Source organism: Lissotriton vulgaris, chromosome 6 (genome assembly GCF_964263255.1).
Source record: "Lissotriton vulgaris chromosome 6, aLisVul1.2, whole genome shotgun sequence".
NCBI classification, from domain to species: Eukaryota; Metazoa; Chordata; class Amphibia; order Caudata; family Salamandridae; genus Lissotriton; species Lissotriton vulgaris.
The window spans coordinates 1,903,965,618-1,904,087,513 of NC_141694.1; the positions used below are offsets into that span (position 1 = coordinate 1,903,965,618).

Consider the following 121,896-nt stretch of genomic DNA (forward strand, 5'->3'; position numbering starts at 1 on the left):
AATCTAATTTATCAAGAAATTAAAATCCCCTCTCCACTGCAGGTCCCTAAATCACCCAAATTTGTGCATTATAAGGTTCTGATTTGCTTTTTTTTAAAATGTGGTGCCATGCTTAAAAGATATTCACTCTCTCTCATTAATTTAACAACTTCACTAAGTAGCGCTTTTTCCTTTATAGGTATCAAAATTTGGTCTGAAACTGTTGCTAACTGGGTTAGAGCAGGGTTTTTAACATTGATAAATTTTGTGAAAAATGGACCATGGATATCTTTGAATGAGATGACAAGTTTAATCCCGGGGAATTTTTTTCTCATAGGTTCGTATAACTTAATTCTCAAACCCCTGGAACAAATTGATCTAGCACAGATCAGTCAATCTTGTCATCTGACTAAAGATCTTTTTTTGCACTCATGCTCTAAGAACCCCGGAGAGTGGAGACGCTGCTTAGCGCAAAGTAGGGAGGAAGACTTAAATTCTAAAGCAATCAGGAAATGGCAGAAACACGAAAATTCGGAGTTGACTCCAAATACTTGGAAAGCCATAAATAAATTTAATTTTAGTGTTTTGAGAGGCGCCAATTGGCAAAGAATGCTTTTCTTTAGTAAATGGCTCTTATATCGCACTCCAGCGGTTATTTCGAAAATGTATCCCAATACTCCGTCCATCTGTTTTAGATGTAGACAACAGGATCTTGCTAACTGGTCTCATATTATGGTCCACTGACCTAAAATTAGGATATTTTGGCAGGAAATGTTTGCAAAAAAAAAAAATATATAGAAACTCCTTATCTAAAAGAGGGTTATTAATCGCAGGTTGAAGCACGTCCAGCTCTCTCCCAATATCAAGTTCGATCCAAGAATAGATTTTTGACTTTTTCTGAAACTTCTTTGTCCGACTCATCGGGAGACTTAGACCCATGAGAAAGACCATCGAAACGGACAAATACTTTTTTTGAAAAGGGGCGAGTCCAAAAACCGAGTCAGATTCAAACCTCAACCACAAGCATGGGAAATGAGAACTCAGAGAAACTTTTACAAAACGTAATGGAATCTTACATAGTCAACCTTTCACCAAAACAGTTGTCTATTCATAACAAGCATTTGCAATGCAATTGGTCTCGCCATTGGGAACTTATAAGTGTTTAGCCATGCAGCATATTATTGCACATTGCAGCCTTTCCAAAAAATCAATTACAGCTGGTTGGCATGCGTGGAGCATTCTCCGCCTCACCCTGGTTCAGGGGGGCACCTATCACCACCACCATCTTGCTACTAATGAGCCTCCGGCACTGATTGTGCCACCCTCATGAGTAGCTCTGCAAAAACGTCTCAGACCAGCCAATGCAGTGTCTGTGAGTGCAGTTTTAATCTTACATAGTGACTGCCAGGACATCAATACCAGAACGAGACATTAGTTTCAATGAATTAACCCATCTGCTTTGCTTTGACTAAAAATACAAATAAAAGTGTTAAAAGTATTCATTTGTGGGAACATGGATTAAACAGTCTCCATCTAAAGTTTGTGAAAGTGTTTTTTAGTTAGATGAAGAAAAATGACACACCATAAAATAATTTCTTCAGATCTTTAATCTCCTTGTCAAGGTTACAAAGTTTCGAATCTTGCATAAAACTTAAAGCCCAAAATGCGAGTGAATTCATTCTCTAGCAATATGATTTTCATGAGCTTTTTTTCTGCAAGACTTAATTGTAAGGAATACTTTTTACGACTTGAATTTGGTAGTATTTATAAAAATTTGCAAAGCATATAAAGTTTTGAAAGAAAAACCCACAAAGTTTTGCTGTAGAAAAGTTTTGCACATCCGTGCACCTAAGTCAGACATCGTCTCTGCCAATTTCTTTTTTTGTGTGCATATTTTACATGAGTACCGTATTTACATTACCCATTCAGGCATGGGAGATTAAGTGATTTCGCCCAGAATCACAGGATGTGGACGTGACCTTGAGGCTCGAACCCTGGTTTCCAGCAGCAGCGTCGGGCGTTTATGCCGACGGACCACATCCTCTCCCCTATCTAGGGGCGTGGCTTGGATGGCAACGCAGGCGGTTGCCTAAGTTCGAGAGCTCCGTAACCCCAGGTAAAAAAAAACGGTGAGCAACATAGCGAAAAGAGCCCCAATCCTCACGTGAAACAGAAGGAAGGTGTGGTAACATAGGGGGCAGAAGGCAGGAAGATCTTGCGCCATCGCAGCAACAGAAAAGAAGGAAGAAAACGTAGAGAGAGAGCGACTAAGGAAGGAGGCGGACCAAGATGGCGGAGCACTGAGAGGGGATGAGGGAGAGAGGGCAGCTACCGCGACACTGACACTAACACCAGACGCGTCCGGAATCCTCAGAACGCTGAAAACAAGAGCAGAGGTAAGGGCAAAGGCGGCAGAGATCGCGGAAAGTAACATCCCCCGCAGGCAAGCATTGAAAGCTCCGATACAGGAGAAAGCGAAACCGAATCTTATCAGCCTAGGGCGGCCATCTTAACAGCTGAACCACAACAAAGGCAGCGGGCGTCAGGAAGCGAGGCAAACAAAGGGCGCAGGCTCGCAGGGCCAAGCCCCCACTTGGGAACATCGGCAATCAGCAATTGGCAATCATCAGACCCAGACCCAGAAAGAACTCAAGAGCTCAAACAACTTAAAGACTAACAGCCACACACCGTAGTTCAAAGAGCAAAAGGCGGCGGCCATCTTAAGGAGGGCATACAGCTGCACGTACCGACAAGGGGTCAAAAGGACAGAAAGTAAGCAAACAGGTTTTGCCGAACTAAGTGCTCAGTGGCTAACACCGACCAAAAGACGCTCAAAACCCCGGCAATAATAATAATATTGATAATAATACTGGCATCCTTCCAGGACACCAGAGTCCTGGAAGGATGCCAGTATTATTATCTTTGCTAAGAAAGGCAAACCTGCCGACTCCACTGCTTCATATCGTCCCATCTCATTAATTAACTCTGATTCCAAACTTTATTCAAAGATCCTGGACAATCGACTGAGTAGAGTCATTGCACAACTGGTCAGTCCATGGCAACATGGCTTTATCCCTACGAAAGGCACTACCGATCATACCCGCAGAGCAATCACGATCTTCGACATCACATCTGCAACAGGGGGCCAAGCTTCAATGATTCTCCTCGATGCCGAGAAGGTATTCGATCGGGTGTCTTGGAAATATTTGTGGGTCATTCTGAAACATTATAACTTTGGGGCTACATTTATAAGAGTAATTAAAACTATGTATTGTAATCCAACAGCAAAACTACATTTAATGGGGCAGGAATCAGGCTTGATAAAGATTACAAGAGGAACGAGACAGGGGTGCCCATGCTCGCCAATTCTCTTCGCTCTGTATATTAACCCCCTGATTCTGAATATTATCGCCAATCCCAGAATTTTCCCTGTGGCAACAGGTATCTTTGAAACTAAAGTCCTGGCCTACGCGGATGATGTTGCCATTTTAACACCCGATCCGGAGACAGCCCTAGTAGAGATAGAGGCAACTGCACTCTTATTTGGGTCTTATACAGGATATTCCTTAAATAGGAATAAGACAGTAATCTTATGTACACAAAACACGATTTGCTCTGACCCCAAGCGGGTCTATAAGGCCACGTATCTCGGAGTGCAGATTACTGCAGGAACTCAAAACATCGTCAAATTTAACTATGAACCCCTTATTGACACAATAAGACAGGATCTTGCCAGGGTAAACAGTCTTCATCTCACTGTAGGAGAGTAGGGTCTGCTATCCTATGGTCACCCCAAATTTTTGCTTTTTGCTTCACTGGTTTCTGACTTAATGTGGCTGTGGGCCTGCTAATCAGACCCACAGCCTGCTGTTCTCTCTCTAAATTACTGCCAATGCACTCTAGGTGCATTACGAATTGGAACTGGTTCACCTTATGAGCCCCTGTATTAGTGCACCCTAGGTGCCCAGGGCATAGGTGTATCCAAGGCCTACCAGGGGCTGCAGCATGTATTGTGCCACCCCTGGCCTGGCCTCCATATTTGACACAACTGGCTGATCACTCAGCTGGGGTAAGTCGGTGTAACCACCTCTTACTTAGGTACAGTATGTCTGTGCCTAACCCTAAACTGGACACATATGTTCCTATCAGCCACTCCTATGGAAGGCCTCATCAATCCTGGAGGCAGAGTGCTTGGAAATATGTGAGATGATGCTCTAGCATGAGCTGAGCCTGTCTGCAGCTGTCGGGAACCACTCCCTAAGCTGTTCCGGGATATTGCCATACCATATACTCTTAAGTGCATTATAATCCTCGCGGTTAAATGCTATCTTTGGTTTGGCTTTATCAAAACATGTCGAGTAAGGTGTCATACGAATTGGAATACTATCCCCTCGCCAATTCTGGCGACGGGGATAGCATTCCACCCTTCTAGAGGGACACGACATGTGTGTAGCCTTAACCCCGGTTAAAGTTAAACAGAGCCTCAGCATCACAAAATGGATGCTGCCACCACAGACACGAGTCTGGCCTCCTGCTGCTGACCGAAACTCGGCAGATGGTGGCCTGGACAAAGGGTTTCCTGCCTTGGGAGGTGCGAGCACCACACCAGACAGGATTTTGTGTATTGGGTAGGACAGGGCTGAATAGAATCAGACATGCCCGGGGCACACAAGGTGTCCCTGTGCATAGGCCAGTCCAAACCGGTCCTGGGACTTTCCAGACCCAGGCTTGGCACGGAACTGGATAAAGGAAAGGGGGTGTAACCGCCCCCCTTCCTGGTTCCTCCCAGAGGAGGGACCTAGTAGGTGATCCACCCCTCAGATTGGGAATAAGAGTGGAGCAGTGCCATTGCACAGCAGATCATCCTGAAATCAACTTAAAACTAAGAAGAAGACTGGACTTCGACATTCTGCTGCACAGAAGACTGAAGAGAATCTCCCTTGTGGCCTAGGAGTGGCCACCCTGTGAACACAGGTACCAACCAGCAACTCGACGTCTGCTTTGCCGCCGCCTCCCGCCGGAGACCGAGCCCAGAGCCCGACAAGAACCAGACTCCCAGACCTCTCAGAGCCCGATCCACAGTCCCTGCAAAGAAGGGACCCGTGGAGGCACCGAGTGACGTGGGACCGCACCTCTTGGAAGACACTCGAAAAGCTGACTGCGCAGCTTCTGAGGCATCCTCGACGTTGTGCTTTGGGGACTGAGAACCCCCACCACCGAGCAGCCCTTGCACCGAAGATCAGCCCCCCAGCATCTCTACGATCTGCGTGGGGCCCTTTTGCATTGTGCCACTCGACGCGCCATCCCGGCCACTAGCCACGTGGTCAGCGGCCATCTTGGCGACGAACCCGACGATTTACACAGCAGGTCTGGTTGCTCCAGACCTACCCAAGCTCCTGTAAAAAGGAGCACCCGCTCTGACCTTGCTGGTCCGAGTGAACAGCATCTTTCAACTTCTGCGTGGCTTGCATTTGCCAAGCCCTGTTTGCTCCGATCAGGTCGCCGACACCGCCAACAGCGAGAAGCCTACGTGGGACAGCTCGTGACCGACTCCTGGACGTCCTCGACCCCGGGTATCCACGTGGCTGCAGAAAGAAGCTACCCGACAACGCCTGTTTGCACCCGACATCGCCTGGTTCCAATCTGGTTCCACGGTAGTCATTGCCTAGTGACTTTGAACACTGTCCCCTCTGCTTTCAGGTCTTCACATCTTCAGATCCACCCTTGGATCCACCGGAACTCTTCACATCGAGCCGCCTGCAGCATCTTCAGCTCCAAGCACCATCGACCAGAGTGACGAAACCCGACACTACTTCGACCCTGTGCACCCGCTTCCTGTGGGTGAGGTAACTCAGCTCTGCCGGTGCTCCTGCACTGGTACACATCTCAAGGGCCTGTGTCTAAAGTTTTAACTCCGTAGGTCACTCGGAAGGTTCCTAACTTTCTAACTTTGTACTTTTTACGCACCATAGACTTTGTATTGGAAAGTGCGTGCACTTTGAACCCTGCACCCGAGTCCCGTGAGCCTCTCCCGACTTAGTCATTGCTAGTCTCGAATAGCTCCAGCGATTCCCAAGGCCCTAGGCCTCTTCACTTTCCTCCTGGTATCTCTTATACCACTTTCTTAGTATATGGTTTAGGTGGCCCCTAGGGCTCATCCATATTGTGCAACTTTTGTGTATTTTAAACTGTCTTGTGATTTAACGCTTGTGCTTCTGTGCTCATAAAGAGTCCAGGGGATTTTATAGTTAATAAATCAATATATATTTTCAATATATATCTGTGTGGTGTCACTTTCATTTGGTATTCAAGGGGGTTGTGTATGGTATAACAGCTGGCTTCACATGCCTTTCAGAGTTTAGCCTAAGACTGCTTTGTCCACGTTACCACTAGGATAACTGGTCTACAAGGTTGAATTACAACCATCATCATAAGGGTTGCTTGGCATGGTACAAAGTGATCACTAAGAATTAGTGAGCATTATATACCAGGCCAACTTCTCACATTGGTGAGCAGCGGTGGGATCTGAGCTTACTGTTGTTTTACCATTACAATCTTTGAGATTATCATTTGAAAGATCATACAGGTACCTGCTAGGTACATATAAAACAAGACTAGTATACTTAAGTTCTACTGAACTTAGTTGTTGCAGAGCAAAGGGAGTAGCACACCCTAGCTACAACTACTAGATAGGTTTAGTAGGTAAACACCAGTGTAGGTAGACTGCAACACATCCACCCACACTAGAGCAATGTCTGGAACAGAAGGGTCCAGTGGACTTACTCCTGTTGAGAGTGACCCTCCAAGGGCACCATCCAAATGTGCTATTTTTTCCTTTAAGGAATTAAGACAGCTTTGTGTCTTAAGGGGTCTGAAGACAGGGCCTTCCCCTACTACAGACCACCTAAGAGAGCTCTTAGACCAGTCTGAGACTCTAAAGCCCTCTAAGGCAAACCCCACAGGGGATGCTGATGGAGGCCATCCTTTAGAGGATGACACTGTAGACACCCCTGCCCCTATCATCCTGGTAGATGAGGAAGCCTCCACCACTGGAGCTCCTCAGGTAGATGTAGAGGAAGAGGAGGAAGAGGAGGAGGTGGAAAGCAGTGAGTCAGATGATGACAGAGATAGTCAGGTGCTGGTCAGTAGGCTGAACCAGGCTAACTTAAGTGTGTTTGGGACTGAAGCAAGGCTGACCTTGCCCAGCCACCCAAATGGACTTAACCAGGGGCATAGGAGGAGGAGGAATTACTCAGGTGAATCCAATACCTCCCATGTCTCTAGAGGTTCTCATGGTCACTCCAGAAGGGAGATGACTAGCCCTCAGAGAAGGGAACATGAGACCAAATTGAGAGAAACTCAAATTAGAGAGGCTGAATTGAGAGTCCAGAGACAAGAGATAGAAATTGCCCTGGCCCAAGAGAAACTTGCTAGAGCAAGACAGCCTAGAGAGAGTGGGGTAATAGAACCCACTGGTGGCAGCAATATCCACAAGGATAAAGACAGGTCTTTTGATAATAGAAACCTGAGTAAGATTGTGCCCCCCTACAAAGCTGGGGATGATATCCATAAATGGATTACTGCAATGGAGAGAGCCTGCAGAGTAGAGTACAGCAGATTCCTCGGGAGCAGTGGGCAGCAATCTTGTGGCTCTCCTTTGAAGGTAGAGGCCGAGACAGACTCCTCACAGTTAGTGATGGGGATTCTAGAAACTACCTGGTCCTGAAGAGTGCTCTGATTGATGGGTTAGGCTTAACCACTGAACAGTACAGGTTAATGTTCAGAGATACCCAGAAGACACAGACTCAGGACTGGTCTGAATTTGTTGAGTGTGCCACTAAGGCTCTGGAGGGATGGTTGCTGGGAAGCAAGGTTACAGACTATGAAGGATTGTATAATTTGCTGATGAGAGAACAAATTTTAAATAATTGTCAGAACCAGCAGTTGCATCAACATTTGGTTGACTCAGATTTGACCTCTCCCCAAGAATTGGGAAAGAGGGCAGATAAATGGGTAAGAACCAGAGTTAAGCAAAAGAACCAGAACCAGAACCAGGGTGGTGACCAGAAGAAAACAGACCAGAAGGGTGGGGAGCAGAAAGCTAAAGACCAGAAGTCTTCAACAGGGCCCCAAACTGAGACAGAGGGTGGGTCCCAAACTTCCAAGAAGAAGAAGAAAGAAGGTCAGAAGAAACCCTGGTGTAAAACTTGTAAGAACACCTCTCACTGGACAAGTGAGTGTAAAAAGGGTGGAGCCCCCAGCACTGCAGCCCCTAAGGCACCTGCACCCACTAGTACAGTTAGCAGTGCTGGTCCTCAAGCGAAGGGATTAGTGGGTATCACTTTGGGAACTGAAGGAGATTCTGACCTAGTCAGAACCCTTACACAGGCTGTCCTGGTTTGTGAGGGGGACATAGAATTGACCCCTGACATAAGTCCCAGTAACCTGGGCAAATACAGACAGACACCTTTGATCAACAACAAAGTGGCTCAAGCTTACAGGGACACATGTGCCAGTGTCACTATGGTGACACCTAACTTTGTGGACCCTGGACAATACATGCCAGGCGATGATTACCTGGTGACCAATGCCAGCAATGTCACTACTACACATAGTGTGGCACTTGTTAACTTTTCCTGGGGAGGGGTAACTGGCCTAAAGAAAGTTGTGGTTAGTGCTGATCTCCCAGTAGAATGTTTGTTGGGCAATGACCTGGAGAACTCTCTATGGTCAGAAGTTGAGTACAGGACTCATGCAGAGATGTTAGGGATATCATCACATGTCCTTGCTGTGACCAGGTCACAGGCCAAAAAGTGCCTCTCTGAACCTCAGGTCTTGGATCCTGGAACAATGGACCAAGTACCTTCCAAGAAGAAGAACAGGAGGGTTAAGGCTGCGCCTTCCCAACTGCCTACAAGTGAGTATCAGGCTTCACAGGAAACTGATCTTGAGACCCCTGAAGGAACTGTCTCTGAAGAGCTTGAACCTGATCAGGTTGAGTTTCTGGGGACAGGGGGACCTTCTAGGGCAGACTTGGGGCAGGCTCAGTTAACCTGTCCTTCTCTTGAACCCCTCAGACAGCAGGCTGCTGCTGAGGCTGCTGGGAATGCTCAAGGTGCCCATAAAGTATATTGGGACGATGGACTCCTTTATTCAGAGGCTAGAGACCCCAAGCCTGGTGCTACCAGGAGGTTGGTTATACCTCTGCAATTTAGGGGCTTCCTACTCACCTTGGCCCATGATATTCCTTTAGCAGGACACCTAGGCCAGAACAAGACCTGGGACAGGCTTGTCCCTCACGTTCACTGGCCTCACATGTCTGAAGACACCAAGGAGTTTTGTCGCTCCTGTGAAACCTGCCAAGCCAGTGGTAAAGCAGGTGGAACAACAAAGGCCCCCCTGATACCACTACCTGTGGTGGGGGTTCCCTTTGAAAGAGTGGGGATTGATATTGTTGGTCCAATGGATCCCCCTACAGCATCTGGGCACAGATTCATACTGGTGGTAGTGGATCATGCCACCAGGTACCCAGAGGCAATTCCACTTAGGACCACAACAGCTCCTGTTGTGGCCAGGGCCTTACTTGGAGTTTTCTCCAGAGTGGGGTTTCCTAAGGAGGTAATATCAGATAGAGGTGCCAACTTCATGTCTGGATATTTGACAGCTATGTGGAAGGAATGTGGTGTCAACTACAAGTTCACCACTCCTTATCACCCACAATGCCATGGGCTTGTTGAGAGATTTAACAAGACCCTAAAGGGCATGATTAAAGGATTACCTGAAAAGCTCAGGCGAAGATGGGACATCCTACTGCCCTGCCTTTTGTTCGCTTACAGAGAGGTCCCTCAAAAGGGGGTTGGCTTCAGCCCCTTTGAATTGTTGTTTGGGCACCCTGTAAGAGGACCCCTATGTCTAGTGAAGGAAGGATGGGAGTTACCTCTCAAAAAGCCTAAGCAAGACATAGTGGACTATGTACTTGGTCTCCGCTCCAGGATGGCAGAGTACATGGAAAAGGCATCCAAAAACCTTGAGGCTAGCCAAGAATTACAAAAAGCTTGGCATGACCAAAAGGCTGTCCTTGTTGAGTTCCAGCCTGGACAGAAGGTATGGGTGTTGGAGCCAGTGGCCCCAGCAGCACTCCAAGACAAATGGTCTGGACCCCATACAATTCTGGAGAAGAAGGGAGAGGTTACCTACTTGGTGGACCTAGGAACTCCCAGGAGCCCCCACAGGGTGCTCCATGTGAACAGATTGAAGGCATATGTCAGCAGGGCAGACATGGGCTTGCTCATGGCTACAGATGAGGGACAGGAGGAAGAGAGTGACCCTCTCCCAGACCTGCTCACTCAGAACCCTGAGGATGGCTCAGTTGATGGTGTGGCCTTAGGTGGCAGCCTCACTGAACATCAGCAACATGACTGCAGACAAGTTCTACAGGCATACAGGCATATGTTCTCATTGACACCCAGTCAGACTAACTGGTGTACACATGTGGTGGACACTGGTGACAGTCTTCCTGTAAAGAGCAAAATTTACAGGCAACCTGACCACGCCAGGGACTGTATAAAGACTGAGGTGCAAAAGATGCTGGAATTAGGTGTCATTGAGCCTTCAGAGAGCCCCTGGGCTAGCCCAGTGGTTCTGGTCCCCAAACCTCACACCAAAGATGGCAAGAGAGAGATGAGGTTCTGTGTGGACTACAGAGGACTCAATGCTGTCACCAGGACAGATGCACACCCTATTCCAAGGGCAGATGAGCTCATTGACAAGTTGGCTTCTGCCAAATATTTGAGCACATTTGACTTGACAGCTGGCTACTGGCAAATCAGGTTAGCTGAGGAGTCTAAACCCAAGACAGCATTTTCTACCCCTAGTGGGCATTATCAGTTTGTGGTAATGCCCTTTGGTTTGAAAATGCACCTGCCACCTTCCAAAGGTTGGTGAATCAAGTCCTCACTGGGTTGGATGACTTTTGTGCAGCTTATCTGGACGATATTGCTGTCTTTAGCTCCACCTGGGAGGATCACCTGGTCCACCTGAAGGAAGTGCTTGAGGCTCTGCAGAAGGCAGGCCTCACTATCAAGGCAACAAAGTGCCAGATAGGGCAGAGCAAGGTTGTATACCTGGGCCACCTTGTAGGTGGAGGCCAAGTTCAACCACTGGAGAGTAAGATCCAGACCATCAAGGACTGGTCCCCTCCAACTACCCAGACTCAGGTCAGAGCTTTCTTGGGCCTGACTGGGTACTACAGGAAGTTTGTTAAGAACTATGGGTCCATTGTGACTCCTCTTAATGATCTGACATCTAAGAAGATGCCCAAAAAGGTTCAGTGGACAGAAATCTGTCAAAAGGCATTTGATGACCTGAAGAAGGCCATGTGCTCTGCACCTATCCTGAAGAGTCCTGACTACTCAAGAGAGTTCATTGTCCAAACAGATGCTTCTGAGTTGGGAGTGGGAGCAGTGCTTTCACAGCTTAATGTAGATGGCCAGGACCAGCCCATTGCTTTCATTAGCAGAAGGCTGACCCCCAGAGAGAAACGTTGGTCAGCTATAGAGAGGGAGGCCTTTGCTGTGGTGTGGGCCCTGAAGAAGTTGAGGCCATACTTGTTTGGTACTCACTTCAAGATTCAGACCGACCATAAGCCCCTCCTATGGCTTAATCAGATGAAGGGTGAAAACCCCAAACTACTCAGGTGGTCCATTTCCCTACAGGGGATGGACTTTACAGTGGAGCACTGCCCAGGGACTGACCATGGCAACGCAGATGGTCTCTCCAGGTACTTCCACTTAGAACATGAAGACACAACTGGTCAAGGTTAGTCTAATGTCCCTGCGTTTGGGGGGGGGGGTTATGTAGGAGAGTAGGGTCTGCTATCTTATGGTCACCCCAAATTTTTGCTTTTTGCTTCACTGGTTTCTGACTTAATGTGGCTGTGGGCCTGCTAATCAGACCCACAGCCTGCTGTTCTCTCTCTAAATTACTGCCAATGCACTCTAGGTGCATTACGAGTTGGAACTGGTTCACCTTATGAGCCCCTGTATTAGTGCACCCTAGGTGCCCAGGGCATAGGTGTATCCAAGGCCTACCAGGGGCTGCAGCATGTATTGTGCCACCCCTGGCCTGGCCTCCATATTTGACACAACTGGCTGATCACTCAGCTGGGGTAAGTCGGTGTAACCACCTCTTACTTAGGTACAGTATGTCTGTGCCTAACCCTAAACTGGACACATATGTTCCTATCAGCCACTCCTATGGAAGGCCTCATCAATCCTGGAGGCAGAGTGCTTGGAAATATGTGAGATGATGCTCTAGCATGAGCTGAGCCTGTCTGCAGCTGTCGGGAACCACTCCCTAAGCTGTTCCGGGATATTGCCATACCATATACTCTTAAGTGCATTATAATCCTCGCGGTTAAATGCTATCTTTGGTTTGGCTTTATCAAAACATGTCGAGTAAGGTGTCATACGAATTGGAATACTATCCCCTCGCCAATTCTGGCGACGGGGATAGCATTCCACCCTTCTAGAGGGACACGACATGTGTGTAGCCTTAACCCCGGTTAAAGTTAAACAGAGCCTCAGCATCACAAAATGGATGCTGCCACCACAGACACGAGTCTGGCCTCCTGCTGCTGACCGAAACTCGGCAGATGGTGGCCTGGACAAAGGGTTTCCTGCCTTGGGAGGTGCGAGCACCACCCCAGACAGGATTTTGTGTATTGGGTAGGACAGGGCTGAATAGAATCAGACATGCCCGGGGCACACAAGGTGTCCCCGTGCATAGGCCAGTCCAAACCGGTCCTGGGACTTTCCAGACCCAGGCTTGGCGCGGAACTGGACAAAGGAAAGGGGGTGTAACCGCCCCCCTTCCTGGTTCCTCCCAGAGGAGGGACCTAGTAGGTGATCCACCCCTCAGATTGGGAATAAGAGTGGGAGCAGTGCCATTGCACAGCAGATCATCCTGAAATCAACTTAAAACTAAGAAGAAGACTGGACTTCGACATTCTGCTGCACAGAAGACTGAAGAGAATCTCCCTTGTGGCCTAGGAGTGGCCACCCTGTGAACACAGGTACCAACCAGCAACTCGACGTCTGCTTTGCCGCCGCCTCCCGCCGGAGACCGAGCCCAGAGCCCAACAAGAACCAGACTCTCTCAGAGCCCGATCCACAGTCCCTGCAAAGAAGGGACCCGTGGAGGCACCGAGTGACGTGGGACCGGACCTCTTGGAAGACACTCGAAAAGCTGACTGCGCAGCTTCTGAGGCATCCTCGACATTGTGCTTTGGGGACTGAGAACCCCCACCACCGAGCAGCCCTTGCACCGAAGATCAGCCCCCCAGCATCTCCACGATCTGCGTGGGGCCCTTTTGCATTGTGCCACTCGATGCGCCATCCCGGCCACTAGCCACGAGGTCAGCGGCCATCTTGGCGATGAACCAGACGATTTACACAGCAGGTCTGGTTGCTCCAGACCTACCCAAGCTCCTGTAAAAAGGAGCACCCGCTCTGACCTTGCTGGTCCGAGTGAACAGCATCTTTCAACTTCTGCATGGCTTGCATTTGCCAAGGCCTGTTTGCTCCGATCAGGTCGCCGACACCGCCAACAGCGAGAAGCCTACGTGGGACAGCTCGTGACCGACTCCTGGACGTCCTCGACCCTGGGTATCCACGTGGCTGCAGAAAGAAGCTACCCGACAACGCCTGTTTGCACCCGACATCGCCTGGTTCCAATCTGGTTCCACGGTAGTCACTGGCTAGTGACTTTGAACACTGTCCCCTCTGCTTTCAGGTCTTCACATCTTCAGATCCACCCTTGGATCCACCGGAACTCTTCACATCGAGCCGCCTGCAGCATCTTCAGCTCCAAGCACCATCGACCAGCGTGACGAAACCCGACACTACTTCGACCCTGTGCACCCGCTTCCTTTGGGTGAGGTAACTCAGCTCCGCCGGTGCTCCTGCACTGGTACACATCTCAAGGGCCTGTGTCTAAAGTTTTAACTCCGTAGGTCACTCGGAAGGTTCCTAACTTTCTAACTTTGTACTTTTTACGCACCATAGACTTTGTATTGGAAAGTGCGTGCACTTTGAACCCTGCACCCGAGTCCCGTGGGCCTCTCCCGACTTAGTCATTGCTAGTCTCGAATAGCTCCAGCGATTCCCAAGGCCCTAGGCCTCTTCACTTTCCTCCTGGTATCTCTTATACCACTTTCTTAGTATATGGTTTAGGTGGCCCCTATGGCTCATCCATATTGTGCAACTTTTGTGTATTTTAAACTGTCTTGTGATTTAACGCTTGTGCTTCTGTGCTCATAAAGAGTCCAGGGGATTTTATAGTTAATAAATCAATATATATTTTCAATATATATCTGTGTGGTGTCCCTTTCATTTGGTATTCAAGGGGGTTGTGTATGGTATAACAGCTGGCTTCACATGCCTTTCAGAGTTTAGCCTAAGACTGCTTTGTCCACGTTACCACTAGGATAACTGGTCTACAAGGTTGAATTACAACCATCATCATAAGGGTTGCTTGGCATGGTACAAAGTGATCACTAAGAATTAGTGAGCATTATATACCAGGCCAACTTCTCACACTCACCATCATAGGTAGGGGGAATTATATTAAAATGACTATTTTCCCCAAAATCCTTTATTTATTCCGTACCATCCCCCTATTAGTAGACGATACATTTATCAAAATTCTCAACTCCCAAATCTCCAAATTTGTCTGGCAATATGGCAAGATAAGAAGATCATTAAAATACTTGTCTCTCCCTTACAATCGAGGTGGTCTGGCTATCCCTCAACTGTTCCTATACTATTGGGCTGCATATATTCAGCAATTTGCTCCCTTGGTTAGTCATTTACAGGATCAATATACCAGTTGGCCCTTGGTTCTAAAGCCAGAGGACTCCTACTCAGACACTACGACCCTGGATACTATAAAAAAGTCAAATTCAAGATTGTTACAGGGGCTTGGAAAGCTTGGACTAAATTAACAACATTTTTGCAAATTCCTAAATATACCCGATACTCCCCACTTTGGCAATCGTCTCTCTTCTGGCAAAACATTATTGATTGGACTTTTGCCAATTGGGAGAGGTATGGAATTACATCTCTTTTTGATATTCGAGGCTCCGAGAAAAAACTTAATTTTAGTTTCCTCCAGACTCAATATTCTATACCTAGCAGCGATTATCTTAAATTCCTTCAAGTTAGATCAAGCATTAATCATCTGCTTCCTAACATAAACTGGAACAGAATACCCCTGTTGGAAGATATTCAGAAATCTTCTTCTAGAATAGGGACATTTTATAATGCACTACTTGCCAACACACCAGACGATATTGAACGTACGGAAGCAACCTGGGCTGGCAAATTAAACAATCCAGATGTGGACTTAGACAAGGTATTGACAATGGCCTCCCAATTTTTACTTTCCACCAATTTTAGAGCTCAGCTGTACAAAAAAGTTTATAATCTCTATTATACGCCGGCCAAATTGTATGCCTGGGGGAAAACTGACAGCGTCCGCTGTCCTAGGTGTAAAAGCAGACCTGCGACGCTTGTGCATATGTTCTACGAATGTGACAGCTTAGGGCTTTTTAAGAAAATAATTTGGGAGTTTTGGAGGGAGGTGTTTGGACGAGAATTGCCGGAATCACCTACTATTTTCATGCTGGGATATGATTGTACTTTGAGATTGCACCACAGTGAGGTAGTAATGCTATTTATCGGCTCTGCTGTATATCGCATTATTTTGGCTACTCGTTGGAAAGAGGAAGATCCTCCTTGTTTCCAAAACTGGCTTGCTAGGTTCCTGGCAGTTTATAACTATGAAACAGCAATTTATGCTACTAGGGGGCATAAGTCCAGGATGCGGGGGGAAAAGATCTGGTCTCCTATCACGGCTTGGTCTACTCAGTCCCTGTCTAATTGACATGTATTGCTTCCTAATGTGCTATTAGTATCTTTTCGACTCATGTATGTAATCTATTCGTATTCGTCTTTCTTGCATTTCTCTGCTTGCTGAACTATACAATGTGGTTTTTTTTATATTTAAACAATATGGATGAATTGGAATGGAATTATTTTCTAAAAAATAAAATAAAAAAAATAAAAAAAATAAAAACCCCGGCACCCAATAACAACCGGACAAGTACGGCGGCCATCTTAAGTGGGGCAAACAAACGCTCAGAGGGACGGCAGAAGGAGCGAACAGAAGGCCACAAAGTGATACTGAACATAACGCAGGCTCGCAGTGCCGACCCCCCGGTGGGTGAACCAACTAATACCAGACCCTGAAAGAAACGATACCCGCACCTGCAAAACCGAAAACAAGTGCAAAAAAACGACAAAAGGGCGGCGGCGGCCATCTTAATTGGGGCATAAGGCACGCGCATGAACGAGGGTAACACGTACTTCGCCGGCAAGCTAAAGGTCACAAGCGAGCACCAGGCAAGTAGCCCGGCGGTGGCAACACAGGGGCAATAGGAGCGGCGCAATAACGAACAGGTGGAGGTGAAAGAGCACCAAGCGCCAAGAGACAAGCAACAAAGAAACAAGTCACTAACGAGCACGGTGCAAGGCACCCACAAACACCTGGCAGCGGCGTATACACAGCTGATCCCAAGACGCACAAGCAGGTCGCCAGACATATCAGCCACACTGCCACCCAACAGAGCCGCAAAAGCCCTGTCGTCCGGAAAAACAAGAACAAGGACAGTGAGGTGGCCCAGCAGGTTCACCTTTGGGGGCACCACAAAAGACAAAGATATAAGCACTACAAACAACAGCCCACAACAAGGAATCCAGCAGGTAGACCAGCAAAAGAAGGACAGGCTGTCCATCTACCTGGAAAGAAGAGGTTTTGATAGGATGTCCGGCAGAGAAGACAAAGTGGTCAGCGACAACCAAAAAATAAGGAAAGACCTGGTTGACTTGCCAATCAAAATGAAGAACAACCACATCACTGATGCAGCAATGGACATGCTTGTCAAAAAGATAACGGAAGCCAATGACCTGGCCAAGGCCACCAAGAACTATATGGATAACGTCCAGCTAGAGCTCACTGCAATACGTGCAGACCAGAACAGGATCGCCAGCAGAGTAGGTGAGGCGGAAAGAAGAATAAGCGACATAGAAGACAAAGCAGTCAGCACAGACAGAGACGTAAGCTATATCTCCAAGATATCGAGTGACATGCAGAGACTGCTCGCGGAACAGGAAGACAGAAACAGAAAGGGGAACATCAGGATCCTGGGGGTGCCAGAAGATGAGGAAGAGGCGGCAGGGTCATGCGCAGCATTACTTGAAACCCTAATCCCCAAACTGACAGGCCTCCATTTCAAAAGAGCCTTCGAGATAGATAAAGCATATAGGGTACCGGCCATGAAGCAACAGCACATGAAGGGACCAAGAACAATCATCTGCAAGCCCCTGAGAGCAAATCATACCGAAGCCATTTTCGCTTATGCGCGGAAAGGCCAAACACTCAAATGGAATGGCCAAAAAATATTTATCACCCAAGACTTCTCGAAGAGTACGGTAGAAACCAGGAAAGGTTTCCTGGCACTGAGAGTCACACTGAAGAAGGACAGGATCACGTGTAGCTTTGCAGGGCCAGCGAAAATGAAGATAACTGACAGAAGAGGCACGCGCACTTTCGACGACCCGGCCGAGCTACGCAGATACCTCCAGGAACCGCAGCCTGAGGAGATGGAACAAAACAGCCCAGGAACTGCAAAAAGAAGGGCATCATCGGATGGCTCAGAAACTGGGGAAAATGCGGAAGCAGGTCGTCGATGAGAGACTCAGACACTAGCCCGAATACCCGAACAATGGCTACCTCAATACGGCTACCTCAGTATGCCAAGCACAGAGGTGCTACAGACAATCACAAAACTGACACTTACCTCATGACCTGCAGAACTAACAATCCATCTACCTCAACGAACGATGTACTCTGAACTACCTTATTATCATTTGATCTCTGTACTAAAGACTACTACATACAGTATTATGCAACTCTCAGGAAGTGATCACTGACGGGCAGGCCCCAGTGATCTGCAAAGAATATCCTTTTAGCGAATGCACAGCACGAAAGGGGGCGGGGGGGACTTAATGTACCCGGGGGGGGGCGGGGGCGGAGAACCGTTGCTGGCGCACGTTTACAGTACGTTGACAGGGGGGAGGGGGGCGAGAGGCCGGGGGGAAGGCCATGAAGCACAGACAATCACATCCTGGTGGAGTTACTTACTCTCTTTTTCCTTCTTTTTTCTGTCCCTGCTCACATCCCCAGTCCTAGTCACACCCCTGGGGGGGCTCGAATACTCGAGGTGGGAGGTAGTACCTGTGGTCCCACAACTGGAACAAGGCACCAACCTAGGCACCAGCTCAGGAAGCAGCGATGCAACCACTGTACCATGACCATCCCCAACACTCAGGGCCTAGCACGGATAGCCGCAGACATCAAGATCGTATCCCTGAATGTCAAAGGCCTCAACCACACCGTCAAGCGACGGAAGACATTAGAATACTTAAATAAGTTAAAAGCAGACATATACGTCCTCCAAGAGACCAGAGTCTCCAAAGAGGACGCAAACAGGCTCAAGGCAAACTGGATAAGCAAGGTAGTTTGCTCACCAGCCATGAATAAGAGGGGGGGAGTGATCACTATTATTAGCAAGAAAGCAAAGTTCAGGGTCCACGACCACCAAGCTGACACAAACGGCAGAAGACTACTCACATGCATCAAAAGGGGGGAGGAGACCATGCACATAGCAAACATATATGGGCCGAACGCAACAGACAAAAAATTCTGGGAAGAGGTAGAAAGCGAGCTCAGCAACATCCCATTGGGGGAACTGCTAATCACAGCTGGAGATATGAACCAAGCGATGGACAATGCCATGGACAGACACCCACACAGACCAAGCCATGCCACACAAGAACAGAACACACTCAAAAACTTATGCACCAAACTAGCACTATCAGACCCGTGGAGACTACAACACCCCAGTGCCAGAGAATACACATTCTATTCGAACCCACACAACTCATACAGCAGAATAGATTATATACTCATGTCTGACACACACACACACACCTGACGGAATCAACGGAAATAGGCCCCATAACAATCTCAGATCATGCTCACATCTCCCTCTCCATAAGCAGGAAACACAATGAAACCCCAAGCCGAAGATGGCGCCTCAACAGTGACATACTAGAAAACCCCACAAACGTCATCGAAATAGAAGAGGCAATTAGAGAATACCTTACATTTAATGACACAAAAGACACCGAAGTCACGACATTGTGGGAAGCACTCAAAGCCACAATAAGGGGGAAACTCCTGAGCATCAAGGCAAGGATGAACAGAGGCAGGAACAAGAAAATCAGAGAACTGGAGTTGCAGATAAAAGAACTAGAAAGGAACCACACCGCTAATCTGTCAGACAGGAACACACTAACGACACTCACAAAGAAGAAGTACAAACTGAACAGGATACTAAGTGAGAGGGCCTCCACATGGATTAACAAATACAAATCCATAAACTTATGCTCAGCAAACAAAGCAGGAAGGGCGCTAGCAGGGTACCTAAAAGCCAAACAAAGGCAGCACTCAGTCGCAGCAATTACTGACAAAAACAACAAAACGCACACGGTAAACAAGAAAATTCTTGAAACGTTCAGAGGTTTCTACAAGGAACTGTACACAGCCGATACATCGCTAGGTGCGGACGGGGGGGGGGGCAAGCCTGCTAGATAAACTAGACCTGCCCAAACTCAGCAACGAACAGAGAGAGGCGCTAGAGCAAAACATAACCAGAACAGAAGTAGGTATGGCAATAGACTCGCTGAAAGCAAACAAAGCCCCAGGGCCAGACGGTTTCACGGCAACATTCTATAAACAGTTCCAACCACTGCAAAAAGATACAATGGTCAGAGTCTTCCAGACATGCGCGGAGAGGGGCAGCATGACCAACTTAATGGCGGAGGCAAACATTATTGTCATCCCCAAAGAGGGGAAGGACCCTCAGTTCCCGCAAAACTACCGGCCAATCTCATTAATAAACGTTGACTGTAAAATCTACGCCAAAGTAATGGCCGCAAGGCTAAACACATATCTTCCCCTTCTCATACACAAAACGCAAGTGGGCTGTCGTAATTGGCATGGCCGCGTTAGCGATTAGCTGAACCTACACGTTGTCCTCCTTAACTTGGCTATATATGAAAACGCCATTTTGAATGTTGCGGCGGCCATCTTAGACCATAAGCGGCCTCGTGGCCGGCGTGCCCTTTAGTCCGTTGTCCGTTCCACTGACCACTTCAGTCTGCCCAGCAACAGGCTATTTTTAGTACTGGTCAAGCTTGCACATGCGCAGTTCCAACTGACCAGTAAGCCTTTAGGAATGTGTGCCAAACTGACCAGCGGAGTTGTGCCCCCTCCAATGAGCTGGCAGTATTCCAAAACATGACCATATATGTCCTTAAAATGTGTTCTAACTTGTGCCGCCTATCTTTTATTGCCCCAAAACTGTATATAAATCGGGGTCACACTGGTGTTCGGTGTGATACCTCTTGCATTACCGAAGGGTGCTGTTTGAGTGTACCACCACCCCATGGGGTCTTAATAAACTTGATCTTTGCCTTTTACAGTTTCCGTGCCAACAGTTCTTGAGTGTAAGTGGGTTGTCTTCGGAGCATGTAGGCCTTGGGAACCCTGATTACTTCAAATTGGCGACCACGAAGGGACTCATCGGCGACTCGGATGCCCGAAGGAGAGGTCGTGACGAAGGCTTGGAAACTCGCCATGGACGCGCGCTGCCACGAGTGACCCGAGTCTTGGCTCCCACGGTGTTTCTTCCTTTCCTTCCGATCTGACCTTCCAGGTGGCGCCGGTCTCCGACTGAGTTTTCGAGTGTCTGCGTTGCTGGAAAGTGTCGTTTGGCTGATTTGAATTACAAGACCTTGGCAGTTGGAATCTGGACTTTTGAGAATTTGGGTAAGATTTGTGTTCGGTAAGGTAGTCCTCGGACGCTTACTGAAGTTCTATGATTTGTGATCGGTAAGGTAGTCCTCGGACGCTTGCCGAAGTCCTACGATCTACGTCTTGATTTGAGTTAGCTAACATTGTGACTTTGTGATCTTTGAACTTATATGTGTAGTGCACTTCACATAGGCAGGCATGTAGAGATGTTTCTCTAACTTTGTTTTTTTTTTCCTCTGAGCGGCACAGTTGTGTGAAGTACTGTAAGTGCCATTTTGTACGGTGTCACGCTTTCGTGATACTTTTTGAACATGCCTGTTTTCAGCACACTCCGAGGGATGTGCTGTCTTGGAGAGGGTACCACAATTAGGTTAGCGGAAGCACAGCCGGCTCCCCCAGAGGGGACACCAAATCGCGAGATGTACATCAAACTTGGCCTTCCCCCTATTATGTACAGCAAATTATAGCATAAGTATACAAAGATCGATCCTGAATTGCAATGGCCTCTACATGGGTCGTTCGATTTACGTAAAGTACAGTTTGTAGAGCAATGTTTGTTTCAACGCAGGTCTAGACAAAACATGTTTGATTGTGTGCGAATGTGGGAGAAAGCGGTGCGTGAGCGAATGAAGCGTGAAGTTGCCTTGGCGGACAAAGAGCAGCGCAAGGCTGCTCGGGATAAGGCTTTACAGCTTGAGGAAAAGGAGGCTCAGGAGAAGAAAGAAAGGGAGGAACGGGAACGTAAATTGCAGACGACTGGTCAATTTCCTATCCGCCGACCGCTTTATCCTGTCCTTAATAATGAAACTGATGATTTTTCTTTGCTAGATCGGTCACCGCCTCCGTACGTTTCGCCGACGGCTCCAGCTGCAGATTCAGAGGATGATGGACAGGATAAGTCGGACCAGAAGGGTGTATCCGCTCTCAGGTTTACTGCGGCGAGGTCTGCACATTTGCGTAGTTGGGCTCGTAAAGTGAATAAGACATGTGTTTCTCAGGCTGAGGTGCTTGAGGAGAAGCGTTCATGGTCGGATCTCGAATTAATGTATTTTTTGTCTACTTTGGCGGATGAAGTTGTTGTCGCGTATCGTCAACTTTCAGACACGTTAGAACCTAAATCTGTGTCAGTGCATCGTGAGAATTTGGTTAAAGGTGAATTTGATCTTTCAGATGTTGATGACCTTTTCCAGCAACTGATCAAGCTGCGGGATGAAACGACCAGATTGCGGGAGGAGCGGAAAAGGAGGCAAAAGGAGGCTGAGTCGGAGCCTGACGAGCAGATTAAGCAGTGTTCTCTCCGTGGTTCAGATAAGAGTTCTGCATTGCATGTTATGCCTATGCGTGAAGCTGCACCGTTGTATGTCCCTCCTAAAGGGGAAGGCACGGATGACGATAAATCGTCAAAGGATGCGAAGGGGTATTTTGTATATAATTGGGTGTACACGCCTTGGAATAGAGCAGATGTTATGGCATTGAAAAACTCTTTACCTGATCTTCGGAAAAATCCGGCGGCATTTTATGAAGGGGTGGAAGGGGCTATTTCATCTTGTGTGATGACTCTTGTGGATATAGATTTGTTCTTTGGGCTAATTCTACCACCTGATATGTGGAGGCAAATTCGTAAAAATAATGATGAAACAATATTGGGGGGCACATGGAAAGAAATAAATGCTGCCGATTTAGACAGGGAACCAGCATGTAAGCCTTGTCAGTTAATTCTAGATCTTCCGGCAGCTATCTTGATTAAATTAAAGACGCTTGTTCCCTCTAAAAAGATTGATTGGACCATGCTAACGTCATGCAAACAGAAACCCGATGAAACGGTCTCAGATTTCTTTACACGCTTTGAGGAGGCATTTCATGATTACAGTGGTCAATCTTTGACAGACGATATGGGTCGGCATTTGTTTGTAGATAAGTATGTGGCTAATCTCCTACCGGAGATTGCAAAACGATTGAAGTCGAGTGAAAGTTCCTGGGCCACGGCGACCCCAGCGTCTTTGTTAACTATGGCTCAGTACTATGAGCGGCAGGAATTGGAGGCTAAAGAAAGTGTTGAGAAAAAGGCGAAGGAATTGAAAACGAAGGTGATGTTGGCGCAGGTTCGGGGAACACAGGGTAGAGGGAATGATAGAGGTAGACGGGGTGGAGGAAATACGTCGTATGGTCGTACGGACATAGCGGAGGATCAGTGTGCTTATTGTAAGGAGTTTGGGCATTGGGCCGATGATTGTCCGGTACTTCGTGAGCAGCGTAGTCAGCGTGGTCAAGGAGGTGGTAGGTCGAGAGGAGGTTATACGGGAGCGAGAGGTGGCGGAAGTGATCGTGGAAAGGTTGAGGAGAGGGGCCGTGGCCAGGATGAACGAAATACGTTTGATAGGCGGAATCAATATCAGATTTCGGAGGGTGAGAATGTGGAACACCAGGATTATGTGCATGCATAGGACTGCGTAGGATGGGGTAAGGAATCAGTTGAAGTGCCGGTAGATCAGCAGGGTCCATATGTAACAGCGGGTATTCTGGGTTCTACTGATCAATTTCTAGTCGACACAGGAGCTACACGTAGCGCTTTGTCGAAAAACTTGGTTCCGAGGGCTCCCCTGTCTGGCGAAATGATTACATGTGTAGGGTTCGATGGCACACCCTCCCCCAGCCCATTGTCCAAGCCCCTTGCACTATGTCTTGACAAATACTTTAGTTTTGGTCAATTTTTGTTATCACCCCATACACCAGATAATATCCTGGGTATTGATTTGCTTAAATATTTTCGAGCAACAATACGTTGCGCTCCTGAGGGAGTGCGGGTTATCCTGAATGACAATTATCCTGACCCCGACAGGTTTTACGCCATCTCAGATATTTCAGCTTTGGCCTCTCTACCGCACACGTTATGGGCGACCTCAGATACGGATGTGGGAGAGATGCGTATTCCACCGATACATATTACTGTTAAGGAGGGGGCCCTTCTACCACGAGTGCCACAATATAAGATCTCGAGAGAAGGTGAAATTGCATTGACACATATTGTTCAGGATTTGATTTCTGCAGGGGTTGTGGAGGAGGCCCCTTATAATGTTTGTAATAGTCCTGTTCTCCCGATTCTTAAGAGAGATACTGACGACAAAGTCTATCGCTTTATTATTGACTTGCGAGAGATCAACAAAATTGTTATTCCCCAATACCCGGTGGTGTCTGATATTACGACCTTGCTTACATTGGTTCCACCAACGGCCACCACGTTTAGTGTAATCGATTTGAAAAATGCGTTCTTTTCCATCCCTGTTCATCCTGATAGCAGATACTTGTTTGGCTTCACGTTAAATAATAAATCGTATAGATTTTGTCGTGTTCCCCAAGGTTATACTGAAAGCCCTAGCATCTACAGCCAGGCTTTGAAAAGGCAGCTGGATTCCTTTAAATTGCAGTCTGGCGTTGCTCTCATCCAGTACGTGGATGACCTTCTGCTTGCTGCTGACTCTTATGCACAATGTGAAGAAAGTACACTTGCCTTGCTTTCTTTTTTGGCACAGAACAATCAAGGTTTCGAGGAAAAAGCTTCAATACTGTAGACCTCAGGTGACCAACCTCGGTCATCTGTTGTCTAAGGAGGGGCGTGCATTAACATCTGATCGGATTCAAGCAATTCTAGACACACCAGTCCCCCGCACGCAGAGAGATGTACGTGCCTTCATAGGGTTGACGTCCTTCTGTAGACAATGGATCATGGGTTTTTCACATATCATAAAACCCTTGCTAGCGTTATTGTCCAAAGCTACACCAATGCCCCTAGAATGGACAGATGAATGTCAGAAGGCTTTTGAACAGTTGAGGCAGGCCCTTTGTTCCGCACCCGTGTTAGGTACACCAGACTACACGAAACTTTTCACATTGTACGTGCACGAGAATGATGGGTGCGCGTTGTCAGTGTTAGTGCAATTACACGGGGATAAGCAGAGACCATGTGCATACTTCTCTGCCATTCTGGATCCTGTAGCACGAGGGTTGCCTGGGTGTTTTCGAGCGGTAGCAGCAACAGCAGTGGCCATACGACAGAGTGAGGGAATAGTGTTATCGCACAAACTGTTGGTGTTAGTTCCTCACGCAGTAGATGCTCTGCTAAACCAAACAAAGACCCAATACCTCACGAGTGCACGGCTAACAGGATATGAGCTGACACTTTTGGCGCCACATATTACACTGAAAAGATGCGCTACTTTGAACCCTGCCACTTTATTGCCCTATCCGGCCGAGGAGGGTCAGGAAGAAAAACATCACGATTGTGTTTTCCTGACCGAGGAACAGACAAAGGGTCGTGTCGACTTACAGGATGTCCCACTTCCAGATGTGGATGGGGAACTGTGGGTTGATGGATCGTGTTTAAGGCTGCCAGATGGCACGACTTCCGCAGCCTATGCGATCACGACACTTAAGACAGTGGTAGAAACAGCCAGGATACCACAAAAATCGGCTCAGGCAGCAGAGCTGATAGCCTTAACAAGAGCCTGCGAACTGAGTACTGGTCTATGTGTGAACATATACACGGACAGCCGGTACGCCTTCGGAGTGGCACATGACTTCGGGCTACTCTGGAGAGAACGTGGGTTTTTGACATCTCACGGAGAGCACATTATGCACGGAGAGCTAGTGCGTGATCTCCTAAATGCGCTGCTTGGCCCAAAGAAAGTAGCGATAGTAAAATGCAGTGCCCACAAAAAGATCACGGATAAAGTGGGTCAAGGAAATGCCTTTGCAGACAGCATAGCAAGACAAACGGCTATGTCCCGAACTAGCTCCCCCATGTACGTGATACAATCGCAGGCTGAGCGATGGAGTGATGCTAGAGCAGAAATATTGGACATTCAAAAATCAGCTACTGAATCTGAACTTGCGGCATGGGCAGCAGATGGGGTACTAGATGACGAGGGTTGTTGGAGAAGCAAAGACATGGAGAAGTGGAAATTGCCTGCGGCTTACTTGCAGGCGATGGTCCAGATGACACATGGACTGGCGCATGTCGGAGCTCTTGCAATCACTCGGCTCTTAACACGAGTTTGGGAACATCCTGAGATTGCTAATACTGCGAAGAGAGTAGTGCAGACCTGCCTGGTTTGTTTACAACACAATCCTGGAAAGGGGACCCATACTCCGAAAGGAGGGTTCGTTCCACCTTCTGCACCATTTGAGGTACTCCAAATGGATTACATCCAACTCGAGCGCTGCAACAACCTGAAGTACGTCCTAGTGGTGGTATGTGCCTTTAGCAAATGGGTTGAGGCCTTACCCACGAAAGACAATACAGCTTTGACAACAGCTAAGGTGTTGCTTAAGGAATTCTTTCCTCGCTTTGGAGTTTGCAAATTTCTGTGGAGCGATAATGGGCCTCATTTTGTTGGAAAGATTGTGGAATATGTACTGAAGGGGTTAGGGATTCAGCAGAAGTTCCACGCTGTATTCCACCCTCAGTCGGCAGGTCTGGTTGAGCGGTACAATGCTACGTTGAAACTTAAACTGGCCAAAATTGTGGCGTCTACATCGTTGAAGTGGCCAGACGCTTTGCCGCTAGCACTGCTCTCTCTTAGATCAGTACCCCATTCACGAACTGGCCTTACGCCCTATGAGGTGGTGTTTGGGCGCCCCATGAACATCTGGGGGGTGCCTAAGCCGCGATTAATACATGATGTGCCTTGTGTTATGATGAACGACTATTTGGCACGATTAACAAATGATTTACTCTCTATTCATCAACAGGTTCGAGAAGCGCTCCCTGACAACTCTACTGGAGAGGGCCATGATCTCCGTCCTGGGGACCACGTCATGATTCGGTCGTTTGAGAGAGCGAGCAGTTTGGGGCCCAGGTGGAAGGGTCCCGAACAGGTCCTCCTTGCAACCCGAACAGCTGTACGAGTGACCAACAGGAAGCGGTGGGTGCATTCGACACACTGCCGCCGTGTCTCTCCGGATCTGGTGACTCCTGCTGTGCTGACCGACTACAAAGAGATCTTGGAGAAAGAAAAGAGCCCAGCTGTGACGTCGGCCGAAGTTGAGGGAGCCTTCCCGGACTACACTGTTGCCGGACGAGAGCGCTTTAATGACTGGTTGGTTACCGCTCCAGGTTTGTGAAACGGAAACCGGGAATTCCAAGGGGGGGGGGATCAGTTCTGCCAGTGTAGCAACACCCGTCTTGGCCCGGAGAAGAAAACAACGGCTACCTCGGAGTTCAGCACCGCATTTTTCTTTTTTTTTTAGGTATACACGCACGTGTATCTGAGACTCTGTGAACAATTTGTGCTATTTGAGACTTTGCACGAACATTTCTGAACTATGGCATCAACGGCATCACGAGATAAAAAAGTATTGGGTGCCTTTCTCTTTGTTTTGACTATTGTGGTGATAGCTGTAATAGCCTGGGTAGTTGAACTTGTGGTGCCTGTACGTGAACATTTGCTGCCAACTACCCCGGCTCCGTCTGAACATTTTCACTTTACATTACCCTTTCATGAAGAACGACATCGGCAAACGTATCTGAACAACAGCTTTATTCAGATTCTTCATCACACACATAATATGACCAATACCTCAAATTGCTGGGTGTGTGGGATGTTGCCAGGGCATCAGAAGAGAGGGGGCACCCCACTCATTCCACTCCCGTTTTCACATAATGGATCATGCAACGCCTGGTACACCCTCCTCTTTACCTTGAGATGGCCAACAAAAGGGGGGGTGCTTTTCCGTTTGAATAAAGTATGCTCCCATGACAAGGATGGGTTTCCACGGGCTGAGGGTACCCGATTTGAATGGGAGGAGTACAGGCCCGATAATGTGTCTGCCCCACGTGTGTACAGCAATCAGAGAAATATTAATGTATCCAGCGCACATGTTATTAATGTCATTGCTACTAAAGCCGATTTGTGTATTAGAAATAAGGGTTCGATTGCAGTGGGGAAAAGCGAATGTAACACTACTCTCACTTTTGATAGCCCGAATGGCATCTCAGTTGTAGCATCACGAAATACGTATTTTATTTGTGGAACGAAGGGTAAGGTTACCATCAGCTTCCATTGGGATGGTTGGGCACGTGCTACGTATCGTTTGTGTTACCTCCTGTATTTATTGCCCCACCAATGTATCACAATGATTATACTTTATATCATGATTTTGTCCTGAATAGGGTTAAGCGGACTGTTGTTCTGGATGACATAGACCAGACTGATACTGCTTTGCAACAGTATGTGGACTTTAATTTGGGACTATTCTCTTTCGTGGGGGCTGCACTGAACAGCCGGAAAATAACACGACTGACACGTGTTGTTGAGGCTGTAGCGAATGACACTGCCATTGCCCTGGGAAACATCACTGAGGAACTACAGATTTCCAGAATTGTTACGCTCCAAAATAGGATGGTGTTGGACGTAGTTTTGGCTGACCGTGGGGGGGCATGCAGAATTATCGGAAGCAGCTGCTGTGTATACATACCGGACAATTCTCCATCTGTTTATGATGCCATATCCAAGCTCCACAAGATCGCAGCTGAGATACATCCGGACAATGGAACTTGGACACTTTCAGGATGGTTCTGGTCCATGCTTGCTACATGGGGCTGGAAACTGTTGACGATTCTATGTACAATTGTGGGAGCAATGTTTTTTATATGCCTATGTATTCAATGTGGCCCAGCCTTATGTTCTATGTGCCTATCAGCTTGCATACCATCAAGACGAGCTCTTGCTCATGACAAAATGATGCTTCATAAAGAAGTAACACAAATAATGTTAATAGACATCGAGGACGAACATCCTGATTATGTTCACTGTGAGGTAGATTCAGCTAAACGCTAAAAGGGTCGTCTGTCGTAATTGGCATGGCCGCGTTAGCGATTAGCTGAACCTACACGTTGTCCTCCTTAACTTGGCTATATATGAAAACGCCATTTTGAATGTTGCGGCGGCCATCTTAGACCATAAGCGGCCTCGTGGCCGGCGTGCCCTTTAGTCCGTTGTCCGTTCCACTGACCACTTCAGTCTGCCCAGCAACAGGCTATTTTTAGTACTGGTCAAGCTTGCACATGCGCAGTTCCAACTGACCAGTAAGCCTTTAGGAATGTGCGCCAAACTGACCAGCGGAGTTGTGCCCCCTCCAATGAGCTGGCAGTATTCCAAAACATGACCATATATGTCCTTAAAATGTGTTCTAACTTGTGCCGCCTATCTTTTATTGCCCCAAAACTGTATATAAATCGGGGTCACACCGGTGTTCGGTGTGATACCTCTTGCATTACCGAAGGGTGCTGTTTGAGTGTACCACCACCCCATGGGGTCTTAATAAACTTGTTCTTTGCCTTTTACAGTTTCCGTGCCAACAGTTCGTGAGTGTAAGTGGGTTGTCTTCGGAGCATGTAGGCCTTGGGAACCCTGATTACTTCAGGGCTACCTAAAATACAGACTTTCACAAGACAACACCAGACTACTCTGTCACTTAATAAACCGCACCGCAAATAGCATGGAGAAGGCTGTTATGATCGTGATTGACGCAGAAAAGGCCTTCGATAGAGTCTCGTGGCCATTCCTAGACCAATGTATGCGCAAGTTCAGGCTAGGGGAGAAATATAGAGGCATGATCATGTCTCTATACAAAAACCCCCTTGCACGAGTGGTGGTCAATGCATCCACGTCAGAAACATTCACCCTAGGCAGAGGGACAAGGCAGGGATGTCCACTGTCACCGGGACTATTCCTACTAGCACTAGAGCCGCTCCTCCACATGATTAGGATTAACACGCGTATAACTGGAGTGCAAGTAGAGGGACAAGCCTTCAAACTGGCGGCGTACGCGGACGACATCTTGATCACCACCAGTAACCCAGAAGAGTCAATAGAAGCCCTGGTACAAACAATCGAGGAGTACGCACATGTCTCAGGATATAAACTCAACAGGGACAAATCCGAATGCAAACCTATGAACTGCCACACCACTAGGACAGTCCTAGGGACGTCCGGACTGGCGTGGCAAACAAAACCCCTGAAATATCTAGGCCTCCTCTTCAGGAGGGACCTTAGGTCCACCTTAGACCACAACCAGGAGGCAATGCTGAAAAAGATCAGGACCAAGCTAGAGACATGGGACCCCAAATTCATTAGCTGGTGGGGCAAAATCGAGACAATCAAGATGATGGTCTCACCAATGCTAAACTACTTGCTGAGCATGTTGCCACTCACCCTAACCACAGATTTCCACAAACATATAGATAAAGCAATCAACACGTTCCTATGGGGGGAAAAAAGCCGAGAATCAACTTAGCAAAGCTCAGACTAAAAAAAGAACAAGGAGGACTGAACCTCACGAACTACAAGGCCTTCCAAACGGCATGCCTTGCCAAACGGAATACACTGGGTCGCCCCTACACCAGAGTAAGTGCTGGTCTGGCTAGACCTGGAAAGGGGCATCCTGGGGGGGTCTGACCCGATCATGGCACTAACGGCCAACAGGCACCCAGAAGTTAAAAATGCTATACTCCGGAACACAAAAACGGCGCTACTGAGAATAGACAGAGAACTAGAAGTCAGCATCAGAGGTTCCAAATGGGAGTCAATATGGCACAACCCCAAAGTAACATACAAAGGGAAGACTCTAGACAACAAAGAGTGGTACAGCAGAGGCATCACGGTGCCGGCACAACTAGAGGCAGGAAGCAACCCACTCACTTACAAAGCACTGCAGCAGATGCACAAACTACCAAACAAGGAATTCTATGAACTCCTAAGAATCAAAGCAGCCATCACCAAAGCAAACCTCTCGAAACACAAACCCACCATCATACAGTACTCACAGAATTTAAACAAGACAGGCCACCAAACAGCGCAGATTTACAAACTAATCACACCAGGCACCACCTCTCTAAACAACAAAACAATAGCTTTCTGGGAAGAGAAAATACAGAGACCACTAAACGAAGATGAGAGGGCTAGACTATGGACATCGGCGTCCAAAAACAAAGTAACCCCACAACTAGCACAAACAAAATACTGGATATTACACAGGCTACACTGGACTCCAGCGAAGCTAGAAACAGTGGGGGCGAGCGAAAGCGGCACCTACTGGAATTGCCACAAAGCAAGGGGAGACCTAGCTCACATGCTGTACGACTGCACCAAAGTCAAAACATTCTGGAACAAAGTCTACAACCTCATAGACACGATCACAGGCTGCCAGATACAACGTGGCCTAGAAGGTATAGCCACGGCCTTCCTAGCACCCCAGCTTGAATCCAAAGAAAAACGCGAACTAGTCGATGTTCTGCTTACGGCAGCTGTTAAAACAATCCTGGGGAACTGGAAAAACACAAGAAAAGCCACCTTCAAACGCTGGTTCAACTGGGTAACATTTCTACGGGGGGCAGACAACATCACCGCTAAACACCAGGCGGCGAACCATACTGCCAGGGAAGACATGTGGGAAGCCCTTGATGCCCACCTGAGGCAGTAAGCACCCCCCCCTCCTCCTCCTCTTCTCTCGTCTTTTCTTCTCTCTCGGGCTCCACTAAGCCAACAGTACACATTTGTCGAAACTGCCAAGAAATAGGACAAACTGTTTGTTTTGTATATGTAAAATTAATTTTCAATAAAATATTTTGAAATAAAAAAAAAACTTTATCACCAGGCACATCTTGTAAAAAAAAAGTTGCAGAGTTATATATTATGTTCTGCCAAATTGTGTCTTTTCTATTTTAGTATCAAAACCAACATTTCAGTCATACAGGCTTTCCAGCTTTCTGTAATGAAATGAAACATTTCGCCAAGGCAGCATGTTCGCTGTTGTCATGGCATCCAATATTTTAAATCTGCCCCTTTGACCCTTAGGTGCAACATGTGATATTCAATCCATTGTAATTAAACAGAGAGCTGATCACAGGGCTTGTTTCAACTCCTGGTAAATCTCAGCCCTGAGCCCGCCCGAGCCCCGCAGCACGGCCAGAAAAGCTTCTAAGCATAAAGCCAACACATTATCACAACAATAAGCCCAACGCTGCCAGTTTACGGAAATATTCACAGCCACAAACCTCCCTCTCGCCTTCAGAATGACAAATGATTCTGTTGTTGAGCTGCTCTTTTCCATCTCTTAAGAGAGCGACCCCTTCTCCAGATCCAATACTCTCTAATGAAACAAGTGAGGGCTGCTTGTGAAATGAAAGCGGTGCCTGAGACCAACAAGGCATCCGTGGATTCTTGCAGCACGTGTCAGCACTCTCTCCGTCTTTCTGTGGGGGCCCCTCAGCAGCCCCCCCCCCCCCAGCAGGTGTTTGCTGCACCCCATGCTCGCCCCCTCACTCACATCGAAAAGCACAATCTGACTTTTAATGGCTGTGATATGAGCCCTGTTGTGCCCCTCGTGTTGCAGTGTTATGCCTGGTTCTCATATCGCACTTACTGAAATGTGATCTCTCCCACTTGTCTAATAAAGTGTTTTCTGGAGGTCTAACATTTAAGTTCGGTGTGGGGCATGCATCTGTGTTCATATTTTTATTTGACTACGCATTGGAGTCATGATTTAAAGGCATTTTCTGCAGCTTGCTTCATTATTATGTTTTCTCCCATTATGTGGTAATTTAGCCCATCACCATGGTAAGTAAGTAAGTAAGTAATCCACATTTGTAAAGCACACACTCACCCGTAAGGGTCTCTAGGCGCTGGGGGCCGTCGGGAAGATTAAGCAAGCTATTGCCCAGAGTCACATGGTGCTGGGCCTGGGCTAATCTGCCGCCGGTGCCGGGATCCCCAGATTCCAGAGTCAGTCGCCCTAGCCGCGGCGCCACACCTCTTGCCTGGTTGCGCGGCAAAGCTGTCCATTAGGAGCAGCGCCCGCCGATGACTCCCGATTCTCTTGATTCCTGTTGTAACAAAAGCTGTCTTCTAGCCTCAACATGGAGACAGCAGCGGGAAAGAAATGCCTCTCCCCTCACACTTCTACACACCAGACGCAGCCAGGCGTTCACAGAGCATTTAACACGCACGTGTTGGTAAAGTTTCCCAGCCCCTGACCTCTGTTGGCGTCCTGGAGACTTGGAGCTGGCTGGGGGGGAAAGGAGCTCGCGAGGCATGGAGCACCTCTCAACCCAGCAGAAAGACAGGACTTCATGGCACCGGGTGCTTCAGAGATTGAGTCCCTGCCACGACCCCTTGTATGAGCACCAGGAGCCCCGGCACAAAAAAACAAAAAAATAACAGAGCATGTGTCCCATAGCGATTAATAAGCGTGAATGGCAAGGGAGTCCCGGCAGCAACGAAACAGAAATATAAACACAGCACGTTCTCCTGCCCGTAGTGGGACAAAGTTCCTGTTTTCCTGACTTTTGGCGCGCATGCGTACTATGTACGGCATCGCGCATATAAAATGTTAATAAGGGCAGCTGCTGGAAAACATATATGTAATGCGGGCTGACCGACACGTCCCCGCAGGGGACACTCATAAGAGAGGGCGGCCCGTTAGTGCCACAAGTTGGCACATGGGGCAGCCCAGTGTCCCACGACCCTAAGGAGTCCTGGTCGTCAGTTCCGGCCGTGGTGGGAGGCGGGAGAAGTATATATTCCTCCCCCACCCACCTGGCAGCCTCTTTGTCCCCTCACCCTTACGCCGTTTGGGTGCCCTCTGGTCGCTCAGTCCAGAAGCCTGGTCTTGCATTGGTGTGCTATATTTTTCGACGGATTGCTTGGGGCGGCCTCCTGTGGTGAGTCGGGGTGATTTGGTGTCGCGTTCCCGTAGATGCCTTTGATGGCGAGTAGTGATGTTCGGGGGCAGGTGGGGTCACTTGTGCAGCGCTTTGTTATTGAGCCCGATTCCTCGGTGCGGCCATTTCTGGCGGGGGGAGTCTTGCCGACCATCGTTGGGGGAGCCTTGTTTCACGCTAATTGTGCTTTTGCAAGGGAGGCAAGAATTTTGTGTTTTTTGGCCATAGTTGGCGTTCGGGTGGCTCCGCCCTTTAGGGGAGCTACGCTTATTTTTCTGTGCTGCGAATAAGAGAAAACATTACGCCAGCTACATCGGTGTGATAGCTGCCCCCTTTTCGCTCCATGGTACAGCGTCCCACGTTGAGTTGATGTATGGTAGAGGGCTAATTCCTGGGATCGGGGTAGTTTACCCCCTCTCATACACGCTCCCCCCCTCCGAGGGGCTAGAGTTGGCCGGGCAGCCGTCAGCTGAGGGGCGTTGATGTGGGGGCATACTAGTTCTGGTGACCGGGGTGTAGGGTTTACTTGTGTGGCCTATTGTTGGGTCCGTTCCAGTAGCGGGGAAGAGGGGGCTCCTTCCTTCTCTGTGCGGGTAATGTTTATGGAAGAGGGGGGAGCTACATGGTGCGGAGAGCTGCTCTCCCCCCTCATTTGTGCGAGTGTTTCCTACGGCGCTGGCCAGCATGTGCCTTCCCGCGGCCCGCGGTGTTGTTAGGTGTTCCTCTCGCTCCTTCATACCGAGTGTCTTCAATCTATAAATCTTATTTTGCTACTGGCTTACTGTGGTTGCTTCAGCGGGCCCCGTGGGGGGCTTGGCTTGGGACCGTGTTCTAGGCCAGGTACCCCCCTCTCAGCAACGTTCAATTTTAATGTACCGTCACGCCCTGTCCCACGCACACGGTGGCATGTACGTGGGAGTGGGGGGGGGCGAATTTGTTGGGGCCCAGTGGCTTAGGCGTGTGTGGGGCCTGGCATGTGGGGAAATGGCGCCCCCGCACTGCGGTCATCTTCCCAGTTTTCAGCGTTGGGGAAATGGCGCCTAAGCGCGGTGGCCATGATCTTCCCCCCACCCCCACCTCTTCCCCTCCGCTTGGCCATCTTGTGCAACGGGGTCGGGTCTCCGTCTCTTCTGCCGGGCCGGGCGCTCTAAGATAAAAATTTCTAGCTTGCGGTTAATTTTGCGTGGACTTTACGCGAAGGTGTCACAATGGATTCTGCTGCTAAATGATGCGATCGCTTATCATACTTAGTTTTGGCGGCTTTGATGTGCCAGACCCGGGTGCACGAATGGGTAGAGTCCGGTGTTCTAGCGGTCGCGCGTGGTTCATATGGGATGTGTGCAGTCAACTTTAGTAGGAAAATTGATTTCTGCGGGTGGCTAGGCCCGACTCGGTCCGCGTTCTGCATTGGTAGGACGGGCTTAATTAGGCATGTTACTTGATTCAGAGAGCGTTGCTGGCCGTTTTCTTTCAGGAAGTGCCTGGGGTTTTCAGGGTGCCCGGTGGCTCGCGTGGCTGTTGATGAGTGTGTGTTTCCCAGGTGTGCCCGGGTGCAGTGGGTAGTTCCCTTGGTTCTCTCCGGTGCCAGCAGCTACTCAGTAGCCATGCGGCTTTCCTTGCAACTAGTCATTTTATTTTCCCGACACCCTGTGAGGACCTTAAGTGGAGCCGTGTGCCCACGTGTCGGAGGCCCCCGCCACATCTTATTTAAATTGGCGCCCAATTTTAGCTTATGCACCTAACTCTTCCCGGGCGTGTTCCAGGCACCGTTGTTACAACCATTGGTATTGTAACATAGATTGCTGCTCCTTCTTTCTCCGTTTGTAACTAATCAGCATTCACCAGCTGATGAGTTGGCACCGCCCGTAGCGCGCCCGACGACGTGCTCAGCACCGCTAGGGTCTCATGTCGCGGTTGCGGGCCTCCACGGTCGTTTGTTCACCGCATCGTCCAATATTGCCGTGACCTTGTGGATGGTAGCGTCGGATACCCCATGGAGATCCGGTGCGTGGGGGGGGCGCAGCGCTTACGGTGGAGGCTCTTCCGCCTGGAGTGAATTTTCAGCAGTGGCCGCACAGCCGGTCTTGGCTTCTGGTGCTTTGTTTTGCCCGTTGTCCCTGTTTGGACACCATGCCCCACGTTTTGGCCACTCTCGGGTCAGACGGCCTTGTGCGGGTACAGGGAGCCGCTCCAATTCTGGAACGGCATCTTTCAGCCATCAGAGGCGGGGGCATTATAGCACTCTTTGGGTCCCGGGGTTGGTGGGGTGGCGACTCCGGCCTTTCATGCGGCAGAACAGCGTGTCTCACTTGAGTCCCCCGTTGTGCACGAATTTAGTTAATACGGGGGAACCGGGTTCAAGTCTTTGAGGGACGCCCCGCAGCCTTCCTACACAGCTTTAATAGCCCAGGTTGCAGTGCAAAGGTCAAGTTATGAGTACAAGCAGAACAATATCTTTACTTTGCTGTTGCAGAATACTCCAGTCTACAAGTAACTGGCAGAAGTCCCAGCATCCAACGTTTTGCACTGCAATGGACTATAACAGTATTTCCTGTGAGTGGGCGGGCCAGTTGCATGAGACGGGATCATTACTGCTGACTTTCTCAGTCACCGTTTTGGCCATTTCGCAGTAGTTACTATGTTCCACCAACAAATATGAGGTACGGTTTCAGTCTCAGAAATCGGTTTGACCTACACATGTAACTCTTAGTAGGAAATTGGGGGGGTTTCACACAAGTCACACCACCCAGAACTCGTCCAGGTGCCTCTGCTCAGAAATACATGGGTTGGTATGTTTCTTTGGGGCAACAACCCACGGGTCAAATACGGCAACTATCTGCTTCACGAGATATAAATAATGCCCCCCTACCTTCCTCCGCTTTCTACAGGAATGCTTTTGGCAATTCCTGTCCAGAACTAGGCACTGGAGGGCACACCGTTTGGGCCCTTAATTAGCGCAGACGTTACCGGAAGGTGTCAGAACACTTCTGAATAGGATCAGAGCTGTGGCAGGAGTGCACCACAAGTGAACACATCACAAAGGGAAAAGGCTTAGTTGCATAAGGAAAAGTGTCTAATGTGAGCCATCAAGACAAGAACTAGCATAGGGTGCATTCAGGAGGAAGGAGTGACTTGAATGCTCAGTTACAGAAGCGGACAAAGTTCAAGTGGAGGTATATTATTGGGATACTTGGCAGGCAGTCAATTACAAGTACTGTAGATTGCGTAGGCAATGGTGGCACTGGGGCAAGTACCGGAAGCAATAATAAGGTTAAGAGGTAGCATACAGTGTGTTACAAGAGTAAAGTGACGCACACTCCCATAGTCAAGGAGATTAGATCTAGCTGTAACGATAGGTCTTCATCAGATAAAAGAGAGAGCAGACTTTGAGTTTGTATGTGCCTCTCAAGGGGAGAACGGTGAGGAGTTCTTTCGGCTTCACACTTGAATAATTGACTTAGTAGCAAGACACATCACTACACTACTGCCTCAGGCGCTGGAGGTATGCAAAGGCATTCCCCGCGCTACTCCTAAGAGAATGTATTTGGACTAATGACTTCACGTAACTGACAGTCAGGCTTGGCCTTAGCAACGGGGGCAGTGATAGCCCCAGTCTCAGGGTAAACAATTCATATTGTTATATGAGGGGTGGCGGGGCTTCTAATGGCATGCAGGAACCGCACTGGAGAACCGCTCAACTCATATGGGGGGCCACCAGAACAATCAACAGGTATTAGGGCCACACACACGGGGGTGGAGGCAGTGAGCCAGGGTCTGGGACTTCCAGGTTCTCCCCAAGAGTCATTGCTGTCCCTGTTGTGGGGTGCGCAGGTTACGCCCCACAGAAGTAATACATTGGTAGTCAACAGGTGATTCTGAGCAGAACAGGTTGCTCCTGGGCAATGATGGGATGTTTTCTCTTTTAAACAACTGAGTCTGGGCAATTTGTTGATTTACTAGTATATCAATTGGGGTTTTCGCTCGGTAAGCAATGGCAGAGTGTGGGCAAATCTAGCATCCCTTGTGACAAATTGGACATGCGTTTCTTTTATACAATTGGTGTGTCTGGGCAAATCATGCATCCCATGTGCATTTTGGAACGTGTTCTTTTGTACAGCAGCTGGTGCCCAAGTAAGGGGCTCTGATCCTGGCGATCGAGTTAGCAATAGGCTTGCTGGCCTGTGCTGGTTAGGGGCTGTTTTCATGTAATTTTCTCTCTGCCAGAAATTTACGGGTTTTATGCTATAATGATCAAACCACGCCTAGCAGTCCGGCCTGCCATGGCTTGGAGCAGGACAATCGGAACAAGTACACAGGCACCACTCTGAGTAGGACAGGTGGGAACGGAAGCAGTAAAGTGTAGCGGTTGTGCAATGTCCATGACATCCTTACACGTCTGCCCAGTGGTGCTCATTTCCTTAATCCACCTGGCCTCAAATGAGAGATGACTGAGGGGATAACGTCGGGTAGATTGGCAAAAGACAGGTATGGTAATCATTAGGAGGGTGCCCTGGGGTCTTTCCCAGTAGTTATCTGAAGATCAGGACTTGTGACACACTATAAGGGCACACAGCAGGGGAAAGGGCCTGTCCGGGTGATCAGGGACATCGGTCTGGTCAAGTCTGGACTTCCGAAGCACCCTTTTGGCCCACACTGTGAAACTCACATAAGTTGCGTACAGCATCGCCAATTTTCTGATTCTCAGGCCCATGGGCAATATGGTGAGGCGGGATCAATTTACACAGAATTTTGCCCGGAGTTAGCCACAGATACCTCTTCCAGCCTGACCCCTCTAGGACCTTCTAGTCTGGCTTAGCTTACATTCTGGCGGATATAATTCAGACTCTAATTTATCTTTCCTCTGGACACAGGTTTGTGCGTGTTGGCCAGGTAGGCAATTGTTTTGGCTCTTTTCCTTGTAGGGTCCGGATGTGGGCAGGCAAACAGTCAATATTTTATCAACTTGGGTTGACACACGGTGGAGGGCCCCTGGCCAAGTCCAATGGTACTATCTCACCTAGACAGCATGTTACTTCTTTGTTATTCAGGTACTATAGTAATGTTTTCTTTGTAGTTTCACTCGCCAGGAAGTACGAGTGAGGAAGTAACAGTTCCCCTAGTTGCACAACAAGTATATACAATTGTATAGGGTGTGTGTTGTAGACTTCATAGGGTCCTCCGAGTGCCAGGCAAAGGGGGACGAATAGTACAAGTGATAAGCACGAGGTGATAGGCTACAAAGTATTAAAAGGGACGTTGCCGATGCAAAACTTTACTGGCCTCATACTCATGCCAGAGAAGCTAGCGGCCAGACAATGGGCTGTCCAACTAATGGAATATGTTAAGGGTCGCATCATGCAACAAGGGAGGGATCCTCGAGATCAGCCAAGACAGACCATGTCCCGTCCTATAGCCAGGCTCTGGCAGTAGCAGCCAGACAATTTTGGGTTTAGGCGCAATATGTTGAGGTGAGCGTGGGGCCAACTTAATTTGGCTACAACATTGAAGAACATTGTTTTGGCTGTCCGACTGCCCAAAATGGTCAAGTGTTTTGCATTCATGTGTTTCCCTCTACTTACTAGGGTGGCAGAGTGGGCTAAAGAACGGTGTGATGGATTAAACCCAGATCTTTTGACTGGGTGTGAGTGTTTGATTGGTTCAGATGCTTCGTCCATCATCACCCCCTTTTGTACCGTTTCCCCCTTTTTTATACATCAAAGACACATGGACACCCGTCGCTAGGGCACTTTTCCCAGGGCAGGTTAGCTCCTAAGGTGGGAATTGGCCTTTTGATACGCCTCACCGGGGCATGGATAGCCACTCACAAGAGATGAGCCTGCGAGGGAAAGCAAGGTTAGTAACTTAGACGGGGAGTGCTGGGCCCAATACCCCCACGCAAAACCAGCGGGGGTACCAGGCTGCAGGTGTCTTTGAAGGACGGACGATGGTTTTATAGAGCTGAAGTGGGGGACACAGCGTTGGCAGGTACACAGATGGGTCTCAGCGTATCCGCCATAAATGAATGTAGCTAAACATGTGACACACTATCTCGTAGTTTGTTCACCATTTCTGGTAGGAGTATCAAGGGTCACAGGTGGACAACTGGGTCCGGGCATCATTAGGTTGGCACTTCAAGATTTGGTGCAGTGTCTAATTTTGGACACAACACATTTATTCCCTCAAACCTGTGTGACACCATTCTATGGGCACCAGGGATGAATTGAAAATAACTATGAAGTTAGCTGGTCTAGGTGGGAAAGTATGAACCAGGGATGAAGACCACAATGATCACATGGGGCAAAATAGCAACCAGTGGTGGACTGGTAAACGTCGGTGGGCGGAAATCACCCCTGGTTTCCTGTGTCAGGGAGCTCGGCAAGGGAGGCAGGGAGCCTGCGCGCAGGTAGTTCTGCGCTATGAGTAAATCCTCTGGGCAGAGGAGACTTGGCCTCATTGACCTGGGTGCTGCACTCCAAATTCACATAGTGTGTGGAGAACGAGAGGTACATCTGCCCAGTATAAACTTGGATCCTTTGTGCTAGTTAGTGGGAGGGCCTAGATATAGCAGGATGTAAGTAGGAATGCTGGCCTTGGTGGGGGGCCCTGGCTGCGACGGTCACCACACGCAGGGCTGTGGCGGAGTTACAGGGCGATCCAGAGGCTGAAAGGTACTCAGGGGTACCCTCTTCAGGAGCACAAAGGGTGCCGATGCCTAATATTCCCAGGAAGTCTGTGCGGTGGACCCAGGGGTGCGACGGCGCCCCGTCTATCCTACGGGCGGTTGGAAACCTGAACAACCGGGGGTCACTTGAACGCTCCACCCCTGGTAGGGGGGGGGCATGAGCAGGAGAGTGGACCAATGGTTCACCGGAAGTGGGAGTGGCTATCCCCTCCCACAACCGCTAAGCACCGATTGGCTAAGGGCACGATGCAAGTTGGCCCATCAGGTTGTAGGCCGTGAGGGGCGGCTTGCCTTCGGGTCGTCTGTAGGATAACCCACCTTGTTGGCATTTGTTATGCTAATAAACCTGCAGCGATTTTATCACAACAAAAAGTTGTCTTGTCTGCTTATTTATGATACATGCATGTTGCTGAGGGAGGGCTGGTGAGTGGGCCGATATTGGCACTAAGGAAGTTGTGGTCTCCAGGGAGGCTCCAGCGAGGCGGAAGTAACATGCCCTGCCAACCACAACCAGGCCCCGGGGGGACCGCAAAGTGCATTCTAATAGAGAAGCCCTCTAGCAGGTCCTTGCTTGTGCCCCACAATACCCTGGAAATAACCCAAGGACTAGTCCATGCGTCAAGCATGTGCCAATGAACAGGAAGTAGTGTTCTAATACTTAGTGTCACTGTCATGGCTTAGCCTCAAAGCACAATTACAGTAATAGCAGAGTCATGTAATGAACACCTTCATTCTTTCAGACCAGATCTGTGCAACACTTAAGACATACTGCATACTCTAAAATGCATACATTTGACTTAGTGCATGAGCTGCAGAGCTTGGAAAAAGCAAGAAGTGGGTACTCTTCCCTGGCTTTAAGCTGTGTTGTCTACAGCTCAAAGAGAGAATTTCTTATTTAAGGCTTGCACTTTAAACAGTGAATGTCTCCAAAATATCTGCATAGCACATCAGCACACCCTTTCATAATATGACCTGTAGTGTTGCGCTCGTTCTCGCGTGCGCACATCATGACGTAGTGTGCGAGAATGGGAGCAGGTAGGATCTGCACATGCGCGCAGAGAGAGAGTTAAAGTGTTTTGAGAAACCGGACGCTCGACGCTCTCCCGTAAGAGTTCCTGATTAAAATAGTTTTACCCTCATTTGGAGCCTTGTGGTCATCATTACTGTGGGGTAAATCTGCCTCTTTACAGTGGCGATGAGGTCTGGGATCCAGACCAGGAAAACAAAAGAAAAAATAAACGGAGTGAAGAGGGAGAAATTGACAGTACCCAGCACCAGCACAGAAGACACAGTCTAGCCATACACTGCCACGTGGACCAGCTGGACAGATGACACCAGGCCAGAGGCCATTGTGTGGAGCTGCAAGCAGGAGGACAGCGTCGCAGCAGCTCAGAACTGTGTGTGTAGAACTGTGCTCCGTGTAAATTAATACCCTGGCACAAAAGTATACTGCTTAGTGAACGTTTACAGTTTTCACCACTAAGAAATACATTTTTGTTGCTGTCACTATAGCATGAATGTGTGTATGGTAATTTCCATGTTGACTTAACGTATCCTTTACCCAATCGTTCATACTGGCCAGTAGGTATGTATTCAAGGCACTTTTTAAATTGGAAAGTTGTTATCGGAATTGTGATAATCCCGTGTATTATCCATTCAATGACAGGACTTTCTGACATTGTCAAAGGTAATCTCTCAAGTTTTTCGATGCTCAGGATTGTATAGTCTGCTCCTTTCTGTGCCAAGCTGATTTGTTTATCAGTAAGGTTAAAGATGGAAAACAATGAAGTTGTGTTGATTAAACGCCAAGGCACATAGCCTGAACGAAGATTTTGCAGCGTCCAGCCTAATTGTACAATAGAACGTAATTGTGACTGGCCATGCTGTAACATTAGCAAGTCTCTGTCTATTATATCAAAGGCAGATGATACAATATTGTCCAACGAATATATTCTGGAGGACAGAGTCATTAACCTATTGTCCACTACAGAAAGTGATTTTTCCAAATTAATACGATCAATTTCTCGTATTTTTTCTGCTGTTTCAATTTGTGTGACTTTCCAAGCCTCGTTGTATGCAGCATAGATACTGGTCGCTATGAAACGCTTTTGACGCTGTTTGCGTGGTCCAAGAATGAAATCGCGCAAATCAGCACCATCTTTAAGTAAAGACAAGTGTTGCTTAATTTCAGCCAGTGTGGATGATCCTAGCCATTCGAGGCAGAGTTTCCCTACACTGTATGTTGTTACTATCCCTTGATGTTGTCTCTGGGAGTATCTAGGGTCTTGTCTGGTCATTTTTAACCCCTGTGTTTTATTCAGGAATCTGTCTTGACAGTTGTTTGTGTCAGTAGGCCGGATTAACCACTTTTTCCAATCAGGATATGTTCTGTTTAAATGTAAAATTTTTGTTACGTCTATCTCAATATCTGTTGTTACATTCTCAGGTATTGGCTTCGGAATAGACAGTTTGTTAAGGTCTTTAATCTTAGCTAGGTCAAGACAGGATGTTTGGTGAATTGTGTCATTTAAAAACATCATTTGTTCTGGGATCATGCAGGCTCTGAATAATGCTTCTAGGCCTTGTACCTGCCACTCTTTCGTACCCCAGATGGTTTTTGTTTCAATGTTATTTTTCAAATAATCAAAACCAAATGTCATAAAATGCTTCTGAATATATCAATGTAGTATTTGTCAGCATTGTTTTCAATCCTGTTTTATCTAACACTTTATAATAAAACGTTTCTGCATCACTGGTGTTAAACCCTGAGAAGTACTTGAATTTCTCATAGAATGTTTTAGAACTGCTTTTAGGTGGTGTCGCACAATGTTCCCATTGATTATACTTAAAAACATTTCTAGGCTGTGCAGATTTATGCAAGTAATGATCACCATAATGTGTGAAGCAGAACATCTGTTCATAACTAGACGAACCTTGTAAAAGATTTATGCAAGTAATGATCACCATAGTGTGTGAAGCAGAACATCTGTTCATAACTAGACGAACCTTGTAAATAATCATGTTCTGTGAATCTAGCTGACATTACCAAATCAGACATCATGTTATTAATACTTTCAAAGTCCCAATCATCAGAGAATGTACTAGGTTTTACAAAGTCACTTAAGGAAACCTTGAATTGATGAGGATACTTCAGGATTTCGACCGGACCATAGATTTCATAGTCATTTTTTCCATACTACCCCACCGGGTATTGGAATGGCTGTGACATTTACTGTTGGCAGTTCTCTTTTCTTCACGTGGGATGATCTGTGTGGTTTGAGGACTAAGTTGATGCTGTGTCCATTGTACTATATTTTCCCTCAATGAATTTACCCAAACAAAGTACCATGATGAGCCAAAGCAGGATGAAAAATATACCTAGACCAAACCAAAACTCTAACCATGGAGAGATAAGGTAAATCTCCTTGAGTTGCTTAAAGAGTTCCATTGCTTTTTCTTTAAAAGTTGTTTTTGTTTCTGGCATCACTTCGGGGTTGCTTTGATCCTCGGAAAAGTTATCGAAGTTGATGAAATAGCCAGAGGCAGTTCTGTCAATTGTGGGGATTGTTCTTTCAATTTGTTTTTCCGTAGCACAGTCTGATGCCACATCATTGTAGACTGGTGTTTCTTGACGAACTGTTTCAATCTGTGTCTCAAGAGGCACGAGTTCCATGGCATTATTGCATAGTCCCTCTCTGTGCACTGCAGGCTGATCGAATGTGATTAGTCTTTCAGTTTGAACCTCTTGGATTGTTGCAAGTTTGGGTATTCTGTTGTTTCTCGGGAGTCCACTGGGCCTACTGTTGATTATAGGCCACATGCTTGTGGTTTTACCAGGTCGATTGATACAACTCTGTTCTCCTTTTTACCAGCAGGGGGCGGTAGTACTACTGATCTTGTTCCGTTGATTGCGAAGACAGGTACTGATTTTCTGTAAGAAGGCCCAAATTCCTTCTTCACCGCTATTTTTTCTCTGACTAGATCCCCAATCTTTGGAATCCAGACAGGCCTTGCTGGGGCTGGTGCTGGTGGTGCCTCGTCAGTGGCAGCTGGCTGTTGCTTTACCTTTATGTTGCTTAAGGATTTTCTTGTTTCATTCAAGTCCTGTAAAACAGCCAAACGATCATTGATGTCAAAGTCTGTTTTCTTATCTTGTACCACTGATACCTTACTATCTAAGTCCTGAATTCGCATTCTAGTTCCGAACAATAGTTCGTATGGGCTGAAACCTTTTAGAGAATTTCTTGGCAAATTGTTAAGACTGATCTGGACACTTATTAAATGTTTGACCCACCCAACACCCGAACCTAATACCTTCGCTGTTATAGATCGCTTTATGTCCCGGTTTTTTCTTTCTACCACACTGTTCCCTTCGGGGTGTGACGGACAAGAATACCGCAATCCAACTCCCATGCTGGCCATGGCCTCCTTATAAGCATGAGAGCTGAAAGCAGGACCCTGGTCAGAATGGAACATGGCAATTGCGTATGTGCCGATAAAGACTCGCAGATCTTTTATAAACGTTCTGGCGTCAGCCGAGCGCTGGAGGTCACATTTTTTAAGTGTGTTTAGCCTTAATGATTAATAGGACGCAGGATGGCATGTAGACAGCGTTACGCTGTTCCTGATTGGTAGCCGGTAGCGTAGTTCACTACTGCGATCTCTGTCACAGTCGGGACAGGTCTTTACATATATTTGATGTTGCACGCTCATTCCCGGCCACCAGTATACTGATTGTAATTCAGTCAGATATTCCTTGATCTTTTTGTGCCTAGGACCCAATCCCATGTGTGCGTATGCTATTAAAAATATTCTCCTGTTCATGTTTGGAATTACCCTATCCCCCACTCCAGGGATTCTAGCAAAAGGAACGGAGTTTGGATCGATTACATATGTATAATTGAGTGGATAGTTCACGGGTAGTGCTGCACCGTCGCCTTTTACGGTCGTTTTTACTGCCAGCATAGGTTCCCTGTCTATGTATTTTTCTGAACGCTTTTTTGTGGCTACGGAAGCCGGTTTAGTTGCTTCCGCTGTGGCTGTATTAGCCAATGAATTCCCTGCAACGTGAACGCCATCACGTTGAAGACTCTGTGCATGTATCATGTGAGTCTTTTGTAGTTCTTTCTGAAAAAGAGCTACCTGTTTCCAGAGCAATTTATGCTTTATTGTGGCACCCGTGTCATCTTTGTAATCATTTTCAATCCAGCTCTGCAACTTATTATTGTAAGAGTTGACGCAAAAATGAGAATCGCACACGATTAGTGTCGGGAATTCACGTTCTGCATTTTCGAGCGCCATCTTTAAAGATCTGATTTCAGCTCTCTAAGCCGAACAGTTTCTTACTGATTCAGTTTTTGTTATTTTCGGTCTGAATTTACCGCACAGCCAACGACCTTTAACAATCGCACAGGCTGCATCGTAGGATTTGTTCTCTACGTTGAAATGCTGTACAAATCTATCTGTATAGATTATACAGGCGTACTGTGGGAGAGGCAGAAGTTCGATTTGCAGAGGATATTCTTCTTCATATTCTAAATCATTCAGTTTTTCGAATTGCGGGGCGAAATAGTATTTCACATCTTCCGCTCCAAGAGAATCTACACACTGTATCCATTTCGGATCCAGTGATACTGTAGGCAAGTTTACTGGGCTGAATAGCGCCTCGAAGGCGGATTCCGCTGTGAGGATATTAATCCTTTTGCCGTGTGCTAGTTCTCGTTCATTTGCACTTTGCACTGCTTTCACAGTCTTTTCTGTGTGACTGAATGTTTTTTCCGCTTGTACAAGTGAGATTTAATTGAAATTGGTACCTCTTCCCCCTCATTAGAGGTCAGGTATGTGAATCCGCATCTTCCTGGGATGACTCGGATTACAAGATTGCGTGTGTTGTCACGTGTATCTAATTTTGTTTTTGCTAACATGTCTGTTTGCAGTGATCTCAAAATTTCTGTGTGTTTTTGAGTCCAATTGATTGGTTTAAAATCAGGTTTAATTAGTTCGTAGAGAGGTTTAACCCTCATTGCGTAATTTAGAATGTAAGTTCTACCGAAATTCAGAAAGCCTAGAATCGATTGTAAATTCTTCAGTGTTTTTGGTGCTTGGAGTACAGCGCACTTCTCTAAGAAGTTGTCCGCTAGGCTTTTTCCTTCATTTGATAATTCGTATCCTAAAAATAATACTGTCAGATGGGCAAATCGAGACTTCTTAAAGTTGAATTTGTAACCCTCTGCTGCGAACCCAAGTATAATGGTGTTCACTCTTTTCAAGTGAGTATCCAAGTCGTTGTCTGTGAGATAGATATCATCTACGTAAGGTCATCATATATTTGTAGTAACTCTGTTACTCTAGCTGAGAATAGTCCTGGGCTGTTCTTGAACCCCTGTGGGAGCCTACAGATATTTTTCTGAGACCCCATTACTGAGAAAGCGGTCAAGTATCTGCTTTCTGGTGCAATGTTTTGACAAAAGAAACCATTAGATATGTCTAATGTCGTTTTATATTTTTTCCTAACTATGTTATTCATTAGTGCAGCACTATGCGAATTTTGTACAAAAATTTTGCAACATGCATTAAGGTGTCTGTAATCCAAAACTAGATGATTTGAATTGTCTGGCTTGGAGACAGGAAACAAAGCATTGTTCATTTGAGAGGTGCATGTTTCAATCACCCCCTGGTATTCAAGTTGATCTAAAATTTCCCTGACTTGTTTTTTAGCTTCTTGCTTAATGGGATACTGCCTTTGGGCAGTCGGATGACTTTTTAACTGGATTTTGCGAGGAGGAGAGTCCTCATCCCATCCTACATGATTTTTATATAATGCCGGTGCCTGGGTTACTGCCCATTTCCATGCATATGTATATTTTTTGTGAATCAGAATGTGATTCGAGAAGGCAGGCATAATCATTTCTTCGCCACGATGGCACTCACTGACAAACTCTGGGGGCCAATCTTTTTCAGCTAACAGAATATCATAGCCTTTTGAGAGTTTATCCCAAAATAGGCCCCTTATTTTCCTAGTCTTATCACCCCCTATACGCAGTGTTATTTCATATATCTTATGGGGCTCGCTAAGTCTGGTGTCGGCAGTTTCAACCTGAATGTATTCATTTGTGTCCACTGTCTCCAGATGACTCATCAGGATCTTGCGGGCTATGGTGATTTCTGCTACACTGTCTAACATTGTCTGTGCCCACTCCCCGTTTTTCAACTGTGTCCTCAGTATTCTCGTCATGTTCGATTACTCTAATACTGGCTACCTTCTTTTTTGGAAATTGTGATTTTTTACTCTGAGCAGGTTCCTGGTCTTTGGACTTGGTGTGCTCTCCTGGGTCTGACCTTCCTCTTCTTTCCGATTTCTGCGAAAAAGATCGAGAGGGACGTGTATCAATACTTTGATATCTATCAGGCTTTTTCAAATTATCCCTATTTCTAAGGTTATATCTTTTCTCAGAGGGCTCCCTCTGGGGAGACTGGTGTTCTCGAGTCGGAGTCCTTTCCCTCCGTCGAGGAGACCTTCCTCTGGACTGGAAAACTTTTTCTTTGGGAGTATATTGTTTATTTCCATCCCAACTCTTTTTAGGAGTGTTTGAATTATTTTAAATAAATAATTTTTCAGGATTTTCGAGCAGTTGGGGCTTTACTGGTTTTCCACCTAAGCTGTCTCTACCTAGTTCTCCATAGCATTTTTCTATGATTCTGGCAAGCTCAATTGGTTGATCTGTTATATCTGTTTACTTCAATTTCTGGTGGATCGCCACTAAGCATGGGCGGAAAATCCGTTCCGCTCGCGGATTTTGCGGATTTTCTGTAAATTTGCAATCCGCGAGATTCGCGAATTTCCCACAAAATCCGCAAATCCGCGAGCAGCGGATTTTATGGCTTGTTCGCACTGTTCGCGTGAGTTCGCGGCTTCCCAGTTCAACTTCGTGCCCCGCGAATAAGCGCTAAATTGCAGAAATACGATCTAAGCAAAACTGAAACTACTTACCAGGTTCAAAAGTTCAAGCTCATCATTAGTAGCCATTTCCTGTAGTGCTTCCTGAGGGGCCCCTCCAGAGTTCAGTTGCCTACTTGCAACTATTATGTGACCCTGCTCTGACCCTCAGAATAGTTACACATATGCCACAAAGGTCCTGAATTACAGCTAAGGGAGACAAGCAGGAGCCAGGCTGGAAGTTCAAATCCAGTGACACATTAATCAGCCCCTAATTCATTATTGTCAGTTGGGGCAGGGCAGGTGTTGTAACTAATTTTGCAACAATGAAAGCACTTAGCAAGTGCAAAAGATCACTAATCAGGAAGCACTAAGGAAGCAGGTGCCAGCTAAAAAAATATTCTGTGACACATTAATCAGCCCCAAATTAATTCAGGTCGCTTGAGGCAGGGAAGGTGTGCTTTGCTTTGCCACAATAATGTACACTGGACAACCAGAGGGTGCTGTGATGAAACAGAGGGTGGCATGGGTGGGCCAGAGGGTGGCATGAGTAGTCAGAGAGTGGCAGTGGTGACAGAGAGTGGCAGTGATGAAGAAGAGTGTCCCAAACAGGCTGGACACGTAGAAACAACAAGTTCGCAAAACTTGCGACCCGACAGGTAAGTTCGCGTTTGCGAAATTGTACAAAACCCTCGCGAACTGGCAGAAACCCGCGCGAACAAAAAAAAAGAATCCGCAAATTCGCGAGAATTCGCGGATTTTGCGGATTGCGAGTTCGCAAATCCGCAAAATTCGCGAACGCAAGATTCGCAAAATTCGCCCATGCTTAATCGCCACAGATGCTGCTTCTCTTTTTCTATTGGCTAGTAATATAGCCGAGACCTGCTTGAAGTCTTTCAATAATTTCATACCAAGAGTTAAAGCAGGTTCTGGACCGTATTCATTCTGAATCTGTTTTAGCACATCTGGTATTACCGCCATAGACGGAACACCATGTGTTTTTGTGTAAATGGAAGCAAAGACTGTACCCCAAGTGTCACAGTCCTCCACGTGTGGTGCGACCCCCATTGGAAGGCAGATGGTCAGGATCCTGTGCTTCTCTATAGGGGTAGTATTCGGAAATACTGCCTCTATTTGAGTAATTTTCTGCGCTAACCAGAAAGGAATTTTTTCCCGTTTTACGGGTGTTTTACCAAGACATGACTGTATGTTCTGTATGTTTTGTGGTGTAATTTTATTAGTGTTCCCCTGGTGAGGGGTCAGCTGTGGTGTATTAACAGCTGTTTTGACTGTAGCAGTCCACATTACATATTGGACTAATTGCCTATGTATTTTAATTAATGTTTTTAGCTGTGCTAACAGCTCTTCTTTTGACATTTTATCAATGTCCGGATGTGGTGTGTAGCTTGCTAGAACCAGCCACGTTGCTCCTGGTCTACCTAGTGGACTGAGCCTGGTTATATGATCATTATGTTTTAGGGCGCCATTAAACCAGAGAAGGTGCTCTTGGAATTTTAATGGGATTTCAATCTCCTCGAAAGGAGCGTACTCTCCCGGTGGATCCTCTATTTTATAATAGTGGAACTCATGTGTTGCAGCGTTTGCCGCTGGAAATTTTATCCATGAATAGAATACCTCTGTCTGCCGATATTCGTGTGCCTCTATCACAAAGACGACTGGGCCACTTTGTGTGGTCAGTCCATTTTCTATAAGTTTTGACATTATAGATTTTCTTAAATGTGCCGGGATGATTATTGCACCCGGTTCAGTAGTCCCGTCGGGACCCTGCTGAGTCGCATTTACTGCGGCATCAGTTCCGTTGTTTTCTACTGACATTTTATAAATGCAGGTTTTGCAGAGCAGGTCTCCAAGGAGACAAAGATTAGGTGCACAATATTTTGGAACACTGTATCCTTCAACGTTGAATAAACCAGAGCTTTACATAGGAATCTCTTCCTACTAAGGTCAGGCGGATTTTAACCTTTCACTCACTCCAGACGTCTATTGGAGTATTTACGGGAGAAAGGGGTCTGTGTGAAAAATGCACAACTGAGTTACTCTAACGTCTTGCGTTAGTTTATCGCCTTACCAAACATTTGGGCGCCATGTAGTGTAGTTCCTATTTTACCAATAGGCCCTGCGCATTGGAATAACATAAACAGTAGTATCGACGTAGAAGTGCGGATCTTCCAGGCCTCCACTGACTATGCTAAACTTAATTGGGTGTGTTACCATCTAGCTCAGAGGTCACTGGAAACTTTCTTGACTGAATAGGAAGTGATCAGCTGCCCTGGCACAGCCAAGAAGGGATTCAGTTTTCCAACAACCGTGCAACATGACAACTTTGCTCCTCAGATGAGAGTCAATCTCTAGGGTCGTGTGAAACAATAGACAGTTATTTTACTCAGTCAGTTGTGCAGATTTCTTTCACAATATGTAGAGAATAGAGAGACGGGCGTTTTCAATAAAAGGTAACATTTATTGAACAGTCTTTCTTCTCATACAAGAGAAATGAATTGCCACAATTGTAAAACTTGTTATTATAAAAGGTATGTACAGTAAAATGAGTATTTCGAAATAATACTGTAAAAGCATTGATATGGTTTCTTAGCCATACAATGGTTTAAAATGAATAAAACATATATACATTCATATATACATTTAGCTAACATACTCAACTGGTGCTTCTAACTACGCCTACCCCAGTGTACCTGACCTAAGCCTAATACTTGGGAGGGGAGTAAGTAAGTAGCTTTAAGTTAAGTTGGTTTTGCCAAGGTTTGCTTCAAGAATTCTCTCTAAGGGTTTAGTCAACACCATACCTCTGAAATAGAATGTTGGAGGTCTGGTATCTCCTTCCAGGGACTCGATATCCCAGTCACTCGCAAGAGTAGGCTGGAAACGCCGGAGCTGGATTTATCGGCAGGAGAAAAGACAGCGTCTCTCTCAGCGCGTCGAAGAAGAGGAGGGGCAGCGTCCGCGGGCAGCTTGCATCTGCTGGGCTCTTGCAGGGGGACAGCTGTTCAGCTCCTAAGTTCACCACACCATTGTTTGCTCGTTAGCAGCGATAGCAGTAGCGATAGTAGCATCAGTGATGGTATCATCAGCAGCAGCTTCAGCGTTTGCTTAAGGCATCGTTGGTAATATTTATACCTGAAAGGTGCCTTGTTTGACGTAAGTTTTTGGACATAAGATGACAATAAAGATGTCACTAGGAAGTGATCGTTTATCAGTGCTCATTAGAGTTCTATTACTAATCAAAACATAGCAAGCGGGGCTTTCCCAGGTTGCTGAGTTTTTATCTTGTTGAAGAACCCGGAGTGTTAATCTAGGAATCTTAGATAGTGTCTTCTGCTGTGTCATTTGCACTAATGAGCTGCAGAGGAAGCGATTCTGAAATGTGGCTCTGTTCGTGTGAGGCCAGAGACGAGTTTCTGAATATTGCATTTGATCGGTTATGCCAATATAGGGGTACAAGGGGATTATAGCCGTATCGGGGCATAAGGTCACAGTATCGATCAGGGTCCTAGATTAGAACGCAACAGAACCATTGTACCCGAACCATAACGATTATGGTATAAATGGTGGAAGCAATGCTATTTTTAGATTGCCAAGCTGTCCTGCCCGTAGCGGAACAAAAGTTCCTGTTTTCCTGTTTGAGGTGGAAGTAACACGCCCTGCCTACCACAACCAGGCAACTGCTGCCTGACTTTTGGGGCCCTGCCAACCACAACCAGGCAACTGCTGCCTGACTTTTGGGGCACTCCTGCAGCCTCGCTCAGACATGCTGAAGTGGATGCCTGCTTGTGCCAGGGGACAACAAAGGGCATTCTAATAGAGAAGCACTCTAGTAGGTCCCTGCTTGTGCCCCAGGGGCACTGTAAGTGCAAGCAATGGAAACAAAGATAAACGCCTTTAAGGGGCTTGTCTTGAAGCAAGGAGAGGTGGCGTAACATGTAAAGCTGCAGACGTTGGACCTGGAGAAGAGGGTTCGATTCTCAACTTGGGCTGTATTAATTATAAATAATTAAAAGGTCCACGTGGGCTGTGTTAATCATATATAATTAAACAGAGATCTGAGTTGAGAGACAAATAAAAAAGCATTGGCAGAGACAAATAAAACAAACATTGGCAGAGACTAATAAAACAAGCATTGACAGAGACAAAAAACAAGCATTGGAAATAAAACAAGCATTGACAAAGAAAACAAGCAAAGACAAATAAAACAAGCAATGGCAGAGACAAATAAAACAAGCATTGACAGAGACAAATAAAACAAGCATTGTAAATAAAACAAGCATCGGCAATGCAGTATGGGGGGTGTAAGAAGGCATCGGAGGAAAGTAGTCTGTGCAGTAAAGGGGCCAATAGCCGTGGAAGGACACAAATGAAGACATGTCCATCATAAGGTGGGACTAACAAGCCTACAAACCAATCAGAAGACACCATTTGAGACACCAGACAATGAAAATGATAGGTAGAGAGTGGGCGGAGCTTCTATACACTATACTGTATACAGCATGTCTCAACAAGACAGCGCAAGCACTGCCTAGGCGAGACCTAAAAAGTCAGTCTTAGAGCTTGGAGTGAGATTTGTTCCAGTAACAACAACAGACCTAGTCAATCTGAAAATCAAACCATTAAAATGTTGATGGAAAATCCATCTCAAAGCCTTTTTCCACAGTAAAGAGAGCGTTGAGATTCCAGAGCCATCAGGCTTATCCAATAAATTATCATTCATACTCCCGGCATATAGCATTCCTAAATAAATATTAGCTTTCGAACAAACAGTTCTATCATCTGTTACAAAACTTGAAAAGAAAAAGCCATACTTCAAAAGAAATATCACACGGCACCAACAAGCTGCCATCAGAGACTTACGAAATGATGATACAATAGTGATCAAACCCGCTAATAAAGGGGGAGCACTTGTCGTGTGGTCGAAGGAGAAATACATTGCTGAAGCAAATAGTCAAATATGCAATGTTGAGTGGTATAGACAGTTGAAGGAAGACTCCACTAGTCATATACAGGGAGAAATCCATAACAAATTCACATGGGGGCTAGAACAAGGGATTTTGGGCCAAGGAGTTTGAATTCTTAAATAAAGCCAACCCACGCACCCCAGTCATTTATTTTTTACTGAAAATACACAAAACCCTCAAAGAACCACCCCGCAGACCAATTGTGTCTGAGTGAACTCAGTTCTGGAGCCAATTGCCAAATATGCGGATGTCTTCCTGAAACGGTTCATGAACCAAGTAACATACCTTAAAGACACCACAGATTTCATCAATAAAATTGACGGCCATCCATTTGACGTCAACAAAGAATGGATGATCTTGTTCAACGTCACTTCTGTTTAGACCCAGATCCCTCAGGATGAGGGTCTGGAAGTGATAGAACTCTTTCTAGAAACCCGACCAAAACCGCAAAGATTTCCTTCAGAATTCATAATGGACTTAGCTAGAATAGCACTTCAAAAAAATGACTTTCGATTTATTGACACGTTCTTCATGCAGGTGAAGGGGACCACCATGGGGTGTCCCTAAGCTCCAGAGATGGCGGTCCTCTTTATGGCCGTGTTTGAAGATGTTTCATTCACCACAACAACCCTTACTGTCAATACATACAATGTTGGTATCATTACATTGACGATATATGGTGCCATTGGGGAGGCACGGCCAAACAACTATCGCAATTCTATGAGTGGCTAAACACGAGACACCCAGACATCAAATTCAGCATGACTAAAAGCCAGGCGCGGTTGATGCTCTTAGATGTGGAGGCTTTCCCACAAGATTAGCAATTGACAACTACATTACATAGAAAACTCACTGATAAAAATACCATCCTTTATTATCAAAGTTTCCACCCGCAAAGTTTGAAAGCAAATCTTCCATACAGTCAATTGCTAAGAGTAAGGCGCAATTGTTCCCGAAAGGATGACTTCATGGCGCACACTGATATCCTGTGCGACCATCTGAAGGCAAGAGGCTACCCGAAGAAGATGCTCAAACATGCCAAAAAAAGAGCATGGTATACACCGAGAGAAGAATTATTAACAAAAAAACAAAAAAAACCTCTCGATAAGCTTGTGTGCATGACAAGATACGGTTTACGCACTATTAAATTCCGAAAGATCATTTTGAACAATTGGCATCTATTGTACAGATTAGAGTGTCCAATGGAAAGACCATTATTTGCACTAAAGAAAAATAGGTGCATCGGACAACAAATCATAAGAGCTGACCTGGGCACCTCCAACGTCAAGACGGATTTATGAACAATATGGAACCTTAAACCAGAGAAAGGAGACCACAAATGTGGTAATTGTACATCACACACCAACACAGTGGAAGGGATAGAGTTTGAATTCAACTTTATTAAATGGACTCACAAAGAGTTCACAAATTGCAAAAGTAGAAATACAGTGTATGCAATTATGTGCCCATGCCCCAAGCTGTACATTGGGAAAACCAATCAACAAATAAATCAAAGACTGACACAACATCGGTCTAGAATTAAACAAAATGTGTTGACAGCACTAATGGTTCAACACTTTATTGACATGAATCACACAGAAAACAATTTCAAGTGGACCGTGCTCTCGGGTATCAAAACCCCACCCGGAGGAGAAAGAGTGGAATCAATACTTCTCAAGCGAGAAGCCTATTGAATACTAAAATTCAACTGTGTAGTAGACAGGTTGAACTAAATGACAAAACTTCAACAAATATTGCGTTGAGCCCTCTGTAATTATGACTCACCAGTTAATTCATTTGCTTAACCTAATCCCAAACAAGCTTTTTATTTTGCTCAAGTAAATAAAGTTATGTTGTATACATAATTTGTTTACACTAACTAGTCAGCCACCACGGGAATTAGTTTTTTTCAGAAAGTATGTAAATACAACAAAATGAATATACACTCAGAGCAGGTAAACCGCCGTGGCCACACCTCCTTCCAAACACAGAAACCACAACCACCACAATGCAATGCTCTGACATAAGCACTTCCTGTTCAAAGGTACAAATTTAAGTGGTAGTCTCCGCGCTCCTGTTCGAGACAACAGAACGACAAGACGACCGTTAAGGCATGACAAAAATTATGAGTTAAGGTAAGGTCCACTGACCCTGTTAAAGCGTTAGTGAGAAAATATCCTAAGGCGCACAAACTAAAATGCTCATTTGTGTCTCCTCTTCCTCCTTTGATTAGACTAACTGAATCAAGTATGTGTTAAAGGTTTCCTGCATTTCCGAATACAAAGACCCAAGAGCGCACAGTAAGTCCAAACGCGGCATAAACATACATATTGAAACAGCACACCACTTTTGTGTGAATTATTCAGATTAGCAAATATGTGTCACATGATATTCTTTTAAACAGAAGGTGCCACAAACGAGAAGCACCCTTCCCTTTCGCACAGCATGTAGCAGAAAGCTACTGACACGCTCTGAAGTAAGTTTAAAAAAAAAGCCTATCCATACGATTCTGTTTTACTGCTTTATTGAAATAAAACACGGTGGTATTTCTGTCTTTAACTCCCACCTCGGTTAAACTGTTGAAAAGACTTGAGGCCAACTATCCACAAACAACCCAAATCAACATAAGTTTCTACGCTTTTTAGTTTTACTGGAGCAATATATATTTCATGGCCGAATATCAATCGAAACTGAGACAAGATGTCTGTGTCTCTTTCCGTTTTTTCCACTACAGGTTCAGCCTTAAAGTTCTTGAGAAACCTGACTGAGTCTCCTTACTGATAAAGGTACTTTACCCACTCCAATAATTAATAGTCTCAATAGCGAGAAAGAGCCCCTATTTATGTGTCCATTCTATTAAACCAACAGGTTACACCGTGACCAGCCCTGATGAAAATCCCACAACATAACAACGGGATTGGGAACACGTCGGCTTTTCCTTTTCATTCACAAGAGGTCATTCACTAGTCAATGTCTAGCTAGTTTTCTGAGGAGGCCTTCACCTAAAGATTTAGCCCCACAAAAACACTGCCCTTGTGATAGCAGTCCTAACTAACTAAGGCGTTAAGTAGCAGGCTTAAGGATTGCTTGTTGTAACTGATTATGCTGGTGTAATTATTACATGATGTTATTTAATTTTAGTAACAGTATTTGTTGTAGCTTGAATAATTCATGTCTCTTGTTCACTATTCTTCAACTGTTAATTGTTTAAAATATTGGATGTAAACTGATTGTGTTGCGCTCAGATATATGTAATTGTAAAAAAACATTTAAGTACATAAGAAATGTATGTGATAAAAGTCACATTTTGCATATGAACAGTGTGGTCAAGGCACTAAATCTGCTTAAATAAATAGCAGCATTCTAAAGTAGAACCTAGGGGATCTTCTTTCTTTCTTAATACTTTCTAAAAGTGGCATTTTCAAACGCACAATTTAAAAACCATCTTTAGTAAAAGATGTGTTATTAAATTCTGAGTTCAGAGAGTGTAAACTTTATTTTTCAATCTTATCCCTATGGGAAAATATGCTTGTAAAATGTTACAAAGCATTCTCCATTCTGTCCTATCAATCGTGAAAAACGAAATTGCCAGTATTTCACTATCAGGACATGTTACACACATCAGTACATATCCTACCTTTCACATACTCTGAACCCTGCCCAGAGGGGTTCCTTGGGCCTACCATAAGAGTGTCCTATATGTAAGAAAAGAGAAGGTTAGGGACTGGCAAGTGTGTACACTTGTCAAGGCGACATGGCAGTTAGCAGACTGCGCACTGGCACTGCAGTGGCAGGCCTGAGACATCTTTTTAGAGCTACTCATGTGGGTGGCACAATCAGTGCTGCAGGCCCTCTAGTAGTATTTGATTTACCAGCCCGGCACACCCAGTGCACTTTACTAGGGACTGACCAGTAAATCAAAATATGCCAATCAGGGAAAACCAATCATAATAACAATTTACACAGAGAGCATATGCACTTATGCACTGATTAACAGTGGGAAAGTGCCCAGAGTCCTAAAACCAAGAAAAACAGGTTAGGAAAAAAATAGGAGGAAGAAGCAAAAAGTTTGGGGTTAACCCTTCAAAAAGGGCCACATCCAACAGCCCTCAAGACCTCGGTGTTCGAATAAACCTACAGGACCTGCAAGCGCCTGGATAACCTATTGGGCGATTAGCCGCGCTTTATGAATCCTGCTCAATTGAAGCCTTGATCACTGTGGAATTAACAGTTAGCCTTTTCATAATGACGTAAAGCGAAGCGACCAGTTTTTTTATAGCCTTTATCCAAGTATCGATGTCTTCAAGATGGTAAAACACTGACCCATCAAGTTCATTAGTTTTATGTTTTTTTATCATTGTTACTTGGTGGGAGCCCAGTCGGAGAGGAGTATGGTACAGCGCTGTTGAATTTGTCATTACAGTTTATTATAGTAGACTCTGGAACAGGAAAAGGGCTTTGTCATGCTGCTTAGTGACAATGAGCAGGACACATCACTGAATGTGTAATCTCGTCACCACACCCAGAAGTGACATCGTAGACCACCTCAATCTACGTATGCGGGCATTGAGTTGATAAAATTGATACAAGGTCTCTTGTCTTGTGTTGATGGTTAAAATTTGTATTGTGCTTATATACCTAACCAAAAGACACACAAATGATAGACCAAATTCGGAATAATTCAAACATTCACCCCAGTCAAGTGATCTGGGTTAAATCCATTGGTCTTTTGCTCACCATGCCAGGCCAGTTAAGACTTAGCCATATTCAAATCATTGGCCCTGCTCGACATGGGTACAGTTCATCTTGAACTTTCAAGTCAGGTCCTCCCTGGACCAGAAACAAGCCTACTAGGACCGGTTTCGGGGTATAACCCCTCATCAGTCATCTTGAATCCAGGGCACAGTGAACCCGGGACCAACGTCTAGGCATACCTGTGGCCCTTTATATGGTTCCTCCCCAGGGTGGGCTTTCCTATGGGGATGTATGACGTGACAACGCATACTGTTACCACGCATACCTTTACAACATGGTATTTACAATGAATACCGTTACAACGCATAGCGCTTAAAGGTGCTGGATAGTGGTAAGTATAATTTTATATTCCAACTCCAGTCCCCGTGGACACTAGGAAAGGTGTTGGATATAAAATTATACTTATTCCCTATCCTAGAGCGCACCCCAGTGCAATGCGTTGTAATGGTATGCGTGGTAATGCCTGCATTCTAATGGTAGTGCGTTGTAAAAATTCCTTTGTAAACGTTGTAAATGTAAATGTAAATGTATTGGCATTTATATAGCGCACTACTTACCCGTAGGGTCCCAAGGCGCTTCGACCGCTGCGAAACCCTTCCTGGCTTCCCTGAGAGATGGTCCCTTAATGGGTATCTCCAGGGTGAGACCAGGCATCCCCGGCGGTCTGGTGGGGCCGTTAGTGAAGATGAGGCAAGCTAATGCCCAGAGTTGCCGAGTGTGATCGCTGATCAGAGTGGGCACCGAGGCGAGAGAATTATCGAGTCCGCTGACCCTGGTCCAGAAACCTGCCGTGTCGGGAATCGAACCCTGGTCCCGGGCCGTCCTCTGCTCTCGGGTCTGCCGCCTCTAACCAGTGAGCCACACTACTACACGTTGCATACCTTCCTATGGTACATTGGCTGTGCGGTGCCCTTCTAATAAATGCCTTGTCACTTTCTGTAGATTCATACGGTTACTTCACTAAGAACACTTTGTAACATTCTCCAGGAACTCACCCAGAGTTCTGCAAAGCCAGCCCTTACTTCATCACCTAACTCGCCATTGCCTCCGAACACTACATATTGATAGCAGATCTCAGATTCCACATGGAAGACCTTAGCGACGTCAGCACTGCCAACCTAATAGAAAGCATGAACAACATTGGCCTCATCTAACTTGTCATCGACCCAACACACATCGTTGGGCACACGCTTGACTCCATCCTCATCTCCAGAGCAACAATCAAGTACCACCATCTCACAGAACTTACCTAGACCGACAACTCCATTGTCCACTTCACCATCACAGGGCACAATACTACGGAAAACAAAGCCAAACAACCCAGCACAACTGGAAAACTGTCTCAGACGAGAACTGAAACACTCTCCATGCCAACTGATTGGACACAGCTCCAGACCTTAAACAGGAACTTCACAGACTTGATCACCGACTATGTCACCCCCACGGAGCAGACCAAGATCAGAGGATCGGCAAAGAGTGTCAACTTCTTAACCCCAGAACTTCAGACCTCTAAATGAAACTGTTGTTGGCTAGAAAGAAGATGGTGTACCAATAAGGACCCAGTGCACTGCACCACCTTCAGGACTTTGATCAACCACTACCACCTCCTCCTTAAAGAAGAGAGCCCTCACATGCTGGATAAAGATCAGATCACACCACAGCAATGAGCTTTTCACCATCATTATTGAATTCAGCAACCCAGCAGCCACCGAGAATATCATAACTCCCTCCTAGAATCTGTGATACACGCTTGCTGACTACTTCCATTAGAAGATCGCTATCATCTACAGGGACTTTGAACCTAATCTCTCTTCCAGTGACAGCCTCGACCTCCTCACACCCCCTGACACTAACTCTGACCTCCGGCCCGCTTCCTGGGATATCCTCATTGCACAAGACACCACCTCTATAATGAACTCCATGCAGTTTGGGGTCCCCACTGATCCATGCCCCCACCATATCTTTAACCTCAGGAGCAAGGTGATCAGCTTAGAGCTCACAAACCCACATAACAGATCGATCACCTTGGCCTCCTTCGCAGAAGAGTGGTAACATGTAGAAGTGAAACCCCTCTGAAAAAAACATTCAGCAGACCTAGAGCAGCTGAAGAACTCCCGACTGATACCCATGCTTTCGTTCCTGGACATAGTCTTCGAGAGGACAATCAACAGCAAGCTCAACAGACACCTGGAACACAACAACCTCCTGGACTCCTCCCAGTCAGGCTTCCATGCCAATCAAAGCACAGAGACTGCCCTGATAGCAGCCACAGATGATATCAGAGCCCTCCTGGACCTCAGTCAGAATACAGCCCCCATCCTCCTTGACCTCTCGGCTGCCTTCGACATGATCTCTCACCAGATCCTGATCAACATGCTCCACCACATCGGAATCCAAGGAAATGCCCTCAAATGGATCACCTCCTACCTCACCAGAAAAACTCTACTAATGAGCCCAAGGACATCATCTGTGGTGCCCCACAAGGATCCTCCGTCATCCCCACCTTCTTCTACACTTACATGATACCCTTAGCCAACATTATTAGTATGCACAGGCTGAAACTCATCTTCTACACCCACCTCACCAACTCCAGAGAGAACTTACATAGGTGCCCGGCCAACATCACCGACTGGATGAAGCACAACTGCCTACAACTGAACACAGACAAGACGGAAGTCCTCATCTTCAGTAACCATGCATCTCCTTGGAGCGAAGCATGGTGGTCAGCAGAACCTGGTTTCTTCCCCTCCCTCACAGACAATGCCCATGACTCACAATGCACATAGCACTGTAAGATCTTTAGATCTTGCAGCTCTCCATCAGCACCAGACAAATGATCACCCAAGCCCTGATGACCAACTGGCTTGGCTACCTAAACTCTGTATGTAGGAATCAACACTAACCACCAGAGACAACTGCAGACAATACAGAACTCAGCAGCAATGCTAATCCTCAACCTTGTGAAGCAGACCCACATCCCTCCCCACCTCAGTAAACTCTACTGGCTCCCAGTCCAGAAAAGACGCAAGATACCGACCCATGCTTATAAGGCACTCCACAACGAAGGATCGTCCTACATCAGCCAAAGTTTATTCTTTAACCAGCCCGCCAGACACCTGCATTCCGCCTCCCTCTTGCTCGCTCACACTCCCAGTGTCAAACCAGGCACGGAGGCTGCTCTTTCTCCCACCTGGCTGTTAAGACCTGGAATGAACTTCCCCTGCCCCGGAGATCTGACTCATCAGTGAATCTGGAAAGAACTCAAGATCTGGCTGTTCAACTGATGAGCCCCTCCAGACAGCAACTCCTCCCCCAGCGGCTTGAGAATCTCACGGATGATTTGCTGCGCTTAATAAATACCCATTGATTGATTCGAGTCGGTACATTCATATAGATTTTTCCCAGTGGGGACTTGGATGTTGTTTAACTCTCCCTTGCTAACAAATGCCTTGCTACAACAGTGCAGTCTTCAGGGTGGACTTTTTATTGCTGCGTTAGCTTTCCATTTATGAATTAATGGTCACATTCAATACATTTATAAAGTGTCTCTCCTGTGTGAACATTCTGATATATTACATTTTGTTTTGTAATCGATCTCTTGCCACATTCTATTTATTAATAGGGTTTCTCCCTAGTATGGATTTGTTGTTGCTGCATTAGCTTATTCTTCCTTGGAAGAGTTTATTACACTCTGTAAATACATAGGATTTTTTGCCATGTAGATTTTCAGACATCGCTTCAGTTGTCCATTTATTATGAATGCTTTGAGGTATTCAATACATACATCTTCTCTCCTGTGTGAACTTTCTGATTTTGTATTAAATTTTGATTTCTGATGAATGCCTTGTCACATTCTGTAAACTACTAAGTCGCGTTCAGTACAGCTCTATCGTTTCTAACCAGTGTGGAATTCCGGATGCACTATTATGTACATTCATAGGGTTTCTCCCTTGTGTGCACTATCTGGTGATGCATAAAACATGACATTATAATAACCACCTTCTCACATTCAGTGCAGTTGAATGGTTTCTCCCCAATGTGGATTTTCTAATGTCACTTCAGGTCTACATTTGTTATAAATGCTTTGTCACATTCAGTGCATTCATACGGATTCCCCGCCAGTGGGGACCTTTTGATGTTGCTTTAGTTGACTATATTTTATAAATGCCTTGCCACATTCTGTACGTTCATACGGTTTCTCCCCAGTGTGGATATTTTGATGTCGCTTCAGCTCTCCATTTGTTATAAACGCTTTGTCACATTCTGTACATTGATACGGTCTCTCTCCAGTGTGGACTTTTTCATGTCGCTTCAGCTCTCCATTTGCTATAAATGCTTTTTCACATTCGGTACATTGATATGGTCTCTCTCCAGTGTGGACTTTTTGATGTCGCTTCAGCTCTCCATTTGTTATAAATGCTTTGTCACATTCTGTACATTGATATGGTCTCTCTCCAGTGTAGACTTTTTGATGTCGCTTCAGATCTCGATTGGATATAAAAGCTTTGTCACATTCTGTACATTGATATGGTCTCTCTCCAGTGTGGACTTTTTGATGTTGCTTCAGCTGTACATATGTTCTGAATTTTTTGTCACATTCTGTACATTGATGTGATTTCTCCCCAGTGTGGACTCTCTGATGTTCCATTAGTTTTGACTTTCTAATGAATGCCATGTCACATTCTGTACATTGGTATGGTTTCTCCCCAGTGTGGATTTTCTGATGTTGCTTTAGCCTACTATTTCTGATAAATGATTTGTCACATTCGGTACATTGATATGATCTCTCTCCAGTGTGGGTTTTCAGATGGTTTTTTAGGTCTCCACTAAAAATAAATGCCATGTCACATTCTGTACATTTATATGGTTTCTCCCCAGTGTGGATTTTCTGGTGTTGCTTTAGCCCTCCATTTGTTATAAATGCCTTGTCACATTCTGTACATGCATACAGTTTCTCCCCAGTGTGGATTTTTTGATGATGTGTTAGCTCACCATTTGTTATAAATGCTTTGTCACATTCTGTACATTGATATGGTTTCTCCCCAGTGTGGACTCTCTGATGTTTCATTAGATGTGACTTTCTAATATATGCCATGTCACATTCTGAACATTGGTACGGTTTCTCCCCAGTGTGGATTTTCTGATGTTGCTTTAACTCTCTATTTCTTATAAATGATTTGTCACATTCTGTACATTGATATGATCTCTCTCCAGTGTGGGTCTTCTGGTGCAGCTTTAGCTCTCCATTTCTTATAAATGCTTTGTCACATTCTGTACATTGATATGATCTCTCTCCAGTGTGGGTTTTCTGATGGTTTTTAAGGTCTCCACTAAAAATAAATGCCATGTCACATTCTGTGCATTTATATGGTTTCTCCCCAGTGTGGATTTTCTGATGTCGTTTTAGCTCTCCATTTGTTATAAATGCCTTGTCACATTCTGTACATGCATACAGTTTCTCCCCAGTGTGGGTTTTCTGATGTTGTGTTAACTGTCCATTTGTTATAAATGCTTTGTCACATTCTGTACATTGATATAGTTTCTCCCCAGTGTGGGTTTTATGATGTTTCATTAGATGTGACTTTCTAATGAATGCCACGTCACATTCTGTACATTGGTACGGTTTCTCCCCAGTGTGGATTTTCTGATGTTGTGTTAGCTTTTCATTTGTTATAAATGCTTTGTCACATTCTGTACATTCATACGGTTTCTCCCCAGTGTGGATCATTTGATGCCGCTTTAGACTCTCCTTCCATCTGAACAATTTATTACATTCTGTACATTTATATGGTTTCTTCTCGACGTGGACACTATGATGCTGCATTAGGTCTTTCATTGCAAAGAACACGTTTCCACAGTCAGTCCATCGATCTGGTATTTCTCCAGTATGAATTTTCTAATGTTACACTTGCTCTTTTTTTGCCTAATAAATGTTTTGTCACATTCTAGAAATTCATATGGTTTTTCTCCTTTGTGTTCTTTCTGATACCAGGTTATCTCTTCATTCGTAATGAGCACCTTAGACTTGCTTCAGTATGCCAGTGTGTTGTGTCTCCAATGTCTATCAGCTGATATCTAAGAGCCAAGTACAGACCTCATTGGGCAGTTTGGGTTTTCTGCTGTAGAAAAAGACTTCGGCGAGGCATTAGCCTTCAAGGGAAGAGTTTTTGAGGCATACTGTTTTTACATCACTCCCCACACCAGTGATGTTTAATAGCTTTACTTTTGTCATTCATTACTGCATTTATTTCACCTGTTAGATTAAGAAAAAGAAACAATGAATAAGCTTAAATGCAAAGCCCATCAGAAAAACCTATTGGCATTTAATGATACATTCAAGTGTCCATATAGACAAGTGTGCTGAAGAAATTCTAGATTACACTCTCAATGTAAAGATGCAATAGGCAGAGTAAGGGCATACGATCTTTCTGTGATCTCCTTCTATTGAGGAGTGTGGACTCAAGGAGTAACCAAGAGACCAGAGGCTGTTGATTATTCAGTGTTCAGTGAGTGAGATCTTCTCCCACGACAATGTTTAATTCATAGCAACTAGATGCCTCCCTTCTTATCCAAGAAACGGTTCCTATTATCACAAGGCCTAACAAATAATGCAAGATTAAACCTGTTAGAATCCAGGCCTCTAGTTGGCAGAGGTATGCACCATGTCCAAGTAGGGCCAGCAATCCTGGTCAGGGTAAGTCACAACACAATTCCAAATTATTCTGTGCTCACCCCCTGGTAGCTGGGCACAGAGCAGGCATGCTTAAAAGGCAATGTTTAAAGGGTTTGTGCAATAACTCATGCAACAACACAGTGAATACATCACAAAAAGACTCAGTTTAGAAATGTAGAGAACATTTATCTGAGTAGAACAAGTCCAAAACGATCATCAAAATCAATCAAGTAGAAGCTAAGATATTGAATTTTGAAGAAATAAAAGCTAATAAAATGATTAAAAGCAGTTAACACTAAAAAAGGATACTTCAGGTTGATCAAGAGGGACCGGTACAAATTGAAAGTGCAGGCTGACTACAATGTAGCGCAGAAAGACTACAGGGACCCATTTGGGCACACTGAATACAGTACCTTGGAGCTTGGGGTGCAGTGTGCGCGGGGAGGCCACGTGCCATCTAGCGGAAGAGACTTTGCTGGGCTGCACGCTGCGTCACATCAGATTTGGCAGAGACTCAGCTGCAGAAACCACTTCTGAGGACCGGAATTTGGAGAGGGCACCTCAGACAAGGGTAGGACTTACAGAAGGGAGAGTCCAGCAGCATCAGCAGAACGGCAGGAAGTCGTTTGTGTCTCTGACACTTCAGAAACAGGAGGCAAGCTAACAAGCCCTTGGAGCACACTTTGGAGTGAAGGCAGAGTCTAGCTATCCTTCCAGCAGTCATAGAGCTGCACTCCACAGGGAAACACACAGAAAAGCAGTTCTTCCACAAAAACAATCCACTTGAGTCTTTTCTGCAGCACCACAGTTCTTCTGACAGCGGTTCTGTGTAGATCCAGATCTGTCAGATTTGACAGGGCCAAAGACTTAGCACTTACTTCCAAATATGCCCTTGATATGAGGGAAACTCCAAAGAGTGGTTTTGAAGTGCACCAGTATCTCTTTCAATCCCAGCACTCACTCCAGACTACCAAAGGGAGTTATCAGTAATTTGTATGGGTCAGTCCACTACCCTGTGATGTGTAAGGGTGGGCCCCTTCCTCCCATCTGCCCAGGAAAACCCATCAGAATACAGATGGATGCAGATGGGTGCTAAATCACACCCAACCTCTGCACTGCCTGTGGCTGTCTAGACGGAATGGACAAAGGGGTTGGTCACCTAGCCCAGACGTGTATTAGAGACAGGGTAAAAGGCACAAAGAGCAGTACAAGCATATAAAAGTCCACTTTCTAACAGCAGCATTTTTAAAATAGGAATGTTAAATCAGACTTTACCCGTAAATAGGATTTATCATTACTATTCCAAAGATATTAAATATGAAACATGAAACAGTTCTAGCCAATAAAAGTCGGCCTGACAACAGTGAAAAATGAATTTAGCTCTTTGTCACTACCAGGACATGTAAAACATAGAGTATATGTTCCAACTTTTACTTACATAGCACTCTCCCTTTGGTTTACCAAGGGCCATCTTTAGGGGCAGTTTATATGTAAAGAAAGGAGATTTGAAGGCTTGGCAAGTAGTATTAAATATAAAGTTGATGTGGCAGTAAACTGCACACACACAGGCACTACAGTAGCAGGACTGAGACATGGTTTCAGGCTGCATATGTGGGTAGCACAATCAGTGCTGCTGACCACTAGTAGCAAATAATTATCAGACCCTGGGCACATGTAGTGCACTTTACTAGGGACTTATAAGCAAATTAAATATGCCAAGTGAGTACGAGCCCATGTTATCATGTGTAGGGGAGACAGCACAAACACTTTAGCACTGATTAGCAGTGGTTACGTATGCAGAGTCCTAAAGCCAGCAACAATGAGCACAGAAAATGGAGGGAGGCAGGTAAAAAGTTGGGGAAAGACCTAACAGAGCCTTTTCCAGTGAATGGACCACGCAACACAGAGCATCACAATAACAGCGGGAAACATAAGCACCTGCCGCAAGGGAGTACTTTATACTATCAGGGAGCCTGGGATAGGACCTGGACAGGTAATCTGAGCATCTTCCACATATGCCACATGGCGGCCACATCCTAATGCCTCTGACGGGACCACCGACACCCTGTTGGGCGGTCCCATTTACCAAAGGGTGGCGGTCGGATGAAAGTCGGACTGGCATCCTAATCAGCCCCTTAGTTTGAACAAGGCATTGAGCGTGAAACAAGGCAGCTGTTTGTATGACAGTTGATGCTTCTTTAAATGTTTAAAGCATTTTGGCTTCACCCAGGAATATTCCTTGGTTTCCTCTGAAGTTTTGCATTGTAATGCACGAGGAACTGATTTACATCTGAAAAATACTCCCCAAACGTTCAATTCTTAATGGATACATAGATTTTATAAAGAAGGTAATCTATTTTGTTTAGTTTTTTTGGAGGGGGGTTGCTGCAATTGTTTTTAAAATGTTTGTAATTGCTATAGAGCGAGCCCATACCACTACCACTGTTGAACACTACCCCTGTTGAACACTACCACTGTTGCCAAACTAATGACCTCAAACACAAGTAGATGATGGAGAGAGCGGTGAAACTTTTCAGACACTTGCCACCCAGTCACAGATCTCAGTTGAATCCATCATGATTACTTAGCTCACTTTGCCACCTCAGTTCAGACCCAGCTATATGCTAGTAGGTCTTGACCCTGTGCCTCAAGGGAGCAGTCCAGACCAAACTGCCAAGCCAGGTCTTTCCTGGACCGGAAATAAGCATCCTGGGACCGGTTTCTGGGTAATACCCTTCATCAGCAAGGCTAGCTGGAATCCATTGGCAAAGTGAGCAAGGGACCCAAGTCTGGGTATACCCTGCCAACTTAGGGCAAACAAAGCAAACACAAGGAGATGATGGACGGAGTGCTGAAACTTTTCTAATACTCACCCCCAGTCACAGATCTGGGCTGAATTCATCATCATTCTTTAGCTCACTTATACTCATCGCAAAGCTTCTCTTACTGTTATGGTCTACCAATAAATGTTCTAGTCTCTTTCCCCTTCTATCCCCCATTATCCCTTTCAATCCAACAGTCACATGTCTACCAGTCAAATGAACTCAAATTTCACTATACTAATCTACCACTAGTCCTTTTTGGGTTTCGGAGTAGCGCAATACTCACCGAAAAGCGCGGCAACACCTTGTCGGGAGAAGTAAGCGCTATATAAATGCAAATACAATACAATAAAATCAGAGGAAGACAGAGCATATGAACACCTCGGCCAAAAAGTGTGTCTTGGATGTTAAGATACCCATAAAAAGTCAAACCCTTCATCCCTTCTTAAACTCTAAAGACTTTTTTTGTTCTGAAAAAAAAAACTCTAAAGACTTTGGAGCAAACTTTAGTCCTCCCAAAGTTAGACTACAGCAATGATTATGGGCACCCCAAAAACAGACCTTGGACCCCTGAAAGACACACTCCATGCAGCGGCCAGACTTCTGTCCGGGGAGATTCGCTTCAACCACATCACTCCTGCTCTCAAGAATTATAACTGGCGACCAACAGAAGCAAGAGCTACATTCAAAACTGTGCGCATAACCCACAATGCATTAGACACTGAAAACCCAATTTACCTCACAGATAAATTAACAAAAGCTGTCCATAAGAGACCCCTCCGAAGCTCTAACAGTCTACTCTTGATTCCACCAAAATGTAAGAGAGCAAAATCTTGCACATGTTGTTTCTCCGGAAATACCCCCGAGAATTTGGAACTCACAACCTCAAGATTTACGGGACAATCAGTCATTCCCTCACTTGAAGAAGAAACTGAAACTGCTTCTCTTCAACAAATACCTAAACTCCCCCTTTAAACCGCCAGTCCAAACTATTTGCCTCCATCCCACACCCTTTAACTTAGTATATTGTGGGGCTTTCATACTCCTTTTAATAATTGTATTCAATTTAACTATCCCAAGTGCTTTCCAAGAAGTCTTGTTGTTTTGGTGCTAAGGATTAAAATAAAATATATCCCACATGCATAAAGATTCTCATGAAATCCTTACTTTACGGCACGGACTTCTGTGGATTTGGCTAATGTGAACTATGGTTAGCTAAAAGAAAACAGATGCTGATTTTACTCACATATCTGTATAGTATAATGTGCATAGAATGTAATTATCTTTTATAAAATAAGTGTTATTCTCAAACAGTTGAATTCCTATTTTAGACTTTGAATTGACATGTTGCCAGCGCTCCGAGACTGAGGAATTCGAAATAGTGGTAAAGGTGTGCTATTTATAAGTTATCCACTTCCTACATCCAAATATACCTCTAGTGTGGTAATATTACATCCAATAAATACTGCACCCTGCAGTTTCACATTATTTATAATGCAGTAGTATCCCAACAAAATGTGCACGGCCTTTGAAACAAGGGTCTTATTCAGCCCCACTGGTGTTCAAATCTTTTGACCTCTGCAGTATGCTCTGTTCTCTGAACCTCACTGGTTTGTTAAAAACTCACCTTTGTGAATTGAACCCTCTCTAGAGTTGTCATACTTTAAATCCCTCCCAGTTCCAGGAGTCGGGTACTTTTCAATCATGACACTTGAGGAGGAAGGAATAACCAGCACTTTTGGCATGCAGCTTATCTTCTCAAATTGCTTGTGTTTTTAATAGGACAATCTAGTCATTCGATACATATTAATAACACATGCCTTCCTAGCTAGAGCATTATTATTTTATAAAAGTGAGTTTAATTTTGGATATGATTATTAGCATCAAAAAGATGCCTGTTCTTCTTGTGGAGGCATAGTGATAATTCTTTCACATTGTTTATAAATTAGGGTCATCCAACGCAGGTTGACGAGGGCCAGACTACACACCCATTCTGGTTCCCATTTTCATTAACAACATGTAAAAAAGATTCAGGTGGATGTTGTGAAAACCTAACATGGCTCCACCCTGTCTTTACTGACCAGGTAGGTTTACATGATGGCTCCATGTCAATGAGAATGCCCTGCTCGTCGTGTCCCTGCTCGTCGTGTCCCTGCTTGTCGTGTCCCTGCTCGTCGTGTCCCTGCTCGTCGTGTCCCTGCTCGTCGTGTCCCTGCTCATTGTGACTCTGCTCATTGTGACTCTGCTCATTGTGACTCTGCTCATCGTGTCCCAGCTCATCGTGTCCCAGCTCATCGTGTCCCCGCTCGTCTTGTCTCTGCTAGTCGTGTCCCAGCTCGTCGTGTCCCAGCTCGTCGTGTCTCTGCTCGTCGTGTCTCTGCTCGTCGTGTCTCTGCTCGTCGTGTCCCTGCTCGTCGTGTCCCTGCTCGTCGTGTTCCTGCTCGTCGTGTCCCTGCTCGTCTTGTCCCTGCTCATCGTGTCCCTGCTCGTCGTGTCCCTGCTCGTCGTGTCCCTGCTCGTCGTGTCCCTGCTCGTCTTGTCCCTGCTCGTCTTGTCTCTGCTCGTCGTGTCTCTGCTCGTCGTGTCCCTGCTCGTCGTGTCTCTGCTCGTCGTGTCCCTGCTCGTCGTGTCCCTGCTCGTCGTGTCCCTGCTCGTCGTGTCTCTGCTCGTCGTGTCTCTGCTCGTCGTGTCTCTGCTCGTCGTGTCTCTGCTCGTCGTGTCTCTGCTCGTCGTGTCTCTGCTCGTCGTGTCTCTGCTCGTCGTGTCTCGGTTCGTCGTGTCTCTGCTCATCGTGTCCCTGCTCATCGTGTCCCTGCTCATCGTGTCCCTGCTCATCGTGTCCCTGCTCATCGTGTCCCTGCTCATCGTGTCCCTGCTCATCGTGCCCCTGCTCATCGTGTCTCTGCTCATCGTGTCTTTGCTCCCCATGCCTATGCATCCAGTGCTTCCCCAGTCTGTCTCCATGCTCATCCTATCATTACAACCTCCGACTATGTTTCATTAGTCTGTGCACAAACCCACTAGTTACAACTTAGAATTTTCTCTTTATTTTGCTCGTTGTGGGCCCCTAGGGATAATCGCATCACCCAACGGGGTGTTAAAAACCAAGTAAAATTAGCTCCATCATACTGCATAACATTATTAAATACCCACAAATAAAATAATCAGGGAACTCCTGTTCTCTTGGATTCAATATGTCCATACAAGGCATTTCCCTTGATGTAATAAAGCATTCTCGTTGTGTCCTTACTAAATGCATAGTATTCATTTGCTAAAAGAAATCCAGGATTGCTTTAAACTGTATCCCTGTAAGCCCCATACACCAGAAACACAATGGATACGCTATCTTTAAGATTAATGGTAAAATGTACAATTGCCATCATTTACATTACATTTACATTTATTTCACTTGTAAAGCGCATAATTCACCCGAAGGTATCAGAGCGCTGGGAGCAGACAAGATCCTTGGATTTCAGCAGATTCAAGGGGTTTAAGGGTTCGGAATACTAGGGATTAAAGAGACAGGTTTTGAGCAGTTTCCGGAATCTGGCGTGATCTGGCTCTTCTCTCAGAGATGTGGGGTGGGAATTCCATGCTTCTGGGGTGGTTTTACTGAAAGCTCTGTCCCCGTTTTTGACCGTTCGGACTCTGGGAATGGAGAGAAAGGCTTTACTGGAGGAGCGTAGAGTCCTAATTGGGATATGAGCTTTAAGTTTCCTTTCCAGGTAAGCCGGTCCATGTCCATTTACTGCCTTATGAACCAGGCAGCAGAGTTTGAACTTTAGATGTTTTTTAACGGGGAGCCAGTGCAATGTTCTGAGACATGCTGCTGACGGGGTGCGAGGGGGTAGATCTAATACTAGCCTCGCAGCGGTATTTTGAAGAACCTGAAGTCGGTTTAGTAGTGGCTGGTTGATGGCTGAAAACAGGGCGTTCCCGTAGTCCATCCTGTTTATAACCAGTCCTTGGACTAGGGGCATGCGTGCTGAGAGTGGGATCCATTTAAAGATCTTCCTCAGGCTACGTATATGGCCGTAGCTATTTCACATCCATCTACTACTAAACACATAAGTAAAAAATATGTAAATTTACAATGCCACTAGTCCTAACTCTAACAAATGCGAGACCTATTGATTTTCAAATACTTGTTTTTTTCTTGATGTTGTGCAGCATTGGAAAAGCTTATACATCTAAACGTTGAGACTTCTTGACTTTGCCAATGTGTGTTTATTATGGTTGTAAACCTCCTGTTCCTTGTGTAGATCTGCTCAGAGCCTCTGATCTCTGGGTATTGCGGTGGGTGCAGCTGGCTGCAGCACACTCCGCAGTGCAAAAAGGGAACACTTAACAATTCCCTGCCCTTCATGGCAGGCACCACATGGTGCAGAGATATGTTGTGTCCCCAAAACCCACAGCTGAGGGCCAGGAGGGAGGAGGGGGACCCGCTACGGTCCCGGATGTCCCTTTCGGTCTCCCTTTTCATGGCGGGATAACTGCCATGAAAAGGCGGGCGCAAAGGGACACTGTAATCCCTGAGGTTGTGCCTGGCAGGCACTGCAACCATTTTCGTGAATACAACCATGAAATCGGGCTCACCTATGGATATCATTCCCGCTAGGATTGCTGCCAAATTTGCCGAACAGCTAGCCCCCCATTTGCTCAATCCTTAACTGCTCCCTTAGCTAGGATAAACTGCCCCCTGCTTGGAAAGATGCCCAAATCAAACCTATACGCAAGGACCCCAAGATCCCCACCACTGAATTCAGCAATTACCGACCCATATCCCTTCTACCCCTACAATCCAAGCTTATTGAGAAACACATTAATAGACACCTGTCAGATTATCTGGAGACCTACCAACTTCTGGATGTCTCTCAATCTGGGTTTCGGGCTAAACATAGCACCAAATCCGCTCTCATTGAGGTCACTGACAACATTCGCATGGCTGCTGACAATGGTCAGGTAGCTCTATTGGTGCTGCTTGACCTGTCAGCAGCGTTTGACACTGTCTCCCATCACATTCTTCTGGACAGATTCTATGACATAGGTATTCGGGGTTGGCTCTGAAGTGGCTCACCGACTTTTTAACAGATAGAACTCAGACTGTCACCATGGGATCTTTTAAATCCACTACTACCAAGGTTAGCAAGGGGGTCCCGCAGGGCTCCTGCCTGAGCCCAACCCTTTTTAACATTTATGTCACCCCTCTGGCCAGACTCATGAGATCCTTGGGATTTAACCCCATTTCATACACCGACGACACTCTGCTCCTACTTACATTTGATCAAAATACACCTGACATCGAACTTAGGTTCTCTGAAGGCATGAAATCCATCGCTGCTTGGATGCGTAACAAATATCTACAACTTAATGCGGGCAAATCCGAAATCATGCTGTTCGGAGGAGCTGCCACTTATTGGTCACCTACCTGGTGGCTGGAAGAGCTGGGTACTGCCCCTACTCCTACAAAAGTGGTCAAGAACTTAGGTGTCAGGATTGATCACAAACTCACTCATCACACACACGCCAACGCCACGGCAGGCTCTTGCTTCTACATTAATGGTCTCCTGCGAAGGTTCTTTCCCCTTTTACCCTCTTCCACTAAGAAAACGCTGATGCAGGCCTTGGTACTCAGTAGACTCGACTACTGTAATGCCCTCCTATTCTCAGCCAGCCATTAATAAACTTCAGGTGGTACAGAATACTGCTGCCCGACTCACTGGCAACGCCCCAGCGAGAACACCCTCGGCACCCCTCCACCCCTCCTGAACCATCTCCACTGGCTCCCTATAAGGAAAAGGGTGAAATTCAAAATAGGCTATACTATTTATAAAGCCTGCAATGGTCAGGGTCCTACGTATCTCAATAACAAGCTCTCTTCCTACACCCCTTCACGAACTCTTAGGTCCAGCACTGAGCATCTGCTCATCATCCCCAGAGTCAAAAAGGCAAGTAGCCATGGCAAGGCATTCTCCTATCTCGCCCCTCTATTTTGGAACAATTTACCATCTTATCTACGCTCCGGACTCAATCTTTCCCAATTCAGAAAGATGCTAAAAGCCCACCTCTTCTAAATCTTCCCCTGGTCTATGATGATTCTTCACCGTCCTAAGCGCCGAGATACCCTCATGGGTGATTCAGCGCTATACAAACCAATAAACTTCAATAAACTTCAAACTTCAAACTTAAACCACCTCCTCCACACCAGCATGCTCAAGGAGCCCGTCAGATGTGTGGTGGTCTGTCTTTCCAACCGCCAACCATCTGCAAGCCATTGTTATATAGAAGACGGAGATCATGGCTGTCGGCAGTGCGGTCACCGTCATCGTAATCAGCCGCTAACTGTTTTAATCAATGCATCTGAAGTTCCCATGTAAAACTTAAACTTCTAGGGGGTCAAAGTACCATTCCTCAGACGAGATCCCTGAAGCACCTATTCTTTAATGTTTCTTCAACAAAAGTCAACAAAGCAGCAAGATAGGAAGGAGTCCACCAACAAAACCTTACTTTCAACCCCACTTCTCATATGAAGACCTGAACAAAGGAGTCAGGACAAGACAGAAGCAGCTACAAAAACAAGTTGTGTCACCAAACGCAGCCACACCCTTCAACCTCCAAAAGATGTTTCATTGAATCTGCGATTTGGTGCACAAAATATAATTGTGTGCTCTATTCGGTGTCACAACACTGTGGTGCAGGAGTCTCAAATGTTCTCCTGACAAGCTACAAGTTTCCTCATTAAACCTCCTACTTATATGCAAGCATTCCCAATGCCATTTCCCTCCCAAGTACCGACATGTGAATTACTCAGCATAAAACCCATGAGAGCAACAGACTCACAATAGTCACGCTTCACCAAGCGCTTTGTGTTTTAATTCTCCTCAGATGCACTAAGGGTGATCCTTTTTTCCCCCTGTTCCCTGTATAGGACAACAACTATGTTGCCTTCTGTGTCCCCTAAATCCCTCACAGGACCACTCCTAGTGATGAAACACGTGTCGGCAGGTTGTTTGGTTCAATAAAGTTGTTGCTTGTGATAAAAAAACTTTTCAAACTTACACTGGTGTCAACTGCTGCATTTTCAATACGTATAAAAACTTGCACTAACATTGTGATATCCTCACCACGTGTGCCCAGGACTGTGCTTATTTTCCAGTGTGGATCTTTCGACTCACACAACTCCGGGGTTTATAGGGTAAATCCCCCGACTTGGCAGCACCGTACCTACTCAGATCCATAGAAGACACCACGCTCATTAGTCTGAGCGCCATTCTTCCTGACTTCACTAAAAAAAACACCCCTATCCTTGTAATGAGTATGGTGTCCCTATTACTGGGTTTACATGTTTCGAGCTGTCCCCTAAAGTTTTTCTTCAGGACCACACAAGGGCCAGCCCGTGCATACCACTCCTAAACAATCCTGTGAATAGGAAACAATGGGGTGCACACCTAATGTGTGTTCACCTGATATTGAATACGTACAGTAATGAGGGTGAACCTAACCTTAACCTCTATCTCCCCCTATTTTTTGATTGCACGCTATGCAAGCGCCAGTAACATAAGATGGGCACGCTACACGAGCGCCAGTAACATAAGATGGGCACACTACACAAGCGACATAACATAACAAGGGCGCACTACACAAGCGCCAGTAACATAACATGGGCACGCTACACAAGCGCCAGTATCAAGGACCCCCATTTTGGCAAGTCCCCATGTACCACCAAGGACATCTGCAATTCCTCCAACAAGGAAATAATCTCCCTTTGTAGGTCTCACCTAGCGTTGCAGCACATGCGCTACACGCTCGGTGAAACATATAGTGAGAGAGTAGATTTGAGAAAGGGACTTGAAGCCCTGCCCCTTATTTTCATTGGCTGGCGTCACTGTTTATGCTAAACGGTGGCCTGCCATTGGAAAAGAGTTTTTTTTGTTGCCGCCCTTTCACCTTTTCGTCCGGCCGATTCGGACTGGGGTGTCTGCTTTGCGGCTGTCGCAAAGCACTTTCTTATCTTTAGGGGGAGTGAGGGGCCATCAGCTTCTAGTTAGCATGGCCTTAGCGTGACCATGCTATATAGAAACAGATGCCCCCCCCTAAAGATAAGAAAGGCAAAAAGCAGCATTCACTCTTCATTGTACCCATCTTCCTCGCGTGGGCTGGGCACGTCCTTTCTTTTGTTTGTCCAACCTTCCGCGTTTGGCCGAATCCATAACAAAGAGAGCGCTTTCTAGACAATGATCCCCGTGAGGCTGTCCTGCTATTCTATTCTATTGTTTTGGTAGAGCGCAAAACAGCTGCCCCAGCAATGATTCAGTCTATATTTGTTAGTTGAAATTATTCTAGAAAGGATCAATGGATCATCCTTGGGGTGAATTAATCAAAACTGATCAATTTATATTATTAACATATAACATATAAACAAAGACACAAGGTGTATACGAAAAGGTTTTTATCAAATAGTTCATTAAATCAACTTCATATACAGATAAATAAACAAATAAGATTTTAGGACTGTGGGTGCACATATAAATAAATTGCTAAGTGACTCAACAGAACCTAAAAAACACCTATCCCAAAACACATTGAGTAAAACAAAGAGGGGGATGAGATGTATTGTCGACGTTTCGGTTTCTTAATAATGATTTGATGAAACCATCCTCAGGACCATTATCAGTGCTGATCTGTATAGAAATATTGTAATCTAGTGGATGTGGAAAGCACTCATCAAGGCTGGATATGAAGTCAAATCTTCACTCCCATGCATGTATATAGAACGCAGAAATCGCCCGGTGTCACTCGTGCGGAGTCTTATCTGCTTTTTAGACACAGTCTGAAGTAATTGTGACCAGTATGAATTTTAAACAGGTCAGTAAACAGTCATTTGTCCTGCAGCGCCTAGGATTCTGGCGAAGTGGAATCACAAACACGTCCCGTCTGAAATGAAGCCGGGACGTGTTTGTGATTCCACTTCGCCAGATCATTATTAAGAAACCGAAACGTCGACAATACATCTCATCCCCCTCTTTGTTTTACTCAATGTGTTTTGGGATAGGTGTTTTTTAGGTTCTGTTGAGTCACTTAGCAATTTATTTATATGTGTACCCACAGTCCTAAAATCTTATTTGTTTATTTATCTGTATATGAAGTTGATTTAATGAACTATTTGATAAAAACCTTTTCGTATACACCTTGTGTCTTTGTTTATATGTTATATGTTGATAATATAAATTGATCAGTTTTGATTAATTCACCCCAAGGATGATCCATTGATCCTTTCTAGAATAATTTCAACTAACAAATATAGACTGAATAAGTCCCTTGAAGGCAATTTTACCCTTCTACTTTCATTACCCAAGCCCTCAAGGGTATTCCGGGTTGCTCACTTCCTTGATTATCGCCCCAGCAATGAGGCATCCCGGCGCTAGAGAAACCACAGACCCTGGCCTGAGCGGGATAAGATGGGAGGGAATTAGGGAAGAGGGAATAGGTGCGTATTAATTGCTTTCCGGAACGCCGGCAGACTTTCTATGGAGCGGATGTTTTGTGGCAAATGGTCAGGCTATGTGCCAGAGGTATCAGAAGTATCACGTCCTTGTATTGCTAGATGCCAGAGTCTGCCATGCTCAGGTCAGGCTTGCTAGGTGTTAAAGGTACCCTCCCCTGAGCAGGCTGTGCCCCAGATGTTGTCATGCCCTGACCAGGGAAAGTACCAGAGGCTGCCATCCTCAGCTCCAGCCGTGTATTAGCTGTATCTTGCTGAGTAGGCTGAGTGCCAGAAGTGGCCAAGCCCTAGCCAGGGAGGGTGACCAGAACAGTCAATTTTGACCGTTAGCAGTAGCCCTTGCAGGTCACGTGACATGTATATGCCAGTGCAGGCTGCCCTGGGGCCGCCGTCCTTGGATTACGCTGCGTGACAGAGATGCAGTGCCTATGCATACCTGACTGGGTGCCAAAGACTGCAGTGCCCGGGGTTCGCTTGGTGCCAGATGGAGCAGTGCACTAAGCACCTGCCATGCTCAGTGCAGATTGGATGCACTGCCAAAGACGGCAGTAATGAAGGCGGACAGGGTACCAGAGGCTGATGTGACCACGTCAGGACATGCTCTGCTAGTTGCCTCTGGTAGTTTGCCTCGTAGTAGTGTTATCGAGTGTTTCGCCAAGGTTGGCGCAAATGTGCTGATCTCTAGACACCAGTGTTTCAGGTTCATTAACCTTCGTCAGTAGAGATTACAGACTAGTTTTAGGGGTTTGCTGGATAGGTTGCCGAAATCATCTCAGGTCTGGTACCGCTCACTGGAGCGCAGGGCATCAACCACGAGCTCGTCAGCTCCATGACTTGCCAACCTTGGCGGAACACTCGATAACACTACTACGAGGCAAACTACCAGAGACTGCATTACCCAGAATGCCAGGGGCGACCCTTGCTTGATAGGTCAGCGGTGTGCTCCCAGACCTGCTGTTTTCTTCAAATGGACTCCCGTGAGTCATGGAGCTGATGAGCTCGTGGTTGATGCCCTGCGCGCCAGTGAGCGGTACCAGACCTGAGATGATTTCGGCAACCTATCCAGCAAACCCCTAAAACTAGTCTGTAATCTCTACTGACGAAGGTTAATGAACCTGAAACACCGGTGTCTAGAGATCAGCACATTTGCGCCAACCTTGGCAGAACACTCGATAACACTAATACGAGGCAAACTACCAGAGACTGCATTACCCAGAATGCCAGGGGCGACCCTTGCTTGATAGGTCAGCGGTGTGCTCCCAGACCTGCTGTTTTCTTCAAATGGACTCCCTTGAGTCATGGAGCTGACGAGCTCGTGGTTGATGCCCTGCGCGCCAGTGAGCGGTACCAGACCTGAGATGATTTCGGCAACCTATCCAGCAAACCCCTAAAACTAGTCTGTAATCTCTACTGACGAAGGTTAATGAACCTGAAACACCGGTGTCTAGAGATCAGCACATTTGCGCCAACCTTGGCGGAACACTCGATAACACTACTACGAGGCAAACTACCAGAGACTGCATTACCCAGAATGCCAGGGGCGACCCTTGCTTGATAGGTCAGCGGTGTGCTCCCAGACCTGCTGTTTTCTTCATGTTCCAATTTTGTGATTATATCTATCCAATTGGAAAAGTTGTACAATCCAATGATTTAGTGTATCCCAGTACACAAGGGCATTGACGCGTTTCGGTTTTGGCAAATTAAATTTCCAAGCCAACACCTTCATCAGGATAAATTTTACATTCCCACAATATAAGAAACATCTGCAAAGAATATACAAATATAATATCAAAAACATTGGCACTAATATATTATTGCTAACCAAATATAGCATCATCATCATCATATAGTCGCTCAATAAGTGAAACATACTAATCTCTATAACACATACATACCTCATCCTTAAAAGCAGTTAAGCATGAGTCTTCAACATGAAGAATATATTTTAGGATTCTCAGACATATAGATTGAAATATAATATTTGTGACCATTCTCAATTCTAAATCGAAGATGGTAAACCGGGTTTTGACTATGGTCATACCACTCACCAATTTGCAGTATAGAGGGTAAGGTAGGGTCGCCTCATAGGTGTACTTTCTTATCACATTAAACCCTCACCCCTGTGTTGGTGGAAGTTTACCTCATAAAGTTGGTAGCCACAGGCCAGTTTTGGTCCTTCCAATATTTTATCACAAGGTAGGAAGTGATTAAATACACAACCCACTGCTGTCGCCTGTGAGATTTATACATAAGATGAATTAATAATCATAAGCGATTTCTTTTCCTTTTATAAACACAGTTCATTTTTGTATAGATAACGCTCACCCGTGAGGACTTTGTTATATATTTCGTCTCTCAGCGCTTAGCTAGATGAGTTTGTTAAATTGAAGACAACTTGCCGTCTATCTGGAAATAAATTGCAAATTGCAAAAATAAAAATATCAAATTTGAACACATTGCCAAGTTAAGCAATATATACAAAAGTTATCATCCTAGTCGAGTGAGTGTTGGTTCAACTAGAACTCCACAAAATGCATAGAGGTTTCACTAGCATGTTACGTGGAGTTTCAATGCAATGCTAATGTGCACGAATGACACATTTCCATAAGTTAAATGCAATCTATTTCGGGAAAATTTCCTAGCAAAGACAGTTACTCTAAAACGTTATTAAAGTAGAATACATTTAGTGGATTTTCATAAGGTCAATATCACTATACTTTAAACCCTCGCAATCCGGTAATTTTCACCTCAAAAACCCTTTAAATAATAAAGGGCGGCTAAACGGCACATTACATGTCTCTCTAGAAAACGGGCATGCAGTAGACAGGAAGTATACCTTAAAATATTTGGCTCGGCGTTGAGTGGCTAACAGCTCTTTTTCGACGAAGCTTAAAAAGCGAGACCGCCAGCAGTCTACAACATAAGTATGACGATCAGTATATAGAACGCATATATATGCAGTCCGTTTTTTAATTAAATCAGGAGGCGCCTAAGCAACATACCTGCAATCGAGTGGTGTGCCTTCCTACTTGTGGGGTTCTGTTATTCAAAATCGGTATCACAAACTATCAGGTCAAGTAAATACCTAGAGTTTGCGCGTACTTTTCTGACAAGCGCGAAGATCCTCTTCCGGGTTGTACGTCAAGCAGAGAGATAGAAATGGAAAACAGACTCGCGAGTTCAGTCCGTTTACCGAGGACAACTTATTTTCTATTTCTGTCCTATATTTCGTAAACACCCTATGATTATTAGAATTTATACAATTCTCCTTATGTAAGATTTATGCAAGTTAGATTTCAATTAAATACACCTATAGTGTTGTTACTCCATATTAAGATCGTATTTCAAATTTGGTTTTTATAATTTGAATTTGGCTTTCATGATTCGACTTTAAATTAAAGAATAACATACATAACAAGACCATAGGACCAACATGTAGCCCTATGTTATATCTTGCCAAGATATTTAGGTTTAAATCACCTACACGTTATGAGCTTTTGATTCCAACATGGCGCTCAATATTATGGTGGTGATTGTTGTTGTCTATCTACACCAGTATATTAGCCTCATAGTTTTAATGTCCCATAATTTAAGGATTGTTGTATTCAGCTTCTAAGGATTTTTAATATTAGCTGGACATACCTGTAAGTTGATTCATCTTCAGTACATATTTTAACTTCAGTGCATGTTTAACATCACAGGACTATGTAGTTTACAATTGGTTTATAAATCCAGACATTATGCATAGTATTTTTTAAGCATTTGTTCCTATCATAGCATTATTACACAAGTACGGTTACATACGAGGTTAATATATCCATACACAATGTATTTTAACTATAGTACCAGTTCCAATGTAAACTAGAATCTCAAAGAATATTTAGAATAACATTGTTACAAAGTGATGTTATACCAACATGTGGAGTTACATATAAGGGAGATACATTTGAACAGTACAATGGGACTATAGAAGCTTGTTCCAATGATACATAGAATCTCTAGAGCTATTATACCTAAACAATTTATATATATAGGGAGATAATCATAGTTGCAATGCCCAACATCAGATATTATCATAGGGAAGTTCCTGATGTTTCACTTGGAACCATTGTAGATACACTCCTCACCTGTTGGTATGAAGTGCAATTGGAGCCTTCTATATATAGTGTATTCAATATCATAGAGAGCTCAATCCTATATAGCAATTACAGAATAGGTAGATTTTTTACGGTTTGATTAGACGTTCCCATTCCTCTTTTGAGTTTAATCCTGCTCTGACAGTATTCAGAAGGGAAATATACCATTGTTCCAGGGCTTTGCGCTTAAGCAGTATATTGCCACCTCGCTTACCTATTTTGATTTTCTCAATAATGAACGACTTGAAATCATTCTCACTGTGGCCCATTTTGAGAAAATGTTCAACGAGGGGTGCAGTTAGCTTTTTCGTTTTAATGGCTGACCTGTGTTCTTGAAAGCGTGTCCTAGCTCCTCTGCAAGTTTCCCCAACATAACAGAGACCGCAAGGGCACTGTAAAAGATATACAATATTTTTACTTTTACAGTTGGTCAGACATTTACTTTTCAATGTTATACCGTTTGTTTTCATCTCATTCACCTGTAGGCATTGTGGACATATATTACAAGTTCCACAGCGAAAATTACCAACAACGACACTATTATCAATCGTTCGCTGAGTAATTTTGGGATCTTCGCGGTATGTATTAACTAATAGGTCTCTAAGATTCTTGTTCTTTTTAAAAGCGAATAATGGCTTTTCTACTTTAGTGAGTACTTCATGATTAAGAATGTGCCAACTTTTATTGACCACATTTTTTATTTGATTACTAATTGTTGAAAACTGACTGACAAAAACAATCTTGGTCGTTGGTTCTTTATTTTTTTCTGCTTTGTTTTAAGCTTCGTCGAAAAAGAGGAGCTGTTATCAAATCAACGCCGAGCCAAATATTTTAAGGTATACTTCCTGTCTACTGCATGCCCGTTTTCTAGAGAGACATGTAATGTGCCGTGTAGCCGTCCTTTATTATTTAAATGGTTTTTGAGGTGAAAATTACCGGAGTGAGAGGGTTTAAAGTATAGCGATATTGACCTTATGAAAATCCACAATATGTATTCTACTTTAATTACGTTTTAGAGTAACTGTCTTTGCTAGGAAATTTCCCCGAAATAGATTGCATTTAACTTATGGAAATGTGTCATTCGTGCACATTAGCATTGCATTGAAACTCCACGTAACATGCTAGTGAAACCTCTATGCATTTTGTGGAGTTCTAGTTGAACCAACATTCACTCGACTAGGATGATAACTTTTGTATATGTTGCTTAGCTTGGCAATGTGTTCAAATTTGATATTTTTATTTTTGCAATTTGCAATTTATTTCCAGATAGACGACAAGTTGTCTTCAATTTAACAAACTCATCTAGCTAAGCGCTGAGAGCCGAAATATATAACAAAGTCCTCACGGGTGAGCGTTATCTATACAAAAATGAACTGTGTTTATAAAAGGAAAAGAAATCGCTTATGATTATTAATTCATCTTATGTATAAATCTCACAGGCGACAGCAGTGGGTTGTGTATTAAATCACTTCCTACCTTGTGATAAAATATTGGAAGGACCAAAACTGGCCTGTGGCTACCAACTTTATGAGGTAAACTTCCACCAACACAGGGGTGAGGGTTTAATGTGATAAGAAAGTACACCTATGAGGCGACCCTACCTTACCCTCTATACTGCAAATTGGTGTGTGGTATGACCATAGTCAAAACCCGGTTTACCATCTTTGATTTAGAAGTGAGAATGGTCACAAATATTATATTTCAATCTATATGTCTGAGAATCCTAAAATATATTCTTCATGTTGAAGGCTCATGCTTAACTGCTTTTAAGGATGTGTTATGTATGTGTTATAGAGATTAGTATGTTTCACTTATTGAGCGACTATATGATGATGATGCTATATTTGGTTAGCATTATTATATTAGTGCCAATGTTTTTGATATTATATTTTTATATTCTTTGCAGATGTTTCTTATATTGTGGGAATGGAAAATTTTATCCTGATGAAGGTGTTGGCTTGGAAATTTAATTTGCCAAAACCGAAACGCGTCGATGCCCTTGTGTACTGGGATACACTAAATCATTGGATTGTACAACTTTTCCAATTGAATAGATATAATCACAAAATTGGAACATGATTTACTGAAATTGCATTATAGTATCCCTGTGTTATCTTTTAACCATTGTGTTGTCTTTTTTTCCCACTGTGTGATCATTATCTGCATATACTGTATCAGGATATATTGTTTATCCTTTTTTAATGTAAATGTTTTTTTAAAAAATATTAAATTGTGTACTTTTTATGATTTCTGACTCTTTTCGTATCATCTTTAGTATTGCTCAAGTTTGAAAGAATGTACTAACTAGTAATGTGCTATGTGTATTTGTGTTTGACTGCTTATAATTGTTCCAAAGGGGACTTTATTCTGTGACAGATTGTCTTTTGGAACCCTACCACTTTGGTATTTTGGGTCCCTCTCTTTAATTAGAGATACTGTGCACGGCCCTTGTGGCTGGAGAGATAACTAGGAATATTTATTCCAGGTTACAAACATAATGGATCAGTTTAAAACCTTTGGGTTTAGCGAAGAACAACTACAGAAGATCATAAATACTAAACATGGTAACAGAATCACAGTCTTAACTGGGAAAGGTGAATATTGGGGTAAACTTTTAAATTTAAAAAAGAAATTGGTTCGGACTGAAGCCCATGCAGACTTTTTGGTTGCATATGTAAAAGTCAGAAACCATCCCCATTGGCCTACACGTACGTAATGAACCTGAGCTATTTGTTGACAATAGAAAATTCCTAGAAATATGGACTATGATTTCTAACAGATGCAGCCGTGATTGGATGCTACTTATAATCGAAACAGCCCAGTCACTTATTAATATTGAAAAAGAAGCCATCGATAAGTTAGAATTAGAACTTAAAAACTGTCCAGCCTTGGAACAAGCCAAAAAGAAATTAGAAGATATAAATAGGGATGTTGATGGATATAGTGAGTACCTGACTAATAAGAAAACCAATAAACTTAAAAAAGACATTGAAACATTCTCAGATGAGAGAGTCTACCCTTTTCTAAAAGAGAATTATTATCAACAACAGAAAAATGAAACTAATTGGGACAGACCACAACATAGACAAATGTTCAATAAAGGGGGAAAAAACATATCACCTTCTCAGAATCTTCGGGGTCTAGTAGTGAGGTAGGAGGCCCAGAAAGAGAAGAACAGACAAGTAGAAATTACCCCAATGATCAGGGGAATTTTTTAGGACAGCGACCGAAGAGGGGTCGGCGCTACAATGGGAACTCCGGAAGAGGCAATTTCAACCGGGCCCCTCCACAACAGGAGTACATAAATACAAGGAGCAAGCGCTACTGGAGGCCGACAGAATACCAGTCATAAATCTCTCCAGTCGACCCCTAAGTGACATAGAGATTAGAGTCCTTAGTAGGGGTTTAAGTTTTGTCCCATCTACTAAAGTTGATCAGTTTCAATTAGAAAAAGACATGAGGTCCTTTTTTAGAAAAATTAGACTGAATAAATTCTTTGAGAATAGAGAACCTAGAGAACGATGCAATATCTCAGGCTTAAAACCAAAGTCTTCATTTACTCCAACTCTATCTATGGTAGGGAAAAACATAGAGGCTTTTGAAAAAGCTGTAGAAAGTGGCATATCCAACGTCTTAAGTAGAACCAACAAACCTAGTACCCACAATATCAGTAGAGAAGAAAGAGCTTCACTCAATTCCCTAAAAGATGATGTTTCTCTGACCATAAAACCCGCAGATAAGGGTGGTGGGATCGTGGTATTTGATACCGCTGATTATGAAAACCATATGTTAAGTCTTTTGGAGGTAGGTGAACGTTACACCCGCACCAAAGCAAGTAGTTTATTGAAGATATCCAAAGAATGTATTGAACTGCTAAATATAGCTAAGGAATCCAATAGGATATGCGATGATGAGTTTAAATATTTGAACAATACTGAACCGAGAACTCCCTCGATCTATGGTCTCCCCAAGACCCATAAAAATCTGGAAAACCCGCCCATGCGTCCCATTGTAAGCAGCATTGGATCACTACTTGAGCCTATCAGTAAATATGTAGACCATTTTTTGAAACAAATTGTCTGTCAACTGAGGTCATATGTGAGAGATTCAGCTCATATGATATCATTAATTGAGGGGAAATGTTTTTGTGAAGAGACTCAGTGTTTAGTTACTCTGGACATTGAGTCTTTCTACACTAACATACCCCAGATTGACACAGTTCTGGTTATTAATCGTATCCTTGACTCCTATGATCTAGCAGGAGCGAGTAAGGAATTCATTGTGAGAGGCATCGAACTCATCCTCTTCAACAATGTTTTCCTATTTAAAGATGAATACTTTAAACAACTGAAAGGTACCAGTATGGGGGCCACATGTGCCCCCAGTCTGGCTTGCCTTTATGTAGGTGAGTTCGAGAAGAAACATATTTACAATGAGCTAGCACCCTTTTTCGAAAATGTAGCGGGCTGGTACCGCTACATTGATGATATTTTTTTCATTTTGGATGGCCCACAAAATATTTTGGAAGAGTTTTTGGTTTGGCTCAATTTAGGTGACCCCAATCTAAAGTTTACTTCTACATATAGCACTACAAGTGTAGATTTCTTAGATATTACTATTAAAAACGTTGATGGTTCCCTTGAGGTTGAGCTTTTTACAAAGCCAACTGCAAAAAATACCCTTTTGCACTTTTCAAGCTTCCACCCAAAAACTCAGAGGGAAAGTATTCGGTTCAGTCAATTTCTCCGCCTGCGTAGGAATTGCTCTGATTTAAAAGATTTCTACAAACACTCAGAAGTTTTAACGAAAAAATTCAAAGATAGGGGCTATCCCAAGAAACTACTATCTCATTCGATGAAAAGAGCTAGATTCTACGACCGTGAAGCTGTGGCCACAAAGCAGAAAAAAATAAAGAACCAATGACCAAGATTGTTTTTGTCAGTCAGTTTTCAACAATTAGTAATCAAATTAAAAATGTGTTCAATAAAAATTGGCACATTCTTAATCATGAAGAACTCACTAAAGTAGAAAAGCCATTATTTGCTTTTAAAAAGAACAAGAATCTTAGAGACCTATTAGTTAATACATACCGCGAAGATCCCAAAATTACTCAGCGAACGATTGATAATAGTGTCGTTGTTGGTAATTTTGGCTGTGGAACTTGTAATATATGTCCACAATGCCTACAGGTGAATGAGATGAAAACAAACGGTATAACATTGAAAAGTAAATGTCTGACCAACTGTAAAAGTAAAAATATTGTATATCTTTTACAGTGCCCTTGCGGTCTCTGTTATGTTGGGGAAACTGGCAGAGAAGCTAGGACACGCTTTCAAGAACACAGTTCAGCCATTAAAACGAAAAAGCTAACTGCACCCCTCGTTGAACATTTTCTCAATATGGGCCACAGTGAGAATGATTTCAAGTGGTTCATTATTGAGAAAATCAAAATAGGTAAGCGAGGTGGCAATATACTGCTGAAGCGCAAAGCTCGGGAACAATGGTATATTTCCCTTCTGAATACTGTCAGAGCAGGATTAAACTCAAAAGAGGAATGAGAACGTCTAATCAAACCGTAAAAAATCTACCTATTCTGTAATTGCTATATAGGATTGAGCTCTCTATGATATTGAATACACTATATATAGAAGGCTCCAATTGCACTTCATACCAACAGGTGAGGAGTGTATCTACAATGGTTCCAAGTGAAACATCAGGAACTTCCCAATGATAATATCTGATGTTGGGCATTGCAACTATGATTATCTCCCTATATATATATAAACTGTTTAGGTATAATAGCTCTAGAGATTCTATGTATCATTAGAACAAGCTTCTATAGTCCCATTGTTCCTTACAAATGTATTTACCTTATATGTAACTCCACATGTTTGTATAACATCGCTTTGTAACAATGCTATTCTAAATATTCTTTGAGATTCTAGTGTACATTGGAACTGGTACTATAGTTGAAATACATTGTGTATGGATATATTAACCTCGTATGTAACCGTACTTGTGTAATAATGCTATGATAGGAACAAATGCTTAAAAAAATACTATGCATATTGTCTGGATTTATAAACCAATTGTAAACTTCATAGTCCTGTGATGTTAAACATGCACTGAAGTTAAAATATGTACTGAAGATGAATCAACTTACAGGTATGTCCAGCTAATATTAAAAATCCTTAGAAGCTGAATACAACAATCCTTAAATTATGGGACATTAAAACTATGAGGCTAATATACTGGTGTAGATAGACAACAACAATCACCACCATAATATTGAGCGCCATGTTGGAATCAAAAGCTCATAACGTGTAGGTGATTTAAACCTAAATATCTTGGCAAGATATAACATAGGGCTACATGTTGGTCCTATGGTCTTGTTATGTATGTTATTCTTTAATTTAAAGTCGAATTACGAAAACCAAATTCAAATTATAAAAACCAAATTCGAAATACGATCTTAATATGGAGCAACAACACAATAGGTGTATTTAATTGAAATCTAACTTGCATAAATCTTACATCAGGAGAATTGTATACATTCTAATAATCATAGGGTGTTTACGAAATATAGGACAGAAATAGAAAATAAGTTGTCCTCGGTAAACGGACTGATCTCGCGAGTCCGTTTTCCAGTTCTATCTCTCTGCTTGACGTACAACCCGGAAGAGGATCTTCGCGCTTGTCAGAAAAGTACGCGCGAACTCTAGGTATTTAAATGACCTGATAGTTTATGATACCTATTTTGAATAACAGAACCCCACAAGTAGGAAGGCACACCACTCGATTGCAGGTATGTTGCTTAGGCGCCTCCTGATTTAATTAAAAAACGTACTGCATAAATATGCGTTCTATATACTGATCGCCATACTTATGTTGTAGACTGCTGGCGGTCTCGCGTTTCAAGCTTCGTCGAAAAAGAGGAGCTGTTATCAACTCAACGCCGAGCCAAATATTTTAAGGTATACTTCCTGTCTACTGCATGCCCGTTTTCTAGAGAGACATGTAATGTGCCGTTTAGCCGTCCTTTATTATTTAAAGGGTTTTTGAGGTGAAAATTACCGGATTGCGAGGGTTTAAAGTATAGCGTTATTGACCTTATGAAAATCCACTATATGTATTCTACTTTAATAACGTTTTAGAGTAACTGTCTTTGCTAGGAAATTTTCCCGAAATAGATTGCATTTAACTTATGGAAATGTGTCATTCGTGCACATTATGAATGAATGAATGAAATGATCTTTATTCGGATTATGAAAAATCCATAAAAGTACATACAGGATGAAATTTAAAATACATAAAAACATGTATAAAAGTTAAAATACAGCCCAATTAGGCATTAGCAGCATATGTGGCATAAAGTGCATAATACAAGATATAAGACATTATACAATTTGGAAGAGCATTCATAGGTTTCTGTTTAGGTAATACCAATAACATTGATTCCATACAAATAATTAAACCTCTATACAATTTATATTTAGAGTTTAAAGTGCGTTTGCATCCGAAAGCCATTATGCATGTTCCATACTTGCCCTCGATTTTACACAGGCTTTTATGAAGCAGCTTATGGTGAATATGACATCGTCGGTTGATAACATTTGCAAAAATTTCAATGCCAATTTAAAGTCTCTTAGATTGTATTTTCTGAAAATTGGCATTAGATAATGATGGATATACAATTTATAATGGCCACAGAAAATAAAGTAATGCAGTAAACTTTGTTTCCCACCGACAGAACACGGACAATCAAGTTCTTCTAGGTTCTTATTGTAGCCGAGTGGGAAGCTCAGTAAATTTACAATACTGCCATCCCGGAACCTAAATAGAAGGCTCCGGTTCCATCTTCCTATCGGTAATGACAAATATCTGCAGGGCTTGTGGGGTTTATTTAAAACAGCATTGCTTGTCTCAGTTAGTGGAAGATATTTAGTAATAGCTGGTTTCATTATTTCAATTCTCATGCGTTCCTCTTTATAAAACTCATACAATGCCCGTTTTACATTATTCTTGTGGGCGGGCACAATTGTATCTGGAGAGCTAAACAGAGAGCCATGTCCCACGCTAATCAAGCTAGTCTTGACCGCATTTAGCCAAGGTATGAGATGGGATCGTTCATGAGATAGACAATCTGAGATTATACTACGGGTCAAAGAGGCCGCTGGATTTGTCCATATTTTTAACCAAAAAAGCGTAGGCCTTGACCTAATAAAATCAGCTATATATGGTAACTTAAGTTCTTGGTGACAAATGAAAGTTGGCGTACAGGAAATACCACCCAGCACCTTCCTACAAAATCTATTTTCCTCCAACTGCAAGGGCAGACTATTACAATAACCCCACACTTCAGATCCATATGTCCCAGTTGGCAGGCATTGGGTACGATAAATGTTTAACAGGGGGGTAATCACATCTGCCGTTCTCGGTTGGCGAAGAGATAAAATTGAATTAATTGATTTACCAATCTTATTTCTTGCGTGGGCAGTGTGATGCTGCCACGAGCCTGTGTTGGAGAATAATAACCCTAAATAGGGGAAAGTGCTAGTGCATTTTAATTCATTTTCACCACTTTTAATTGAGAGGATGTTATATCTTTTTAAACCACAATTCATAATAAATGATTTTTTAAAATTGGTATTTAAACCTAAATCAGACATAAAAACAACATAACCCTGTAATTAATGAACGCAAAGCATTTGGGGTGCGCCCCATTAATACTGCGTCATCCGCATAAAGTAAGGTGGTGATAGGGGAACCATTAATAATTGGAACATCTTTGGAGTTCTTGCTCAGGGCAGGGCTCAGCCCATTAATATATAGAATAAAAAGCAAAGGGGCGAGTACACAGCCCTGCCGGACTCCTCTTTTAATGGAGATATCACCAGATAGTTCACCATCATTGTTTTTTTTTTTTAAATTTTTGAAGACCTTTATTGTGCATTGTGCAGAAAAAACAAATACAGGCCTACAACCTTCCGGCCGGCCACAATACTTATAAGCACAGGTGTCAGCATTATAGTCCTCCGGCGGCATCAAGCAATATGAGAACAATTAATAACAGTTACACTGGAAAGGACGTGCCGCCATGGAGGAGGATCAGTAAAGGTCAAATTTAAAGTTTTTTAGTGAAATAAAATCAGTGTAGGATAGGTATAAAGGAGATCCGAGTCCGTACGTTAAGTCCACATGAGTAGGCAACCGGAGAAGCTACATAAATTACGGGAAACTTAGGCAAAGCGGCAACACAGTAAAAACAAATCAAATCACCCATCAGGAGCCAAGCTCATGCCACTCCCAGCGCCACCCACTCCCAACCATCCTCTATCACAGACCCAGAAAGGAAAATAGTATTAGAAAGCGCAGAAAAGGAAGAAAAAGGCCCATAGAAACTAAATACGAAGAGAAAATCTACCCCCCCACCCTGCATCAACGCGGAGGCTACGGCCTACCCCCCCCCCGACAATGTGCTTGTCGCCCCATAAAAACCCGAAATATAGGTGAAATAAAGAAAGGAGAGGAAGAAGAGAAAAAATAATAAAAATGGTACCATGAAATATAGAGAGTGAGAAAAGGACATCCTAATCTACGACCCTCAAAAACTACAAGGGAAACGGGAGGAGGAGCCAGTCAAACCATTCCCAGAACCCCCGCCCAGAACACCATCCCCACATAATATGCGATTATTGAATGCCAGGTATAAACATAAAAGCAATTAGGGAAAGACATTTCAACTTGTGTGACTTAAACAAGGAAACACCACTTCTACTCCCGGTCCCACCAGCCCAGCGTCCGACAATACAAAGAGCGTCTAGCCCTGACCCGACCTCGGACAGACCCAGTAGTGAGGCACATGAAGAAAGCCCGCCCCCATCAAGACAAAGAACCAACATGGCCGCACGTCGAAACCCTTAATACAAAATGGCCATTGAACGTCACCAGTAAATCTTTTCTCCAGCACAATTGAGTTCCACGGTCCATCTGGGAGACTTAGGGTTTCTGGGGCGCAGGGCGAAGGCAACAACGAGAAATCCACCGTGGGGGCCAGCTGCTGTAAGACACGGGCATGAGGCAGCAACACTGTTGCAGGAGGCAGATCGACACGTCCCGGAGATGAGGGAAACAAAGTAGCACAGGCAGAAACACTTGCCGGCCCGTGGCAGGCATCCGTAGCAGCAGAATCATTCACGACTTCACTGCCAGGGCTGGGAGGAACTGAATCCCCCGTCGGTTCGGCCGATGAGCAAGCCAGATTGAGTTGGTCCTTCCCAGCACGATCGCCGCGTACATCAGCCGCCATTTTATCAAAGCAATCACCCAACGCTTCAAAGCACGTACGCATCTCCAGTCTAAAATCAGCCAAGGCGGTCAGGATAGTCTTGTAGGAGAGCGGCGGCTGGAGCCTTCCGAGTTCATGGCCTCGGAAAGGAGCGAGCATACTGGCCCCCCTTGCTCGTCGGGGGACACAGTCAGCAGACAGGGATGTGCACACCCTCCATGTCTCTGCGGCGGCAGACCCCATTCCAATGTGCGAGACTCAGAGTAAGCCGTAATTCAAACGTTCCACGAATAGTCACCAGCACAGGGCTCCAAGCTCGATAAATAAGGAAGGTCGGGCTGTATGGGGACTGCAGCGCCACAAATCGCCGAGCCAAGACGGGGTAGTAAGCATCCAACCCTCCACAAACATGGCCGTGCTCTCCTGATCTCTCGTCCCCCGCAGCAGGCAAAGCCGCGTTGCTTGCGAGGCGTCCCGGAAGGCAAGCAGTCCACAGGGATCCGATCGCAGCGTTCCAGTGCGGGCAGCCCAGTCAGGATCTCAACCCGGGGGGAGAATCCATCCTTGCAGAGTCGGCGGATCGCGGTTGAAGCGGCCGCCCCTCAGCCTCTCAGACTCGGGGGCGATCAGCGGCGTGTTCCGGGGCCAGGGCTCAGATCCGTTTACCGCATATCTCCGGCTGCCGGGTGAGCTGATGGGTCCGGGGAAGATGAACGAAGTCTACACAGCGTAGCGCACCTTCCGCTGTCGAAATAATCAGGATAGGAGTCAGGATAATGGTGCGGAGGAAAGGCAGTAGACGGAGCCGGGAGCCTACACGTCTTCACCAGTCGCCATCTTGGCTCCTCCCCCCCTCACCATCATTGTTAATGCGTACTCTTGCCTTAAGGTCCCTGTGTAAATATGAAAGAAAATATACTAATGAATCATCTAAACCATATTCGAGCAATTGTGACCATAACCTGGAGCGGTTGACAAAATCAAAAGCGGAACTCAGATCCATAAAACCTAAATAAAGTGGGGACTTTTTAACAATAATGTATTTGGCCATGATTAGATTCAAGTTGAGACACTGCTCAACCGTACCCACGTGGCTTCTAAACCCCAATTGGCTGCAATGTAACACATTATTGTCCTCAGCCCATTCCATTATCCTCTTAAATAGTACCCTGCCAAGGACTTTTAATGTATTGTCGATCAGTGAGATCGGACGGTAGCAGGCCGGATCGGCCCTGTCACCTTTCTTGAATATTGGTACGATGACACTGTTCGACCAGGATTCGGGGATGGAGCTGTCGGTCAGATTGTTAAATAAGTTACATAATAGAGGGGCCCAAAAGTTAATTTCTGATTTAATCTGATCGATAGATAGACCATCAGGGCCAGGGGCTTTATTACTAGCACTATCCGAAATTGCATCCTCCACCTCAGATATGGAGAAGTTCGGTTGTTCAACATTATTTAATAACATTGTAGAGTCTATAGTAGGGGCTGCTATATTATAGATTTTGGAGAAGTGCTCCACCCAGACCTCTCCATTTATGTTACAGTTGATTGGTTGGATGTTAGAACCAAAAGACCTGAGTGATTTAACTTCTCTCCAGAACCCCGCGGTGTCTTTTAGTAAAGCAGTCCGCGTTAGAGACTCCCAGTGATTAACCACTAAAGCCTCAGTTCTTGTACGTAGGGCAAGTTTATATTTGGCTCTTAATTCTCTCACTAGGTTAAAATCCCTAGGATTTTGTTGTAAAGCCACCCTCAATTCCCTGTTGGCCTTTGAACACGCGGAATCAAACCAACGAGGGCTGTGGTCTATATTGGGCCTAGATGGTTTAGAAGATTCCCTTCTCACTGCCCCACAAAGATTACTAAATGCAACAACCAATACTTCGCCAGTACTATCAAATGACAAGCAGGTGTCTATTAACAGTGGATGCTTTTTGATTACCTTGGCTAGGATAGCTTTATTATCCACCCCTTTCCATATTAGTCTCAGTCTATCGGTAGACAATACCAAATTTTGTGGCCCACACTCAGTCTTCGAGGCGGCCTTTGTGGTCTGAGGATGGTCTAGATGTATTCTAAGCGGATAATGGTCACTATATGCGCTGCAAATAACCTCAGCTTTTCGAGTTATATTACACAGGGATGGACAAAGGAATATATAATCTATCGTGGAGGCGCAGCCTTGACCTATATAGGTGGGTGCGAATTTAGTTTCAGGACTAGTTCCAGCAATTTCCATCGCGTTTACTAGATTACGAGATGCTATTAAATTCCTCAACTCCTCACCATTTCGGCAAGGGCCACTAGTGCGATACATATGGGCATTAAAATCTCCTCCTATACAAATACCATCATAGTACCCATACTTCAGCCCCTCCGCGATATCATCAATAAAGTTAAACAAAGACAAAAAGTTTCCATTGGGATGATTAACAAAGTCATTATTATAAAAATTAATTATACATAAAATCATCCTGTCGATGTATTTCACAGCCATAAAACATTTGCCTGGTGTTGGGATCTGTTTGGTTTGTACCCCAGATTTTATCTTAGACCAAATAGATAGCCCTCCGCTTGGGCGTCCCATAGATGAGGCTGAAGCCTTTAAGTTATAACAGCAGAAGCCCTCCATTGTGGGGTTAGTTAAACACCAAGTTAGCATTGCATTGAAACTCCACGTAACATGCTAGTGAAACCTCTATGCATTTTGTGGAGTTCTTATTGAACCAACATTCACTCGACTAGGATGATAACTTTTGTATATGTTGCTTAACTTGGCAATGTGTTCAAATTTGATATTTTTATTTTTGCAATTTGCAATTTATTTCCAGATAGACTGCAAGTTGTCTTCAATTTAACAAACTCATCTAGCTAAGCGCTGAGAGACGAAATATATAACAAAGTCCTCACGGGTGAGCGTTATCTATACAAAAATGAACTGTGTTTATAAAGGAAAAGAAATCGCTTATGATGATTAATTCATCTTATGTATAAATCTCACAGGCGACAGCAGTGGGTTGTGTATTTAATCACTTCCTACCTTGTGATAAAATATTGGAAGGACCAAAACTGGCCTTTGGCTACCAAATTTATGAGGTAAACTTCCACCAACCCAGGGGTGAGGGTTTAATGTGATAAGAAAGTACACGTATAAGGCGACCCTACCTTACCCTCTATACTGCAAATTGGTGTGTGGTATGACCATAGTCAAAACCCGGTTTACCATCTTTGATTTAGAATTGAGAATGGTCACAAATATTATATTTCAATCTATATGTCCGAGAATCCTAAAATATATTCTTCATGTTGAAGGCTCATGCTTAACTGCTTTTAAGGATGTGTTATGTATGTGTTATAGAGATTAGTATGTTTCACTTATTGAGCGACTATATGATGATGATGTTATATTTGGTTAGCAATAATATATTAGCGCCAATGTTTTTGATATTATATTTTTATATTCTTTGCAGATGTTTCTTATATTGTGGGAATGTAAAATTTTATCCTGATGAAGGTGTTGGCTTGGAAATTTAATTTGCCAAAACCGAAACGCGTCAATTCCCTTGTGTACTAGGATACACTAAATCATTGGATTGTACAACTTTTCCAAATGGATAGATATAATCACAAAATTGGAACATGATTTACTGAAATTGCATTATAGTTTCCCTGTGTTATCTTTTAACCATTGTGTTGTCTTTTTTTCCCACTGTGTGATCATTATCTGCATATACTGTATCAGGATATATTGTTTATCCTTTTTTAATGTAAATGTTTTTTTTAAATATTAAATTGTGTGCTTTTTATGATTTCTGACTATTTTTGCATCATCTTTAGTATTGCTCAAGTTTGAAAGAATGTACTAACTAGTAATGTGCTATGTGTATGTGTGTTTGGCTGCTTATAATTGTTCCAAAGGGGACTTTATTCTGTGACAGATTGTCTTTTGGAACCCTACCCTTTGGTATTTTGGGTCCCTCTCTTTAATTAGAGACCTTCTTGAAACCATGACATATTCCTGGCTATTAGAGATTTCCCTTCTCTGCCACGACCAGAGGTCCTTTGACCCTCACTACCCTCCTTAGTTCGTGCTCAAATGGTGTGCGAAACTTGGATCCCGGTCTTTTCCCACCACGTAGTCTCCTACCTGGATGTAAGCCAGTCGAGCCCTATCCTCTTGCTGTCCCGGTCATTGTTATTTTGGCGGCGGGCCTGGGACCGTTCCACATCCAGAACCGCAGGGTCAACACTTCACTGTTGGGTATACCATCCTGCACCGCTATTTTCAGCAGGAGATTGATGGGTGCATATTTGGTTGTACAGTGAGGCGTTTGGGAGTATGCACTCAAAAACTGGTACAGTAGGATTCCAAATTGATACCTTGAGCCACCCCAATACTTTGTGCTTTGTTTAATGTTCCCATGAAACGCTCCACATCTCCATTCGTCTGGGGCCCTTAAGGTGTTATTTTCCAATGTCGTATGGCATGCTGATCGAGGAAATCATGGAATTCCTGTCCCTGAATCGGCGGCTCATTGTCTGTTGGGAGCTCCTCCGGCATTCCCAGCAGGGCAAAGTCTTCTCCAGTACCGGCTGAATGGACTCAAAGGCCGTCGAATCCACCACCGGAAACTTCGAATGGCTGTCCACGAACACTACCATTTGCCTCCCATCAGGAAAACTTCCCAAATTCAAGTTCACTCGTGCCCTTGGTGACATGCTCGGTCCTTCCGTTATGATAGGGGCTTCGGGAGGGCCAGCCCTCATTATCAGGCATGCATGGCACTTCCGTACTCTGTCCTTCATACCCGGGAACCATACTTTCGCTCTCAGGCGGGCCTTGGTCTTCTCGATTCCTTGGTGCCCCTGGTGCGTCAGATCGACCGTTCGGCCTCGCAGCGCTGCTGGTATTACTATACGCGGGCCCCGCAAGATTATACCGTCCTCCACCAAATTCAGCTCCTCTCGGCACTTCCACAGGCTCTCCTAGAATTCCTTATCATCGGCTGATCTTCTGTTATTTCCTTGTAGGAACCACTTCCACTGATGGTCACTTAGCGTGCGGGCAACCTCCTGTAAGCACCCATCTTGCAGCGATGCCTTCTTAATGTCTTCTAGTAGTAAGGCCGGGGGGCGGGCTTCTTCTAACAGTTGTCTCACAAATACCTATGCTCCTTCATCCACCTCCTGCCCATAGACTCCACTCGGAGCCAGAAGGTGCTGTGACAGATAGTCAGCCGAGTTGCTTGCTCCCAGGCGGTATACCACCTCAAACCTGTATTGCTGAATCTGGACAGCCCAACTCCCGATTCATGGAGGTCCATTCCTTGCCGTGCCCGCGAAGAAAGGCACCAGCAACTTGTGGTCTGTTACCACTGTGAACGTGTGCCCATAAGGTATATGTTGAAGTGTTGACACGCCGACCGTATGGCCAAAGCCACCCTCTCAATCGGTGCATAGCAGGTGTCCACTGCAGGGAGTGCCCGGCTGGCATATGCAATAGGCACCCACTCATCCTGGTCTGTCCTCTATAGTAGCACGGTTCCTAGTCCCACAGAGCTTGCATCCACAATAAGCTACGTGACCGCTCCCGGCCGAAAATATGCTACGGTCGCGCCTTTCAGAAGAGCTTTCTTTACGTCGGCGAACACTTGTGCTTCCTTATCCAACCACTGCCACGTGACATCCTTTTGAGCTGCCGGACAGGTTCCGAGATAGGGGGCAAATGGGGAATGAACCAGCCACAGTAGTTGGCTATCTCTAGGAAACTTTGCACTTCGGAGGCCGTTTGAGGAATTGCTGCTGTCCTGATGGCCTCCACCATAGCTGGATCCACTTGCAATCCCAGGGCCGAGAACCGATACCCAAAGAACTCGACCTCTGTAGTATAGAAGTCGCACTCTGTTTGATGCAGGGTTAGGCCTTGTTCCACCAGTCGCTGAAGAGTAGCTCTCAACCTCCCATGGTGCTCCTCCAGCGATTTCGAGAAGATCAGGATGTAATTGCTGACATTGATGACTCCCACTAGGCCTTATAGTGCCTCTTGGACTGCTTCTTGAAACACTTCGCTGCCAAGGATACTCTAAAGCTCAGCCTTTTGGAACGGCGCAGCCCCACATGCTTGGAGAAAGTGGTGATGTTTCAGCTCTCTTCCTCAAGCATCAGTTGATGGTACCCAGAGTTCAAGTCCACTTTCAAGAACCACTGTGCCCCATTTAGATCGGTTACAATTTTATCAATGGTCGGGGTGATGTGCCTCTCCCGGCGAATGGCCTTGTTCTGCAGTCTCATGTCCATGCACAGCCTGATGGCCCAGGCTGTTTCGGCTTGGGTGCTATTACCAGTGGAGACACCCAAGGCGTTGTGCCTGACACCTTCTCAATTACTCCATCACGTTCAAGATGGTCCAGCTAGGCTTCCACCAGTGGTCTCAGATGGAAAGGCACTCTTCAGTGGCAAAGCGCCACCGGCTGAACAGACTCATCAATGTGCAGCTGGACCTCTACTTCTTTCAGGCAGTCCAACCCCCAGAACAGCTCAGGAATCTCAGCAAGTATCTGGTCCGCCTGCAACTGGTGTATATGGTTTGCGAACATCACCAACCCCAGATCATCAACCGTGTGGCAACTTAGCAATGATCCAGCTCGATCACATGTGACATAGAATCGAGTGGCAGCGATTCTGTCCTTATACTTGACCTCTCCATCAATGACTCACTGAAGCGGAATCGGAGTGCTCCCTCCATAAGTGATAATTTTGGCTGCAGTCGGCATCAGTCGAGGCCTCGGGCTGAGCCTCCTATATTGATCAGCATCCAGTATGTTCACAGACGCCCCTGTGTCCCCTGTGTCAATCAGCGCCCTTACACAAGACTCCCCTATCCACACTTGGCATGTAGGCGGCGGCCTCTTGGCGGTGTTGAGCCCCGGATGTGTGAGCTGGCAAACACATTTGCCTCATCGTCCTCAGTGACCGCCAACTTTTGACATCGGCTGTCCAGGTCGTCCTCCTCCTGCACCGCCTTCGCAAACTTCGCAAGTCCCTGTCCTGGATGCCTTCCTCCTCCCTGCTGTGTCCCACTCTGGCATACCTTTGCAAAATGTCCATATTTGGAGCATTTGAGGCCCTGCCTCTCTTGTGCTGGGCACACTCTTTGTGCATGCGCTCCCATTCAGCAGTTCCGCAATCCGCGTTTCTGGCGCCTCTCCTCCCGTCTGGCGCCTGCTCCGGCTTCTTGGCCATATGCTTTCTTGAGCGCATCGACCCTCCCTTCCTTGATGGGCGTCCGGAACAGCGGCTGTGCTCGTGCAGACTTTTTTGCCAATAGTTTGGAAAGAATAGGGACCCCTACATACTAGTTAGTTTTTGCCAATGCCACCTCCATCTCGCCGGCCCTTACATCAGCCAGCTCATGCGAGCTCCCCAAGACCAGAATCTCATCCAAAGTGATCCTCAGCTGTCGCAGGATCAGTTTGCGTAGTTCTATGTACTTGCACCCCACTATCAGCTGGGATCTGGTCTCGAATGCTCGATCAATCCCCACACAGGTGCTGGCTAATTTCCTCAACCTCTCAAAGAACATATCAATGGACTCACCGTTGCGTTGTTTTGCCTGCCGCAGCATGAAATGTTAAAAATCTGCGTTAACTTGCGGATCAAAATGGCAATTAAGGGCCTGGACCGCCTTCTCGTAGTCGTCACTGTCACCAGGGTCGGGCAGATCCTGGGACTGGTCATCGCCCCCATCAACAGCATCGTCGATCTCTTTACTGCGTATTCATTCTCCCGCGTGGCAACAAAATAGTTTTCCAACCGTCCTAGCCACTTCTTCCAGTGCGGAGCCGCCGTTGCTGGGTCCACTAATTGGCTTGATTCCGGGAGGGCTTTCACGGCCATGCAACCAGGCCAAAATCATGCCGCACCCACTCCGGGGTAACCCCCTATACGGTGAATCCAGCAACACCGCTGGGAACTCCCCACACTCAGGCAGGTCCCACTGCCCTGCCGGGGCAGTCGCTGATTTACCAGGGCGCTGGGCGAAAGAACGACAACACTCTGTCCTCGCCAGGCCCCGCCCTTTCCGGGCAGGCACAGACAACTTTCGCCCAGCGACGAGCTGAGCGGGCCAGGAAACCACGCTGGATCCTGAGTGGGTTCTCTGCTCACCAACCCCCCAGTGTAGCCCCTCACTCTGTGCGCAGACACCACCTGCTGCCTCTCAGCAGGTCCCAACCACTCAGCCGAAGGCAAAGGCCGTCCCACACACTAAACACCTGGCCGCCCGCGAGGTTTGCGTTCACCTTGTCGCCAATGTGATGCTCTATAGGGCACTCGTAGCCTAGGGGGATCGCGGGACACTCACTGGGACATGCGGTCGAGGCTTCAACCGACTTCTGGGGGCTGAGGGCAAGGAAGGCCTAACTGCTAACTGTGGAGCTGCAATATGGAACGACTACTCAGGTAGTCCGTTTGTGCCGTCAGCCATGTTCGCTGACATCACCCTTTATTATATACTCCCTGGTCCGCGCACGGCCCAGGGAGTTGATTGCGCTACAAAATATTGCAGTGGCCTGGTGGCTCACTACACTCTCTTCAGTACGGCTTATCAAAATTCCATCTAAACTAAAGTGACCAATTGCTGTGCCCTCATTAGCCGATCTGGTACAGCCCCCTCTGTGCGGGTTAACCCTTCTGAAACATTTCAGTTTGTTCATGCCTGCATACACTCCCACACATATATTCAAGAAAAATCATTTAACTTTTTTGTATACATGTATGTATTCCATAAATAATTTTTGTTTGATGGTTGTAAATTACACTCTTGAAGAGACAGTCCAAGAGAAAGGCCTACATGATTTAACAATTCTTTTATAATTTATAAAGTAACTCTATTGGCCTGGACAACAACATGAGGTCTTTACCGAGAGAGATTATCCAGTGCTTAAACAGAACTAAAAGCTGACACAAACATTAACATGAAGTCTCTTATTAGAGCCTACAACCCATAATGATGGACATATTATTTACAAATGTGATCTCTTTAGGCAAATGCCAGATATTCTAACCAGACTCAATTTTCTACGATGGGCTTGCAGGCTCCGGCGCAGGAAGGGGATTACTCCGAGGTGAGGCGATGTTTACTACAGGTCGCGTCCAGAAGAGCGCAAATATTAGTTCAGAGCGGTTGTTGTCACCGGCTGGAGGGAGGAGATGCTTTCTTTCTTCAGAAGGGGAGGCTATATTTGAATCCCGGCATGTCTCAGCGTCAAGGCATCTTTTTACTAATTCAACCCGCCACCAGGCTGCAAAAGGCATGGAATGCGCTTGCCGTACTTTATGTTATCACCAGCCGACATTTTGGGGACGTTTCACGACTGCAAATCGAGTGTTATTTAATTTCTAGCAGATGTTTGTTTTTTAAGCAATTGCTGTAATGTGTGGATCCCTGGTATTATAAAGTCTCCTGACATCCCTTAGGACAGTTAAAATACACTGGAACCAAGCTGGGGTGGTGTTCTTACCCGTGGGAGAAGATCTTCGCATGGGTATTTATATAGAACCTACTACCACTGATGAGGCGCTGAGGTTTTTATTGCAGATATTTTCAAGGTTATATCTCCAAGGAAAATAGTGGATTGGACTAAAATATTCAAAGCGATCTGAAAAATATAAGAATAACATCTTATTTGAAAGCATTCAATGTGTTAATATTATGAGAATATACATTTTATTTTACAATTTAATTTTGATCCGCGGTGAAACTATAGAATTGTTGCAAAATGTTTAAGATGTGATTGTGAGATATTCCTTTTTATGACGGGCACATGCTGATGAGCTTTGCGGGGGTCAACAGGGGGTAAAAGACATTGTCATTTACAACGCCATTACTTGATTAATAGCCTCCAAAGGAGAAAAAAAAAACAATAACATTTTTAATGCCAATAGCTCAAAACAATTTAATTGTGAGACCTATTGCATTGTAAATGCTTGTTTAGACAGAGGTTGGGGCAGAGGAAGAGTGCATCAAAGAGAGTACAATGGCAGGAACAACCAACCCTCTCGGTAGAGACGATGAGTCAGACAAGAGGGAAGAAAAATTGATTGATAATCTCTCCTGTAGGACTCTTACCTCTTCCGAAGATAAAGTACTACAGAAAGGTTTGGGTTATGTCCCTACCCCTACGACTGATAAGTTTTGTGACACCTGTGAAATTCAAGGCTTTTTTTGTAAGATACGCCTCAAAGCCTTTTTCCAAGACAAACCAACCATCCCGACTGAGGCCTCAGGGCTACAAAAACCATCCGCATTCACACCAAACAGTAGCATGGTACCAAACGAGGTATTGACATTTGAACAGGCTGTACTCCTAACCAGTGACATTAAAGCCACTACCTTTCACAATTTATCCTCAGCTGAGCTGACGGCTGTCAGGGCTCCGGCGGATGACCTCGACATTACCATTAAACAAGCCGATAAGGGAGGGGCCACAGTTATCATGTCAACTGTTGACTACGATACAGAATGCCTACGACAACTCAGCAACCGGAAATATTACACTCCCATAACAGATGACCCCACCCCGCAACTAGCCACCATTATATCAACTGTGGTCTTCTCTGCTGAGACTGAGGGGTGGATCACTAAGAAGGAAGCAGAATTCCTCATCACCAGTACTTAATTTGAGCCGGTGTTTTCCGGTGCTAAGCACCGACACTTAATTGGTTCTCAGTGCTCGGCACTGGCACCTAATCGTCAACGCCATACACAGAACAATCTACCACATGGTGGCGCTGCTCATCTAATTTAGAGATGAGCAGAACATCAGTTGTTTAGGTATACAATATACATTAAAATTGCTAATTACCTGCCTCCCCAGCCATTCCTTTAGCTTTGGGGACCTGGAATAATCTGAACCGTCACATTAACATGCGAGAGAGATGGTTAGTAGTTGTTTTGGCAGCAATGACAAGGGTGATGGGTGGTGCAAGCTGCAGTGGCCTCCTGGTCAGAGCCCTGGCACATAATATGTTACAAATTAAGCACTGCTCATCACCAAGGACCCAAGACACCCTTCTTTTACATCTTGCCAAAGATTCACAAAGGGGTTACTCCAGTGCCCGGTAGGCCAATCATCTCGGGGATTGGGTCAATCCTGGAACCACTCTCTAGGTTCTGTGATTATTTTTTGCAACCCCTGGTTAGAGCCATTCCATTGTTCTTACCAGACACCACTGATGACCTCCGCCTGATTGAGGGGGTCCAGCATCCAGAAGAAATTAACCTCCTAGTTACCCTGGATGTTGAGGCCCTCTACACCAACATCCCACAACGTGCCACATTAAGTGTGAGAGGATACACTGACTCGATCACATTGGGGCTCGCCGACTCCAGTGCCATTCGTGCTCGAACGTGCCACGCTGGCATTGACTGAGAAAGGTTTTGAATATAATAAATAACTATCATCAGACCCAGGGCACTTCAATGGGCAGCACATTTGCGCCGAGTGTGGCGTGCTTGTATATGTCTGCCTTTGAGGAAAGAAAGATCCACAGTCCATCGAACCCCTACCTCACTTATGTGGTTTTGTGGAAGAGGTTTATTCATGACATCCTCGTCTTGTGGAAGAGGGAAAGATCGAGATGTGATGAATTTTGTCACTGGATCAACACCTTAAACCCCTATATGAAGTTCACCAGCACCATCTCATACAATAATATCCCTTTCCTTGACCTCGGGATCATGTTAGACGAAGGTCAAATCAGTACTGCACTGTACAGAAAACCCACCAACATTGTAAGTGCAGTGACACCATTAAGAGTATATGGTACTGGTAGCGTGTCATTAGGAGCTCCACAGCACCATAATGGTTATACTGAAAACTGAGAAGTTTGGTATCAAACTTCTCAGCACATTAAACCCACACTGATGCCAGTGTGGGATTTAATGAAAAATGCAAACAGAAGGCATCTTTTAGATGCCCCCTGAAAAACGACCAGCCTCTGGTGGGTTCCCTGACTGGCACACACCAGCCTGCCACCACAAGACATGTTTCTGTACCCCTAGGGTAGGAGCCAACGCTCCCTGAACCCAGAAACAAAGCCTTCCCTGGGTGGAGGTGCTCACACGTCACCTAGGCCAGGAAGAGCCATCTGAGGCAAGGGAGCGTCAAAGGTTTGGCAGCCTTTGTAATGCGAACCCGTCTCTCCTGCTATCAGGAGCAGGCCCCCTTCCTGTCTCCCCTCCTTTTCGGCGGGAAGACAAGCGGGAAAAACTAGCCAGCCCAGGAGGTGTGCCCACCTCTGCCAACTCCACCCCTCAGGTGGGAGAGGCAAAGTGAAGCCCACTCTCCAGTGCTCACAATCTTGCAGATGGCAGGCACTCCCCAATCAGGACTAGGGATTGTGCTCACACCCCCAAGTGGGGTCAGCACACCAAGGGTGTAGTCATTCTAAGGTCAGTAGCCCATTGGCTACTGACCTCAAGACCCCTAAAACGCCCCCTAAATACAGTATTTAGGGGGCAGCCCTGAACCAAGAAGGCAGATCCAGACTAACTACAAGAAGAAAAGAAGAAGGACAAAGAGCCGTGCAGAGCTAACAAGAGGACATCGCCCACTGACTTGGCCCAAGTCCTACTGGCCTGTCTCCCGTCAAACCTGCTCCAGCGAAATCCCGGCATGTGCAGCATCCAGCAACGTCACAAACCCTGGAGGAACTGCCTGCCTTCACTTCCCAGACTGTTTCTACCGTGAACACCAGAGGTGTTTAAACTGCAGATTCTGGTGCTAGCCAGAGACCTCAAATCCAGCCCTCTCTGCACCCGCTGAACCCGGCCCGGCCTAGAGTGGAAAAACACCACGAGGAGGTCACCCCAGCGATCCTAACCTGAGACCGATGACCCCTGACCTGCCTCCAGACTAGGCCTGCAGCCTAAATCCAGATGGCGCCCCTAAATGCGACCAGGAGCTGGTAAGAAGATCCGACCCCAATGTACTGCTACAAAATGTTTCCAAGTGTGGAGTTTTGAAAACTGAAAATATTCTTTAAAATCATTCGAATAACCAAAACGTAATTACTTACCTGTTTCTAGGAAATGTCCCAGTGCTGAATCTAGGTATCCCGCACTGAGTTAGTAAAATAATGTAAAAAGTAAGTTACCTGCAATTTACTGAAAAAGCCTATTCACTTCCATGTACTGTATTTGCTAATTGTTGCATTCTACTGCTCCCCTGTAAATCAAACAAAGTACAATTTCTTTTGCATTTTCAAACTGTTTTATATCCAGTAACGTATTACTGAAAAGTATTTAATGCTCACCTGTACCAGGCTTGCTTGGTTTTAAAAATAAACAGTATATTTTTATACAACAACAATTGGCCTAGAGTTCAGTTCTTGAGTGTGTGAATTCGTTTGCTGACTGAGTGGGTACATCAAATGCTTAACACTGTCCTCCAATACTGCCTTACTGCTCAACCAAGCTACCAATATTAGGGAGTAAGGTTCTATCTAACTTTAACCTCTGCTTACCTTTTGGGACTCCTGTACCTCACTTTGGTGCAATATATATATAGAGCCAGTTTCTTACAGTCAGTTCCTCCGAATTAGGAGGAATTGCAGTTCAGTGGCCGGCTTTAAAACTGTTACAGCAAACAAATGATTGAGGGAATGCTGACAATGCAAACATTCTCCCCCAGTCAAAAGATCTGGGTTAAATCCATTGTTCTTTTGCTCACCAAAGTTCCCAGTTTAGACCCGGCCATATGCAAATCAGTCTTGACCCTGTGCCTCATGGGAACAGTCCAGACCAAACTGCCAAGCTACACTTAACCTGCCCACTCCGAGGTATGCTTTTAAAGGTCACCAGCAACCTTGAGGATATGCTGATACATACCAGGCCCAAAGTCCACAATACCACCACACAGAGATCATTGTGGGACCTTCCACCTGTTGTGGTACACTACCTATGCGGTGCCTGTACAGTTTGCCCACTTACAAAACCTACTAAAGATATCACATTTTGCAGTGGGTTTAAATGGCAGCGAAGGAGGCACACTAACTGCAACCCTCCTAATCGCATATACATGCTCACCTGCCCCTGTGGACTCCGTTTTATAGGCATGACCACCAGACCTATCAAGACACGCATTACAGACCACGGGAGCAATATCCTATGTCATAAAACTAACACCAAGATGGCAACATATTTTGAACTCCTGAAACATTCCCCAGATTCACGGTGCAAGTGCTACTGGCCACTCAGACTGCTGAAAGTGCAAGGGACACGAACACTGGCTGCGTGCCCACCATGTTGAGAAAGCTTCATCACCTTTGTTTTTTGATCAATGTGTGAAGCAAGAAACTTTTAAATTGGAAATGAACAAATTCCACAGCAAGTATCTTTTAATGATGGTGAGCTGATTGAAGAAGGAGCAGGGAACATCCACTGGGCAACTTCACTCCTGTTGAGTCTAAATTGATACCAATACCTCTATTTGAGCATCCGGATTGTGATTGGCCCAGGTATAATTTGAGACCTAGGACTGTCAAAAACTATAGACTTTGAAAAACTATCTCTGGAGAGTTAGCAACCCATGCCGGTGGTCAAGACCGCCAACGTCTGGACCTGCACATGAGCTTGCCAGTGAGGCTTTGAAGTAAAGGAGACTGGGAACTCTTGATGTTCTTTGGTAGAATAGAAAAGGATTTTATTTTAGGAGGTCTTAGCGACGTTACTTTGTTAGGTGTTTATTTGGTTCTCTTTTTGTAAAAGAAAAAATGGAGAATGGTCTGAGCATAAAGACAAAATATTAGGAGAAGCAATACTCATCAAGAACAAGTATGTGTACATCACACAGGGGCCTCATCACCATGCCCTGGACAGTTGACAGAACATGGCAATGAGACCAACTCACACCTAAGCAAGAGACAGGTGGATAATGGAGTGTGTACACAACCAGCCAGACAACCGTCCAAAGACACAAACAGCAGAGAATGCATGCAAGCACCAACAAGAAAACACCAGTGGTCCTCACAGCCAACCTACTGCCACCATCAATGTAGCCTACTCAGCCAATAAATAGCTTGGGTGGAGGGAACCCCATTAAAAAAATTCTGACATCAAAATATGTGCTCCAAGTGGGAGGAGGGTACACCCAATATGTGCTTTGAGTGGGAGGAGGGTATACTAATATGTGCTTTGAGTGGGAGTAGGGTGCACCCAATATGTGCTCCAAGTGGGAGGAGGGTACACCCAATATGTGCTTTGAGTGGGAGTGGGGTGCACCCAATATGTGCTCTAAGTGGGAGTAGGGTACACCAATATGTGCTCCAAGTGGGAGGAGGGTACACCCAATATGTGCTTTGAGTGGGAGTAGGGTGCACCCAATATGTGCTCTGAGTGGGAGTAGGGTGCACCCAATATGTGCTCTGAGTGGGAGTAGGGTACACCAATATGTGCTCTGAGTGGGAGGAGGGTACACTAATATGTGCTCTGATTGAGGCGAGGGAACACCCAATATGTGCTCTGAGTGGGAGTAGGGTATACTAATATGTGCTTTGAGTGGGAGTAGGGTGCACCCAATATGTGCTCCAAGTGGGAGGAGGATACACCCAATATGTGCTCTGAGTGGGAGGAGGGTACACTAATATGTGCTTTGAGTGGGAGTAGGGTGCACCCAATATGTGCTCTGAGTGGGAGGAGGGTACACCAATATGTGCTCCAAGTGGGAGGAGGGTACACCCAATATGTGCTTTGAGTGGGAGTAGGGTGCACCCAATATGTGCTCTGAGTGGGAGTAGGGTACACCAATATGTGCTTTGAGCGGGAGTAGGGTGCACCCAATATGTGCTTTGAGTGGGAGTAGGGTGCACCCAATATGTGCTCTGAGTGGGAGTAGGGTACACCAATATGTGCTCCAAGTGGGAGGAGGGTACACCCAATATGTGCTCTGAGTGTGAGGAGGGTACACTAATATGTGCTCTGATTGGGGGGAGGGAACACCCAATATGTATTCGGAGAGGGGTACACCCAATATGTATTCAGAGTGGGATACACCCAAGATGAGCTCTGAGTGAGAGTAGGAGTACCCAACAGGAGTGGCAGTCTGAGCGGTGATTTTTTTATTAAATTGTTCCTAGACACCTATGTAAGATTGGAAATGTTACAGGCTGGTCGCTCCCCACGCCGCACAGCGCCACCAGTTTGTGCCCTTGCTCCCGCCCTCCCTGCGAGTTTCTGCCTGCCCTCTCATCTGTTTTTCCCCTTCGCCTGCCTTCCGCTTTTCTATTCACTTTTGATTCTCACTGCATTTCACCTCTTTTGCGTTCATTTTGCTTCTATCTGCCTCATTTGCCTTTTCTCCTATCTCTCTTGTCCTTGCTATTCCGCATATTCTCCCCTTCCCGCTGCTGCATCCCTTGAGGCCCGCCCCCCCTTGCTAGCCCATTTGCTCTCCCCTCCCGCCTCCCAGCTGCTCCTCCCTTCCACCTCCACTTCTTAATGGAGGCCGCTACGCGCCTAAGGCAAGCCCAGATGCGCCCGCCCGTGCCTGGACTACGCCCAGTGCCAGACCCCCTGGCCCACGCGAGTGCAACGACACCGCTACAACGCCAACATCCTCCCGCACTCAACGCCGGCCATTCATCTACCTGCTTCCAGGCCACCCCGAGGCACACCCACGGACCCTTCACCTGCCGAAACTGCAGCTTCACCAGCCAGCATACACCAGCACGACCTGCCCCTCCCACCAGGGCAGGCCACAACCATCTCAGATGCATACTGCTCAACACCCGCTCCGTCGAACTCTGGGACCTGCTTGACTCATCCTGCCCGGACGTCGCTTTCCTGACGGAGACCTGGTTGAACCCCTCATCGGCACCCAATATTGCCATAGCCATCCCGGTTAGCTACAAGATCAGCCGCAGAGACCGTAACAACAGACAAGGAGGAGGAATCGCCATCGTCCACAGAAATACCCTCAGAATCTTGACCAACACCGAAGACAACATTCAGCACTGCCGAACTCCTGCACTTCTAGATCCACATCGATTCCAACACCACCCTCAGAGGAACCCTCTTCTACAGACCCCCTGGCCTCGGCCACAGTTCAGCGTCTCCATCACAGGCGTCTTCAGCTCGCACGCCCTGGCCCCCAGAGACTACATCCTCCTTGAGAACACTAACAACAGCAACTCCACCACCCTGCTGGACAACCTCGCTAACCTTTGACTCAAACAGCTCGTCACGACACCAACTCACTTCGCCGGACACATGCTCGACCCCATCTTCTCCGCCAGCAGCCACGTCACTTTCAGCCACACCACCGAACTCCACTGGACCGACCACCACTACATTCAATTCTCCTTCAAGAAAAGCAACACACACAACCACCCACAACGTATCCCCAACCGCAGCTGGAACAAGGTCACCGAAGACCAGCTAATCACCACCCTCACCCGACACTGACCTACCAACCACACCGTCACTGACACAGCCGCCTGCAACCTCAGGCAATGGATCGACGACTGCGCCAACACTCTCGCCCCGATCAAGAAACCCTCAAACAGACGCACCAACAGAAGGGCCAATAGGTTCACCACCGACCTCCAGACATCCAAGCAGACCTGCCGAAGACTAAGAAGAAGTGGCACCATGAGAAGACACCGGACAACCACGCAGCCCTCAAGAACGCCAGCCGCAGGCACCACCAACTCATTCGAACTGCCAAAAGGACCTCCTTTAAGGAACGTATCGACAACAATGCACACAACAGCAAAGAGCTCTTCAACATCGTGAAGGAAATCGCCAACCCCAGCTCCAGCTCTAGCGACATCCTGTCGTATCAAGACCTCTGAGACTCTTTAGCCACCTTCTTCCACCGCAAGATCATAGACATCCACAACAGCTTCAACACTCAGACTCCCCCGACAGCTGTCGATACCTCAGACTCACCGCCCCCCAGTCACACCAGCCTCCTGCTCTCCTGGAACCACGTCAATGAATAAGGCACAGTCAAAGCCATGAACACCATCCACTTCAGCTCACCATCAGACCCCACCACTCACCACATCTTCAACAAAGCGAGCTCCATCATCGCACCACAACTCCGGAAGATCTCCAGCAGCTTCTTCGAGGCCGCCACCTTCCGGGGAGTTGGAAACCCGCAGAGATCAGCACCCTAACTCAAGAAACTCAAGACAGACCCAAAGGACCTCAAGAACTTCCATCCCATCTCCCTGCCCCAGTTCCCTGCAAAAGTCATCGAGAAGATCATCAACAGACAACTGACCCGCTTCCTCGAAGAGAATAAGACCCTGGACTCTCCCAATCCGGATTCCGCTGCAACCACTGCACCAAAACTGCCCTCATCGCCGCCGCCAATGACATCAGGACCCTGCTGTACAACGGCGAAACTGCGGCCCTCATCCTCCTAGACCTCTCTGCCGCCTTCAACACCATCTGCCACCACATTCTATTTATTTATTTATTTATTTATTTATGCAATTTTATATAGCGTGGACTTTACCCGAAGGTGTCAGAGCGCTTCACAATAGGAACAGAAAAGATACAAACTGAGAACGTTACACGAGCAACAGATTGCAGAGGCATTCGTTATGTTACATACGGTAAAGTGATAATTGTGAGCAACCAAGAATACATGAGGTAGTAAAAATTGTGAGAAACCAAAAATACATGAGGTAGACAAGGTAATTGTGACACTTGTGAGCAAACAAAATACATGAGGTAGTACAAATGTGGGCTACCAAAAATACATGAGGTAGTAAAAAGTGCTCAGGAGGGAAAAGTGACAAGTGTGCAGGCTACAAGAGAAAATAGAGTATAATTTGTGGTATAATACTGCAGTATATGTTACACACTCAAGCACAAGAACAAACGATTACGTAGGCAAAAGTGGCACTTGTGTAAGTATCAAAGGTAAAAAACCTGTGAGAGGAAGCAAACCGTGTGTTACAGGGGCAAAGTGGTGAGTGCAAGTTGCAAGAGGGTACCAAACACAAGTACATGGATAATACTGCAATAAAAGGCAAACACTCTAACCGCAAGAACACACTGGGAAGGCACTTCCATGGACATGAGAAGTAGAAATTATCAGTAGTGGGAGATCTTCCTTCAGACAGAAGAGAGTTACTTTTGGAGGTGTCCCTGGAGGAGGAGAGCTTTGAGGTCCCTTTTAAAGGCCTGGGAGGAGGCTGTGGTCCGGAGCAGAGGCGGCAATGAGTTCCAGATTCTCACTGCGTTGCCTGAAAATGATTGGGCCATCGTTCTTTCCTTCTTGAAAGTGGGAGGTTCAAGCAGTAGATTCTCCGCATTGCGTGAAGGTCTAGAGCCTCCAGAGAGTTTCAGTTTATTCGCCAGGTAGAGAGGAGAAGAGGAGTGCAAGGCTTTGTGGGTGATACAAGCGGTCTTGTAGATAGCTCTAGCCTCAAAGGGAAGCCAGCGGAGGGTAGATAACATCAGTGTGATGTGATCGCTTCTTTTGGCCCCATAAATGAAACGAGTTGCTGAGTGGAAAACAGACTTAAGTGGGGACACGTGGGATTTGGGGAGGCCAGTAAGAAGAGCATTGCAGTAGTCGGGTCTGGAGAGGACCAGTGCTTGCACCAGGGTTATAAGGTCCCGCTCCGCGAAGAAGCGACGGATTCCCCAAAGAAGGCGCAGTTGGTATCGAGCTGATTTCGCAATGGAATTGATGTGGGGAATTAGATTAAGTTTTTTGTCTAGTATGACACCAAGGGATTTGGCGCTGTCGACAATGATGGGTTTATTGTTTAGTAGATTCATCTGATCCATCCATGATTGAACCGGGGGAGGAGAGAGTGAGGAGGAGAAGAGGAGGAATTCAGTTTTGGAGGGATTCAGAATCAGTTGATGAGTTGACATTCAGTTTTGAATGGAGTCGAGAGTGGAGCTTAGGATGGAAAGATCGTGAGTAGAGGCAATCTTGAGGTAGAGTTGAGTGTCGTCAGCATAAAGATGATAGTGAATCCCGGATTTACTTAGGATATTTCCCAGTGGTTCTAAATAGAGATTGAACAGTGTGGGAGCAAGTATCGAGCCTTGGGGAACACCTTGACCTACCGCCACAGGAGGTGAAAGACTGTTCGCTATTTTGATCATTTGGGATCTGCCAGAAAGGAAGGATGCAAACCATTTAAGCACAGTGCCCTCCATGCCCTTTCTCTGTTGAAGAATATTGAGGAGGGTATTGTGATTGACAGTGTCAAAGGCTGCGGAAAGGTCAAGGAGAATTAGCAGGCAGGACCCCCCTGAATCGAGTATCCTCAACGCGTCATCAACCACTTGCAGTAGGGCTGTTTCAGTGCTGCAGTTTTGGATGAAGCCGGACTGACAGTGGTCTAGAAGGTCATTGTCCTTGATATGACAGGAGAGTTGTTTTGCTACACATCTTTCTGTGATCTTCGCCAGAAAGGGAAGGTTAGTGATGGGGCGGAAGTTGTTGAGGTCATTCGCATCAGCAGTGGGTTTTTTCAGAAGAGGGGTGACCTGCCCAGTTTTGAAGGAGGCAGGAAGGGAGCCTTGCCAGAGGGAGAGGTTGATCAGAGTGGTCCAATAGGAGAGGGAATGGGTATAGAAGTCAATGGCAATGGCACTGGGGATAGGGTCAAGAGAATGGTTGGATGGCTTCGTTTCTCGTATGCACTTGAGAAGGGCATCTTCAGATATAGGGTCAAAGCTCTGCCAAATGGCTAAGGATTTGCGCTCCTCTGGAGGGGTAGGATGAGCGACCTGATCCACAAGTGATTTCACTTTTTCATCGAAGAATATAGCGAAATCCGCTGCTCTCTTTGTGGAATCATCCACCTTGGAGGTTGGGGGAGAGCAGTTAGGCATTTTGATGAGATCAAATAGTTTTTTGGGTCTATTTTTGGCGGAATCAAGGAGGGTTTTGAAGTGTGTCGCTTTCCCAAGGAAGATGTGCTTGTGGTACTTGGATCTTGCTGAGCGAAGCTTGGCCAAATTGTCGGAGAAGGGCACTTGCCTCCATTGTTTCTCCAGGGATCTTAGCTGCTTCCTTTCCTCATAAAGGGATTTGTTGAACCAAGGTGCTGAGGGAGTGGGCCTTAACCTTTTGCTTTTGAGTGGAGCGACTTTATTAATTTCAGCTGCAAGAACTGTGAGGCTTTGAGAGGTGAGTTCGTCAACATCTAGGTTCGGGTCGAGCCTTGGAAGGGATAGCAAAGCTGATTCACAGAGGGGACCGACATCAATATTTTTAGCATCCCGGAACCATGAGATGGCCCTCTTGGGTTGGCCAAGAGTTATAGAGTGTGAAAGTTGAAGAGAGAATGGGATGAGGAGGTGGTCAGACCAATCTACATGAATTGGGGTAGTGGTAGAAAGCATGCCTGCTTTAGATATAACAAGGTCCAGGATTGTGCCCTTAGAATGGGTTGATTCAGTGCAGTGTTGGATAAGATCGTTAGTAGATAGGAAAGTGGCCAGTGAGTTCGCAGAGGAGTCTTGCGGTACTCCCCAGTGGAGATTGAAGTCACCCACGAAGGTCTGATTGTCACTTCGCGAGTATTGGTCGCTGATGAAGTTGGTGAGTTCATCCATAAACGAAGGGCCACTACGAGGCGGGCGGTAAATGACATGGAATCTGAGGGGTGAACGGTGTTGCAATTGAAGCTCAAGAGAAAGGCATTCAAAGGTTTTGGAGGAGCTGTTAGGAGAGGCCTTGAGTTGGAGGGTGTTTCTAAAGATGACTGCAACACCTCCCCCCGTGTTGTCAGTTCTGTCATTCCTAAGTAAAGAGTAGCCTGTGGGTAATAGGAGATCAAATATAGAGTGAGATGTATCTTTGAACCAGGTCTCTGTGAGGAAGAGCATGTCAATATTATGAAGGGTGATGATATCGGAGATTTCAAGTTTGTGTTTTACTGCAGATCTGCAGTTGTGAAGCATGCAGCGCAGCTCAGTCAAGACTGTTTTGGTGACGGGGGCACTAGGGCTCTGAAGGGTGATCGGGATATTGTACTTATGAGGGGGTGCTCGGGGGGGTTTAGGTGGATGCTTTGTTCTGACAGAGGTGATGATCGGAATGGCGTAGATAGTGGGGTTGCTAGGGTATGTCGGTTGAGGAGGGGTGGCACTCAAGGGCTTGAGTGAGTTAACAGAGTTTCCCGATGATAGGTTAAGCTTGGCTGTACTGGGGTGAGGGGGCGAGGTGCATCTCGTGGGAAGTTGGGAGGGAGTAGCGGTACAAGAAGGGATGACAATCTTAGAGCATAAAAGTGAAATGGCAGCTGTAAGCTGGGAGATGGAGGTGATAAGAGAGCCTAGTGTGTTTTCCAGTGAGAATGGGGCAGAGCACGGAAGGTTGGGTTGGGGAAGGTTGGGTGGCTCTATTGAAACAAGGGGGGGTGGAGTGGGTGGTGGCAGGCAGGGAGAGGTGGCAGGAAAGGAGGTAATTTTGGGTGTGGGGTTCATAAGTGGGGAAGGGTAGTGGGTGAGAGCGGGAGTTAGTGAAACGGAGGTTGGTGTTGCAAGAGGGAGAGGAATTAAGGACAAATTTAGGGGGAGAGGTGTGCGGAACTCGGCAGTTGGGTAGAATGAGAGGGGAGGCCTGTGTGGCGTCATGAGAATGTAGGAGGTTTGGGAGGAAAAGAGGTGAGGTGGTTGTGGAGGACCTGTCAGCTAGGAGAGGTGGCTGCGAGGGAACGGGCATCAGGGAGAGTGAGGGGTGTTGGGAGAAAGGGGAGTTGAAGAGAGGAAGTGGTTCTGCTGGGCCCGAGGGAGGGAAGTGGAGGGGGTTACCGGGCGGGGAAGGAGAGTAGTGCAGCATTCCTGGCGGAGTAGGAGGGAGGAGAGAGATGCGGTGGGATTGAGGAGAGGACGGGGTGAATAACGAGGGGAGGAGGGGGTAAGGGGGAGGGATGGAAGGGGTGAGGGGAGCATAAGGAAAGTACACTAGGGGAGAGGGACGGAGGAGAGGTGGGCTAAAAAGGGGGGTAATGGGAAGGAAGATGGGGGAGGAGAAGAGATTGGAGAAACGGGATGGTGCAGATGGGACGAGGAGCGTATTGGCTTGTGGTAAGGTTGAAATGATGTGTGAAGGGATATACTGTGAGGGGGGAGGAATAGGAGGGGAGGTCACAAGGGGGGGGGAGGGAAGGGGGCCGACCTGTGCTCCTCGAGGGAGCCGCCAATTGGAGTGAGGTGGGGTCTGCGGAGGAGAAAGGGAGTAATGGGTGGAGCTGGAAGGAGAGTGATGGCGGAATCCGGTTGCAGAGGAGGGGAGTAAGGAGGGGGAAGAGGCAGTCAAAGAGCGAGAGGCAGTTGTCTGTGCCTTGGATCAGGACAGTACCATTGTTGTAGAGTGAGATAGTGAGGTTACCTTTGAAGCAAGCAGAGGGGGAAATTTTTAGTTTTTTCCCATGGGGGATAGAGGAGGAGGAGGTGACGTTGAGGGAATAGTAAAAACTGTTGGACCAGGAGGGGATGTCATGAGTGAAGAAAATGAAATCATTTTTTAGCCTCCCAAAACGACTATTGTAAAATTGATCCACAAAAAGGGAATCTGGGAAACGTTCAATAGTGTCATGTTTCCATCGTTTAGTTGCGGCTTTAGACAGGCTAGGAGGATAAATGATTTTGTAGCAATTAGTTCCAGCCTTAACTCGGGGGGTGGCCATGATGGTGAAAAGTGGCGAAGGAGTGTGGGGGGGATAAGAGGAAGGTGTTACTGGGAAAGCGGTGGAGAAGAGAAATAGAAGGGCATAAAGGGGGCACATAGTCCGGACGTTAAGGTGAGGATATCAGAGCTAATGTGCCGTTTGGGACTAGCAAAGCCTAGGTGTGCAAACCAGCCTCAACATCTTAAGAGTATCAGTAGAGGTGCTCAGGGCAGGGTGCGGAGAATATACTATATGCATAGCGATTTCCAACACCAACAAATATCTACTGGCCTGGCGCCCTACAAGTCTTGCAGACTCCTAGTCCAGCTGGCCATTTCGGATGGGGACTCACATGCCCTAAAACCATAGTGTCAATAGGTGCAAGTGCACTTGATACACAATAGTAGCATATGGTATATACGGTGAATTACAAAGTGCAAGGTGTAAGTGTATATGAGGTAGCACACGATACAGTTAACACAATGTACAAAAATCTACGTAAATATATGAGGTATCAATCGGTGCATTCCGGGATAAAAGTGAGAAATTCCAGGATAAAGGTGAGATAGGTGCAGCTTACAAAAATGTACAATAGACAACTACAAGAATGGTACTAATGATGTGCTGAGAACAGGATACCGGTGCAACCAAGAAGCTGCATGATGGTATATGTGAGGTATCAGTCGTTGCATTCCAGGCATAAAAGTGAAATAGGTGCAGCTTACAAAATGTACAATAAACAAATCAAAGAATGATATACTGATACAAGGTACCGGTGCAACCAAAAGCTGCATGAAGCAGAAATGACATTAGCGAGCAGACAGAAATAATTGAGGTAGCGAACTGTACATTACTAGTAAGAAGAGTGAGGTTTGTGCAGGTTACACAAAATGTACAAAATACAAGTAGAGGTATAGTACTGCAATAAAAGGTAGACTCTTAGTCACATGAGGGTTTAAATACAAAGCTATGTAAAGTGTGCTATCTAACAAGGCCAGGTCTTAGGGAATGGTCGGATAGAGAGAATGACTAGTCCAAAATGGCCGCCCAAGAGGGAGAGAGACCAATCTGAAATGGCCACCAAATAGTGAAGATAGATAGTTAGTCCTCTTTTTGTTGTTTTGCTTTGAGAGCAGGGAAGTGCAGTTTCAGTTTCTATTCAAGCAAGTCCAGTCCCTAGCTTGCTGGAGGGAGTCTTATCTCTGCTATGGAGGTCTTGTGTGGGGGAGTTAAATTGCGGAGCCTCGTGACCAAAAGAAGGTAGCGGATGGGATTTATGACTACAGTTTTATGGCTCCAGCCATTTTGAACAAAGGAAGTTTTTCAAAAATGTGTGCAAGCGAATGGGGAGAATAAATACCTTATTTGTGGGTGCTACTCAGCAAGCACGTCGATGTTGATAGTAAGGTTATCTATCACATGACTAGCCAGAGTGTAAACAACCTCAGTGTGCATAGCAGGTTGCTGGATAATGATTGTGCATGGCAGAGCAGCAGGGGTGCAGCCTCTAACCGTCTCGATGGGCGTTTTTGCGTGGTTCCCGATTGCCTGTTCCCCTTAATTACAATTCCCCTGCGTTCTGAGCTGTAGCAGCAGTCCTCAGCGCCGTGCAAATCGGATTTGTAATCACCGCGTGCCGGGAGTCTCCGCTCTTAAGCCAGGAGCGTTGCCAGGATCACGACGGGCACCAGGGTCAGGGTCTGAGGCTTCATGCAGCAGCAGTCCGCAGCGCCATGCGAGTTGGCAGGATCGCACCGTCAGGGTCCATAGTACTGCATACCGTCATAGCTTCTTAGAACTGCAGCCCCTCCCGCCTCGATAGGCGATGGTGAGTGTTTCCCGATTGCCTCGGGACTCCGCTCCGTCACTCCAGATCGGATCAGTAATCACAGCGTGCCGGGGAGACCTCCGGGGAGAGCAGGGACTCCTGGCAGGCTCCCATCAGCGTCAGAGCAGGGATCCCTAGCAAGCTCCCGACAGCGCACTGCGCAGGAACCCTAGAAAGCTCCAGTCAGCGCCATAGTGGGCTTAGAAGGCAGCCAAGCGACCGACCCAAGTTCCGCCTGTGGTCAGGGGCAGCCCGGTGTCTGAAGGAGGCAGGGGCGACTCAGTCCTCTCCCGCGATGCACACAGTCTCAGGGTGGTGAGAGGCTCCAGGCAGGCAGTCAAGCGTCCGTTCTGACTCCGCCAATGGTCAGATGCAGCCCGGTGTCCGGAGAAGGCAGGGGCGACTTGTTCATTTTTCGCGCCGATTTGGTTGTGGAAAAGTTCCAGCACTTCTTTGTCCACAACTATCCGCGCTGGTCCCGGTGCTGTAGCCTGTGCCCTCTGCTGCCGCCGATGGGAGGGGGTCCGTTGTTGTTGCCTCGACCCCCGGTCCCGGTGTAGCAGACAGCATCTGCTTTGACTAGGAGTAGGGGGGGGGGAGGGGTCCGGTGTTTGTCCTCCGAAGGCGCCGCGATTTCAATGATGTGGTGCAGGCGGCTCCTCTCTGTGCACACCTCCACAACGCAGGGATCTGCGACAAAACCCTGGACTGGATCACCTCCTTCCTCACTGACAGAACAGAGAGAGTTCGCCTCCCTCCATTCCGATTCGAAGCCACCAAGATCACCTGCGGCGTACCCCAAGGATCATCCTCAGCCCGACCCTTTTCAACGACTACATGACACCTCTCGCCAACATCGTCCGATCGCACAAACTCAAAATCGCCTCATACGCCGACAATGCCCAGCTGATCCTCTCCCTCACCAAGGACCCTGCCACCGCCTAAACCAACTTCAACGGAGGAATGAAGGCCATCGCTGAATGGATGAAGAACAGTCGCCTGAAACTGAACTCGGACAAGTTGGAGGTCCTCATCCTCAGCTCCACCCCCTCCGCCTGGGACAACTCCTGGTGGCCAGCCTTGCTGTGAGCTGCGCCGACACCCGACAGCGCACGTAACCTGGGGTTCATCCTGGACTCATCACTGACATTGAGCCAGCAAGTCAACGCCATCTCCTCCTGCTTCAACACCCTCTGCATGCTTCGCAAGATCTACAGATGGATCCGCACCGGATCCAGAAGAACGGTCACCCAGGCCCTCGTCACCAGCAGGCTGGACTATGGGGGACCACGACCAAACTCCAGAAAAGACATCAACGCATACAGAACGCCTCTGCATGCCTCGTCCTTGACGTCCCCGCCACAGCCCCATCACTGGCCACCCAAGGGACCTGCACTGGCTCCCCGTCAACAAGAGTACCACCTTCAAGCTCCTCACCCACGCTCACAAAGCACTCCACGACGCCGGACCAACGTACCTCAACAGACGACTCACCTTCTACACTCCCAACCGCCAGCTGCGCTCCGCCGACCTCACCCTCGCCACCGTTCCATGCATCCACCGAACGACCACCGGCAGCAGATCCTACTGACACACCGCCGCCAAGACATGGAACACCCTCCCCATCCACCTGTGACACACCCAGGACCTGCGGACCTTCAGGACACTTCTCAAGAGGCGGCTGTTGGAGCATTAGCAGCTCTTCCCCCCCTCCCCCCCCCTCTGCGCCTTGAGACCCTTGAGACGGGTGAGTAGCGCGCGCTACAAATGCTTCATTGATTGATTGATTGCACTGGATTAGAGACAAGGCCCTGGATAGGAGGGGTAAAAACAAAGCAAGTCTTGCTCTAGTGCAGGCGGTCTCTTGAAATACAATTAGAACAGTCTTTATGGACCCAGCGCCCGCGGATATTACTTAAAACATTACACTTCGGCTTTGAACACTCGGCTGAAAACTGCAGGAAGTACAAACACAGCACTTCCGGGTGAAAATAATGCCACCAACAACTCACCTGCAGCAGATCGCACAGCGCGCTCACCTCACCTGCCGCAGATCACACGGCGCGCTCACCTCACCTGCCACAGATCACATGGCGCGCTCACCTCACCTGCCGCAGATCACACGGCGCGCTCACCTCACCTGCAGCAGATCACACGGCGCGCTCACCTCACCTGCCGCAGATCACACGGCGCGCTCACCTCACCTGCCGCAGATAACAAGACGCGCTCACCTCACCTGCAGCAGATCACACGGCGCGCTCACCTCACACAACTCACCTGCCGCAGATCACACGGCGCGCTCACCTCACCTGCCGCAGATCACACGGCGCGCTCACCTCACACAACTCACCTGCCGCAGATCACACGGCGCGCTCACCTCACACAACTCACCTGCCGCAGATCACACGGCGCGCTCACCTCACCTGCCGCAGATCACACGGCGCGCTCACCTCACCTGCAGCAGATCACACGGCGCGCTCACCTGCCGCAGATCACACGGCGCGCTCACCTCACCTGCCGCAGATCACACGGCGCGCTCACCTCACCTGCCGCAGATCACACGGCGCGCTCACCTCACCTGCCACAGATCACATGGCGCGCTCACCTCATCTGCCGCAGATCACACGGCGCGCTCACCTCACCTGCCGCAGATCACACGGCGCGCTCACCTCACCTGCCGCAGATCACACGGCGCGCTCACCTCACCTGCCGCAGATAACAAGACGCGCTCACCTCACCTGCAGCAGATCACACGGCGCGCTCACCTCACACAACTCACCTGCCGCAGATCACACGGCGCGCTCACCTCACCTGCCGCAGATCACACGGCGCGCTCACCTCACACAACTCACCTGCCGCAGATCACACGGCGCGCTCACCTCACACAACTCACCTGCCGCAGATCACACGGCGCGCTCACCTGACCTGCCGCAGATCACACGGCGCGCTCACCTCACCTGCAGCAGATCACACGGCGCGCTCACCTGCCGCAGATCACACGGCGCGCTCACCTCACCTGCCGCAGATCACACGGCGCGCTCACCTCACCTGCCGCAGATCACACGGCTCACCTCACCTGCCGCAGATCACACGGCGCGCTCACCTGCCGCAGATCACACGGCGCGCTCACCTCACCTGCTGCAGATCACACGGCGCGCTCACCTCACCTGCCGCAGATCACACGGCGCGCTCACCTCACTGCAGCAGATCACACGGCGCGCTCACCTCACCTGCCGCAGATCACACGGCGCGCTCACCTCACACAACTCACCTGCCGCAGATCACACGGCGCGCTCACCTCACCTGCCGCAGATCACACGGCGCGCTCACCTCACCTGCAGCAGATCACACGGCGCGCTCACCTGCCGCAGATCACACGGCGCGCTCACCTCACCTGCCGCAGATCACACGGCGCGCTCACCTCACCTGCCGCAGATCACACGGCGCGCTCACCTCACCTGCCACAGATCACATGGCGCGCTCACCTCATCTGCCGCAGATCACACGGCGCGCTCACCTCACCTGCCGCAGATCACACGGCGCGCTCACCTCACCTGCCGCAGATCACACGGCGCGCTCACCTCACCTGCCGCAGATAACAAGACGCGCTCACCTCACCTGCAGCAGATCACACGGCGCGCTCACCTCACACAACTCACCTGCCGCAGATCACACGGCGCGCTCACCTCACCTGCCGCAGATCACACGGCGCGCTCACCTCACACAACTCACCTGCCGCAGATCACACGGCGCGCTCACCTCACACAACTCACCTGCCGCAGATCACACGGCGCGCTCACCTGACCTGCCGCAGATCACACGGCGCGCTCACCTCACCTGCAGCAGATCACACGGCGCGCTCACCTGCCGCAGATCACACGGCGCGCTCACCTCACCTGCCGCAGATCACACGGCGCGCTCACCTCACCTGCCGCAGATCACACGGCTCACCTCACCTGCCGCAGATCACACGGCGCGCTCACCTGCCGCAGATCACACGGCGCGCTCACCTCACCTGCTGCAGATCACACGGCGCGCTCACCTCACCTGCCGCAGATCACACGGCGCGCTCACCTCACTGCAGCAGATCACACGGCGCGCTCACCTCACCTGCCGCAGATCACACGGCGCGCTCACCTCACCTGCCGCAGATAACAAGGCGCGCTCACCTCACGCAGCACTTCGGGGTGAAAAGAATTCTCCTGGCTTAGTCTGACATTCAGGACTTATGTGGTCGCTCCGCCATTGCCAGTGACGTTAGAAGCGCGTCATCCAGGGGGGAGTGGTCAGCGGGGGGTGGGGCGGGGTAGGGGCAGTCCTAAAAACACCCTCTAGTCACCCCCACCCGAGGGATAATTGATGTTGATGACTGTCTGTTATGCCCCTTGGTTTGCGCCCCTACCCCAAGGTAGGGGGACATGGCATGACCGGGGGCTTTACTGGACCCCCCTCCAGAGCAGACCCGGCCTGGAGCGGGCGGGGGAAGGGGAGTGAAGGCGGGGAAGGGACGGGCAGCGGGGAGCTGGGTTCAGCCCAGTCATAAAATTAACCCTACAGAGGGGAGAGGAGGGACTGGGAGGGCTAGGGACGGAGGACATGCCATGCGAGGTGGGGAGCACCTGGATTGTGCCCCCCCCCCCCCCCAGAAGGCCTGTGGGGGTGGCTCTCCAACCGCGGGGCCGTGGGAAGGGATCACTCAGCCCCCTCCGTAGTGTGCGTGGATACAGGCTCACAGCAGTGCTAAAGACCGGCTTTGTAGCGCCCAGAGGCTGCAGGCTGCGGCGCTGGGCGCCCGGTGGATACAGGCTCACAGCAGTGCTAAAGACGGGCTTTGTAGCGCTCCGAGGCTGCACGCTGCGGCGCTGGGCGCCCGGTGGATACAGGCTCACAGCAGTGCTAAGGACGGGCTTTGTAGCGCTCCGAGGCTGCAC

The 121,896-nt window shown here is 46.3% G+C and overlaps 1 protein-coding gene across 2 annotated transcripts; it reads right to left on the bottom strand.

Moving 5' to 3' along the window:
- Window positions 1–61,513: 61,513 nt before the first annotated feature.
- Window positions 61,514–121,238, bottom strand: LOC147709861 (uncharacterized). 2 transcript variants are annotated; one of them, XM_086928315.1, is made up of 2 exons: window positions 121,135–121,238; window positions 61,514–64,305 (listed from the first exon to the last, which is right to left on the bottom strand). In XM_086928315.1, exon 2 carries the CDS (start codon window positions 63,886–63,888, stop codon window positions 62,155–62,157), a length of 1,734 nt encoding a protein of 577 aa, XP_086784441.1. In that variant the 5' UTR covers window positions 63,889–64,305; window positions 121,135–121,238; the 3' UTR covers window positions 61,514–62,154. The 2 variants fall into 2 exon arrangements, with proteins under 2 accessions (XP_086784441.1, XP_086784442.1); XM_086928316.1 differs by having other exon boundaries at window positions 121,108–121,222.
- Window positions 121,239–121,896: the final 658 nt, after the last annotated feature.

Coding starts and splice junctions, on each gene's coding strand:
- LOC147709861 (XM_086928315.1), bottom strand. CDS start 63,888: ATGAAAGACCTAATGCAGCATCATAGTGTCCACGTCGAGAAGAAACCA.